This window comes from Paramisgurnus dabryanus, chromosome 11, assembly GCF_030506205.2.
Source record: "Paramisgurnus dabryanus chromosome 11, PD_genome_1.1, whole genome shotgun sequence".
Lineage (NCBI taxonomy): Eukaryota > Metazoa > Chordata > Actinopteri > Cypriniformes > Cobitidae > Paramisgurnus > Paramisgurnus dabryanus.
The window spans coordinates 40265148-40409326 of record NC_133347.1 but is presented as its reverse complement, the minus strand read 5'-3'; the positions used below and the strand labels follow the sequence as shown (position 1 = coordinate 40409326).

Here is a 144179-nt window from a genome sequence, read left to right as displayed (position 1 = left end):
GGAAGTGCTTCTGTTGTTTACATCTTTTGAAATGGTCTATAGTTCTACATTGTGATCTCCTATCCTGTTTGAGCACTGGTTATCCAGATTTGGTGATCCTGAAAAGTTCCTATCCGGATCAGATTGATCCAATCTGATGTTGCTTTGAAAAACTGGCTCAAAAGTAAGCTGGATTACGTGATCATGGATCGCAAAAAAAAGGATTACTAAATCTGGATCAATTTTATCCAGATTAAACCTTTTGAAAAACTGGGCCGAGAAGATAGCCAAGAGGTCACTTCCTGGGTTGACTTCTCTTTTGTGCCGGGGCACATCGATGACGTCAACCATGTCACAGGTGACTTTGTTGTTACTAATACTCGACCTGCACGTTCGTGTGATGGACATCCATGTGCTGTAAGCACCGCCTCTGGCGGTCATCCGAAACTCATAGAACCGTGGTTATCTGCATAACCTTCGTTTTACGAGATCAGAGCAAAGATACAAGAAACACTTAAAACATTGGGGCACACTCAGTGAGAACCATGAACAACCATGAACAACTAGATCTTAACAACATTACTATGGAAACATTCTGGATAAATCAGAGAAAGAGCTGAGGCAGTAAATCACAATAATTAAACAATGAGCATTTATCTTAAGAAGATAAAAAGAAAAAGTTGACATTTACATATCAACACGGGAAAACATAAGATTGTCTAAGCAAATAAGAACACATAGGGCCAGTTGTTCAAAAAGTTTAATCTGGATCAAAATGATCCGGATTTGGAAATCACATTTTTTCCTATTCAGGATCAGGTAATCAGTCTTACTTTTATTCCGGTTTTTCAAAGCAACATTGGATTGGATCACCCTGATCCAGATACACAGTTTTCAAGATAACCAAATCCAGATTACCTGTGCTCTAAATGGGACAACATATCACAACATTTGCTACCAGCTATGTGAAGAACAGGTAGAAGAACCAATATGGGATCACTGTAAGAGTTTTTAATTTTGAGACAAAACACAAAAATAACATAAACATCCATTTATAATTTCTTTTATGAACCCTCATCTGAGTCACCAAAAATAAAAAAACAAATATACATTAACAAATACATTGTGGACGCACAAAGGACCTTTAAGTGTCTTTTCTGAGCTCCTGTGACTGCTGGCTCTACCAGTAAGGGTCCAGGTTGTATTTCAATAATACAGTAGGGCTGAGATCCAGAATGAATGTTTCCTCTGCATTAGGAGGAACTGGCTCACTTTCCTTTACAATCGTAGGCTCACCATCCCCTACAACACCTTGAATCCCATGCAGAGCTTTATAGTTTTCAACTCCAATAATGTCCAGAACCACATCTGTGTATTCATCAACACTGCTCATTGCAAAACAAGATGTGCAATTGAGCTTTTAAATGGAGTTATGAAGAGACGCTTTGCATGCCTTAACTACTTGCGAGAGGAACCACAGAGAGCATGCAACATAATACTAGCGTGTAACGTCCTGCACAACATCGCTACCAGGTGCAATGTCCCTCCCTGTGATGATGTTTATGATGCACCTGAGCCGTTTGAAGAACCAGACCAACCTCTGGCATTCTGTCAGAATGAGGGACTGAGTGGACATATAGTAAGGGATGCCATTGTTAGACATTGTTTTTGACAGGCTCATCTCTGATGATTGTTTCTTTGAAATTAATATACGTTGATGAATGACATAAAAATTGAATATATTATTTTTGTTTGTGATTGAAATCTGTCTGGGGGATTATTTCATTATTTTTACTTTACTGAATAGCTTAACTGGTAGCCTATGTCTACTATATCTACACTCTAAAAAAAAGGTTCCTTGAGGTTCTATATAGAACCATGGGGTTCTTTACTTGGCCAATAGAACCTTTTACCAAAAAAAGGGTTCCATATAGAGCCCTTGGAGGGCAAAGAACCCATTTTATTAAAATGGTTCTATAATTCACGTTTGTGACTGAAGTGTAAACTAAAGATTACACAATAATTACAGACCTACACAACTCATTTACAAACCTACACAACTCATTCACAAACCTTTTTGTGTCAATAGGCTGTGGTCAAATAAAGAGAGAGTCAACAAATAGGCTATTCATATTTATTGTATGATTTATTTCCTGTGAGCTTTTTTATGCAAGTTTGTACATTAGCATGAAACTTACAGTGCAGTTTGCGTTTTTGGTGAATAACCAGGTGTTTTCTTTATTTTGTACATTCTATATTGTCAATGTTTAATTTAACCTGAAGGGGCATTAAATACAAATAATCGCAAAAGTGCCCTCTGGTGGCTTATATATGCGTTGCACCATAAGCGAAGATGAGCCTCCAGACCTGACAGGTTTTTTTTTCAAACTGAGGAGTTCGGACTCCGGACCGGCATTTCTGCTTGTTGGTACCCTGAGGTAAGTAAACTTTCTACATTTTTGAAACGATATTACACTCTAAAAGTTGGGTTATTTTGTTTGGTTGTTTTATCAGTGTTGGGTAGTTTTTGTGTAACCCAACTTGTTGGGTTATATGTTGGGTAATTTTGAAGCAGAGCCAGCTTAATAGATACATAGCTGTTTCTCAATATTACTTTCTCTAGTCCACAAAATGTATTTTTAACATAAGTTCAGGCGAGAATATATATGTATAATGTTCAAATTTGCAGTCGGTTTGTAAAGTGAATGCCAATTTTAAAGTTTAATTACACAAAGTCGGAATGTTACCGGCGTGACCACCGGGTGTCAGTGTTGTTCTTCCCCAGAGAGAACTCGTCCCTTCCCCCACACAGACGCGTCAGTGCCTCTCACTGCAACGATACCTGAAGCGGGAGTTTACTAATTCACCTGAGGATTCATGAACGGTTTTTCATCGACTTATCTTTGATTTATTTGAAGGAAAAGGTTTGTATCATTGTTTTTAATCATTTAAACTATTTCTGAATGCAAAAGTATGCAAAATTATGGTTCACATGACATAACTGTTATTAAACTAGTTTTATTAGCTTCCGTTTGCTAGTCTGTAATGCCCAGTAAATCTAAACGATGTTTATGCTTGCTTTTAAATGATTTAAATATTTCGTTTGATCAAACGTTTTATGAAATATGTCTAAAACATGGCTTGTTTTAATAATTTTAGAAACGTTACAATGTAACGTATTCTAATGGTTTAGAAATTCAGTTTAAAACAGATAACGTTAATATGAGGAAGAAACGTGTACGTTTTAAATAAATAATCGTTTGTTGTAAAAGTTGAAATCAAACTGATGCTTTTAATATCATGTTTAGATCATGAAACTTTAGCCTTGAGTTCACAGACAGGGTCACATATTGTGAACTCTCATTTGGTCTGTGTAAGTTACAGACATTTTTATCTTTTTCAAATGTTTTTGATGATGCCCACTTAAATCACAGTTTTGGCTCTTTTCCACAGACCCTGATGGATAAAAGATGGATATTTTTTTCCTGGAGAAGCTAAAACAATGTAACTTTGAGGTTCTGATACCAGCTTTTACAAAGTTATTTACAGGTAACATGAAAATGCACTTGTTTTTTATTATTTAAAGTGATATGTTGATATTACAATGAGGCATATCAAAGCATTTCTTTATTAAGAATCCCTGCTTATTTTGCTGTGAGTATGTCATTTTCAAAAGTGGTATGTAAGGTTGCACGATTAAAGCTAGCATAGGTAATCCTGTTCAGATACATTTTTTATTATACTGGGTGAAATGGTCCTTCTATCCTGAGAGTAGTCAATACATTATGTGTTCAGAAAACGGAATGAAAACAATCAGACCTCTGTAGCAGCTGCAGGACAGTAAAAACTCCGACCAATCACTGCCATTCGGTGCGTGTGTAAAGAACCAATCAGATGCCTTCATGTCTCGTGGCCCAGCCCCACTGCGCGCGCTGCCCTGCGTGCACTAATCACGTCATCGTCACCCTGAACACTACACCGAGTAAGCAGGAGTTTGCGGCACCGGCACAATGGAAGATAAAAAGCAGCCAAAACTACCACTGCCAGCTTTGCTGGTAACTGCTCGCCCTAATAAAAAACCTAGAAAAAGAAAATCTGAGGCAGAAAAGGCTGCAACTAAACAGGTACTGGATAAAGCCAGAGGACAAACTCGCGTAAACATCGGTGGAGCATTTGAACGGTGGAGACAACTGAGGGAGCTGAAGGGCCTGAAAAGCGATGCCGAGGTTGCGGTCTTTCTGCTGAACAGGTAATAATTTGTTTTGCTTCGGGGGATTTGTTATTTCCATGATAAATGTTACGTTAGGCAACGTAGCTATTTTTGTAGCTAGTATTAGCCCAATGCTAACATTAGATTCTCTGTCGGTGTAAATCAGTTGAGTTACAGGTGAATGAGACATGAAGTCGTTTGGTTGATGCCTATAATGTGTTGAAATACTCGGTTTTCCTGTGACCTGCAGCTGACTCCGACTGTGGATGCGCGTTCATGTTTGTGGGGGCGTAGCTTTGGACGGAGTGCTAACGAGAGGGGGTGTAGCTTAGAAGAGGTGCCATTTTCTAATTTTGCTAGCTCTCAAACATTACCTATCCGAGCTTTAAAGGAATAGTTCACCCAAAAATTATATTAAACTCATGATTTACTCACCCCCAAGCCATTCAAGATGCATATGTCCATAATTTTTTTTGACGAACACATTTTGAGTTATTTTAGAAAATGTCTTAGATCTTTCAGTTGATTAAATGTAATGTTACGGGGTCCACTCCTTCACATCCAAAAAATGTGCATCCATCCTTCACAAAAGAAATCCAAACGGCTCCATGATGATAAACAAAAGTCTTCTGAGGGTAATCCGCGCCGTTTTGTTGTAGAAATATCTATATTTAAACTTTATAAACAAAAATAACTAGCTTCCGGTAATACTGCCATCCAAGACTCCTCTGTATTCAGGACAGCTCTCATCTTAAATGTGGACGCGACCAAGATGGCGCCATTAGCAGAAGCTAGTTATTTTTGTTATATTTCTACAACAACACTGCACGGATTACCCTCAGAAGGCCTTTGTTTATTATCGTGGAGCCATATGGATTTATTTTGTGAAGGATGGATGCAAATATTTTTGGACTTGAAAGAGTGGACCCCATAACTTTACATTTGATTAACTGAAAGATCTAAAACATTTTCTAAAATAACTGAAAATGTGTTAGTCTGAAAAATGATGGACATATGCATCTTGGATGGCTTAGAGGTGAGTAATTCATGGGTTTAATATCATTTTTGGCCCAACTATCTCTTTAATTGTATAAAATTGTCAAGCCTATCTAATCGTTAAAGCCAGTTCTGTGAATAGTAGTGAATTGCCATCATCTGAAAACAGGTGAAGCACCGTTAACTACATGCCGTAGTTCACTGACAAGCTAGCCCATATAGCATTCATTATCGCATAAATTTACATTAAAGTTTTATTGAAAATGAATGCATGATTTGTCATTTTCAGAGTTCACCAGACTTCTCTGTGTTATTTCCTGACCATGCCGAAAACCTATTTGAAACTTGGGCATTGCATTTTCCAAACAGAATCCTGCACTTCCCAGCCAAGAACCAGGAGCATCAACAAATCACCTCCAGGTACACTTGGGAATACAATAGTTGTTTGCTGTGTATTATGACAATAAAGTTACTAATTTAACCTAAACATTTATCTCTACAGAACCCCATGATGATATTCCAACTCCTGTCTACAAAAGTGGGAAGAAAATCTGAAGTCTATGTAAGTAATGGAAGTATTGCACACTTTGCAAGCAACCTAAAACATTTAATATTTTGTTTGTGAACTAGCAAGAAGACATGTTTACAAGTACGAATAGAGTTAAAACTCGGACAAGAAAAATTGTCTTTCACTCGCACATCCAAAACATTAACTTTAGGGACAAACGTTAATGATCAGCCATGTATTCATTACATAATATATGCTAATAAAGTGTTGGCTATATTAAGTAATAAGGGCAAGTATGCAGGTTGTTGCAAAATCTAAAAAAATTGGGCTTACTGCCAGGTAAAGTGACGTGGCAGAATCTGAAATTACTGTGAATCTGAGTTATTGGCATAAACAAAGAGTATATTGTAAGGTTATTGAAATAACAAATCATTTTGACAGGTACAGTTTTATATTACACAAAAATTAAATATCAATGTCTATTAATTACACATCCGACATTAAATTTACAAATGATTAAATGTGTTCGTGACATTTGTCCTGAAGAAACTGTTGGGGCTTTTTTCTGTGATGACATGCTGCCAATACATTATCCCTTACTTGTACAACTTTTTACTTGATCTAATTGTAATGTTAACTGGGTATCTGTCATTTTAGATTGTGAGATATAATACTAATATATTATATATATATATGTATATATATATTTTATTTATTTATTTATTTATTTAATATATAAACGTATGTATGTTTATTAAAAAGTGAAAATGCTTAATGGAAATAATTAAATAACTAAATGGTTGAATGAAATGAGACATTTTAAATGTAAACTAAAGTTTTGCTGTCTAATACAGAATAAAGAGATGTGATTTTAAGTAATTTTTATAGATTTATATTTCTGTATAATACAATTAATAAATAGTAAACTTTTATAATTTTCTGGTTTGGTTATAATTTCTTATCAATAATAAATTACTCATAATAATAAAGAACCTTTAATGGTTCTAAATAGAACCATCTAACTTTGATTCAAAGAACCATTTGGGGTTCGTTTTAATGAACCCATTAAAGTGGTTCTAAATTGAACCATTTGGGGGTTCCATATATGAAGCGAGTGATAGAACCATTTCTGGTCCTATATAGAACCATTTTTTTTAAGAGTGTACTTTATCACTGTTACAACGGTTACACAAGTCAAGTGCAAAATATAAATAAAAGTATATACACTAAATGAAACAAATGTATTATTTGACCAGTTTGAACAGTTTTTCTACATTTCCCTCCTGGAATCCACCTTTAAATCCTACCCCCTGTTGGGATCAGGATAATCCAGTTTTTTTGGATCAAAGTTATCCAAATCTTACTGACAAGTTTTGAACAACACAAACTGAAGGTTTGATCCAGATTAGAACTAGGATTGGATTCTGTGATCTAATCTGATTTCAGATTCCTTCTTTCCCTTTTGAACAACCCATTTTCAAGATTTGATCCAATCCGATAACCAAAATCCGATCAGCTTACCTTTTAACAACTGGCCCCTGAAGCTTAGTTTTTGTTAAAGTATATGATTATTGATGAACATGGTTTGTTTGTATAACAAACAGTGTGATAAGCAAAATTAAAATAAATGAAAATTGTTCCGCTAAAAAAGTGAATAATGTTTGATGATTCCCTGTTATCTTTTGTGATCATGTCAGGAAATGAATGATCTTAACAACACTTCTTAGCAATCAAATGTATTTAAGGAGAGATATCTGCATTTTGGTTCTGCAAAAAAGTCCTCAGATGATGCAAAAATCGTCATATTACATAATCGGAGGACTTTTTTGCAGAACCAAAATGCAGATATCTCTCCTCTCAGGGGGAAATGAGGGAGGGAAACATGGTCATTCAGTAATACTGCCGGGTTTCTACAGATACAAAGCTGAATGCTAAATCGGTGAAGTATCCCTTTAAGTTTACCGTGGTGTGTACATGAAGCTAAAACACCGTATGGAAATATAAAGTCTGACATTTTTTGGAAACCACTGACAATAATTTCAAGATCATGCCTATTTTATAAATAAATGAATGTATGTTAAAATGTTCTTATTGACTAGCTAAAAGTCTTAAAATAAAAAATGATGACGTGATTCGGGTTTAAAGTACCAGATTCGTAAAGGACATGCATAGTAACTGATGTGCAGCAGCAGCCATATCACCCTGTAGCCCAAGACAGCTTGCCCACTGAAGCTAAGCAGGGTTGAGCCTGGTCAGTACTTGGATGGGAGACCACCTGGGAAAGCCAGGTTGCTGCTGGTAGATGTGTTGGTGAGACCAGCAGGGGGGGCTCACCCTGTGGTCTGTGTGGGTCCTAACACCCTAGTATAGTGATGGGGACACTATACTGTAAAAAAGCACTGTCTTTCGGAGGAGACGTTAAACCGAGGTCCTGACTCTCTGTGGTCATTAAAAATCCCACCATGTCATTCGAAAAATAGTATTGGTGTGCCCCAGCATCCTGGCAAAACTTGCCCATTGGCCTACCAATCATCCCCATAAATACTAATTGGCTATATCTCTCGGTCTCCTCTCCACTTATAAACTGGTGTGTGGTGGGCGTTCTGGTGCAATATGGCTGCCATCGCATCATCCAGGTGGATGCTGCACATTGGTGGTGGTTGAGGAGATTCCCTCATTCATATGTAAAGCGCTTTGAGGTCTGCAAAAAAGTGCTTTATAAATGTAACGTATTATTATTATTATGTGTCTATGTCTCAATCACAAAGTAACAAAATTACCAAATTAGGATCAGATCTTGCCTGTGGGATTTAGCTTTTCATACTAATCCAGGTGTCCTTTATTTTTACACCACTGAAAGACATAAGATAAAGGCAAATGTATTTTCTATTAATAATTTCACATTCCTCTGTGCGTAATTGAGAAAATATAGTGATAAAAAAACATGAACAATGTCACACTTCGTCTGAACAAGATGTCTAAATGTACTAATGACTGCATCTAATGGTAACATTACTGACATTAAGACAAATAAATCATGTATGTGTGTATTTTTTATGAAATTGGAGCTGCATACAAACAAGAAAGCACATTGCATAATCAGTGAAAAAACTTGAAACCCTTAAAGCATATTTTACATAGTATACAATTATCGATGAACATGGTTTGTTTGCACAATCAGTGTGATTAGTAAAAATAAAATACATAAAAAATTTAAACTAAAATACAGAATGTAAAACCTACAACGGGGAAAATAAGTATTTGACACATCAGCATTTTTATCAGTAAGGGGATTTCTAAGTGGGCTAGCTTCAGCCTCCATCCTCACGGTGGAGGCTGAAGCTAGCATTTTCCGATCTAATGGCGGATTCATCTGATATATGCTTTTCTGACCTATCCTCACCTGAGCGGGAAGCTGTGGAGGAGTTGTTTCCCGGTTTTAGCAGATCCAAGGCGAGGTACAGCGCCCACTTCACCCTGCCTTCCGACGTCCACAAGCGAGCAACAAACATGCATTCCACGCGATGCAGCTTCACGGACCGTGAACGACATGAAAGCGATCGGGAAGCTGTGGAGGAACCGCTGCCCGGCCTTCGCAGATTCAGCAAGCCAAACATCACCCTGACCCCAGACGTTCGCAGGCGACCGAGGCGTGTCACAACCGAACACCCCACGCGATGCAGCTCCGGGGACCGCGTTCGGGTAAACGAAGACGCCATCGCCCAGCATGAAAGCGGTAAGACTCCGCTTGTTATTGTAACATGTACTACTTGCCACATGTATAGTTTAGCTTCTGCTGTTAGCATAGAGGGGTTTACATGCACTAAGTGTATTGAAGTATTAAGGTTAACTGAGAAGGTTGCTGAACTAGAATCGCGCATCCGAACGCTAGTTGAGGATAGCAAAACCGCTAATGTTACTGTCGCAAATAATCTATCGAGCGAAAAGACTAATGGCTCGGTTCCGACATCAGATGCTAATATAAATATTACAAATACTGTATCGAGCGCGCATAGTGTTTATCAAAATACACATGGCTCGGTTCCGTCATCAGAGTCAAGTCGGCGGTCAAACTGGGTGACTGTTAGGCGGCATAGTCATATAAGGCGTCCTTCTAAGACCCATAACGTAACGACAATTTCTAACAGATTCGATCCCCTAAGGAGTATACCAGCTGAAACACCTTTTAAAAGTGCCCTGGTCATTGGAGATTCTATACTCAGGAACACTAACATTGAGGCCCCAAACACCATAGTCGACTGTATACCGGGAGCCAGAACGTCTGACATTAGATCCAAACTTAAAGTGCTGGCTAATGCTAAGCGGAAGTTTTCTAAGATTGTTATTCACGCCGGCACGAATGACACTAGGCTCCGCCAGTCGGAAATCACCAAAGATAATATTAAGGAGATGTGTGAAATTGCAAAAACAATGTCAGACAATGTAATATGCTCTGGTCCCCTCCCCGCCTGCCGGGGAGATGAAACACATAGTAGATTAGTGTCTCTCAATGGATGGATGTCAAAGTGGTGCCCTCAGCATAACGTAGGGTTTATAGACAATTGGAAGCATTTCTGGGGAAGACCATTTCTCCTAACCCGAGATGGCCTTCATCCGTCATCGGAAGGAAGTGCTATACTCACTAAAAATCTGATCAATAGTCTTAATTCTGATATAGTCTGACTATCCAGGGCCCAGGTCAGGAAACAGACGGATCGGCTTAACCGTCCATCTGTTAGCTGCCGTGATATGTCAAGACCACTTATATCCCAGCACTTCGAGTCAATCTTACCGAAATATCAGCACATTTCAACTGTATCTGTTCCCCGAACAAATAAATACAGGGCACCGCTTGTTACATCTGGTACAAATCTGATTCAAATAAAATTAGAAAACAATACATTAACAGATGAATCTCGAATCTTAAAATTCGGCCTTCTTAACATTAGATCGCTTACCAATAAAGAACCTATTGTCAATGAAATAATTACAGACCAAAACTTAGATGTACTCTGTTTAACAGAAACCTGGCTTAAAGCAGACGACTACATTAGTTTAAATGAATCCACCCCACAAGACTATTATTATAAACACGAACCTCGATTAAAGGGGCTGAGGGGGTGGTGTAGCTACAATCAGTGGTGTAGTCTACGTGATACGCAGGTATACGCCGTATACCCACTAGAAATGGTCAAGGATTTCCGTATACCCACTAAAAATAGCGCAAGGATGCGTAACAGCATGGTTTTGTGACATATTTTTAAACTTTTAGTCATAATATAGATGTGAAGCACTGATCATTAGCATGCTACACTTGCCACTTTAGCGGGTTGAAATACATATTAGGCTATATACTTCCTGCCGAACTGCGCGATCCGATCGGCGTATGAATTTCTATGAAATCAAATTACTATAGTGACGCGAAAATGACTGGGGAGCAGACTGGTGTGACGCCACAGGGAAGTGACAGCAAAGCACCGCGAGAGCGACTCCAGTTATCACACGGAGAAATCTGCTTTGAATCGCTCTCGCGGTACTTTGACATCACCAAGAGGTCTGCTTAGCGCCAAATGAAGTCGAACCTGCAGTGTAGCTGCTCACGCGACACTGAGAAGTGAACGAGTGAAGCAGTGCTGCAACATAAAATCCATAGAGCTTACAACGCACATGTGAGTACAACATTTAAATCATCAGTCCCGTTTATTACTTTATCTGGAGGTAAGGCTCCAAATGCAATAAAATAAGCCCGTGATTATATCCTGATGGTTTTTAGCTGCCTTCAGTTCCTCTGCATGTTTGCTTGTGCTTCACAGTGTTAAACTTTCCTTCTCTGTGTTCATTTATATATCTGCGTTCAAGATCATCTTGACAAGATGTATATGATCTTAAACTTCTGTGAGGAAATTCATGTCTGCGTTGATGTTCAGTTTAGACTTGCAAATTTTAGGCTACAGGATGGTCTTGTAATAATAATTAAGTATAAGCCTGTTTTCATTTTTAGACAATGCTTATATTATATGCAATAAGCTTTAATATCAATGACTATACAAATTATAGTTTATTCATGGTCATCATAAATGTGTATTAATTAAAAACATGTAGTTGTAAGATAATATAGATTGAAAGAGTGAATATTTTTTTCTCCTTCAATGCATGTGTTTGCCACGGATTGAAGATTGTAAACAGTTTATTTAATTTTAATTAACAGTTAAGTAACTTTTGTTCCTGAGTTAGATGTTGATTAACACTAAACCAGTCTAAAAATCAGTCCAGTTTCCCAAGCTGTAAACCCATTGGCTCTAAAGTCTTTTTTTTCTTATAATAAACTGACATGTTGATAACACATTCAGTTTATGTGTTTATGAGTAAACTTTCAGAATGCTCTAAGTTACATGAATATCTTTACTGTATGCATCTGTGAGTGTGGTGGTGCTTATGAGGTGTCGCGCTAGGACGAGTGAGCATAAGGGTGAGAGGGAAAAATCACAGTATACTCACTACAAAAATCTAGACTACACCACTGGCTACAATATACAACACAATGTTTAAAGTAAACCAAAAATCTGAGCTAAAATTTAAATCATTTGAAGTAATGTTGTTAAATATGGAAATAACTGATCGTAACCACAAACAGCTTTCTTTTGCTTTAGCGACAATCTATAGACCACCGGGCCACCATGCAGATTTCCTTAATGAAATAGCAGATTTCCTATCTGAGCTTGTAGTCACTGTAGATAAAGCTCTTATTGTTGGTGATTTTAATGTCCATGTGGACAACCCAAAAGACGCATTAGGACGTGCGTTTATAGATGTTCTAAATTCTCTCAATATTAGACAAAACGTGAGAGGGCCAACGCATACTCGTAATCACACATTAGACTTAATTCTGTCACTCGGACTCAATATTAATGACGTCGAAATATCACCTCAGAGTGATGCAGTTTCTGACCATTACCTTGTGTCATACACTGTACTTCTAGATAGGATCACTCAATCTACAACATGCTACCGACTAGCCAGAACAATAATTTCCACCACTAAAGATAGCTTTATTAGCACTCTTCCAGACCTGTCCCAAATGAAACATGTAGCAGATAACTGTGACGATCTAGATATTGAAATAGAAAACCTAAACAATGTCTGTTCTAACACATTGGATGCCGTTGCTCCCATTCGAAAAAAGAGATTCAAAGAAAAACCGCCAGCTCCATGGTATGACCATCACACAGCAGCCCTTAAAAAGGCAGCTAGAAAAATGGAAAGAAATTATAGAAGCACAAAGTTAGAAGTATGGCGCGCAGCATGGAAACAGAGTGTTAAACACTACAGACAGGCTATTAAAACCGCCAGATCTACATATCTTAGCAAGCTTATAAATGAGAATCATAATAACCCTCGTTTCCTCTTTAGCACAGTTGCGAAACTGACTAGAAACAAAGAACAAACAGAAACCAATAGTAAACTTCAACACAATAGTAACGACTTCATGAACTTCTTTTCTAACAAAATTTCGGCTATTAGGGAAAACATCGTAGCTACCCAGGCAGCCACCACTCTACCCATTAGTTCACTTAACACTAGACTACCATACGAACATCTTGATTCATTTAAACCTACTACAATAGATGAGCTCTCTAAACTAGTCACATCATCCAAATCATCGTCCTGTATATTAGACCCCGTTCCCACAAAACTACTTAAAGAAGTATTCCCTGTAGTGTCAACCCCGGTTCTAAATATCTTTAACTCATCGCTAGAAATAGGATACGTTCCAACAGCTTTCAAACTAGCAGTTATTAAACCGCTGATTAAAAAACCACAGCTTGACCAAGGAGAACTTAATAACTTTAGACCAATCTCAAATCTCCCTTTTCTTTCGAAAATATTAGAAAAGGTAGTGGCAAGCCAGTTACGCATATTCTTGACAAATAATAGTACATATGAAAAGTTCCAATCAGGATTCAGGCCCCACCATAGCACAGAGACAGCGTTGCTTAGAGTTACAAATGACCTCCTATTAACATCCGATCGTGGTGAAATCTCAATTCTTATATTACTAGACCTTAGTGCAGCATTTGACACAATAGACCACAGAATCCTACTCAATAGACTAGAAAACTATGTTGGTATCAGTGGTCAGGCGCTAGCCTGGTTTAGGTCATATCTAACCAATCGCTATCACTTTGTTTATGTAAATGAGGAAGAGTCATATCACTCCCTGGTTAAATACGGTGTACCGCAGGGATCAGTTTTAGGTCCTATCCTGTTCTCGTTATACATGTTACCCCTAGGAGACATTATCAGGAAACATAACATAAGTTTTCACTGCTATGCGGATGATACCCAGCTTTACATCTCCTCGCATCCCAGCGAAACACACACGTTTTCTAGGCTAAAAGACTGCATTAGCGATGTTAGTGACTGGATGGCACATAACTTTCTTAAGCTCAACTCCAATAGACAGAGGTACTTATTATTGAACCAAATCGCTACAAACATAATATGTCAGATTACAAATTGCACATAGATGGCTGTACTGTGGTGCCATCTTCCACGGTTAGGAACTTAGGTGTGATGTTCGACAGCAACTTATCCTTTGATAATCATATCGCCAACGTCTGCCGCACAGCATTCTTCCATCTTAGAAATATCTCAAAAATACGCCATATACTGTCTACATCTGACGCAGAGAAGCTTATTCATGCTTTTATGACCTCTAGAATAGACTATTGTAACTCGGGGGATGCCATTCAAATCAGGTCAACAAGCTTCAGCTAGTTCAAAACGCTTCTGCAAGGGTACTTACTCGATCTAAGAAGTATGACCACATAAGCCCAATTCTGGCATCTTTACACTGGCTACCAGTTAAATATCGCATCCAATTTAAAATATCACTAATCACCTACAAAGCTTTAAATGGCTTAGCACCCTCATATCTTAGAGAATTACTATCAGAATACAATCCATCACGCACACTACGGTCGCAAAATTCTGGCCTATTGATTATCCCTAGACTATCAAAAGTGTCTAAAAGTGGAAGATCCTTTTCCTACTTAGCCCCTAAGCTCTGGAATGATTTACCAACCGATGTCCGAGAATCAGACACAGTCGATCATTTTAAATCTAGACTTAAAACTTTTCTCTTCAACAAAGCATTCGCATAATTTGTCTAGTAAAGGTTCTTAACTCGCAATAGTTATTTGCACGGAACAAAGCACTCACGGTCATAACACAGACCAACCAAATAAATAAATAAAAACCTTTTCTGCATGAACACTTAAAATGAATTGCATTAAATAGTTTGCCACCGTTTGCCACTGAACCTGCATTAACGACGACAGTGGGGCTTCCGGCCTTAGTCAAACGGTTTGGCACGTATGGTCGGGTTGCGATTTTGGTGCTTTCGTGTGTCTTGTGAATAGTATGCCATACAGACCCGTTTGCCACTGAACCTGCATTAACGACGACAGTGGGGCCTCCAGCCTTAGTCAAACGGGTTGGCACGTATGGTCGGGTTGCGATTTTGTCGCTATCGTAAGTCTTATGAATAGTATGCCATACTGACCCGTTTGCCACTGAACCTGCATTAACGACGACAGTGGGGCCTCCAGCCTTAGTCAAACGGGTTGGTATGTATGGTCGGGTTGCGTTTTTCGCGCTTTCGTGTGTCTTGTGAATAGTATGCCATACAGACCCGTTTGCCACTGAACCTGCATTAACGACGACAGTGGGGCCTCCAGCCTTAGTCAAACGGGTTGGCACGTATGGTCGGGTTGCGATTTTGGCGCTATCGTAAGTGTACTGCCCCCTTGTGGGAAGAGTTATTTGTGTTTTGAGTTTCTTGTGTTTTGTCCACGCAGAGCTACCGTAGTTCAGTTGTTCTCCTAACCTTCCTACAGCAAGTCATGCTCCAGAGTGTTAAAATCTGTAAATTACTATTTTGGTCCCTAAAAATATCTGTCTGTAAGTATTTGTTTGATAGTGATCTTTGCTTACATTAGATGTCAAATTTAGTAATTTAGCATGTTTTCTATTTTTAATTTGTAAGAAAATATGTCCCTAATACTGTTAGCTTCCCTATGGCATTATCCATGTATGTTAGCATCGTGCTAATGAGATCGTTTTTGAGGGTTTTAGTTAATTATAAGCTACTTATTTTATTTTTGAATAATCTATTCTCCCTATTGAGATTGTAATATGCATTCTCTTTATTTCTGTATGTTACAGTTTTACAGTCCTACCAGTAAAACACACTAAACGAGCAAGATGCTTCCTGGTTCTTTATTGGAGACTGTTAGCTATCTGTAAAGCTAGTTCACTCACACTAGTAAAGGCAGAATAGTAAAAAGACAGATGGAAGGTCAGCCAAAAGTCAATACAGAAGACAACACTGCTGTCCCTGATCACCAAAGTACAGTCAGCAACGTTGGTGACCAGTGGGAAACAAGATCAAACTGTTCCAACATCTCACGTGCCAGTCAGCGATCACATGCCAGTCAGCGATCACATGCCAGTCAGCGATCACATGCCAGTCAATGGTCCAATGCAAGTGTTTTGGCGGCAAAAGCACGTGCTAAAGCAGCTGCTGCACAAGCACAGGCATTATACGCTGAAAGAGAAGCGGAGGTGATAAAGGAACAGGCCCACATTGAAGCTGAAGCTACAAAAAAGAAAGCAGAGCTCAGAGCTGACCTCCTCAAACTGTGTCTACAGAGTGCAGCTGCAGCTGCCAACGCTGAAGCAGAGGTACTGGAGGCAGCAGCCGAGGAAGAAGGTGGAGAAACCTGGTTTCCAAAAAACAGCGACAGCATCATTCAGCCCATACCAGTTCCGCCTCCGCCGGCTAATACCCGCTTTGACTCCACACAAGCTATCACATTAGTGCTTCCAGCAGCTCAGCAAGTAAAGTACAATGATGATTTTGTGCAAAATAAAGTCAAAGAGCACAGCATACAAAACAGTGAGATTAGTGAATATGGGTTTCAAGAGCTACCTGTGACGCATTCCTCACAGTATGGCATCACCAGTGGAGCAGATTGTTCTTATGCCAAAAGCTCATTCAAAAATGCCATTTTCGCATCTCACACGCGGCATCCAACCCCAGTTACTACTGACCGCAGTTTCCATCCACACTCTATTAATCAGTCTGCCCCTTTCCAGCCCAAGCTATCGTCTCCACTCCCTGTTGCAGACGAGTCCAATTCCCCAGTTACATCAGACTTAGCCAAATATTTGGTCCGTAGAGAGTTGGTTAGCTCAGGGCTTCTGACGTTTGATGATAAGCCTGAAAATTACTGGGCTTGGAAGGCATCTTTTTTGAACGCCATAGAAGGACTCTATTTATCCCCAAGAGAGGAGTTGGATCTCCTATGCAAGTGGTTAGGACCCAAATCATCAGAGCAAGCAAAAAGATTAAGAGCTGTACACACCTATGATGCCACAGCTGGTGTCAAAATGGTTTGGCAAAGACTGGAGGATAGCTATGGGTCCCCTGAAGCAATAGAGAATGCTCTCCTGAAAAAGTTGGAAGATTTTCCCAAAATCGCAAACAGAGAAAATCACAGGTTGAGGGAGCTAGGTGATCTAATCTCTGAGCTTGATGCTGCCCGTGTAGACGGTCTCCTACCTGGCCTGAGTTACCTAGATACATCCCGGGGCATCACTCCAATTGTTCAAAAACTCCCATTCCACCTCCAAGAGAAATGGATTACGTCAGCATCCTACTACAAAGAGCAACACCATGCTTCGTACCCGCCATTCCCTGTTTTCGTGAAGTTTGTGTGCGACAAAGCTAGAACTCTCAATGATCCAAGCTTTGCCCCCTTGCTCTCTACTGGTTGCCCAAGTGTTTATAGGCCTGAAAGACTGAACAAACCCAACTTCAAATCTGCAGTATCTGTTCGAAAAACTGAAATAACTGCTCCAAAGGGCTATGGTGACCTCTCTAAAAAGAAAATGGTTGAACCAGATAAACTGTGCCCACTCCACAACAAACCCCACTCCCTCCGCAAGTGTCGCGGTTTCAGAGCAAAGACCTTGGACGAGAGGAAGGCCATTCTGAAAGAAAGGAACATTTGTTATAAGTGCTGTTCCTCCGTCAACCACATGGCAAAAGACTGCAACATGAGTGTACATTGCAATGAGTGTAAAAGCGATCATCATACCACCGCGCTGCACCCTGGACCAGCACCCTGGAAAATGGAAGCTCAAGGCTCTGCAGCCCCAGACGGGCATGGCGGGGAGCAAGCAGAAAGTCCTATCCAAGCCATTGTGTCCAAATGTACAGAGGTTTGTGGAAAAGGTAATAGCTCACGCTCATGCTCCAAAATCTGTCTAGTAAATATTTATCCTGCTGGACACAAAGAAAAGGCAGTGAAAGCCTATGCTGTTTTAGACGAGCAAGGCAATAGGTCTTTAGCAAAGACAGAATTCTTTGAGATCTTTAACATAAACACAGGCACCAAAGTTTACACGTTGAAAACCTGCTCAGGTATAAGTGAGACGAGGGCACGCCAAGCTGACGGTTTCATGGTTGAGTCTCTCGATGGTATCACTAGCGTCCGGCTTCCCACATTAATTGAGTGCAACATGCTCCCAGATGATCGGTCTGAGATCCCGACACCAGAGGTCGCAAGACACCACACTCACCTCAAGCATATGGCAGACAAAATTCCAGATTTGGACCCTAATGCTTCAATACTGGTCCTCCTTGGACGAGATATATCACAAGTGCACAAGGTCAGAGAACACTACAACGGGCCCCAGAATGCTCCGTACGCCCAGCGCCTCGACCTTGGCTGGGTCATAATAGGAGAGGTCTGCCTTGGGGGTGCTCACGTGCCAAGCAAAGTCAGTGTTTACCGCACTACAGTGTTGAGCAACGGACGCACATCTCTTTTGGACTCTTGCCCTAACTCATTCCATGTCAAAGAAAAGGTCCTGAGTGCAGTCTCCCCATTTAACTCTTTGAGCTTGATCAGCTTGACTGATATAGATGAAAACGACTGTCTCTCTAATAAATTGTTCATGAGAACCCAACATGATGACAAACCAGCCATGTCAGTGGATGATGAACTCTTCCTGGAGATCATGGATGAGCAAATGTTTATGGACGAGTCCAACAGCTGGGTGGCACCACTACCCTTCAAAACAAACAGGCACAGACTACCCAACAATCGAGACCAAGCAGTGAAACGTCTCAATTCACTGCGTCGCATGCTTGACAAAAAGCCCCACATGAAAGAACATTTCTTGAACTTTATGCAGAAAATGTTTGAGTCAGGACATGCAGAACCCGTCCTGCCACCAGACAAAGACCAAGAGTGTTGGTACCTACCGTTTTTTGGCGTCTACCATCCTCGCAAACCTAACCAGATACGTGTAGTGTTTGACTCTAGTGCCACTCATAAAGACACGTCTCTGAACGATGTTTTGTTGAGCGGCCCAGACATGAACAACACACTTATTGGGGTCCTCTTACGTTTCCGCAAAGAACCTGTGGCAATTACTGCGGACATAGAGCAAATGTTCTATTGTTTTGTTATTCGTGAGGACCACCGCGACTTTGTGCGTTTCCTGTGGTACGAAGATAACGATCCCACAAAGGGCATCAGAGAGTACAGGATGACTGTACACGTGTTTGGAAATAGCCCGTCTCCCGCCATAGCAATATATGGCCTCCGGAGGGCCGCTCTGGCTACACAAGATGAGTACAGTGACGAGGCCAAACAGTTTGTTCTTAAAAACTTTTACGTTGACGACGGACTGGCTTCCTTTCCTTCAGATGCCAGTGCCATCCAAACTCTGAAAAGCACCAGGGAAATGCTTGCAGACTCTAACATTCGCTTGCACAAAATAGCCTCCAACAGCCCAGATGTAATGGAAGCGTTTCCATCTGAAGAACGTGCAAAAGAACTGAAAAACCTTGACCTTGGTGCAGAGCCCCTGCCTTTACAGAGAAGTTTAGGGCTTAACTGGAATTTGCAAAATGATTGTTTCACCTTCCTCGTGTCAGGAGAAGACAAGCCATTCACAAGAAGGGGCATTCTTTCTGCTGTTAACAGCTTCTATGATCCCCTTGGGTTTGCAGCCCCCATTATCATGCAAGGCAAGGCTCTCATCAGAGAATTGTGCTCAGAAAACTGTGAATGGGATACTCCACTGCCAGCAGAAAAAGAGGCACAGTGGAAATCTTGGAAAAACTCGCTTGTAGACCTTGAAAAACTACAAATTCCTAGACAGTATGTGAACACGTCAGTGCAATCGACCTGTCAAAGAGAGCTGTGTGTCTTTGCAGATGCTTCTACATCAGCCATATCAGCAGTTGCGTACCTTCGAGCCATAGACACTGAAGGTCACATCCACGTAGGCTTCTGCATGGGCAAGTCCAAATTAGCTCCTAGACAAGTCCACACTGTACCTCGCTTGGAGCTATGTGCTTCAGTTCTGGCGGTGGAGCTAGCAGACATGCTTCTGTATGAACTTGACATTGAAATACACAAAGTGAAATACTACACTGATAGCCGAGTAGTCTTAGGCTACATCAACAATACCAGCCGTAGGTTCTATGTGTACGTCGCCAACCGTGTTGCTCGAATTAGAAAGTCATCTGAACCCAGGCAGTGGCACTTTGTGAGCACAGAAAACAATCCTGCCGATCATGGAACACGACATGTGCCGGCTTCACTACTGAGTTCTACCAATTGGTTTACTGGTCCTGACTTCTTGAGGAAAAGTGATGGAGAGTGTCCTGTGCAACCAAACAGCTTTCAACTTGTTGAACCTGCCACAGACATTGAAGTTCGCCCACAAGTCTCAACATTTGCAACTACAACTGTGACAAATTCGCTCGGCTCACACAGGTTTGAGCGCTTTTCCAGTTGGAAACGTCTTACACAAGCTATCGCCAAACTCATTGAAAAGGTCAGATCTATCTCAAAAGCTTCTGATTCAAATGAATCTAAGATGGACGCTCTAACTCAAGCAAAGTTAGTTATTGTACGAACTGTTCAAGGTGAGACATTTGAAAAAGAAATAAAAACTTTGAACAGAAGAGAGGACATACTAAAACACAGTCCACTGAAGAATCTCAATGTGTTTTTGGACAAAGAAGGACTGGTGCGAGTAGGAGGACGTGTGACTTCTGCTGAAATAACTCAAGAACAAAGCCAGCCCATCGTTATTCCAAAAAAGCTTCTATTTATGTAAAGCTGCTTTGAAACAATTGACTTTTGTGAAAAGCGCTATATAAATAAAATTGAATTGAATTGAATTGAATATTGAGACAAAATTTCCACCAGATGTAGCCATCAAACCAAATATTAGAATTCATACAAAGAAATCAGAACATTTAAGTATACAAGTTGAGTCATAATAAATGAAGTGAAATGACACAGGGAATAAGAATTGAACACATGAAGAAAACAAGGTGCAAAATGGCCTAGAAAGCCAGGAGATCACCTGAAATCTGTCAGTATTGAGAGAGAAACCCTGCCCCCTATCAGTACTAATTGATATCAGCTGCTTTAGTCCTAGTTGATGGCCTATCAAGGTTTCTCATTACCCAGGTGACACACAGGAAAGATTTCATGATGGTTAAAGCAAAGAACTCTCTCAAGATCTCTCGTAATCTTATCATTGAAAAGCATTTTGATGGGAATGGTTAAAGGCGCATTTCCAGAATGCTGAATTTTCCTGTGAGCACTGTGGGGGCCATTATCCGGAAATGGAAAGAGCATTACTTCACCATAAACCACGATCAGGTGTTCCCTGTCCGAGGAGTCCAAAGAATAATCAGGAGAGCCAAGAACCACTTGGGCAGAACTTCAGGAAGACCTTGCATCAGCAGGTACTGTTGTTTCAAAGAAAACTATAACCAATGCACTCAGGGGCCTCATGCACCAAGTTTTTTTAAGGGGACACAGTGTGCACAGCTCACAGAAATTTGTGCAAATTAAATATTAGAGAGCTTTCAAGTCTTTTCCATGGCACTTACATTTCTAACAATCTGAACACCCCTGCTTTCATGCAAAAGCCTCGAAAATAAAAGTGTTGACTAACTTTTATATCAAATACTATTCAGTTGGCATCATATTTACATCTGAAACGGCATGTTTTGTTTATTTACGTTTTGTTTAATGACTTGGTTAATTGTGTTATTAATCCTTTTTGCACAACAACTGTATTATCCTATAAAATTAATGTCATTTTAAATCCATAAAGTATATAAAAAAGAAAATGACATAAGCTTTTAATTGATTTTAATGTTCAATAATGATTAAAAAAAATATATGATGTTTAGATGGAACAGAGGAACAGATTTTTGCATGAAATTTTACCTCATATGTGAGCATGTGTAATTCCACACCCTCGCGAACTTTGGCATTGTACCAAGATGAATCTAGAAATCTCTACTAATATATCGTCGAGACGGTCACATTTTAAACCATACATTTTCTACACAGAGGAGGTTAACTGCACCTTACTGTACTGGGGTTTGTAAATGTTGTGAACGTTTCTTACACGTTTTAATTCCTTAGATAGCAAAATGCAGCAGCAACAGCAAAGAGCTCGTGAGTGCTCTCAGACGCTGATGACGTCTGCACTGACTGCAGCGCCTGCCACTAGAATAAAGAAATGTTACATGATCAAAACACTATCAAAAAAGTAAGAATCTCTGAAAAGTGCCATGCAGCACAGATTTGATAATATTGTGCATATTAAACAGATTAAAAGACAAGTAATAGATTAATGGACGCTTCTTTGATTTTGAGGTTGTATGCGAAATCCATTTGGCTCAAAAAATCGAGGGGGCACATGCCATCTACCAGAAAGCTGAAAATAAAAATACGGTGGACATTTAAGCAAGATAATGATCCCAAACAAAAGGCCAAGGAAACAATGAAGTGGTCAGTCAATCACCTGACCTAAATCCCATAGAAAATCTATGGAGAAAATCAAAGATCAAAGTTCATAAAAGAAGCCCAATGAACCTTCAAGATTTAAAGACCATTTGTGTGGAAGAATGGGCCAGAATCACTCCTGAGCAATGCAGACGACTGGTCCCTCCATAAAAAAGGCGTCTAGAAGCTGTAATCACCAACAAAGGCTTTTCTACAAAGTATTAAATAAAGTGTTTTCAATACTTATTCCCTGTGTCATTTCACTTTATTTATAGTTTTTCTCTGTTGCTTAAACACATGAAACTATGCCTCATATTCTCAAAACTGTAAACACAATTCCATAACGCCTCACACAAAAACCCAACTTTTCCCTCAGACATCACACACAAGCTTTCAATTACACACGCACGCACGCACGCACGCACGCACGCACGCACTTTAATTTAGCTAGTTTTAATTATTTTATTTAAGTTTTTGATTTTAATTAGTGTATATATTAATAGGTTTTAAGCGAATTACATGTGCTTTAAATCCAAGTCATTTTAATGAATTAAATTCAGTTAATTAAAAATAGTTTGGTTCTTTGCGCATGCGCACAAATGCACATTTTCCCTGGCGCTAAAAGGAGTTTCCAGTCAGGTTCACGGTGGGAAAGGAAGACGGGATATTTCAGCCCCGGAGTTTTGCACAGTCGGTCTATTTGCACAGTAAGTAATATTTCATGTAATACAGCACCTTTTTTTACAATGAATATTTTTATATACTTAAAATATGCCGTTTACAAGATAGCTCCTCCAGGGCGAGTGCCGGAGGCAATCACAGCCGTGACGATATAAGTTAAACAAATACCACACGACTCCGAGAGCGAAATTGCTTTTATACAACAGTTCGACGGCACACGTTTGAAAAACTAAAACTAGAAAACAACAACAGAGTTATTTTAAAAGCCTCTTTGTTTGGGAACTACTTTATTCCGCCACGGATTTCACTTGGCTGTTTTGAATCTCATAACAAGCCGTTTCTTGATATTAGCGTTTCTTTGTCACAGAGCAGCTCAATTCTGTGGCACAAGCCTGCATTGATGCTGGGTACAATCTATGTGCTTAATTTGCCGTACCCCAAAGAAGTAAAATACTACTATGAATTTTTTGAAATTTATTATGCAGATGGATTCTAAAGCTCTCCCCAAAAATTCAAGGACTGAAAAACGTTTTAATACTGAAATTTTGTAGCAGACATGTATGTGCATGCTCGGCATGAAATGTTAGTCCAGATGTCACAGTCTACTCTGTTTTTCACCTGGGACCTGGGAATCAGTAGTTTTAAACATTTTAATAATGCTTTTAATGATTCATAACTGTTGTCTGTAAAAATGTATCACTTTTTTTAAATAATTATTGTGCATGTGTGAAGTCAGCACTACTGTTTTTGACTTTTGTGCAGTTTTATTGATTCACAAACATTGTGGCCTCTTTCCCTCTGTGTTTTTTTATTTTATATTTTGTGAATGTGCAGTGAGCACTTGTTTTAAACGCACATAAAGAAATTGTTATTGAACATGCACTACATTTGCTGACATTAAAAAATAACATTAAACTTACCACTTGGTGTATTTGCAAAGCCATTTAAGGGTAATTTTTATATATTGTTTTTAAAGTTAGTGATTGCAAACAATTTCCTTAAACACATTTCATTGACTAACCATAACCACTAACCATTGATGGCTATATCTGTTGGAAATTTTGTGTCAATAGCCCACTTAGAAATCCCCTTACTGATAAAAATGCTGATGTGTCACATACTTATTTTCCCCGCTGTATATGCCTAAGCCTACCACAGGAACACACATTGTTTTTAAAGGGACACTTCACCCATTTGCATTAAGCTTTGTATAGTTAGAACCCCAGTCATGTTTTTGAATGGTCATGCATCATTTCCTCAGTTGCCGCTGAGACAGGAGAAATACAGATTTCATTGTTGCACTTCCTTCTTTCAATGATGTAAAAATCATCATTTTGCTTTTCTCGGTTTAATAGGCACCAAATTTGACTACAAATATGACGCACTTTAAGTAAAGATTAATGTTTCTATGGGTGAAATGCTCCTTTAATCATCACCAAAAATTATGACATTGTCTAAATCCCATAGAAAGTGTATGCATGCTCCAAGACATTTGTCAAACATATAGTCAACAGCGATTTCAACAATTTCGCACAAATTAATTTGGATTTCGTCTTTCTTTGCCGTCATAGCAATACCCACATCTATGACATATACAGACATGTGGATGATGTTAGCAATGTAAACATTGATCACCTCGCCGGCGTTAAACGCCATCTGAACCATCTTATCCCAAGATTCATCCATACTTTTCACACCATCTGTTTTTTCCTTGAGGTTAATAACACGTTCAGCATCAGTTTCGCAATAATTTGGTGACAAGCACACATTGGCAACATTGAATATTACTGTACACAAAAGGTTGACCAGATCACGCTTGTAGCACTCTTTACGCATATCCTTAGAAAGGTCAGTACCATACACATACACATACCCTATCTTGCCATAGCGAAGACATTCGAGAGACCTTTGTGCCATCTTTTTCAAGAATCCACCGTCGTAGCCACCTTCGCACAGTATTTGTCCACAAGTTTGTGATTTCACACAAACACTTAATTCACACAAAATAGCATCCACAGCTTCTTGAACCCTCAGGGGTATGTGGATCCTGCCGCAATTGATCAAAACTTGTGCTTTGGTAAAGATCCTTTAACATTTATTCAAATAAATATGCCGTTTTTCAAACAAGCAAAAATTTAGTCCCTACCACGTGATAATTACCAAACCTCACACACACACACACACACACACACACACACACACACACACACACACACACACACACACACACACACACACACACACACACACACACACACACACACATTCTCCTTTCAAGTGATGTTTACTTATTACACAGTGATTCAGGTTAACCTAAACCTAATATCAGGTTAAGATGATAAAATAGTATCTTTTTTATTTTATTTGGTAAAAATAATGTTCACAATTCTATTTAATATATTAAGTATTTGGTTTTAATGTTATGTAAAGGTACAACCTAGATGAGTAGAAAAACATGTTCAAAGAACTCTTTATCTGCTGTGTGAAGCACAGCGGACATAAAGATGCACACATGCATATTAAGGCTTTTCATGCAATTCACCAGCTTGGAAAAGTTAGTTGGGATAGATGTTTTTTGCTTTGTTTGTAATTATTAACATTTAAAGAAGAGCACAATTGTCTAGGAGGCTGTTTACACTTGGCATTAACATGCGTTTTCGTCGATCGGATCACAAGTGGACGACGTTAATGCCAGGTGTAAACGGTGTTCAAAACGGTTTGAACGCGTCCACTTTCGACCACTTTCAACCACATCCAGAGGTAGTCGAAACCACTTTCGATCGGATCGCTTTGGAGTTGCGGAACGCAATGTGGTTGAATGTGTTCGAACAGCCACACGCGACCGCCTTCTCTCCGCCCATTTATCTAATCTGAGGTATTAAACACAAGTTTTACGTCTTTTTTTGACTTATGGCGTGAAAATAGGGTGAACAGCGCTATTTTTAGCCTTTCATTGATAAAACTACTGCGGGGGTTCTCCGTAGTTTCGTTTTGAAAGCGTGAAAGTTGCGCGATCCTATTTCATCAATTGCGCTGAAAATTCTGAGAAAGCTCCAACATATAAACGTACAAAACACTGTGCAGCATGTATACTTGCTAAACAAGCAGCGGACTTCGACATAATATTAGTTTGCGTCCATATAAACTCATAATTACTCCCGCTCGCGTTTGAATGACAGCTGAGAGACTCGCCCACCGTCTCACAGACCACCCCCTCACAGTATTCAGGACAGAAGCGTTCGAAAGTGGACAAAAGAGACGGATTTAAATACCAGGTGTAAACGTAATGTGTCTCTCTCGTCCACTTGTGATCCGATCGATGAAAACACATGTTAATGCCAAGTGTAAACAGCCTCTAGCTGGTCTAACAAGACCACATCTAGAAAATCCTTGTGTGTGTGATGTTGTGACAACCCCAGCATTTGTTAAATGTTTGATTATTTGTCTTTAAAGAAACTTTGCATCCACAAGTCTTTAGATGTGTGTCATACCTGTGAAATGTATGTGTGTCTATAGACGTAAGAGCTGATGTGACAGTCTATGTTCATGGTAAGTTTGTCTATTTTGAAATTTTAAAGTGACTTTTGTTTTAATTTACAAGTTGGTGAAAATCAAATAAAAAAAAAATCTATATTATAATAACGTTATTTTTGTTCGACTTTTTTTGATAAATAGGATTTACAAATACATAGTTGTGTTGTGTACATTTGTTTACACATTGACCCCATAATCTAAAGAGATAGTTAAAAAATATACAAACGTTTGTTCTCATTCTTTGTTAAATGTTTAAACCTGTCTAGTATAATTATCAACGTAGGAACCAAAATATTTGCCCCAAAAATATCCTTTGTCTATATAAAAACATTGTAACCCTTAAAGTGACACTTTGTAGTTTTTCAACCTGCATAATATATTTAAGACCCTTGTGATGGTACATCGACTTAAAATAGGTTGAATGACATGTCCACCATAGCCTGACGGGGTCTGTATCGCTTTTACTCATACTTTTAAACTTGGGGTTTTGGGTAGTAACCCGAGCACAAAACAAAAAACTACAAAAATCTGCTTTACAGCATACGTCACTTTCTCCACTTCCTTACTGGAGGCTACTTGGAGAGTTTAGAGAGAGACTTATATCACGTGACATGGTGGCACCGTGGTAGCCTCATGGACCTACGACATGGGCGATCTGGGTTCGATTCCCCTTTAGGGAAATATTTTTTTAAATGTAAACTTTAACCAAGCGACCACAGTTACAACTGGCTTGTAAACGTGAGCTATGCAATTTTTCTGGCGTTGGGTTTTATGATTAAAATAAAACTCATGAAATTATATTATATGACACATGACATGCTGGAAGGCACACTTTGTGACCTAAAGAGTTGTCTTCTTTTCCTTTGCGACAGTGCTGCGGCACTTGTGGGCTCTAGGGGCACTAGACATGAAAAATACATGTCTAGCACATGTATTTAGTAGTACATGTTTACTAGTACATGTCTAGTGGCCAAAAAGTTCCAGGGTGTGCCTTTAAATATAAAATTAAGTAATAACTTTGCTTTTCTACACATGCGCACGCACACGCACACATGCACACACACACCTGTGCACGTGCACATACACAGAGCAACGAATCTCTGTGTTTGTTGTAACTGTTACAAGAAAAAAAAAAACTTTATTCACAACACAGCTTGGTTCCTGTGATATGAGGGCTGACCATACACTCCTAAATGCTTGATTCTTTGACTTTAAAGAAAGTTTTGATCTTACAAACAAAACTTTAGATGCAAACATGAAAACTGTTCAAAACATGCCTAGCCCCATTTTTAATCAGAGACCTTTGTGAGGACAGTTCATAAAACCCTAAACCTTTACTTTTGTCAGAGCGGACATTTATTTTAACCATCAATGTTTTAGAGACACATACTCATTTACAAACAACCCCTGCTGATCTGAAGGAATGCGGGCTGTGGGGGGAGAGAGGACACCGGCCATAAAAATATCTTTACATCTTTTTAACTCGCACCAAAAAATACTAAATCTTTTGATTGACACATCAATAAAAATGACACACAAATGCATGATAACTAACAGACAAAAAAGGAAAACCACACTTTGATTGACACATTATAAAATGACGGGCATCTGGAAGGTCAGCTAAAAACTATAAACGTCACTCAAAAATGTCCAACGCGTAAAATTTTTGATTGATGGGGTGGGACCACCTGTCAAAGTATGATTGACAAGAGGTCATAAATCATATTTTGACAGAATGTAGACCGCTACAACTACTAAGGCAAAATTTGGGTTGTCAGTGAAAGTCATAAATATCCTAAATTAGATGCAAACAGGAGCATCTAATTTAGGATATAAATGGAGTGGAGGTTGACATTTTAAAGGCAGACTAACAGGTCTTTGAGGGTCAGAATTCTAGCTGATAGACAGGTGTTCAAATACTTATTTGCAGCTGTATCATAAAAAATAAAGTAAAAAAAAATCATATACTGTGATTTCTTAATTTTTTTTATTTTTTAGATTATGACTCTCACAGTGGACACGCACCTACGATGACAATTTCAGACCCCTCCATGATTTCTAAGTGGGAGCACTTGCAAAACAGCAGGGTGTTCAAATACTTAATTTTCCTCACTGTATATATATATAAGCTACTGCGCAGCTTCCCCCTGTAGCCTAAATGTAACCTGTAACCCCCCTCTAGCACAGCAGCACCTGTGTTAAAGAGAAATCTGGTACCGCCCCTGGTTATAACGGCCCACATATAAAAAATGGTCAGGGTTAAATCGTGCTCGGGCTCATAATTACAGTGAAAGTATCGGGCCGGGCTCGGACACAACATGCTAGGGCAGGGTCGGGCTTGATTTGTTGGGCCCGATCTAAGCTCTACGAGAGGGCACACGTTTTTCATTTTACTGACATGCATACACCTTTCCCTTTAAAGGCGGGGTGCATGATTTTTGAGAAATGCTTTGGAAATGGGAGTCGGGCCGAGTACCAAAACACACTTGTAGCCAATCAACAGTAAGGGGCATGTCTTCTAACCAACATTGTTGCCTGGGTTGCGTACGTGTGGGGCGGGTCTATCAAAAGAAAGTCCAGATTCTATTGGGGTAGGGGCTTGTTTGTTTAGGTGATTTCAAATGTCAACATTGGCTTTCAGAGATCATGCACCCTACCTTTAAGACCATGTGCTTCATACACCGCACGCATTAGGTCACAGTGAGCATCAAACTTTAAAGGGGATTTCATGCATTCTGACTTATTAACACCGTTTTACAGTTGGGTTCCTCATGCAAAATGTTGACAAAGTGTCAAAAAAGCAGTTGGACATATGACATATGAATGAGTATTTCTGTGCTAAATGCACTTTTCAAGGGTTCGTACAAGTTTCGTATAGTTTTTATCGAACATGAAAGATTCATAACAATCTTGCTTTATTTCTTTTATGGGCACTTTAACCAGAATAGTGCACACACACAAACCAAGAGCTGACACAAAATCAACGTCAACAACGTTGTTGTTTGTAAAGAAAATGTAAGAAGATTGTTCAGCTTCATATAGAACCCAGCCTTATGGAAACAATGGATATTCACCTTATTTTTCACGACAACAAGGGCGGCGCCATTGCGCTCATTTTGTCAACGTACTTCCGGCCGCATAGATGATGAGCAGCTGAGGCAGTGGCTGAAGGCGACGCGTTAAACTTAAAAAGGTCACTCAAGCGCCTTTATGTTTGTTTCTTACCAATTTTAACGGACGGGAAGCCGACTGAGGAACACCCTTATCCCAAGTAATGGTTCGACTATGATGTTCCGGTAACTTTAAACCACGCCGGGTGTTGAAAAGGTGGTCAGTTTCAGGTAAGCCATCTAAATGTGCTCGTTCGCCTAACGTTAGATTTGTGAAGTCCGTTCTACGAATAAACTTAAGATCAGTAACGTTAGTTTATAAAATGCAACTATTTTGAATGGTTTTAATTGTCCACCTAACGTTATATTTTTATATTTACTATAGTACAACGAGATATTATAGTACATTACATTCTTACAGTAGCCCACGTGATTCCTACAAGTTACCGAGATTTCAGATGCTTGTAGGTCAGTTCATTTCTCATTCAGATATTGATAATGACCTATTAAACTACATCATATTTAACACTGAAGTTAGAGGTTGTGTGTATAATGTTACTGTCTCTTTTTAATGCATCTCTCTCTTACATACTGTTCCGTTTAAGTATGGGTACCATTTATATATTAATTCTCATGATGCAAGTTTATTTTAAATACTAACATAAAAATGTTTATGGTTATATTATTTTCACAGATGTCCTAATATAATTAAGGCCTAGTCCTGGAAAACTGGAAAGTCCAAGAAACTGTTTCAATGTGTTGAGCTGGCACAAATGTACATATCTCTGCTGAGAAACAACCATCTTTGTCAGCTTTACACAGGGTTAATATTGCATGCATTACACAGTCGCCAAGCACTTTACCAGTACATACACCAACAGCTTCCAGATATACGCTTGGGATCAGCTCCTGATGACTCTGATAAAGCTGTGTCTTAATTTATTGCAGGGTGGTCTTGCTGAAAAGTTAGCTGTTTCTTAGTCCATAGTTATTTTTATAAATCTTTACAATGTGACCTGATTTTACCTGTTGTAAAGTTACATTAAACCTTCATATGTGATCAGATGTCATGCAGTGATATTAAACATTTACTATGTGATCTGTTGTGTATTTATCTTAAACCTTTACAATGTGATCAGATGTTACTTGCCATGCAGTTATATTAAACCTTTACAATATGATCAGCTGTTGTGCAGTTATATTAAACCTTTCATATGTGATCAGCCGTTACCTGTCATGCAGTGATATTAAACATTTACTATGTGATCTGTTGTACATTTATATTAAACCTTTACAATGTGATCAGATGTTACTTGCCATGCAGTTATATTAAACCTTTACAATATGATCAGATGTTGTGCAGTTATATTAAACCTTTACTATGTGATCAGCTGTTACCTGTCATGCAGTTATATTAAACATTTACTATGTGATCAGATGTAACCTGCCATGCAGCTATATAAACCTTAACAATGTGATCAGATATTATCTGTAAGGAATTTCTTAAACCATATGTGAGCTTTGTAGATTCCACTTAAAAGGATTTAAGTCTCCTGATTTGAAGGAATAAGTGTTGGCAAGTTTGCAAATGAATTCTATCATGGTACATTACCACATAAAAACGAAATGGTTATTGGACTGGCTAATGTGCACATTTGCTTTAAAAAAAAAGACAAAATCACTGTGTAAATATTGGTAGGCATAAGAACTTTTGATTCTTTGACTTTAAAGAATCAACTCCTGACAGGACGAGGTATGTCCCATAGGTTACTTGCCGCGGCCGCTTCATATCGTCTAACCACAAGACGTTTAATGGGACAATATAAGACTATCCGAGCGGCGTATGAAGTTTTAACCGTGCTCCTAATTTAAAACCAGCAGTAGCGATATTTGTCATTTCGCTAAAGTTATAAAGAAACTACAAACAATCTTCTAAACACCAAACTAACCACCGAATGCACTATGCCATATTAGCAGCGGAAGTCGGTTGACAAAATGCGGAAGAGCGAATAATTAAAAAGGGGCGTGGCAGAATAAGGTGAATAGTTTGTTTATCCGGGTTGCAGTGAAGTTGTGCATGTGTGTTTGTTTTAGTTTAACGCTGGATTTCATTGAAATGGAGCGGTCCCAACCAGTCATGAGTTGCAGGTATGTAAAACTGCATCAAATATCTGTGTTTTGTTGGCAGTTGCCACATGCATGTAATGTACATGACACGAAATGTAGTAAATCATAAGTTATCTAAAGATAGTGGGATAATGTTTTGTGAGTTGCTTGCTTGTGACTCGCTTCGCCCACGGTATGCCTCTAGGAGCTTGGGTTTATTCATAAAGAATCAGTACAGCTGATCTGTTTTTTTATAAATCTGATAAAACTAAAGACTCTTTGGATATATGAAGGATGTAATACTACTCTATAAGTACTCTCTATAAGTAAGGCTTAACATGAGATAAGCAGAAACTGTGTTATGTGAGCTTTAAATCTGTGTGTGTTCATGCAGAAAAGTATGTTTTTTTTATATTGAAGTAAAATCATGAATGTAATGATGGTGATGTTATTATGTTGAGGTTACTGTACATTAAGTAAGTGTATATTTTCACAAGATGATGTTATTTGTTACAGTTTTTTACGATTGGTTACACACAAAATCTTTTCATGTCACACGATTTTCAAAACCTCTCACTCAAAGTGCAAAACTACATGCCAAATCTTCAAAACCATAAGCTATTTCTCAGCCTTTGACTCAGTTTTCAATTGCATAAAACACTTTTTTCAAAACACTACACACAATTCTCTACCTAAAACACAAAGATCTATGAGGAAGTCACTTGCTTTCTTTTTCCAAACACAACCAATCAAAATGCTACACTCATTCACCAGGTCACACAGACACACTCCTCACATGTGCAAACACTAAATGCTTTACTGATCACTAACCAATCACTGCTTTACTTTACAGTAGTATAGATATGCCTATAAATAGGTCAAAGGTCACTGTTTTGTCAATCTGCACCCCCCCTGCCAATTCCTGGAACAGGACCCCACACACAATTTACTGTATTCTACTGTAAAGAATATACTTTTGGTTTACATGTTTATAGTTTTGTTGTATGCTAATGTATACAACAGTAATATTTGGACTAATAAATATTTTCTGTTTCTACATTGCATTGGCGTCTCCGGTGTACTTTTTACCCCTCTCGGCAGATTACTTTCACTGTAGAACATTGTATAGAAATGTAGATATAAGCCCATGAAAGACCAAAGAGCTTTAGATTTAGAACAGCAGTGTTTACATGGTATATCCAAAAATGTATTATTTTGAAAGAAGTGTTTGCCATTTGATGCAAATGCTTCATTTTGACACGTGTTTGTGGCATTTTGAATGCAGTGTTGCATTTTGAAGGAGATATGTGCCATTTTGCATTTTGTGTGTGCAGTTTTGAGAATTGTGTGTAGAGTTTTGAAAAAAGGAGACTTAGTTTTGAAAACGTGTGTAAGCAATTGGTAAAAACTGTAATCTAGGTCACAGCGCTACAGTAGCGCAGTAGCGTGCTAGCGTCACAGACATGCACTGTACTGTAGTATGTACACTCTTAGAACAGATGTGTTAAAAACATCAAAATCATTGTAAGTTTAGGGATAACACACTAAATGCATTGTCCCAAAATACACACTTCTGTGTGTTATTATTGGAGTAACACATTTTGTGTTACTTTTATCACAAAATCAAATCAGTGACATTTAGGGCCAGATTTACAAACAGCTTGCCCCAGCTCAAACCATCATTTTGGCATTAAACAGTGGCGGAGTGGCAATCGGGAGGGTCTGTACTTTTCCCCGGTGGGCCGGTAGTGTTTTGAGGCCACGAGGGCTGGTCTGATAATAGTTATACATTGAGAGTTATATAGGAACACCGTCTAGCGGCCTGATGTGCGGCCGTTTCCCGCTGGTCAAACTGCAGCCTCTCTGCTCAACACAGTTTATAAAAGTGCTCAACCCATTAGGCAGGTCCAACCATGTCTAGGATTTTCAAAAATATAGGGGGATCAGTGAGCGGCCCCTCCCCAAATGGTATAGCCTGTCGGCCTTTGATGTAAAACGCTGCCGAATGGCTGTTTATTGCAGTTTTAAAGCAATATTAAAGCCGTTATTAATTTTCCTAACTGATAGTTCTTTGATCTTTACTTCTGTTAAATCATTATACATATCGCAAAGGAGGATTTTCAGCACTTTGTTTGAATAACACCTCAGCACAACAACCATTACATTTTTGTTTATCTTTTTATATGGCTTTCTAAAATAATTCTGACATGCCATCATTAACCTTTAGGTTACCACCACCACCCAAAAAACTGACCGAAGCATTAAGTCTCAATACCTTGTCTCAGGGGGAGTCTGAACACCTTCTGGCTGAGGCAGTTCCAGTGTGTAATCCAGTGTGATCATGTGAGGTTTGTTATTAACCCACAGCACAGAGGTGGAGATGTCCTGTTTCAGGTCACTCTAAAACACAAACAGTTTAATTTCGATAGAGCGTTTTTACAATGTCTTTTGCAAAGCTGTTTTAACACAGTTTATCACAGAGAAAACAGACCATCCAACCAGTTACACAAGTGAATTATGTATATTTAACTTAGAATTTACGTAATATAGTAATTCTGAATGCATGTTTAATGTGCTTCTTATGAAAAGGATACAGTATCCAGTCTTTAATCTATATAAATTTTTTAAATATATGGGCAGTAAAATAATTAGTAGGCAGAAGCATAACTACTAGGGATGCACCAAATATTCAGCCACCAAAAATTTTTATCACCGAAACAAATCGGCCGAAATGTTGTGATCACACAAACAGAAACCACGACCTACACGTGCTTGTCTGAAGCAACATGTCTGCGGTGTGCAGAGGCGTTATGCCAATTGAAACTGAGGGGGCACGGCCCCCCTCGGTTTTTTGAGCTAAATGGATTTTGCATGCAACCTCAAAATCAAAGAAGCATCCATTAATCTGTTACTTTCTTTGAATCTGTTTAATATGCATAATATTATCAATTCTGTGCTGCATCCGTTTTGATAGTGTTTTGATCATGTTACATTACTTTATTCTGGCGGCAGGTGCTGCAGTCAGCGCAGCCGCAGACGTCAGCATCTGAGCGCACTCACGAGCTTTGCTGTTGCTGCTGCATTTGGCTATCTGAGGAATTAAAACGTGTAAGAAACGCTAACATTCCCAAACGCCAGTACGGTAATGTGCAGTTAACCTCCTCTGTATAGAAAATGTATGGTTTAAAATGTGACTGTCTCGACGTTATGTTAGTAGACATTTCTAGATTCATCTTCTTAATACAATGCCAAAGTTTTTCAGAGTTCACGAGGGCATGGAATCACACACTTACATATGAGGTAAAATTTAATGCAAAAATCCATTCCTCTAATAATTTTATCTACACATTTATTTTAAAATCATGTTTGAACATTAAAATCAATCACGTGGCTATAACTTATGTCATTTTCGTTGTTTATATACTTTATGGATTTAAAACTACATAAGTTTTATAGGATAGGCTATTGCAGTTGTTGTGCAAAATGCATTAATGACAAAATTAAACAGGGCTGCGTTTCCCGATAATGTTGTCTCTTAGCTCTTAAGACTCTTAAGTTAAACCTTAACTACAGGTATACATTTTCTAGGCGTGTTTCCCGAACTGTACCTTAGCGGGATTCTTTCTTACGTTCGACGTTACCAGGTGCTGTCCATGGCGATGGTGCTGAATAGGTTGATATCGAATGCTCGACAATCAATTATTCACTTTATGTAATAGGGACTTCGCTGCGTTATGAGATAGCGGTGTTCTTTATTAAAGAAACATTTCAGAAATAGTTCAAGTTAGATTTATTAGGAATATCTTGTAAAAAATATTTCAAACTGCAAACAACTAAATATAAACCTTGTATATTTTATTTTATATCAAACGCGTGCAAAACCCGCAACTTCATGTCCAATAGTATCATGCATAAACTGCTCCAATGGATCCATTATTCCTTTACTTTAAAGGATAATTTATATTAGGGGTTCCCAATAAATGCGTTGCACAGGGGAAAGGTGGGTCGTGCAAGTCACCTGGCTTGGCTGTGCATTACACTTAAAATATATAAAAACAAACTGTTGTTCATTAGTTCACGCGTTTATTGTGCTTGGACACTGGATGCGCAAGCAGCGCGTTTACAATGCGGATAACGCTTAATGGACGCATTTCTGGAGGCGCGCCTGTCTGTTTACCTTAAATATAACATAAAAATATATATTATGTGATATATAAATATTAGGGCTGGTTACGTTGACGCAAAAAATACGTCGACACAAAATATGCGCGTCGATTCGTCAGACCCAAAAAGGCGGCGCCGTAGAGTAGTTGCAACGCGAGTGGCTCCAGTCCACACCGGCTTCACAGCAAGTGTGAGCAGTGTGTAAGCGGCGCAATTTTTTTTAGCACCCATGTTAACAAGTATGCACCCTGCCGCATGAGCCGCATGAGCAGCGCGAGCAGCGCAAGCTCGCGGCTCTGTAGCAACAGTGCTGCAATCGTTTCTGTGTGGTTCTGCTGCGCTGCTCAAGCTCAATTAAAGTGAAAGTGCTTTGTTTATGGGTTAAATGCTCGTGGATTGACGCGAAAGAGTTTCATTTTACCATAAAATCATGAATGTGATGCAAAGTGTGTTTTAAACAGTCATGACTGAGCAATTTAACAAAAAGCAATGAAATATGTAAAAACACACTGTTGCCAGAAGACTGCGCTTTCATTCCCTCTCTGTCCAGCAATAAATGAGTCCTCATCTATCTTAATAAACTTAATTAAGAGAGAGAGATTTAATAATGTATGTGCTTCTTAAGTCTAATTGTGTTTATATCTGTCATTACATAGAACAGCACGAAAACAATGTGGATTAAACAAATCAAGTTATAAAAATTACACAGACCATCAAAAGGCACATTGAAGAGGTTTTGCTCATAAATGCATGCAAAATAAAGTAATTAGGGCCCGAGCACACCGGGGTGTGAGGACCCTATTGTTCTTCAAGGAGTTATTATTAGGGCCCGAGCACACCGGGGTGCGAGGACCCTATTGTTTTTGCTCGGTTTATTAGGGCCCGAGCACACCAGGGTGTGAGGACCCTATTGTTTTTGCTCCGTTTATTATTAGGGCCCGAGCACACCGGCGTGCGAGGACCCTATTGTTTTTGCTCGGTTTATTATTATTATTATTATTATTATTATTATTATTATTTATTCTTCTTCTTCTCCAAAGTGAATCGCATTTTTGAGGGGCGAAACATGCTCGAAAACTCATGAAATTTTGCACACATGTCAGAAGTGGCGAAAATTTACATGTGGTATAGGCGCCAGAAGTGGGCGTGTAAAAATGGCTCGATAGCGCCACCTGCAAAATTTCAAGAGAACAGCCCCCCCGCTACGAAAAACGTACAGATACGAAATTTGGTAGGATCATCTATCACCCCAAGACCTACAAAAAAGTCTCTTGGAGCGAAGCTCTAAACCCAACAGGAAGTCCGCCATTTTGATTTTTTGCCTTGATTTTTGTGCAAATTTGGTCATTTCCAGGCATCATACTTTAACGAACTCCTACCACAGATTTAATCCGATCATCGTCATATTTGGTCAATCTCTTGTAAAGGCCTTTGCGATGTTAAATTGCGGAGATCTTGACTTTTCGTTGGAGGGTGTGTCCGTGGCGGCCTGATAAATTTCTGCATTTTCGCCATGAAACAGGAAGTGGCTCTAACTCAGGCATACAATGTCCAATCTGCCCCACGCTTCACATGTTTGATAAGAGTCTTGGCCTGAACACATTTCAATGCCAATATTCAACTTCACTCATAGCGCCACCTAGAGGTAAAAGGAAATACCATGTTTTACGCTGTGATTTACTGCTCTTAGAGATTTAATCAAATCATCATCATATTCGGTCTGACTGATGTTAAGCCCTTTGCGATGATAAATTGCGAAGATCTTGACTTTTTGTTGAAGGGCGTGTCCGTGGCGGCCTGGCAAAGTGTGATGTTTCACCATGAAACAGGAAGCTGTTGTAATTCAGACATACATAGTCCGATCTGCCCCCAACTTCACACGTTTCATAAGGGTCCCGGCCTGAACACATCAACATGGCATAATTCAGTATCAGTCATAGCACCACCTAGAGGCAGCAGGAAATACCACCTTTTATGCTGTGACTTACTGCTCTTAGAGATTTAACCATATCAACATCATATTTCATCAGTCTAATCTCAAGACCTTGTGTGATGATAAATAGCAACGACCTTGACTTTTCGTTAAAGGGCGTGTCCGTCGCGGCCTCGCAAAATATCGCTAAATGAATCCCATTTTTGACAGCCTAAACGAGCTCAAAAAGTCATGAAACCTTGCACACGTGTCAAAAGTGGCGAATATTTTCATGTGATATAGGCTTCAGAACTTGGGGTGTTAAAATGGCTCTATAGCGCCACCTACAAAAATTCAATAGAGCAGCCCCCCCCGCTACGTTAATCGCACAGATACGAAATGCGGTAGGATCATGTATCACCCCAAGACCTACAAAAAAGTCTCTTGGAGCAAAGCTCTAAACCCCACAGGAAGTCAGCCATTTTGAATTTTCTCTGTAATTTGAGTGCAAATTTTGCCATTTCTGGCCTTCGTATTTTAACAAACTCCTCCTATAAATTTAATCAGATAATCATCATATTTGGTGAGTGTCATCTAAAGGGCTTTGCAATGCTAAATTGCGGAGATCTTGACATTTCAATGGAGGGTGTGTATGTGGCGGCTTGCCAAATTTCTGTTTCTCAATGAAACAGGAAGTTGTTCTAACTCAGGTTTAAAATGTCCAATCTGACCCACGCTTCACAAGTTTGATAATTGTCCTGTCCTGAACACATCAACATGGCAATATTCAGTAAAAGTTATAGCGCCACCTGCTGGAAGCAGGAAATGACATGTTTTACACTGTGATTTACTGCTCATTGAAATGTATTCAGATCATCATCATATTTGGTCAGTCTGAACTTAGGGACTTCACAATGATAAATTGTGAAGATCTTGACATTTCGTTAAAGGGGCGTGTCCGTTGTGGCCTATCAAAGTTTGATTTTTTGCCATGAGAAAGCTGTTGTAACTCAGACATGCAATGTCCGACCTGTCACAGACATCATACATTTGACAAGGGTCCTGGCCTCAACACATCAATGTTACAACAATCAATTACAATCATAGCGCCACCTGCTGCATAAAGAAGTATTGGCACTTCAAAGTTCCTTTGAATATCCACCTATATTTATCCACGGAAATTTCAATCCCCCTGGTTTATTGCTTTACTAAGGCCATAGAGTGGCGGTGCACATGAGTGCGAGGGCCCTTCCATCACTGCTTGCAGTTTTAATTATTATTCTTCTTCTTCTTCTTCTTCTTCTTCTTCTTCTCCGAAATGGATCGCATTTTTGAGGGCCTAAACATACCCGAAAACTCATGAAAATTTGCACACGCGTCAGAAGTGGCGAAAATTTACATGTAGTATAGGCGTCAGAAGTGGGCGTGTAAAAATGGCTCGATAGCGCCACCTGCAAAATTTCAAGAAAACAGCCCCCCCACTACGAAAAACTTACAGATACGAAATTTGGTAGGATCATCTATTACTCCAAGACCTACAAAAAAGTCTCTTGGAGCTAAGCTCTAAACCCCACAGGAAGTCAGCCATTTTGAATTTTCCCTGTCATTTTTTGACATTTCCAAGCGTCGTACTTTAACGAACTCCTCCTAGAGATTTAATCCGATCATCATCATATTTGGTCAGTATCATCTAAAGGCCTTTGCGATGCTAAATTGCGGAGCTTTTGACTTTTCATTGGAGGGCGTGTCCGTGGCGGCCTGGCAAAGTGTAATGTTTCGCCATGAAACAGGAAGCTGATGTAATTCAGGCATACATTGTCCGATCTGCCCCTGACTTCACACGTTTGATAAGGGTCCAGGCCTGAACACATCAACATGGCATAATTCAGTAACACTCATAGCGCCACCTAGAGGCAGCAGGAAATACCATGTTTGACGCTGTGACTTACTGCTCTTAGGTATTTAACCATATCAACATCATATTTCACCAGTGTAATCTCAAGACCTTGTGTGATGATGAAAAGCAACGACCTTGACTTTTCATTAAAGGGCGTGTCCGTGGCGGCCTGGCAAAGTATCGCTAATTGAATCGCATTTTGACAGGCTAAACAAGCTCAAAAAGTCATAAAACGTTGCACACACGTCAGAAGTGGCAAAAATTTACATGTGGCATAGGCGCCAGAAGTGGGCGTGCAGAAATGGCTCGATAGCGCCACCTGCAAAATTTCAAGAGAACAGCCCCGCCGCTACGAAAATCCTACAGAAACGAAATTTGGTAGGGTCATATATCACCCCAAGACCTACAAAAAAGTCTCTTGGAGCGAAGCTCTAAACCTCACAGGAAGTCAGCCATTTTTAATTTTAGCTGTGATTTCTGTGCAAATTTTGTCATTTCCAGGCTTCGTACTTTAACGAACTCCTCCTAGAGATTTTGTCAAATCGTCATCATATTTGGTCAATCTCATCTAAAGGCCTTTGCGATGTTAAATTGCGGAGCTTTTGACTTTTCGTTGGAAGGTGTGTCCGTGGCGGCCTGACAAAGTTCAGCGTTTTCGCCATGATACCGGAAGTTGTTATAACTAAGGCATACAATGTCCAATCTACCTCACACTTCACACGTTTGATAAGAGTCTTGGCCTGAACACATTTCAATGCCAATATTCAGCTTCAGTCCTAGCGCCACCTAGAGGTAGCAGTAAATGCCTTGTTTTACGCTGTGATTCACTGTTCTCAGAGATTTAATCAAATCATTATCATATCAGGTGAGACTGATCTTAAGCCCTTTGCGATGATAAATTGCGAAGATCTTGACTTTTCGTTGAAGGGCGTGTCCGTGGCGGCCCTCGCAAAGAGTGATGTTTCTCCATGAGAAAGCTGGTGTAACTCAGGCATGCAATGTCCGACCTATCACAGACATCATACGTTTGACAAGGGTCCTGGCCTCAACACATCAATGTTACAACAATCAAATACAATCATAGCGCCACCTGCTGCACAAAGGAGGTGTGGCACTTCAAAGTTCCTTTGAATATCCGCTTATATTTACCCACTGAAATTTCAATCCCCCTGGTTCATCGCTTTACTAAGGCCATAGAGTGGCGGTGCACATGCGTGCGAGGGCCCTTCCATCACTGCTTGCAGTTTTAATTATTATTATTATTATTATTATTAGGGCCCGAGCACACCAGGGTGTGAGGACCCTATTGTTTTTGCTCCGTTTATTATTATTATTCTTCTTTTTTTCTTCTTCTTCTTCTTCTTCTTCTCCGAAATGGATCACATTTTTGAATGCCTAAACATACCCGAAAACTCATGAAAATTTGCACACGCGTCAGAAGTGGCGAAAATTTACATGTAGTATAGACGTCAGAAGTGGGCGTGTAAAAATGGCTCGATAGCGCCACCTGCAAAATTTCAAGAGAACAGCCCCCCCCACTACGAAAAACTTACAGATACGAAATTTGGTAGGATCATCTATTACTCCAAGACCTACAAAAAAGTCTCTTGGAGCTAAGCTCTAAACCCCACAGGAAGTCAGCCATTTTGAATTTTCTCTGTCATTTTTTGACATTTCCAAGCGTCGTACTTTAACGAACTCCTCCTAGAGATTTAATCCGATCATCATCATATTTGGTCAGTATCATCTAAAGGCCTTTGCGATGCTAAATTGCGGAGCTTTTGACTTTTCATTGGAGGGCGTGTCCGTGGCGGCCTGGCAAAGTGTAATGTTTCGCCATGAAACAGGAAGCTGATGTAATTCAGGCATACATTGTCCGATCTGCCCCTGACTTCACACGTTTGATAAGGGTCCAGGCCTGAACACATCAACATGGCATAATTCAGTTACACTCATAGCGCCACCTAGAGGCAGCAGGAAATACCATGTTTGATGCTGTGACTTACTGCTCTTAGGTATTTAACCATATCAACATCATATTTCACCAGTGTAATCTCAAGACCTTGTGTGATGATAAAAAGCAACGACCTTGACTTTTCATTAAAGGGCGTGTCCGTGGCGGCCTGGCAAAGTATCGCTAAATGAATCGCATTTTGACAGGCTAAACAAGCTCAAAAAGTCATAAAACGTTGCACACACGTCAGAAGTGGCAAAAATTTACATGTGGCATAGGCGCCAGAAGTGGGCGTGCAGAAATGGCTCGATAGCGCCACCTGCAAAATTTCAAGAGAACAGCCCCGCCGCTACGAAAATCCTACAGATACGAAATTTGGTAGGGTCATATGTCACCCCAAGACCTACAAAAAAGTCTCTTGGAGCGAAGCTCTAAACCTCACAGGAAGTCAGCCATTTTGAATTTTTGCTGTGATTTCTGTGCAAATTTTGTCATTTCCAGGCTTCGTACTTTAACGAACTCCTCCTAGAGATTTTGTTAGATTGTCATCATATTTGGTCAATCTCATCTAAAGGCCTTTGAGATGTTAAATTGCGGAGATCTTGACTTTTCGTTGGAGGGTGTGTCCGTGGCGGCCTGACAAATTTCTGCATTTTCGCCATGAAACAGGAAGTGGCTCTAACTCAGGCATACAATGTCCAATCTGCCCCACGCTTCACATGTTTGATAAGAGTCTTGGCCTGAACACATTTCATTGCCAATATTCAACTTCACTCATAGCGCCACCTAGAGGTAGGAGGAAATACCATGTTTTACGCTGTGATTTACTGCTCTTAGAGATTTAATCAAATCATCATCATATTCGGTCTGACTGATGTTAAGCCCTTTGCGATGATAAATTGCGAAGATCTTGACTTTTTGTTGAAGGGCGTGTCCGTGGCGGCCTGGCAAAGTGTGATGTTTCACCATGAAACAGGAAGCTGTTGTAATTCAGACATAAATAGTCCGATCTGCCCCCAACTTCACACGTTTCATAAGGGTCCCGGCCTGAACACATCAACATGGCATAATTCAGTATCAGTCATAGCGCCACCTAGAGGCAGCAGGAAATACCACCTTTTATGCTGTGACTTACTGCTCTTGGAGATTTGATTATATCAACATCATATTTCATCAGTCTAATCTCAAGACCTTGTGTGATGATAAATAGCAACGACCTTGACTTTTCGTTAAAGGGCGTGTCCGTCGCGGCCTCGCAAAATATCGCTAAATGAATCCCATTTTTGACAGCCTAAACGAGCTCAAAAAGTCATGAAACCTTGCACACGTGTCAAAAGTGGCGAATATTTTCATGTGATATAGGCTTCAGAACTTGGGGTGTTAAAATGGCTCTATAGCGCCACCTACAAAAATTCAATAGAGCAGCCCCCCCCGCTACGTTAATCGCACAGATACGAAATGCGGTAGGATCATGTATCACCCCAAGACCTACAAAAAAGTCTCTTGGAGCAAAGCTCTAAACCCCACAGGAAGTCAGCCATTTTGAATTTTCTCTGTAATTTGAGTGCAAATTTTGCCATTTCTGGCCTTCGTATTTTAACAAACTCCTCCTATAAATTTAATCAGATAATCATCATATTTGGTGAGTGTCATCTAAAGGGCTTTGCAATGCTAAATTGCGGAGATCTTGACATTTCAATGGAGGGTGTGTATGTGGCGGCTTGCCAAATTTCTGTTTCTCAATGAAACAGGAAGTTGTTCTAACTCAGGTTTAAAATGTCCAATCTGACCCACGCTTCACAAGTTTGATAATTGTCCTGTCCTGAACACATCAACATGGCAATATTCAGTAAAAGTTATAGCGCCACCTGCTGGAAGCAGGAAATGACATGTTTTACACTGTGATTTACTGCTCATTGAAATGTATTCAGATCATCATCATATTTGGTCAGTCTGAACTTAGGGACTTCACAATGATAAATTGTGAAGATCTTGACATTTCGTTAAAGGGGCGTGTCCGTTGTGGCCTATCAAAGTTTGATTTTTCGCCATGAGAAAGCTGTTGTAACTCAGACATGCAATGTCCGACCTGTCACAGACATCATACATTTGACAAGGGTCCTGGCCTCAACACATCAATGTTACAACAATCAATTACAATCATAGCGCCACCTGCTGCATAAAGAAGTAGTGGCACTTCAAAGTTCCTTTGAATATCCACCTATATTTATCCACGGAAATTTCAATCCCCCTGGTTTATTGCTTTACTAAGGCCATAGAGTGGCGGTGCACATGAGTGCGAGGGCCCTTCCATCACTGCTTGCAGTTTTTTATTAGGGCCCGAGCACCGAGGAGCAGGCCAGAATGGCCTGCACCGTAGGTGCGAAGCCCTATTGTTTTTGCTCGGATTATTATTTTTATTTTTTTTTTATTTTTTTTTTTTTTTAACACTTTTGGACTTTTTGGGGGCCTTAACATACTCGAAAACTCTTGAAATTTGGCACAGATGTCAGAGTCGTCCGTCATCGCAGAAATCCAAAGGCTGGAACACGGGCGTGGCACGGGGGCTCTATAGCGCCCCCTGTAATGCAAAAAAAAACATTGATGCACAGATCGGGCAAAAATTTACGCACATGTACGAGAGTTGGTACGCATATAGATCTCATCGACCCGAACAACTTTCGCCCTCTAACATTTAAGCTCCGCCCAACAGGAAGTCGGCTATTTTGGATTGTTTAAAAAATGCATTCGTTGAACTTTTAAATACTCCTCCTAGTGGATTCATGGGATTGACACCAAACGTGGTGATCATGATGTCGAGACATTGTACTTGCTAAATTGCGAAGGGATTTTTGATATCTCGAACGGTTCTGCCATGGCGAGGCGACGAATTTATGGCGAATTTAGAGAAACAGGAAGTGTCTAATATCTAGGGCAAAAAATGTCTTATTGTGATGACACGCGGGGTGTTTGTTCGTCTGAAGATTCCGATCGCATCGATGTGCCTATTGTGACTCCCGGGTATAGCGCCACCACCAGGCGCCAGGAAGTATGTCAGTCATGAACTTTTAAATACTTCTCCTAGGGATTTCATACGATTGACACCAAACGTGGTGAACATGATGCTGAGACATTGGACTTGCTAAATTGCGAAGGGATTTTTGATATCTCGAACGGTTCTGCCATGGCGAGGCGACAAATTTATGGCGAATTCAATGAAACAGGAAGTGTCTAATATCTAAAGCAAAAAATGTCTTATTGGGATGAAACGCAGTGTGTATGTTTGGCCAAGGATTCCGATCGCATCGATGTGCCTATTTTGAGTCTCGGGTATAGCGCCACCAACAAGCACCAGGAAGTGTGGCAGTCACAAAAGGTGGATTTCTTGACAGTTGCATGTGGTGAACTTTTAAATACTCCTCCTAGGATTTTCATGCGATTGACACCAAAAGTGGTCAACATGATGCTGAGACATTGTAGATGATAAATTGCGAAGGGAATTTTGATATCTCTAACGCTGTTCCCATGGCAACACGTCAAACTTTACTTTCATTTTCAGGCATATTTAAGCTCTTGGCATGCACTTTGGGTGCCTTAACATGCTCGAAAACAACGGACATTTGGCACAGATGTCAAAGTCACGTGCCACTAGGCTCATGCAAAGGCTGGAATATGGGCGTGGCAAGGGAGCTCTGTAGCGCCCCCTGTAATGCAAAAACAAACATTGGGGCACAGATCGAGCAAACATGTACGCACATGTACGAGAGTTGGTACGCATATAGATCGCATCGACCCAAACAACTTTCACACTCAAACATTTTAGCTCCGCCCAAAAGGAAGTCGGCTATTTTGGATTGTTTAAAAAATGCATGCGGTGAACTTTTAAATACTCCTCCTAGGGGTTTCGTGCGAATGACACCTAACATGGTGAACATGATGCCGAGACCTTGTAGATGATAAATTGCGAAGGGATTTTTGATATCTCGAACGGTTCTGCCATGGCATGGCGACAAAATTGTGGCGAAATCAGAAAAAAAGGAAGTGTCTTATATCTAAGGCAAAAAATGTCTTCTTGTGATGACACGCGGGGTGTTTGTTCGTCTGAAGATTCCGATCGCATCGATGTGCCTATTGTGACTCCCGGGTATAGCGCCACCACCAGGCGCCAGGAAGTGTGTCAGTCACAAAGGTGGATTTTTTTGCCAGTTCCATGCGATGTTCTTTTAAATACTCCTTCTAGGATTTTCATGCGATTGACACCAAAAGTGGTCAACATGATGCCAAGACATTGTAGATGATAAATTGCGAAGGGATTTTTGATATCTCGAACGCTGTTCCCATGGCAACGCGTCAAACTTTACTTTCATATAAAAGTCTTATTTTAACCTGACAGTTGCATGCGATGTTCTTTTAAATACTACTTCTAGGGAAATAATGTGATTCACACCAGAAGTGGTCCACATGATGCTGAGACATTGTAGACGCTAAATTGCGAAGGAATTTTGGACATCTCAAACGCTGTTCCCATGGCAACGCGTCAAACTTTTCTTTTATTTCAGGCATATTTAGGACTCTTGGCGTGCTTAGATTAACCTAAACGTTGGCACACACATCAGAGTTGTCGGCTGTTCAGAGTGGACAAATAGGTCAGACAAAGGCGTGTCTCTTTAGTGGCTCACTAGCGCCCCCATTTGTTTAAAATGTGGGTTTTTTCTTTTACCTACAGTCCCCAAATGGCTCAGTAACAACATTAAATAGCCCACTGATGTTTACCCACTTGATGCCCTTGCCCACCGTGCATCGTTTTCTCGGACGCATCGTGTAGCGATAAAAAAACGTGCGAGGGCCCGCCATTGCTGCTTGCAGCTATATTTATTATTATTTTTCTTTTTCTTCTCCGACTTCAGCGGGACTTTAGAGGGCTTAAACATACTCGAAAACTCATGAAATTTTGCACAGATATCAAGAGTGATGAAAATTTACATGTGGTGTAGGCTTTAGAATTAGGCGTGGGAAAATGGCTCTATAGCGCCACCTACAAATTTTCAACGAAGCAGCCCTCGGACTGTGTTTGACGTACAATTATGAAATTCGGTACACTTCTGTAGCATGACAAGACCTACAAAAAAGTCTCTTGGAGCGAAGCCGTAAACCAAACAGGAAGTCAGCTATTCAGAGTTATTTTTGTGATTTGGGCGCAGTTTTTGTCATTTCCAGGCGTCATACTTTAACTAACTCCTCCTACAGTTTTCGTCGGATCATCTTCATTTTTGGTGAGTGTCATCTTAAGGCCTTTGTGATGCTAAATTGCGAAGGATTTGACTCTACGTAAAAATTTGTGTCGGTTCTGGCCCGACAAAGTTTGATGTTTTCCAATGAAACAGGAAGTTGCTGGAACTCATGCATACAATGTCCGATCTGTCCCAAATTTCACATGATTGCTAAGAGTCCTGACCTGAACACATCTACATAACAATTTTCATTTATAGCCATAGCGCCACCAGCTGGCAACCTGAAGGAACATGTTTTAGCGCCACTTTCAAATATTGAATGAAGCAGCCCTTGGACTGTGTTTAACTTACATGTACGAATTTCGGTATGCTCATGTATTATTACAAGCCCTACAAAAAAGTCTCTTGGAGCAAAGCCCTAAACCAAACAAGAAGTCAGCTATTTTGAATTATTTCTCAGATTTTGGCTCAGTTTTTCTCGTTTCCAGCAGTCAATCTTTAACTAACTCCTCCTACAGTTTTCGTCGGATCATCATCATATTATGCGAGTCTCATCTTAAGGCCTTTGTGATGTTAAATTGCGAAGGATTTGATTCTATGTTAAAATTTGTGTCTGTTTCGGCCAGCCAAAATTTGATGTTTCGCTATGAAACAGGTTGCTGGAACTCAGGCATACAGTGTGCGATCTGTCCCAAACTTCACATGATTGCTAAGAGTCCTGACCTGAACACATCTACATGTCAATAGTCACTTATGGTTATAGCGCCACCAGCTGGCAACAGGAAGTGACATGTTTACAATGATTATGCAATGTCTGATCTGTCCCAAACTTCACATGATTAATAAGAGTCCTGTACTGAACACATCTACATGTCAATAGTCACTTATGGTTATAGCGCCACCAGCTGGCAACAGGAAGTGACATGTTTACACTGATTATGCAATGTCCGATCTTTCCCTAACTTCACATGATTAACAAGAGTCCTGGACTGAACACATCTACATGTCAATAGTCACTTATGGTTATAGCGCCACCAGCTGGCAACAGGAAGTGACATGTTTACAATGATTATGCAATGTCTGATCTGTCCCAAACTTCACATGATTAATAAGAGTCCTGGACTGAACACATCTACATGTCAATAGTCACTTATGGTCATAGCGCCACCAGCTGGCAACAGGAAGTGACATGTTTACAATGATTATGCAATGTCTGATCTGTCCCAAACTTCACATGATTAATAAGAGTCCTGGACTGAACACATCTACATGTCAATAGTCACTTATGGTTATAGCGCCACCAGCTGGCAACAGGAAGTGACATGTTTACACTGATTATGCAATGTCCGATCTTTCCCTAACTTCACATGATTAATATAGTCCTGGACTGAACACATCTACATGTCAATAGTCACCAGTGTTGGGCAAGTTACTGAAAATTAGTAATTAGTTACAGTTACTTCTTTTAAAAGTAACTGAATTACTGTACCAGTTACTGGATATCAAAAGTAATTAGTTACTTAGAAAAGTAACTTTTAAGTTACTTTTATGTCTGCTTTTTACATGTAAATATGAACAGTACTGAACAGTCAGAACAAAGGTATGTTGTCCCGTTTAGATTTTTCATGTTCATTCTATATGCACTGTCAGCTATGATGAAGTGTAATTAATCATTGCGCCGCCAACTACGGTCCTGCGACGTCAGATATGTCTTGTCTATTTTTTACAAAATAGAGTAACGCGAGTAACGAACTCATTTAAATTTCAGTAATTGTAATTGCGTTACTTGATTTAAAAAAATACTTTGTTACATGCTCGTTACTGCTAAAAGTAGTGGAGTTACAGTTACAGTTACTTTGTAACGCGTTACTCCCATCACTGATAGTCACTTATGATGCCAATAGTCAGTTATGGTCATAGCGCCACCAGCTGGTAACAGCAACATGTTTACAATGATAATGCAATGTCAGATTTGTCCCAAACTTCACATGATTGATAAGAGTCCTGGACTGAACACATCTACGTGCCAATATTTACGTGTAGTCACTCATACTCACTCACACTCGCTCACTCACTCTCTTTCTCTCTCTCTCTCTCTCTCTCATGCTATCTTACACAATGCTACCTCGCTGTCATTTGTAATTAGCAACCGGAAATGTGGCACATTATACTACACTTTTAAATGGTTCACCTATGTTTACATGCTTAAATGCCTATTTACTACTGTTCCCTTTAATTCTTATGCCACGGCATGGCGGTGTCATGTGTGCGAGGGCCCTTCCATCACTGCTTGCAGTTTTAATTTGAACTTGAGATTTTTATACTGTTACTAAACTGCACAGTATGAGCTGCAAACGCTTTATTAAATGCTACCTCTGACTAAGAATGCATTATTTTGCACTTGTATAATCTTTTTTATTTTGAAATTTCAAGAGCAATCAACATATTGAAATTTTTACATTCAGATATGTAAATCAACATGTATAAATTGCTATTAGTTAATTAATGGGGAGATAATCGAGAATCTAATCGAAGTCGAATCGGACTGATAAAATGAATCGTTAGATTAATCGATGCATCGAAAAAAGAATCGCTAGATTAATCGTTTAAAAAATAATCGTTTATCCCAGCCCTAATAAATATATATTATGATTGCTTTAGATTTTAGCTTGATTAGATTTAATGTGGAAAATTTGTTGACCTATACAAGCAGTAGATAATCAAGTGGAGCAGTTTCTTTTGAGTGTTTATAAAGAATATGGCATGCAGTTGCCTCAAAGTTAGAAAACATTAAAAAACTTCGATGCAAAGTCGACTTAAAGGGACACTTCACCCATTTGCATAAAGCTTTGTCTAGTTAGAACCCCAGTCATGTTTTTGAATGGTCATGCATAATTTCCTCAGTTGCCGCTGAGACTGGAGAAATACAGATTTCAGTGTTGCACTTCCTTCTTTCAGTGATGTAAAATCATCATTTTGCATCATTGAAAGAAGGAAGTCCAATATCTTTGTTGAGGGAGTGAGACTACATACACCCCTTTTCTCGGTCAAATAGGCACCAAATTCTAAATGTATGTTACATTTCGACTACAAATATGACACACTTTCAATAAAGATTAATGTTTCTACGGGTGAAATGCTCCTTTAACATCAATAATAATATTAAGGAATATCAACAATTATGATTTCGTGATGAATGTTCTCCCGTGGCATGCGATTTTTACTTGATTTGTTTTATTGCAGCTAAAAAAGCCGGTAAAGTAAAGATTTAACGGATATGAAATGCACAAATGAAATAGTGAGATTCGCTGTATTGCTGCCATAGTTTAACCAACTCCCCCACCAAAAATATAGTATTTTTTAAATTAAGCCTGTAGCATTTAATAGTTCGAAGCTAATGTGCCTTTCGGAAACATAATTCAAATTCTAACAACCATCAGTTTAATGATGTCTAATTATGTGAATGTTTTATTCTTTAAATATAAAAATATTTGCCTAATTGAACGTTTCGATGAAACACGTAGGGTTTTGGAACTTTTTTTTTTTACAAATATTTAGTTATATAGACTGCAATGTAAGCTTTTATCACAGTGATGGCCCCTAGCGGAGTCAAGTGGGATAAGGTATAGCTAAGAGTGCTCCAGACCAACCTTCCGAAAGTATGACTTACAGAAGGTATACGTAACTAAGAACGTTTCGATGAAACACGTATTAACGATAAGGTACAGCTTAAGGTACAACTTAAGAACGACGTAGAGCTAAGAAGGTTTCGGGGAACGCAGCCCAGGGGGGTATTGCACAAAAGTAGAATTAACCCTTAAGAGTTCCTAGGGACATTTTGTGCCATTTTGATTTTGATTTTTAAACCATCTTGACTGTGATGATTGAATATTGCCCAAACTTGCCAAAGGTTAATCATTTTTGATACATTTTAGAATTTTGGTTTCAGTTTTTTAAATTAGCTTAAAATGGCTAAGCTACGCAAAAAACGACTAATGTGTTCCTAAGGACAAAAACTGGCCCATTGAAAACCATTATAACTACCATTTTTGACCCCCCATTTATCTTAACATAAACTAATACAAACCTTTATGTCAATATATCATTTTAAACTACTGGCCTTGAAGTTTTAATTTTTATACTTGTCCACCAGGTGGCGCTACTTTTTACCATTTCATGCATTCATCAAAATGTCACAATTTTTGCTGTTTTCTGCGGACCGCATAGCTACTGAAAAGATAAACCTTTAATGTTGAAAATTGGTGTGTGTGTAAAAAAAGTGTTTCTGAGTGGTAAGGGGGTGGTGGTGATGTCGGGGTGGAGTCGGTGTTGAGTGGGGCAGGGGGGCATATTCAACATATCCAAATTCTTCTCTTTTTGAAGGGCACATTCTGCGTTATAAACTAATTCAGTAATAAAAACGATGAGAGGCCAGAACCGAAACAAAATCAATCTTCATTTTGTTTCTCGCTCATGTTGTTTATGCAAGTACACTGCTATAAGTATGAACAGTTTAGCAGAAGTAGTGAAAATGGCAAGGCATTACAGCACACATAAGGCTCATGAAATAATCATGCTCTTCAAGAGCGAGGATGGCTCCTCATCTTCCTCCGAGGATTCTGAGGTCGACACGGAGGCCTCAGAGGTGGAAGTAGACCAGCTGGAATCTAATTCATTAGAGGGATCTTCAGAAGACTTATCAGAAGGTGAGAGCGGAGAGGAGATGGATGAAGTGGCGGCAGGATGGACGTCAAATATTGAAAAATCTTCTGGTCCCCCACAAACATGGAGACGCTCCTCTACTTCCCAGCAGCCAGAGATTTGATCCCAGGGCTCACACACGCCACTGCCCGAATCAGAGCCCTGACTCGAAGCTTTTCATTGATGCTGATGCATGAAATCCTGCAGCATATTGGGGCCATGACAAACCTACATGGAAGACAGTCATAGACTGGAGAGATCTTGAGACAGAGAAACTGCAGGCTTATGTGTGGCTGCTCAATCCGACCGGTGTTTACAGATAAAAAAATGAATCAGCCCTCAGTCTCTGGAGTGAGAAATCAGGACAGGTCTCTATCTGGGCTACGATGTCCCACAAAAGGTTTCACGACATCAGCCGAACACTGTGGTTCGATTAATGTTAACATATTGGCATTTAAAGGGTTAAAATTTCCACAAATTCAATTAATATTTGACATGTATGTTTCAGGAAGAAGTAGTGTAAAAACATTTAATAGTTTAAAGTGGAAAAAAATATTGATGTATGATATTTTTAGAGCAGTTTTTGGGAAGGTGTCATTTTGGCCTTAGGATCATTTTGGCCTTAGGAAGTGTGAGTTTTGTATAAATTCTGACCCTGTTCAAAAAATAACAATGCATGAAAATCAATGTTGCTACCAATCTTTGACCCATCCTAGGGTCTAATAATAATTATAATCAAATGGTAGTTCAAATGTTTTTTTGGGGGAAAATATTTAGTTTTTTTGTTTTTTTTTCTGTTAAAAAACATGGGTTAATGTAGACAAACTGGCATGTAACGGGTAAAAATTTCCACAAATTTAATTAATATTTCATATGTTTGTTTCAGGCAGAAGTAGTTCTAAAAGACTGAATCGTTTAAAGTGGAAAAAAATATTGACATATGATATTTTTAGAGCAATGTTTAGGAAGGTGTCATTTTGTGGCCTTAGGAACACTTAAGGAAGTTTTTTTATAAAATCTGACCTTGTTCAAAAAATAACAATGCATGAAAATCAATGTTGCTTCCAATCTTTGACCCATCCTAGGGTATAATAATAATAATAATCACATGGTGGTTCAAATGTGTTGTTTGGAAAATATTTAGTTTTTTTGTTTTTTTCTTTAAAAAAAACATGGGCTAATGTAAGCAAACAGGCATATAAAGGGTTAAAATTTCCACAAATTTAATTAATATTTGATATGTATGTTTCAGGCAGAAGTAGTTCTAAAAGACTGCATCGTTTAAAATGAAAAAATATTGACGTATGATATGTTTAGAGCAATTTTTGGGAAGGTGTCATTTTGTGGCCTTAGGAACACTTAAGGAAGTTTTTAATAAAATCTGACCTTGTTCAAAAAATAACAATGCATGGAAATCAATGTTGCTACCAATCTTTGACCCATCTCAGGGTATAATAATAATAATAATAATCACATGGTGGTTCAAATGTGTTTTTTGGAAAATATTTAGTTTTTTTGTTTTTTCTGTTAAAAAAAACATGGGCTTAATGTAAACAAACAGGCATATAAAGGGTTAAAATTTCCACAAATTTAATCAATATTTGATATGTATGTTTCAGGCAGAAGTAGTTCTAAAACACTGCATTGTTTAAAAGGAAAAAAAATATTGACGTATGATATTTTTAGAGCAATTTTTGGGAAGGTGTCATTTTGTGGCCTTAGGAACACTTAAGGAAGTTTTTTATAAAATCTGACCTTGTTCAAAAAATAACAATGCATGAAAATCAATGTTGCTACCAATCTTTGACCCATCTCAGGGTATAATAATAATAATAATCACATGGTGGTTCAAATGTGTTTTTTGGAAAATATTTAGTTTTTTTGTTTTTTCTGTTAAAAAAACATGGGCTAATGTAAACAAACAGGCATATAAAGGGTTAAAATTTCCACAAATTTAATCAATATTTGATATCTACGTTTCAGGCAGAAGTAGTTCTAAAAGACTGCATCGTTTAAAATGAAAAAAAATATTGACGTATGTTATTTTTAGAGCAGTTTTTGTGAAGGTGTCATTTTGTGGCCTTAGGAACACTTAAGGAAGTTTTTTAAAGGAACTCTTGAGGGTTAAGAAAGCCAGGATAACAGAAAAGGCCCAGCTTGACCTAGTTTAATCAGCCCATCCTGGCTTAGTCTGTTGCATGATTGCTAAGCCAGGATGAGAAAGTGCAGCTATGTCAAGCCAGGTGTAGCTAGCTAGGATAAGTGCACGTTCACGGCATTCTTAAACAGACCACAGGATCGATTGCAGAATCACTGATGCAAAAATTGATAAAACTCATAAAAATTCATCATGAAACTGCAAACACTTAACTACTACTATGTGCATATACAGTATTTGATGCAAAAAAGTGTGCATTATCTTTAAAAAAGCCATTTATTTCCTATAACAATTTATATTTGGTGAAACTAATCAGAAATCATTCAATTATTATAAGAGTTTTGTACAGGATTTGAGCATATGAAGAATTTAAGGAAAATATTAGGAAAATGCAACAATAAAAAGGCCACCTGCTAAAAAGCAAACATGCTGGGGTTTCTGTGATACCAAGAAGCCCTCAATATGGGATCCTTTAGTGCATAAAAGTGGATTTCAACCCCACCCCTAAACTAAAGCTTCCAAAAATACTACATTTGCTTTGAGCTTCATGAAGTTTTCAAACCGTTTTATTCATTGACATGCCATAATACACTGAATATTATATTCTGGATTGTTGGTGAATAGCCACCATGTTCAAACAAGGCTGGTTTGGACTGGAATATTGGGAAGTAAGATAGTAGGTCCCTTGAGGGGGCCAAAATGACATCTGGAAGATATGTAGAGTACCTTAAAGATGGGAAAAAAGGAATCATGTCTTCTGAAATTTATTTACTTTAATCCATGATAATACACTATTGCATGCTGCAAAAAAGCAACACTGACTATTTTATTATATGGGCATGAAATAAGAAAAAAATTAAGGTACAGTATGAATACTATCCTCTGACCTGTCTATGGAGCATCAATATATGAAAGATCTGTGAGGTGGACAGCACTATAATTCATATTCAAACATCAACTCTGGGATGCAATACTAGCATCTTCAAGTGAAATAAAGACAGAAACTATAGACTTACAAGTTTAATGAATGGGAGAGTTAAAGTTATGTCAAAAATATCGTCATATATTAATATGTAACCTAAATACATTATTTGATTTACCATGTTTTTTTTTTAATTATGTGTCCATGCAGCACATTTGACAGATATCTGTTTTGTGGATCATTTTAACACACTGAATTTTGATAAAGTGCATTTTGGATAATAATTTGGAAAAGCATAATTTGCATATTTTTTTAAGTAATAAAGTATCTTTTGACATTTTAAATATGTCAAATTATGTATTTAAATAGAATAACATGCACACTGTCATATAACTATTGAGATTAAAATACAATTTGTAAACTTACTAACTTTATAAAAAAAAAATAGATAGCATGTGCATAATAATTTGGACCATCCATCACAATTTTAACATTAAAGAAGTCTTGTATATCTGGCACAGGGGTGGGTGCAGTCCACTGCATCCAATGACAACAGGGAAAGCTGTAACACAAAAGAATGCCTGTTCTACTGTGACTGCCCCAATGTAACACTTTATGGAGTAATCTGTTCATGTTACTTGCAATCTTGTAGAAGTGATTTCAGTGCTAGACTGACATTTCTTACATCACCTGAGAATCTGTACCTCTCAGTCAGATATTTCTCATGCCTTAATGGTAGTCTACATATGTACTTAATTGAAACCGCCTTTCAACTTCATCTGCCATTTCTTATCTCAACAACTGCATTAATTAATATATTCATCAAACCCCTGACAGCAGTCTTCATAATAACACTAAAATAACAGTACGCATACTTAGATGAATGACAGTATATCTAGTATTTTAATGCAGGACCACGAAGTGACTAAAACACATGAATATCTAGTAGTATTGACAGCGGAACAAGCCGATTAATCTGAAATGGTATAGTCTGCTATACCATGCTGCAAATGTTTTATGAGTCTGTGGTGTTTAGCATCATTTTTTATTCAGTGGTCTGTTGGGGAATTAGTATGAAGGTGGTGGACAGAAATAAACTGGACTAATTAATGAGAGGGGCTGGCTCTATACATGGTATAGAGCTGGACTCTGTTCATGTTGTGGCTCAGAGAAGAATACTGTCAAAACTAATATCATTCTGAGCAATCCATTTCACCCACTACATAGGATGCTGGCCGACCAGAGAAGTCCTAACCCTAACTGAGCATTTTAGAAGATCCTTTACACCTGTGATAACTTTTCTTTGTAAGTGCTAGGACAATTCATTGTTGAAGTAAATTACCCTTTTTATGTGTTTATTAATTTTTTACATTTCTTATCTATTAATTTTTAAATAATTGATGGGCATATAATTATGTTTTTTTCTTTTCTTTTTTTTTCATTTCTTTCTTTTCTATAATTGTAACATGAAAGCAATGTCCCCCCGGGATTAATAAAGTTCTTTGAATTAAATTAATCTCAAGGATTAATCTTAGCCTGGTTGTTAGCCTGCTCTGGAGCAGGCTAGCTGCAAAGAGTAAATCTCCATAGTAACTACATCAAGATTAATTTAGCCTCCCTTCATGCAACCGAGTCAGGGCTAAATTCAGCCAGGATAACTGGAAAATCCCAGCTTAATCCCTTATCTTGCTTTTGTGCAATACCCCTCAGGTCATTAACAAAACGTAAACAAACAAAACATGCCTTTTCAGATGTAAATATGATGCCAATGCCAATATGTCATTATTCCAATTGAATAGTATTTAATATAAAAGTTAGTCAACACTTTTATTTTGGAGGTTTTTGCATGAAGGCAGGGGCACTCAAATTGTTAGAAATGTAAGTGCCATGGAAAAGACTGAAAACTTTATAATATATTTCGTTTGATGTCTGTGTATGCACACATTTTTGTGAGCTGTGCACACTGTTCCCCCTTTAAAAAATTGGTGCATGACGCCCCTGGTGGTGTGCATGTATTTAACCGCAAAAAGTGAGCAGCTTTCTGTACGCACAGAGGTGCATGCGGTTGGATGTGTCAGGTCCAGATGTGATCATCACAGTATGTCCTTTAAAGATCAGAACTTCAGGGGCCTCATTTATAAAATGCTGCGTAAAAACCATCCTACATTTGATCTTACGATCATTTATCAAAAATGCGTACGTGTGATTCATAAACCGAACGTACGCGCAAAAAACGCGCGTACCCCTTTCAAATCTATAAATCGCAAATGAACTTGAACTTGTGCGCAGCCGAGCAGTTTCAGATCTCCGCCTTTAAACGATGCCTAATCAATGTCACAGACATATAAAAGAGCACTTCTCAATGTTTAAAGTGCGTACGTCTGCTCAGACCCTGACGTGGCGCTAAGCACTTTTCCACGTCAAAGACAGCTTTTATAAATATGCACTTTGCCGTGGATTTTTGCGTACGCAAACTTTACGATCAAATCTGTGCGTACGCACGCTTTATAAATGAGGCCCCTGATGTGTAAACTTTAGAGAAATCACGCTTACGTGTCTCATACTGTAGTCCATTAACATACATTTGGCAAATAAAGCAATGAAAAACAACATAACGTTTTTATGTGGAGCGACTGTTTGGGATTCGCCCTCGGTCTCTGTGTGCTCGCGCGTTTAAGTGCCCTCAATAGTGCACATATGAGAGAGACGCGTAAAAAAAAAACCAAGTAAACACAAAATCGCTTAGGTTATTCACGTAACCCTGGTTCCCTGAAATAACAGGAACGAGCATTGCGTCAGGGCGAGAAGTGAAACCACCTGAACTCTAAATGGCGTGGTCAAAACTTTAGGAATGTATCCCGCTTTCGGTCTAAGGATCACTTTGCTATCGTTAGGACCGAATTCCAGACACAACGGGTCAATTGAAAACGCGTGTAGATCGCCCACTCGTTTAACCGATGCCAATGCGAAGAGGAGAGCGGTTTTAAACGAGAGAGCACGCAGGTCAGCCTGCTCGAGGGGCTCAAAAGGGGGACCGCGCAGCACTTTCAGAACCGTGGACAAATCCCAAGACGAGACCGTGTAAGGTCGCGGTGGGTTTAGTCTGCGAGCGCCTCTGAGGAATTTAATGATAAGATCAAGTTTTCCCACGGTGGGACCGGGGATAAGGGCGTGATTCGCCGTTATCGCCGCCACATATACTTTTAAGCGTTGAGGGCGCGCGACCGCTGTCCAGCATTTCGTGTAGAAAGGAGAGAATATGCTCCACTTCACAGGGGTTTGGGTTTAAGTTTTTCGCCGTGCACCAGTCAGAAAAAAATAGACGACTTTTGAGCGTAAAGGCGCCTGGTAGATGGGGCCCTAGCTTCCGTTAGAGTATTTAACACATGTCCCGATAGGCGTGACGCTTGCCGTTCACAAACCAAACGTGTAGATTCCATAGCTCCGGCTGTGGATGCCATATCGTCCCTCCCGCCTGAGAGAGGAGGTCCTTTCTCAGCAGTACTGGCCATGGTGCTGATGTTTTCAGCTGCCTTAGGTCGGGGAGCCACAGTTGATTGTGCCAAAACGGGGCGATCAGAATTATCGCGCATTTCATCTCTCTTATCCTCTGAAGGACCTGTGGTAACAGAGCCACTGGAGGAAAAGCGTATAGAAGACACACCGGCCATGTTTGCGACAGGGCATCGTGGTGTCTCGAGAAGAAAATCGGGCAATGTGCGTTCTCGTCTGATGCAAACAGATTGATCTTCGCTCGGCCGAAGACGGTCCATATTTTCCCGATCGTCTGAGAATGCAGCCTCCATTCTCCCGGTGGCGGACTGTTGCGCGAGAGAATGTCTGCACCCGTATTGGCTACACCCGGTACGTGAGCCTGCTCTGAACTATGCCACCTCGCGTCTGACCGTGAGTGCGCGTTCCGGTGAAAGCCATGCCCGAGTCGAGCGTCATGCCTAAGAACGCGACCCACTGCGTGGGGGTGAGCAAACTCTTCTGGAGGTTGATTTTGAACCCTAAATTCTCCAAATGCTGGAGTACAATGGCAGAATGTTGTCAGAAGGGCAGAACTTTGTACTGGTATGCTGTCCCGTTGAACGCAAATCTTAGAAACGGCCTGTGACGAGGTGCTATAGAAATGTGAAAGTAAGCGTCTTTCAGATCCACTGATATGAACCAAACGCCCGGTCGAATTAACGCCATGATTCGTCTGGCTGTAAGCATTTTGAATGGCTGTTTGACAAGAGCGCGATTCAAAACGCGTAGATCCAATATCGCTCTGAGGCCACCGTCTTTCTTTGGAACGAGAAAATAACGACTGTAAAAGCCTGATTCGCTTTGATCCGCCGGGACCATCTCTATCGCGTCTTTTAGTAATAAAGAACGCACCTCTTCCCTGAGGATCTGAATGCGATCGTCTGGGACAGTGGTGTAGAAGACGCCGCGAAAACGGGGTGGTCTCAGAGCGAATTGAAGTGAATAACCGTGTTGGATCAAGTTTAGAATCCAGCCCAGCATACCAGGTGTGGATTGCCAAACGTGAAGTTTGACGGGGAGCGTCGATATACTTATGGACGGTGAGCCGTGTGTGTGTGTGTACAGAGGAGGAAATTTGCTCTTTTTGTGAAAAGGTAAAAAAAAATTGCTGTTACAGCGAGGGTGTGTCCAGCGCCCGAGGGGACTGAAACACGCAGAACTTTGGAGGGCGGGCCGCCCAAAGCGGGACCAGAGTCTCTTTTCCTCCTCAGACTCTCTTCAGGGAGGCGGCGCTGGGTCCAGCGTGATCCTAGGATGAGGACCGCGGCGTCGAGGTGGAACAGCCGGTTGTGCAGGACGCTGGCGCTTTACCTCCGGTTCAACTCTCTGCTGGGGTTGAGCTGGTGCTAGCGTAGGGCGCTGAGCTGGCGGCGGATTTGGATGGCCCTTCTCAGACGCTGAGGCAGATTGTTTCCGGGAAGAACGGCGCCTGCCGCTGGCGGGATGGTTGACGGTGCCCAGGCTGCAGGAACCACTCATCCAGATGGCTGAGTTGAGGCTCTGACGGCGGCGACCACTGAATATTGAGCTCCGCTGTAGCTTGTGTCAGGATGCGGATGAGCTCAGAGTCGTGAGGATGGGACTCGGTGGGATCTTCAGCGACGATGGCGTGGGCGTCGTCATCCGAAACCACCCAATCCTCTAACTCCTCAGAGGATGACATCATCTCCACGGTGTCATCGAACCCAAAGGAAACCCTGTCACTAGCACTCGGCAGGGGGCGTTGGTCCTCATGGACGAAGGTGACAGGACGGCGGCGGGGAGACAGAGTCTCGGGGCGCCTCTCGACTTCACGGCTCCGCTGCAGTTTAGGCGGGAGAGCACGGGAAGCCTTCCTCTGGAAGATATCGAGGCGGGAGTGCAGCACCACGATGGGAAGGAGCTCGCAGTGGGCGCAGCCTGCCTCGGTGAGTATGGCCTCGGCGTGGGCAGGACCCAGACAGATGACGCACTCCTTGTGGAGGTCCTCCACAGGCAAAGGGGCTTGTCATGAGCCACAGTGCCGAAGCGACATTATCTCAACGCGCTTCTGCTCTTTTAGAATGAAATTCGCTCTTTTATACTCAACCGGAAAGCGGCAGGGGAACACGCTGGTGTGTAGCAGTGCTCAGATTGACGTCGAGTAAGGGCTTCTTCTTCGGAGCAGAGAGAAGGTTCGCGCTGAAGGAGAAAATTAATGAGCTCTTGACGCATGATCCCGGACTTATATAAGGACGTGTTCCATGCCCCGTGCGGGCTCAAACGTCATTGGTCTGTATTTTCTACAGACGTTAACCAATAGGCTTCAATCGCGGAGTAAACAGGAGTTTCCCCCATAGCGTCAGCAACTGACACAATGCGAAGTGAACTGTATTGAAAGGGAACTTTCTGTTATTGACAGGGCACATATAAACAAAATTATCTCCCTAGTATTCTTTTTCTAATAAAAACATGTATAATCAAGTGTATGTATAGATTCCAGTCAGAAACCAGTCTGTGCTTATTTGGTCTTTGGTTTCCTATTTTTCGGTTTTGGCCAAGAATTTTCATTTCGGTGCATCCCTAATAACTACCAAATAATTATAAACATAAAGTCAAATACAGACCATAGAACAAAGCATTTTTAAGGGGGGGATATTGTACAGGTAATCTGTTTAAAAGGGATGCTGTAATCTAATGTCCTTTTTTGCTGTAATAAAGATAAGAGTAATACACTAATGCAGAATAAAATGTCTGAAATTAAAGACAAACAAAGCAGACTTCATAGACTTACAAAAAGACACAATCTTGGCAGTCTCTACAACTGAAGACAAAAATTTTAAATGTTAGTAAAAACAGATGAAGATTTGAAAAAATAATAGTACCTTATAGTAAATATTCTTTCCCTGGGGTGCTTGGCCAGTCTCAAGGATGTAGTCATAGTTACGATGATCAATTATCAGGATCCCACCAGGTTTTACCATGCTGGCTATGTTTTGTAAGGCAACCTTATGATCACTTTGGTCTCCTGTAAGACATGAACAAGAAGTTGAAAAAGCTAAGTCAAAGGACAAATTTATATAAAACTAAAATCTAACCTTTGAAGTCTGGCAAATGAGCAAACGAATTTCCCAGGCAAATAACAGCATCAAACCCATCTCCAGGTTTTTGGATATCTTCTGGTAATGTAAGCCAATTGGCCTCCTCAATTACTAAAAGGGGAAAGTTCATACTGAAACATTTCTTAAAAAAAACACATGATTTATATTGTCATTAAAACAGGACAATTTCTCACTCCAGTTATCAAAGAATGGCTCTTTTCTTCTCTCCCATCTCTTTTTAAGTGCATATTTCAGCATTTTGTCACTAGCATCCACACTAACCAAGTTGAATCCCTCCTCCACCAACATAATGGAATCCACCCTTGAAAAAACAGCATAAACAGAGGATAATACAGTGGTTACTCGTAGTGTGATGACAAACACAAACTTTGGTTGTGAGCATATCTTTTTTAACACTCTGTTGCACTCGCTACATAATGAAGATGAAACTTTTGATACTCTTAACTAGTTTGTTGAAAAAAATCACTTAAGTCATGAATGAAAAAGCCTTGGTAATTCAACAATGTGCATGTGTAATCCAATATAACCAGTATAATTTCTAAACTGACTTTGCCAAGTAGGCAATCCTCCACCCAGACATTCCAAACAGCAGAAGGATAATGTTAGTAAAGGTTAGTGTGCCAGTGTTTCGTTGGCTGGGAGCAGGAGTTCACTTTGTCGTAACCCCTTAAGACAGAGCTGTCTGTAACTACTAGCATGTTCAGAATGTAAGTAATGTGTATTAGTATAACTACTTTGTGTCACACAGGTAAAATTGCTAGGAATAGTTTAATATGCCTGTAATACAGACTAAAGTGAGTTGATCAGCAAATTTTTTTTTTAAATGTTTTGGTAATAATTTACATATTTCATTAGCCTATAAAAATATTATTAGGCACTTTTTAGCCATGTACATGTAACAGAAAAGGGAAAACGAGACAATTTAATTGCTCAATTCTAGAAAGTATGCCCCCTCGCATTGGATGGTCCATGCTGGTTGATCTTGCGGGGCCTGACAAAGTTTGACAGACAGTAGGCAACTTTTATGGAAATGGCCCTGAAAAGCAGGATTCAGGATCTGATTTATTTAAATTGAGATTTTACTGTTAAACATTACCTATGCATAAGCATTTTACAAATAATATATAATATATATATCACAAAGTTAAAAAAAAATGTTATGCTCATTTAACTTTGAACAAACTATTGCCAGTAAATAAAAAATGTAAAATCTACAGTAAGTTACTGGCAGCTAGTTGCCTTATATATATTTATGTATGTGTGTGTACACCTGGTAATTATCACGTTGTGGGGACCAATTGTCCCCACTGACAGTCGCATGCGTTAAACTTTTTAATCCCCTAGGGGATTCATGTGATTGAGACCAGACTTGGCCCACATGATGCTGTGACATTAGAGATGTTAAATTGCAAACTGATTTTTTATATCTCAAACACTGCTGCCATGACATCTAGGGGTGTTGACCGATGCCGGTTGACCGTATTAACGTTAATCGGTCAAAGTTGTCGGTTGTCGGTTAAAAAAGTGATCTCTAAATAAGGCCATTATAGACAATGGACTAAACGCTACTACAGTTAGCCATCTCATTCTAATTTCCAGGATCTTTTTGTGTGAAGTGAACAAATCCATCACACTCAATCTCATAACTCGCCTGTTTGTACTTTTAAACCAATAAAAACATTTGGCGCAAGGTCACAGCGTTTGGGTTCTGGCGTGAAGTCACGCGTTTGGGTTCACCTCTCAATGCACCAAGCAAAAATTTTATTAAATGCAACAGTCTACAACAAAGAAAATTCCTGAACATTTAAACCGATTTTCTGCACATTCCACCATATTTTAAAGAAATAAAGAAAGTCCTCCTTCTGTAAACCTATATTTCTGCATATTGCAGCATATAAAATAAAAATATTTTTGTAAAATCCTTTATTCGAATGGTAAATAAAATACAGCAATAAAACAATTAAAATGAAAGTCTCTCCTGATTGGGCCCTATTTTAGCGATCTGAAACTCAAGTGTGAAGCACAAAACACAAGTGACTTTGTGGGCGGATCTTGGGCGCTGTTGCTATTTTCCCGGCGGGAGAAATAACTCTTGCACCACGCGCAAATCAATAAGGGGTTGGTCTGAAGTAGGTCATTATTCATAGGTGTGGTTTGGGCGTAACCTCAAATAAACCAATCAGAACGCTATCCAACATTCCCTTTAAACGCAAGGGCGCAAATTCCATGGCGGGTTGCTATTATTATGACGGATTTACCAGGCGCACACCAGGAGCGGTTCACAGCCGAGGAGACCGACATTCTTGTAAGAGCAGTCAAAGACAGAGAAGTTGTTTTGTATGGGGATGGGAGAAACCCGCCCAAATCAGCGTCGGTTAAACAGGCGTGAGAGGAAATAGCCACAATTGTCTCATCAGCTGGCATCCCCAGGACGTTGTGCCGCAAGCGCTACAATGATGTCAGGAGACGGGGGAATCCCAAGCTAGCCAGCATAAATCGGGCACGCCGTGTAACGGGAGGTGGATCTGCCTCTACACAGAACCTGACGCCAGCAGAGGACATCACTGCGTCCACCCTCACCGCTGAAAGTGTTGAAGGCGGTTTGGGGGCTTTGAGATCGGACCCAAGAAACGCAAGCAGTCCAACTCCAAAGTACACTTACAAATCCAGTTTACATACATTAAGGTTTCTTATGAAAACATTTTAATTATTATTTACATAAAATAAACGTAATACAGCCACACAACAAACTTATGAAAATATTTTAATCGTTTTTTGCAGGGCCGGCATCCCTACAAAGTTTTTTATTAATTTAATATATACTAGTCAACATTTGAAGTGGATCAAAAAAGTTTATTAAAGTTGTCCTAAGACAAGAACGGGTGTTAGGGATTGGTTTTATGTAAACTTTTATGAATGGTTTTGATCCACTTCGAATGTTGACTAGTGTATATCAAGAATAATTAAAATAAATTAAACATTGAATGTTTCATGACTTGTAATGTAATCAAATGAGGAAAATATAGTTGATATGTTTTCTTTTATTAAAATAGACCAGTTTCTCTGATGGGATGTATTGCCGCGTCTCACCCGTCTTACGTCTTTAGCATATTTGTGACTTGATACTAGCAACGTGTTTTTTTTCACGGCTTTTTATGGATTGTGTAAAATATGGATATTAGAACATTTAGAACGAACCAGCACCGCCTGCTTCATCTGACTTCATGCAAACACAGACTGGCTCAAACTCAGAGATTAGAGGTCGAGGTGGAATTTACAAATCTACAGTACACTGTTTTAAGGAAGTTTAATGTTCGTACACACCGTCTTCAGCTATTTTAAAGGTAAGTTAGCGTTGTTTTAAATTACGTAAGCTTAAATGTGAAGTGAGGCTATAGACCGTTAACAGCATTGCGACGTGATTATGGTAAAGCGGCTTTTTTAAAGCTAGGACGCGGTGTGCGCTGCGCTATGAAACCCATTCATTTCAATGGCTTGCGCCGCGCGAGGGCGGTTTGTTGTTGTGTCGAGCAAAGCGCGAGCGCAGCGGAGCTCAGCTTGCGCTCACGTCGCGGTCGAAGTTCAATAGTTTTGCGCATAGTTTGTGGTCTTTTGCACTTTATACGGGAAATGAGCTGACAGTCTGTACCAGTTGTATGAGTGTGTGCTTGCACTGTATTTGTTAATAATAATAATAATAATAATAATAATAATACATTTTATTTAAAGGCGCCTTTCATGGCACTCAAGGACACCTTACAAAATCAATTAAAAAAAGACATTAAACAGTAAAACCAGTACGATAACAAACATTAAATCACCTAAACATCACATAAAAGCCTACATAAAAGCCTGCCTAAACAGATACGTTTTAAGACGAGATTTAAAAACTGTAATACTAGAACTGTTACGAACATCTACAGGAAGAGAATTCCATAGATGGGGGGCACCATAGCTAAAAGCTCGTGATCCCATAGAAGCTGTCCGAGTGCGTGGCAGAACAAGTGTAAGTTCAGAAGCAGATCTTAGAGAGCGAGAAGGAGTGTATATATGAATTAGATCTTGGAGATATGAAGGAGCCAGATTGTTAAGTGCTTTGTAAGTTAAAAGTAAAATTTTAAAATTTACACGAAATTTAACAGGAAGCCAGTGCAACGTCTGTAATACAGGAGAAATATGTTCAAAAGTGGCAGTTTTAGTAATGACTCGAGCTGCAGCATTTTGGACTAACTGTAATTTGTGCAGAGATTTAGAGGGGAGCCCATAAAACAAAGCATTACGGTAGTCAATTTGCGATGTTACAAGAGCATGCACTAACACAGCAGTACTCTTGGGAGATAAGACAGGACGTAGACGATTAATATTACGAATATAAAAGAAAGCAGAACGGGTAACTTTATTTATGTGAGATTCAAACGAGAGCGTTGTGTCAAGAATGACACCCAGACTTTTAACCTGATTCGATAGAGGGACAGAGTCGTTATCCACAATGATAGAGGAGATATTTGACTTGGTTGTTGTATTTTTTGAACCGACAAGAAGAATTTCTGTTTTACTGCTATTCAATTTTAGAAAATTACTTGTAAACCAATTTTTTTAATTCACATAAGCACTCACCAAGAGCAGAAAAAGGAGACTTTGAAGAAGGTTTAGAAGACATGTAAAGTTGAGTGTCGTCGGCATAGCAGTGAAATTGAATGTCATATTTTCTAAAAATGCTACCAATTGGTAGAAGATAAATAATAAACAGAAGGGGTCCTAAAACCGATCCCTGGGGAACACCAGTGACAACATTAGTAGGCTTTGATTTAAACTGTTTAAGTTGTACAAATTGAATACGATCAGTGAGATAAGAATGAAACCAGTTTAAAGCTGAACCAGTGATTCCAATAGATTCCAGTCTGTGCAAAAGTATTGGATGTGAAATGGTGTCAAATGCTGCGCTAAGGTCAAGAAGGATAAGTATAGTTAAAAGACCAGCATCAGCAGCCAGTAATATATCATTTGAAATCTTGACAAGTGCAGTTTCAACACTGTGAAGAGCACGAAACCCTGATTGAAACTGCTCATACAAGTTATTAGAAGACAAATGTTCCTGGAGCTGTAGAGCCACAACTTTTTCTAGAAATTTTGACATAAATGGTAAGTTGGAAATAGGTCGAAAGTTATCAAAATTATTTGTGTCTGTCCCAGGTTTCTTAAGAATAGGTGTTATAACAGCAGTTTTAAGTGCTACAGGGACAGTACCAGAAAGAAGGGATGAATGAATAATATTAGTAATTAATGAGGATAAAGATGATAAACCATCTTTAACCAATTTAGTCGGTAGGGGGTCCAGTTGACATGTGACGGGTTTAGATTTTTGTACAATGGAACAGATTTCCTCAACTGTTGGGATTTTAAAAACAGAAAATGATGATACGGGGAATGGCACAAAGCTAGAATGAACTATGCTGCAATCAGGGTTTGGTGGAGCCAATTGCTGGTGGATGTGTTCAATTTTCTTACTAAAAAAGAGCATAAATGCTTCACACAAATCTGTAGAGTCTATGTCCCCAGCAGAAGAAACAGGTGGCTTTAAAATGGTATTAACAACAGAAAATAGAGTTTTTTGATTTCCTGAACCAGATCCAATTAAGCCTGCATAGTATTCAGATTTAGCTGTGGAAAGTGCAGACTTATAGACTTGCATGTGTTCAGCATAAAACTCTTTATGAACTACAAGTCCAGTCTTAGAATACAACCGTTCTAATCGACGACCCTTGACCTTTAGTTGTCGAAGTTCTGATGTAAACCAGGGTGCAGAGTTGACAAACAAAACATTCCTGGTTTTCAGAGGGGCACAAGTGTCAAGTATCATTTGAAGATTGTCATTGTAAAATTGGATTAGTTCATCAGGGTAACATAGAGGGTCTTTGTGGGAAAGTGTGGACAAACTTTCCCTAAAAGTTGAGGGATCAATGTTCTTTATATTTCGAAATGTAATAGTACGACTCAGAAAAGGCTTAAAAACAGATAAAAAAACATTAAAAGATACCAGCAAGTGGTCGGACAGTGATAAATCAGAAGTAGAGCATTTTCCAGGAATCACACCTGAACAACAGACCAAGTCAAGAGTATGACCTTTTGAATGAGTCGGAACGTTAATAAATTGATGTAGACCAAAACTCTCCAAACATGATAAAAACTCTCTAGAACATGAATTTTCTGTGTTATCCACATGAATATTAAAATCACCAACCAACACCACGTTTGGAGACAATGAACAAAGAGAAGTTAAAAATGTAAAAAATTCCTGTAGGAATACAGAATTTGCCTTAGGAGGTCTGTATACAACAGCAATAATAGTAGGTACAAAACCATTGAGTTGTAAAGCAACAGATTCAAAGGAAGTGTACCCAGTTTCAGGAAGAGTTGTTACTTTCTATTTTTCTTTATACAGAACTGCAAGCCCCCCGCCCCGGCCGATAGGACGTGGTTTACAAATAAAAGCATATCCCAGAGGGACAGAATTATTCAGATGGTAAAAATCATCGCTTCTTTGCCAAGTCTCAGTAAGACAGAGAAAATCGAACTTACGATCAAGCAGCAGATCATTCACAAAAGGACCTTTATTAGAAATTGATCTAATATTCCATAGTCCAAATGAAAGATCCTTCTTACCATTGGTAGAAGCAATCTTCTTCGTTGGTTTGACCAAAACACTGTGATCAATAGTCCGCGGATTTTTCCTTGGTCGACGAGGGTTGGTTGAACAGATAGATGGAATACCACTCGAAGAGACGATATTAAAACTCCGGCGAGATCCACGATGGACATATTTACGGCGAGGTATAAAAACAATGTCCTGATGTAAGTTTAGACTGGACGGAGGCTCACTGTGATACCCGCGTAGCCGCAATAAGTCCGTTGCCGAGTAGCGGTAGAGCGGATACACAGGATGAAAGATTGGGCAAAGGATAATCCACACAGATAAGATCCACATAGTCAGTTTGACAAACATCATTGCCACCACTGCCCCCTGTTGGAAGCCAAGTGCCCCCCTGTTAGTTATGGTCTGGCGCCGGCTCTGGTTATTTGCATGAGAATTTTTTAACGCAGCCACACAAAATAAATAAAAACTATCACCACAATGCTCACCACAATGATTTCCCTTATCTCATGTGTTAATATTTTTTATTGTAACAATTTATGATTTGCAAAAATTACTGTTACATCTGTGTAGATTAGATAAGCAAAGTGTGTGCGCGTTGTGCACGCTATACATTATGGTCAAGCATGCGCCCTTAAAATAGCATAATGACAATGCGCAACTTTAGACTAGGTTTTTTTGGTCAGTGGCGCAATTGTTTTTTGAAACTGGAAAATAGCATCAGGGATGGTTTGCGCCGGAACACGCCTCCTTTTTTGCCCTGAACCGCCCAGGGAGCGCAAGTTCATTCCCTAGTTTGCCGACGTGCGTTAGTGGAGGGAAAAACCCGCTGTGCGCCGGTACAAAATAAGAATGATACATGCGTCACTGACAAAGTCAATTGCGCTGGGTGCAAGATAGGGCCCATAGTATTACAAATTATTAACCTTTTTACGTCTTTTAACAGTTAAGTGCAGATTAAGTTTTGTTTTTGTAAATCGTTAGCCATGATTTTTACCACTTAAATAGGTTTTGCTTTGTAGAAAGCCTTTCTTTAAAGTGAATTTTGTTGTATGTAAATTGTATTTTAATTGTAATAAATGTTTCATCAACCAATTGCATGGATTTAATAAATAAAAAGAAAATATAGCAGACAATATAATAACCTTGACATGGAGGCGCCGGCACGGCGCTTTCGCTTGCATTGCATTGTTACAAGGTGGGAGTATAATCCATAATATCCAAATATCGCTTTCATTGCCGTGAGCCATGATAACAGTATAGAGGATATCAGCGAAGTGACTGCTCTGTGCTCTCTAGCTACATGGTGGGTGGAGACCTGCGAGTGGGGTGGTGGGCGTTAAAATTCAAACGGAATGTGACGAAAAGGCTAGTTATGTCACAACGGAGCTGATTTTGAAATGATGCAATCTGAGACTCAAGGCAGAGGAAATTCAGAAACCTGTAACTCACTCAAAACAGCTTGGATGGATTTTTTTCCAAGTTTGTATGCGTGTGGAAGCACCAGAGACACAAAATAACAACCCAAAACCCAGAAAAAGTGAGTTTTTCATAATATGGGCAATTTAACAGAAGTTGACACTTGTCTTTTTGAAAGATAAAAAAAATTATATTAATTGTACAAAAGAGTCATGCGGTCTGTTATTAAAAGGCACACAGTGAGTAAGATCTGCCTTGGCCGGTGCGTCTTTTACGCATTCTGAAGGTGCCCGTTTTATCCATTGGTTTTATTGTCTTGCAGTCTATTAGACAACATTCCGCATAAGATGGGCTTAGATTTGGAAATACATTAAATCTACATGTCAGTGGTAACAGATAAGGTGTTGATGATCATCATCATCATCATCATTATTATTGTTAGCACTACCTTAAACTTAAGCGGCGTCTCTTCGGAGCGGTCATTTTCTTAAATGAGCCGCGGCAATGACTACGTTTACATGCTGTAAATATTCGGGTTATGGTCAGGTTAAGGTCGGGTTTCGGGTTTCTGAAACATTCGGAATAACCCGTTTACATGCGTGAGCAGAGAGAGTTACCCCTGTATACATGGAATTGGCAATATCCCGATGTAAACTGTGATTAAAAGGTAAATGCGGTGATTTTGCGTGGCTCACTATTGCGCAATGCGGTTTTACCGCCTTCATTTACTAAAATAAAAGTATTATTTAAATCCAGAACAAGCTGCACCGATGTAGAAGCAGGGTAGGCTAAGTTACATGTCTTTCCTTTTATGAGAAAAAGATTAACAAGCTATACTAGCCTTCAGCTAAATATACTTTTGAAAAAAAAAATTAATTGAAGAACGATTTTCTAACAAGAAGGTTTTTTAAGTGCATATTTACAGAGCATCGGTAAATACAGAACACAACCGTGTCTTAAAGAAATTAAAAATTAGACAGTATTTATGCACCTATAAATGTACAAAACGAATGCAATAGCTTACAGAAGGCAATGAATATTTATTTATGGCATTTTCAATAATATATTAGTAGATAAATTAACATCTATAAAGTATGAAAACGAAATTAAGCTGGATGGATAATTTTTATAATTGTCATCCTTTCAGAACAAGCTTATATGCTATCTATAATAACTTACAGTATATCCTGAGTGTTACTTTGCCGAAAATATGTAGAAATACATGCAAGTAAAAAAGTACAGAACAAAAATGTTTACCTCACGCGGATAGAATGAAAAGCCGTTAATTAAGCGGACTGAGAACATGCAGAAACAGTCGAGTCGGCAGATGATCATCAATGTTTATAATGTTTCACGCAGGTACTGTTGATGATAAACTTTCATATCTAAATGTCAGGTATAAGTATTCAGTCAGTTAATAATAAAGCCACCGGCGTTATTGCAACATCCTTATCCACGGAGCGGACGCTGTATACAAAGAAAAAACCAAAGGTTTTTATTCTAAGTGGTTTTAATGCTGGTAAGCAATCAGTTATGCCGCTTTGTATTTGTGTTGATCAGTTAAATTAAAGTAATTTTAATCTTAGAAACTGAATCAAGATGCAGACGACGCTACAGTTATTCTGTCATCTTTAACTTTTTCATTCATTCACTGTATTTAACGAAATATGAATAGCATAGTATTACATTTTGAATTCAAATTCACACAAAAAAGCAAGTTACTCTCATAACTATTGACAATCTATTTGGCCTTTATTATACATGTATGCTTTGAAAAACAAAAATAGCTATATATTAATTTAACGTGAAAAACGCGGTTGTTGCAATTGGTTTCCTCCTTGCTCTAAAAGTGTGGCGCATCTCTCTCGCCATGCTTACCTCTACTCCCTGCGGGTTTTTTGGCACATACAAGAAGTTCCTCTACTCAAAAGACCAAGATTCCTTGCGAATAGAACATGCGCAGTACACAAATCAATGTTCCTTTTGATGGGAATATCCCGATGCGCGTTTACATGACCAAAGTTTCGGGTTAGAAAAGAGGTAACCCAGGGGTAATATTCGGGATTTTAAAAACAGGAATATGAGCATATTCGGGTTTTTGCCGGTGTTTACATGGACGTGCGCGACCGGGTTATTGCTAATATTCCGGATTTGAACGGGTTATTGGCTGCATGTAAACGCAGTCAATGTTTCAAATAAGCTTCTAACGCTAGACAAACGCCTTTATTTTCAACATGAAAATACATCTTGTATCCCAAGCCATTTTGAAACTTAACGAGCCATTTGTCCTCCAATTACATACAAGCTCCTTGGCAGTGTGTCTTTTTTGCGGGAGGCAGAGTGGCAATTTGCTGGCGCAGAAATTGTGAAATTGCAGGCGCGGCTCGAAATGGCTGTTATTTCAAAAAGGGAAGCATATTGTAAACCAAACTGTTAACCGGTATCAACCGGCTAAATTTAGCTGCAAGCAGCGATGGTGGGCCCTCGCACGTCTTTTTATCGCTATACGGTGCCTCGCAGAAAACAATACACGGTGGGCACATGCATCAAGTGGGTAAATGTCAATGGACTGTGTTGCTGACCCATTTGGGTACTGTATGTAAAACAAACCCCACAGTTTAGAAAAGCGGGGGCGCTAGTGAGCGACTTAAGAGACACGTCTTTGTCTGACCTTTTGGTCCACACTTAACAGCTGACAACTCTGATGTGTGTGCCAAATTTCAAGGTAATCTTAGCACACGAAGAGGCTTAAATATGCCTGAAATTATAGTAAACTTTGTTGCGTTGCCATGGAAACAGCGTTCGAGATGTCAAAAATCCCTTCGCAATTTATCATCTCCAATGTCTCGCAATCATGTTAAACACGTTTGGTGTCAATCACATGAATCCTATAATCCTAAGTATTTAAAGGTTCACAGCATGTAACTGTCAGCTTTAAATATGCCGGATAAATGAAAGTAAAGTTTGACACGTTGCCATGGGAACAGCATTCGAGATATCAAAAATCCCTTCACAATTTATCATCTACCATTATTGACACCAAATGTGGTGAACATGATGTTGAGACATTGGACTTGCTAAATTGTGAACAGATTTTTTATATCTCGAAAGCTGTTGCCATGGCAACGTGTCAAAGTTTACTATAATTTCAGGCATATTTAAGGCTGACAGTTAAATGCTGTGAATTTTTAAATACTCCTCCTACAGGATTGATGTGATTGACACCAAAAGTGGTCAACACGATGCAGAGACATTGTAGATGATAAATTGTGAAGGGATTTTTGATATCTTGAACGCTGTTCCCATGGCAACGCGTCAAACTTAAATTTCATTTTCAGGCATATTTAAGCTCTTGTCGTGCACTTTGGGTGCCTTAACATGCTCGAAAACTCTTTAAATTTGGCAGAGTCATCCATCATTAGGACCGGGAAAAGGCTGGAACACGGGCATGGCAGAGGGGCTCTGTAATGCCCCCTGTAATGCAAAAACAAATATTGGTGCACAGATCGGAAAAACATGTAGGCCCAACAGGAAGTCAGCCATTTTGGATGGTTTCAGAAGTGCATGTGAAGAACTTTTAAATACTCATCCTAGGAAATTCACGCGATTGACACAAAACGTGGTGAACATGATGCTGAGACATTTGACTTACTAAATTGCAAACAGACTTTTTATCTCGAAAGTTGTTGCCAAGGCAATGTGTCAAACTTTACATTTATTTTCAGGCATATTTAGTGCTCTCGGCATGCTTAGATTAACTTTGGCACACACATCAGAGTTGTCGGCTGTTAAGTGTGGACAAACAGGTCAGACACAGGTGTGTCCCTTAAGTTGCTCACTCACTAGTTTGTCTAAAATGTGGAGTTTGTTATGGGTTCCCTAATTCAGTGGTTCTCAAACTTTTTTGGCTGAAGTACCCCTTTTTATGATTTTTTCAAGCTGAGTACCCCTTAATCAGACAACAACATTTAGCTTTAAAATACAGTGAAATGAGAGTGAGACAGTTATTATATCTGATGCCCCAGAGCAGGTTTATTGCTAATTAGTAATCATCACGAAACTGGTGGTATTTTTGAGCCTGTGGTTTGTTTTTTCTTTTTAGCATCCTCTTTTAAGAAGCCACCTCTCCTAATTTAAATTATTTCGCACAGACTCTGCTCCTGATTCTGCATTCAGGTCTCAATAAATACTGTTAATGATCTTAGTACTGAACATATTAATTAACAAAAGGTTTAAACTTGCAGCAGTAAGCAGTAACAATAGCAAAGTACTGCAAGCTACAAGCAGTGCCGGGTTAAGCCTTTGTGGGGCCCTGGGCTAACGCTGGTTTGCTAATAAATTGTGGCATGTTGCAAAGCAGTCCCATCTCTTGTGTTTTGTATGATTGACATCAACGACTAGTCAACTCTACTGTGATGTCATAACAGTCGTCTTTAAATTATTTGAAGTCGTTCAACCCCTAATACACACACACACACACACACACACACACACACACACACACACACACACACACACACACACACACACACACACACACACACACACACACACACGCGCGTATATAAACTCAAAACCAATAAAATAGTACAATGAAAAACTTAAATAGCTACTTTTATTAATAAAACAATGCGATTGATGGTATCTGCTTTTAACACTAATAAATGAAAGACATTGTTTTCCATTAATACAAATGCTTAGAATTTGTTTATTATTATTTTGAATTAAAACAGAACAATAATGAATGAGTAAAATAACTTGCATATATTAAACAGAACATTTAACAAAAACTAAAATATGAAAAACATTTTACCTGCCTTACATTTTTTTTTATTCAATTTTATAGCGCTTTTCACAATTGTTTAATTATTTCAAAGCAGTTTTACATTAATAAAAGCAGTAGAAAGCACAAAAAAACAGTGAACAACATAAGCAGAGTACAGCGACTAAGATTAAACCGCACTAGTGAGCCTAGTAATAATGTAACATAAAAAAGAGAGTTCTACACTGTCAAAAATAAAAGGTACAAAGCTGTCTGGGGCAGTACCCTTTAAAAAATGTCCTAATATGTACCATTGGCATTTAGGTACAAATATGTAGCTTTAAACAATTAATATGTACCTTTGAAGTACTAATATGCACTTTTGGGGTACAAATGTGTACATTTTGAAAGGGTACTGTCCCAGTGACAACCTTTATTTCTGAGAGTGTAAGTTAAGCCAATGTTTGAGGAGTCCCTAGGAGTTGATATACCATTACTACTGATTAAACATTGTTTACTGCAGTACAAGTCAGCTGTGTGGTAAAATATGCTTGACTTTAAAGGTCACGTTCTTTCTGATCCCAATTTTTAAACCCTAGTTAGTGTGTAATGTTGCTAAAATAGCATAAATAATACCTGTAAAATGATAAAGCTCAAAGTTCAGTAAAAAGGCAAATTCTGTTAAAGAAAATATATCGCCTGGCAAAGCCTACAGCGAACTGCCGGTTTGACATCAGTCGCCAGCTAAGCTAACAGCAAACTAAGCTGCTATCAAATCACAACACACTAAACAAACTCCACAATCAGAACTCGTTACGTATTTCTGAAGGAAGGACTTCATAGAACAAGACAGACATCAGCCCGTTTTGAGGACAGTGAAAAAAGCAGAATACAGAGGGCAACTATGGATGGGCATAATTAATTGACGATCGATAATTGATTGTTAAGAATTTCGTCGATCACGTTAATTTGTTATCAATTAATCTAATGCATTTTTTTATCTAACTCCTGTTTCACAAATACTCCGTATGCAGTGCGTTTGCGTATGTGTGCGGCGAATCCGTCAAGCACCTGTTGCAGTGCGCTGGTGACCGCTTATTCTGCATATAAAATGTTCATGTGATTGACACTTTCTGTGAACACTTTTCCGCATAAACAATAGAACAAAGCATCATTTTTTTTTCACAAAACAAAATATTTTTGATATTATTTGACAGACTAGTAAGTGTGGATTAAGGATGTTTAAAATCTCTAGCCTGGTGGTCAGGATCTTAATGGATCAAATCAGCAGTTTTGCAATGGTTTATTTATCTCCACATATATCATAAATAAAAATAAGCAGAGTAACTTTGCAAGTCTACCCTTCCACATTATATATTTTCTACTATGTATGTATATGATTTCCAAATAATTAACGAGAGTATTCAACGACAAAAAGCGTCTCATATGGAAATAAATCCTCACAATATTATTGTTTCTCAAAACTTTATGACAAAAATAATCAACTGTATTCCTACAGTTATTCAAAGATGCACACATTATTCCGCATATAATTTGAATATTATACAAAAGTATTCATATAACGGCATGCTTCATATGGCAAATAAATATCCTCACATTAACATAACATCATAATGAAATGAATAAACAGACAATGAAACAGGATTGAAATATAAATTGTATTATTATTACCGGAAAAAAGCAATATTGCTAAAATAATCTCTGAGGTAAATGCGTCAAAAAGGCTGTTACCCGCACAATAAGTCTAAATGAGCAATAAAAGTGAAAAAAAAGCATTATTAGGCCATGTCTCAAAACTTTATATGACAAAAATATATTTAAAAGAAATGTATACTTACAGTTATTCAAAGATGCACACATTATTCCATATTACTCCTGATTATGAGCACGTTTGTCTCTGGCCTCGCTCTGTTATGTAATAGATTGATAGGTGCGCATCTCCATCTTTCAAACATATATAATTTTGTAATTACTACCTTAGGAAAATTAGCCATGATTTTTTCATTGTGAATTTTTTTTTTTTTTTGCAGATTAAAAACGATTTGTATTTCCGCAATTTTACTACAAATACCATGGTTCCCAGCAAACACAGAACGTTCCTCTAACGTTAGTTTTTGGTTATATTTTGTTTATTTTTTGGGAACCAAATAATAACGTTCTGGGAACGTTCTTTTTAGGTTTTATTTTTGCAACCATAAAATAACGTTCCCATAACGTTGCAGGGTGGTTATTTTTAAAATAACCTAAAAATAACTTATACAGAACGTTATTTTTTGGGAACCATAAACTAACGTTCCCATAACGTTGCAGGGTGGTTATTTTTAAAATAACCTAAAAATAACAAACAGAACGCTATTTTTTGGTTATTATTTTGGAACCATAAAATAACGTTCAAATAACGTTGCTGGGTGGTTATTTTTAAAATAACCTAAAAATAACTTATACCTAACGTTCTCTAATGGTTATTTTTTGGTTATTTTTTTTTAGGAAATTAAGTGAAAGCATAATTAAACCCATTATTTCTTAAGTGAGCACGTCTGTTATGCGCGTGCTCCTCTGCACGCGCTTACCTCGCGCTCTTCACGAGCACCCGCTTTCTCTTGTACGCGAATTCGTGAGCCCGCATAATTTAAAAAATAACGGTAGTTAACAGTTTTCTATCCTCAGAGACATACATTATATTAGCGTTTCTTTTTTCGCTTTCTTTCTTTCTTAAGTAACTTAAATATGTGAGAAAAAATGTATGAGTGATTTCCGATCGATTTGAGGAGAATATAATGTTAGAAACGTTTTATTGTCAAATAAACGAATAACCGCCTAAAGGTCTTTACACACCGGGACGTTTTTCGTGCACGTTTATCGTCGACGTTTAACGTCTCGTGACTCAAGAACGAGCGCCAATGTGAGTGCGCACACCCACGCGAAAAGCGCGAGGCGCAAATGCGTCATTTTCAGAAAAACGCGTGGGACACGTTTTTTTGGTTTGACGCGGCGCGTTAAAAGTTGGCCGACCAATGAGATTGGCGCTTTTGTTCACATGCCTGGCGCTGCTGAAGTTCCAGTAAAACACGACTTGGTGGCGCTCAAGCACAAAATGGCTTGCGGAGCACGTGGAACAGGTAAACACACAAGGAAGCATCGAGGCAGTGGAGGTTTATGAAGGTGTCGGAGTTCCTCACAACATCGACTGAATTTCGAAGGTAACGTGATATATATAAGAACATAACAATACATAGCTGTGTGGGCTATATGATTAGATTAGATTCAACTTTATTGTCATTACACAAGCACAAGGCAACAAAATGCAGTTTAACGTTAGGTCTAACCAGAAGTGCAAAAGCAGTATAAAAAGTGCAGGATATCAGTATTTGCATAGGTGCAGGATTATGTAATACGATGGAACAATTTACTGTGGGTGGTGCTATGAACATAATATACAGAAATTTACAAATGGATATGTACATAATAAATTAAACTATACAGAACAGGAGTGAAATTAATATTTAGGTAGTGCATGAATGAATTTGAATTGTAACTAGTCAGTTAAGAGTGCAATGGCATAAGTTATTGTGCAGTGAATAGTTATTCTAATATTCATTACATAGTACAGGGGTGTAAACGATGCAATTCAAGTAGTCCAGCAGTGAAAATGAACAGGGAGTATGAAATAGACAGTCCAGTAGTGTATTGAACGGACCAGTAGTGCAAATTTACATTATAACTGTGCAAGTAATAAAAATGAATAGTGGTGCATTACAATATGATATGTAATGCACTGACATTGAACAGTGATTAACTTCATACCATGCATGTTCCCTGTACACTGTGTGATATCACGTTTTGTTGTTTGCACCATAATACTTTGTGTGTAACTGGAACCTGTTGTACACAAACGTGGAAAATTAAACTGCTTCATGTTCAAAGAAAAATATTTGGTTATTATATTCATTGCTTCTTCCTAACCCCAAAATAACTGGAAGAAATCTAAAATGCAAGCCAAACCAAAGGTCGGGTTTTAGGAGGTTAATTTGTGTTCTGTGTATAGGTAACCTAGTTTGTTTAGTCAGATGAAATACCATGAATCTAAATTACATTTGTAATCAAATATTGACCTCATGGATATCGTGGCATGGCCCTCAGTGTGAAAGATTGATTCTGATGAAAACTACATTTATCTTTACAGTGTTCACAGCAATATTTCTGCTAAAAATGATGTGAGCAAAAGTGAGGAGGCCCCAGCAAGCACGTCTTCAGGATCATCCAGCACCAGCCGTGACAAGGTCCAATCTAAACAAAAGAAAACAGTCCGAGACAAACCTCTGGAGAAGTACCTCTTATTAAAAGATGCTAAAGGGAAAAAATTTAAAGCAGTGCACAGAAGAAAGAGGAGCACAGAAGGAGCGCACCTATAGATGGTTTTTGGTCACACCTATAGATGTTTATTATATATCATTTTATTTAGTTTTTTTTTATGTTTATACATTCAAGAAATACAGTTGAACATGTACATTTCATACATATGTTTATTTGCACTACAGTTCACTTAGACTTCTATCATTGTGACTTTTTTGCTCTACAGCTCTGCCAGTTCTTGTTCACACAAATTAATGTTTATTATATACCAATTTACTTATGTATTTTAAGTGATTATACATTTAATAAATTCATTTGAAAATGTCTAATTTCTAAATGTTGATTTGCACTACCGTTCAGTTGCACTAAAGTCATTGTGACTTTTCTGGACCAACATTTCTGACTCCTGTTTTATTTGATTTTACTGTCATGTCTCTGATTGTTATTGCAAACTGCAGTTCATTCACAAAAATAAATGTTTGATTAAAAAACGAATTGTAAATAACGTGCCATTTTGACACGATGCATATATTTGTACATCAGTATTGTTGACCTCTTATTATAATAACTACATACCTACTTCTTTAGCCAAATCACAAAATACAATACATTTGGGAGGAAATGTGAGAAAATTGTTAACAAGAGAAAGTGCTTGTAAAAGATTAGTTAAAAATACACACATCGGATCACCCATTACCTAATATTTTGTGAAAGAGCTTTAATTTTGATATAACGTGTTCTATCAAAATAGTTAATTTTATGTGGAGAGTGCTGATAATAGAATCGAATTATTTGATCAAATAGATTTGATTTAACGAATGTATTTAAGTTCACAGAGATATTGTTTGTACAAAGAATATATATATATATATATTATAAACACACCGTTTTCAAAATAGCAATTATAATGACTATAACACAAATGCATGCACAGTTTCCTTTTATCTGAGAAGATCATGTTTCACATGATCATACTGTCAAGTAGCTGATGGTGAGTCCTGATGGTGAGTTGAAGTAGTCTTTGTATAGTTGCTGCTGTTAGAAATCGAGCTGCTACTAGTAATATCCATGTTTTGTTAAAAGCAAGCATATGACTTGTTATTGACTAGCGTGTGGCTTTCTTCTTCTGTGTGACAAGTGAGTGTCAGAACAGAAGCATAAAGTTTTGCTGCGCCCCCTTGTGTACCGGCATAAATCTGTTTTGTATTAAGCGCCATCTAACGTCCAGGGGTGAATTTGCACCTCACTCGGCTCAGCGCCAGTAAAAATCGTCTGGGTGTGAAAGCAAAAAAACGTCACGTTAAACGCAGACGATAAACGCGCACGAAAAACGTCCCGGTGTGTCAAGACCTTAACTGTGGTAAGATCTTTTTACCTAAAGTGAATGAAATGTTTATTTATTTGGCATTTGGTTTTTACTTCAGAGTCTAACATTATTTAAGCGATTTATTTTCTTTCTTCATTAGTAACTTTAATATGTGAAAACGAAAATATATTTTAATGATTTCCATTAAGGAGAATGTGATGTTAGAAGCTTTTGATTGTTGTTGCTATTCGGCTAACGTTAAACTGATCTGTTAACCTGAAGTGAATGAAATGTTTATTTATTTGGCATTTGGTTTTTACTTCAGAGTCTAACATTATTTAAGCGATTTATTTTCTTTCTTCATTAGTAACTTTAATATGTGAAAACGAAAATATATTTTAATGATTTCCATTAAGGAGAATGTGATGTTAGAAGCTTTTGATTGTTGTTGCTATTCGGCTAACGTTAAACTGATCTGTTAACCTGAAGTGAATGAAATGTTTATGTATTTGTTGTCAATAGGTTTTAACTCAGTCTAACATTTATTCTAGCGATTTATTTTCTTTTTTCATTTAGTAACTTATATGTGAGAACTAATATATATTTTAGTGATTCCCGTCTATATGAAGAGAGGATGTTTTTGATTATTGTAATAATGGAGAGGCGGCTAACTGCTGTGGTAAGATTTTTTGATCCAAAGTAAATTAAATGTTTATTCATTTTCAATAAATATCTGTTATAAGTCTTCTTTATTGTGTTGAAGTCACTAGTTATTTATATATTTGATAAAATACAATGCTATCTAAATTCAATGTGTGGTGGGTTGAGGTTTTTTTTATTTAAAATAACCTGTGTTATATTAATACATTCATCTAATGTTCCAATAGACATTTTTTCAGTAATAAAATAATTTAATTGTTATAAATGTTGTTATTAATATATTGGTTTATTCCTTTTTATATGGAAATGTGTTTAACTTATTTTGGATAGATATGATAGAAAAAAACACAACATGGAATGTACCAATAGACGTGCCATACTTCACTGCAGATAGAATCTTGAGCTCTGCGCGCTCTTTCAGTGCGTGCACGAAGCCGCGGCAATGCGCACTGTCCTGTAGATCATTAAACTGTTTTTGTTCCATGTCAACTGTGCATACTCCCAGCAAAAAATTTTGGTTCCCAAAACGTTTTCCTAACGTTAGTTTTTTGTTTCTAAAAACGTTCCCCTAACGTTAGTTTTTGGTTCCCATAATGTTATTTTTAAGGTTTGTTTTTGGTTAGCCACACTGTAAAAAATTCCGTAGAAATTACAATTATTGCAGCTGGGTTGCCGGTAATTTACCGTAGATTCAAATTTATGTTATTTACTGGCAAGAGTTTATTCAAAGTTAAATAATTTTTAAATATTAACAAGTCTTTATCTTTACAGAATAAAACTATACAATAACAGCCTCATGCAAAGCATTCTGGGAACCAGAAATCATCATCAACCTTTTTCTGTTTTTTGCTTCAGATTTTGTTTCCCAGAATGTTTTGCTTGATGCTGTTTTTTTAGTTTTACTCTGTAAAGACAAAGACTTGCTAATGTTTAATGTTCATTTAATTTTCAACAAAATGTTGCCAGTAAATAACATACATTTAAATCTACGGTAAATTACCGGCAACCCAGCTGCAATTTCTACTGATTTTTTTTACAGTGCAGGAAAGTTTTCTTTACGAAAATAGAATGTTATTTTTAGTTTAGTTTAACGTTCCCCTAATGTTACTCTAACGTTATAATAACATTAGGAGAACGTTAGTTTTAGGTTAGTAGAAAGTTTTTCTAACGTTCCCGTAACGTTATTCTAACATTAGGAGAACGTTAGTTTTAGGTTAGTTTAAAGTTTTTCTAAGGTTCTCCTAACGTTATTCTAACCTAAAACTAACGTTCTCCTAACGTTATTATAACGTTAAACTAACCTAAAAATAACGTTCTATTTCCGTAAAGAAAACTTTCCTGGCTAACCAAAAACAAACCTAAAAAATAACGTTATGGGAACCAAAAACTAACGTTAGGGGAACGTTTTAGAACCAAAAACTAACGTTAGGAAAACGTTTTGGGAACCAAAAATTGTTAGCTGGGTTATGGTATATTGTGGAGTTGGAGACCATAGTAAATTTGTGTCTACTGTTGTTTTACAACAAATAAAAACTAAAAGACTATGTTAGTATAATTAAACAATGGTGAATGGGACTCACAAAACGCACGCTGTTTCACACATACTCTGTATGCGGAATAAGCCAAGTTAGCTCTGAGGTACCTGTGCATACCGGTCAGTCTCCTCGGAGCGGCTGTTTTCGGCGGCGGCTGGACTGACGGTCACCATGGGTTGTGGTCGCGTCTGACCCCAAAACATGCTACATGAGTTACATTTTGACAAAACCTTTCAGATCTAAGTATTATGTTTTTTGTTTAATTTAATGTTAAAGCGTAACTAAACCCCTGGTCAGAGCCTGACTCCACCCACTGCAATATTTGAAAAATGCAAGAAAAGTGGGCAGATCCCAACGGAGATAGAGGGGACGAACTAAGTGTGTGGTGAGACCGTAACAAGGGCGTGGTGAGCTTGAACCTGCTTACGTCACGAGTCATTTCTTGGACCCAACATCCAATAGGAAAATTCAACTGCAGTAGCCACCGTTCAACCTCAAGAGGGCAGCACTCAGACGTTTTTACACCATATATTGTAGTATTGAAACACTTTATATCCAAATGTCAAAAAACTTACTCAAATCAAAGAACAGCACTAATAAAGCATCATTCTCACAGATCATTAACTAAAAAAAGTTGGTTTGGGGTTTAGTTACTCTTTAAACATTAATTTTTTATTTTTTTTTGGAACTAATGAGGTCTCTGTTTAAGAACGCTGGCTCGCAGCTGCAGGTTCCGCTGCTTTAGAGCACCGCACATGCACACACATATATGTTTGAAACATAGTTTAACTGTCTGCAACAAGTTGATCTTGTAATAAAGGTCTCATCGAGGAAAAACACGCTGTAGATTTGTATTCATTGCATTTTTTAAGTATAAAAGTTAAATAACAAATTTTATTATAAAAATATTAATGATTAATCGATAGTCGATCGTTAATTCTCCCGACGATCGACAAAGAAACTTAATCGAATGCCCATCCCTAAGGGCAACCTTCCGATCTCTCTGATGAAGCCAATAATGAAGTGACCTAAACTACAATTCATCGACTGGCCGCATGAGGCTGGCTCCAAAAGGGAGTCAATTCCCATAGACCACCAGGTTAAAAATGCCCAACTTTACAGTAGAAAATAATATGTATAGAGCCTTGTACAAAAAGTGTTTTTGGTCTGTATAGCTAATTTTGCCCTTCATGACAACGGTGAGGGGGTTGATTTTTTTTTGTTGTAACTCATCTGTTTAAAGTATATTAAGCCTTAAACCTCTGCATAATTAAGGGCCACTTGAGTAAGGGGTGAACGGCCACTGCTGTCACTAGAATCAAGCTAGGCGGGCGTGGTTTCAGCAACCAACCACCTCAGCTGCACCCATGTCCCACCTCTTTACCCATTTTCAGTTTTCTGTGAGTGATTCGTGGTGACACGCGGCCAAGAAAGGCAACGCCTACTTAAAGCTTCAAAAACGATCTTCACAACCTAATGGGTCACGTCACGGACACTACGTCAATTTTTTTTATAGTCCATGCGAAATACAGATAAGTAAATTGTGTGAAATTTTTTTTACACGTGAAACATGAACACGTTATATCGCACACTGTAAACACAATAAAAGCTTCAAAAACACAGAAAGACGGGACCTTTAAGAACAAAAGTTCACAATGCTGTATTTAGGGTATTGAAAGTATTATCTTTTTAACACTGAATTTAATGACTTTAAATTTTAAATGAACACAAATCAATCAGTTTAATTTTTACATGTAGTTATAATTAAAAATGTAGTCTTATGAGCAAAATCCATAGATGTTAGGAACAATACTGATGGTTTTTAAAACCATAAACTAGAGAAAACATGCACAGATACTGTAAGATGACCAATAATATAAAATTGTGGATTGTAAAGAAACAAGATTCATGAACTTTAACCATAAACTTTTTCCCCGCCATTGACAAGTTATCTCGTCAATCTGCAACACCGCTATTATCCACCATGTGGCGCACTTCCGCAACTTATAGAAGCCGTAAGTATCACGGATGAAACTTTTTTTGAAAGCAGAGGGTCTGTTATTTCATTTAATATATTGTATGTTTATATATTAAAAGAAGAGCATTTTCTGGGAGGCATTAAACTTTTGTGAAAATAATAAAAAATGCTGGCGGGGAAAGTGTTAACTACGGATCAACCTAATGTTCGGGAACCGGAATTATTCGACCGAAAAATAGCAAAAACACCAATCTTCGGTGTTCCGCCAAACAAATGAAAAGGCAGAATAAATTTTACCAAACATGACACCATCAAATAGTTCCCAGCACAGAGTGAAGGATGTGCAAATGCAGCAAACATGTTGGTAAAAGCATTTTCAAGTGTCTAAAAAAGATACATAAAAAAACGTGGCAATTTTTTAAGTGGATAAAAAATGAGAACTATATTGTATGGCGTAAAAGCACTTAGTTTGCAGCACTTCGACCTCGGGCGCAGTAATATTGACGGAAGTTTGAGCGAGAGGGGGGGGGGAGTAGTCAGGAGTGATGCTGTTACTGTGCCCGGAGGTCGAAGTGCTGCAAACTTAAATGTGTTTACTCCAGTTCAGTCATACGACAGTACAGGGGCCGGTGATGGAAATTTTATTCTGACAAATAGTCAAACTTGAAATATGTGATCATTCCTCAAATAGACTCTGATGTGGATTTACCAACTGGGGTAAATGCTTCTAAGTTAATGGAAGCTTGTGAAGTTATAAACAGTGATGTGAGGGATTCTATGCTGTTAGAACCCTATGGATGGGTGATATATGTGTATCCCTCTAAGGACGAAATGATTTTAAGAACCAGATCATATGTCCTGAGGTTACTGTGATTAGCACTTCAGTGTATAAATTGGTGGAAATACCTAAATCAACAATATAATCATGACTTCAGTAAGAATGTTACTGTAAACAAAGAAGTGTCAAGAAAATATTTGCCTTTGCTATAGGAGTTATTCGATCTACGTCATCAATGTTCGCGGCGGCCATATTGTTGACATAGAACTGTCAGTCTGTCAATTGACAAGCGAGGCAGCGTGGGTATTATGCATGGTATTACAGATGTAATTTTTTTAAACCGCACGATGGTGTGTGGTGTAATACACGGCTGTTCTGACAACAGCAAAAAGAACCCCGGAATTAGTTTTTATGCGATACCGACTGTCAGAAAACATGAAAGGAAGGAGTTGAAACAGCGAAGGAGAGACTCCCAACAGCAAAGTCTGTCCCCATCATTTTATCACATATAAGCAGTGGCTGAAACTGCTCTTTCAAATAAGCTGCCATAAATTGAGACAGTTATTAAGTAGGGAATTAAGGGCCGTTCATATTATAACGATAACTATAAAAAATATAGTTTTGAAAATCTTTTATATTAAACAGAATAGCAGAGCTCACATCAAAACTATAACGATACAGATACAATGAACGACATCATTAGGATCACTTTGAGCGATTTTTCCCACCTGATGAAGGATAAACCATTGATAGCATTAAAATCTATTTGAACTTCAAGTGCATGAGCACTTAAAATGACAGTGAAGCTCATTGCTGAGGTCTATAACATTAGATTACCTGCAGTTGTGAAAATTGCTGTGAAAATTGCTGTGAAAATTGACTACGTAATGCTTTTTAATCTATTACATTAACTAACTGTTATGCCAAAAGGTAAGAGATTACACAAACTATTAGATTCACTGTTTAGAGTTACGCGAAACGCAGCGTGTTGAGGACATCTGCAAAAATGTTTATTACAAGCAATATTAAAAGGCAAGTGATTTGCGCGAGTGCCGTGAGTGAATTAGCATAAACGTATTGTTTGGTGATGTGGACGATGATATAGTTATCGTTATAATGTGAACGGCCCTTCAGTTCTTGTATGATGAATGCGGATACTGTATGAACGATATTTATAAATATCCAGATAAGTTACGGCTGGCAATAAGGACGGATCTTTACTTAAGGCTATTGGGTCTATTTGATATGGTTCCACAATAATCAAGCTCATATTCTCTGTATACAGACGAGATGAAGCCATTAGGCTACTGCTCCCTCAACTCAAATCTACGTGCGGCTAGGGGCAGGACAGATGTCATGTCAACAAAATGGCCGCGGTAAGCGACTTCCGATGTTTGCGAATAAGCCCTATAGGAGCGAGTTGCAAAATTGAGTAATGACAAAAGGAAACGTAAGAGTGACATTTGATATTGTGAATTTTATTGTGGATTTGTATCTTTAATGGTTTTTGCATGGCTCTTTGTAATAACATTTTTCAATTGTAATGTCTGCATGCCATTTACAATTAGGGGCCGGTTTGTAGGAGCCATATATGGTGTTATTCTTATTTTGTACACTAGGTGGAGTATTGAGTTTGGGAAATGTATAAAATGGGTAAAGAAGAAATGCTGCACAGGTGCGGGTAATGAGCATACCAGTTTTGACCGTGAGATTGGAATGGTATTGGAAAGCCATATGTAAGATCTGTATACTTTGTAAACTCATTTTAATATTTAAACCATAGGTGAATAAACGAAATACAGAACGTGAGGGTGAAAATTAGAGCCCGACCGATTTATCGTTTTGCCGATTTTATCGGCCGATATGAGCCTGTCGCAGATATATCTGTATCGGCGTATAAGCCGCAGATATGAAGCCGATATGAACGTTCGTTACAGAAGACATTAAATGCTTTTGAAAGATGTAAGTACTTGTTTGTCCAGCAGAGTGCGCCCTACTGGTTTCTAATGGTGACCCAGGTCACTCACTGTAGTGACACCAGCCAACCCCCCTTCACTTCTGTCAGTCCCTCAGTTCAGGTGGTGGCAGTCACGCGGTTTCTTCACAACATTTTACACTTGGTATTAAGACGCGCTTTGGTCGATTGGATTATAAGTGGGCGAGAAAGACACATTCCGGTTTACATTTGGTGTTTTTAATCCGTCTCTTTTGTCCACTTGCGAGTTATTTAAAACGCAAGTGGAAGAAATGACGCGAGGCGGAGAAAGGACGCGCTTTAACTGCCGCGCAGTCTGTGGGAGTACAGCTGCTTGTGCTGTTACTGAACATGCTCATTTCAAAGCAATTGATTAAATAAGCTCGCGCAACTTTACACCCTCGCTAAATTAAAGCGGCGGAGATAAGACGCTTTAGTTTTATAAAAGTTTAAAGTCCCGGCAGAACACTGTGGGTTCGTGTTATAAAAACGTTGTGCAGTACATTAAACATAAGCCTACATCATTATGTTGTCAGCAAGTCAAGCATTGTCGTCTTAACGGCAAGTTTCTAATTAATTTGTGAAGCACATAACTTATTGTAAAGCTAATAAAAAATGACTTTATAAGTTTCCATTTTCAAAATAAGCCCAATATAACATTATTCTCGTCAAAACTGACAATCATTTAAGTTATATGTATTTTGTTTTGTTTGTGTTTAAAAGTTATTTATAATTAGTCAAGTTTACTGTTTTGTGCACTTATGTCAGAATCATTTTGGATAATAAAGTTTATTGTTAACTTGTAAAACCTGCCTATATTACATATCTTTGTCACGTCATTTTAAGTGTTTGATCACCACATTTGTGAGTGATCATTGCAAAAAAAGTATTTATATATAGTATATTCTGTTAATGTATATAGTGTATTATATGTACAGTAGCCTGCTGTAGTATAATATACTGTAGTATGTGTGTACTGTACTATAATATACACAAAGAATATCGGCCGATATATCGTTATCGGTGTTTTTTTACTCCCTAATATCTGTATCGGCATCGGCCCAAAAAAATGCGTATCGGTCGGGCTCTAGTGAAAATATGGACATTGTTATTGGTACACGAGTCAAACAGCATTTGCCCACAACGTCTGTGAGTGACTGACTGGCAGTTACCGCAACAAAGGGTATTGCGTTTCTCAAAAGCAGTGCAAAGATCGTTACGTAACAGACCATTTGTTCCATAGTCTACTTTGGCACATATTTTAGGCTTACAATGGATATGTGAAACACAAAGATAATTATCTTTTTTTTAATTGTGGTTAGGAAAACAATTTTATCTTTATTTTTGTCCATACAAAAACAAATGTAAGATTTTAGCCTAATTCCGCTTTTCTTTTTATATTACTTATCAGGACCAAAGAGTGTAATTTCTCCAGGTAGGCACTGAAGTAGTTCATGTTGTTCTCTGTATATAAAATACCAATTTAAAGGGGCTTTGGTAGATTTTTAGGGTTTTTTTAGTTGATGTTTTTATTGGATTTGCAGCAAAGTCAAAAGTCCAGGGGCCTCATTTATCAACAGGGCGTAGAAAATGTTCTATATTTGTACCTACGAATGAAATTTAGAATGTGCCCAAGTACAAAACAATCGGGATTTATCAAACGTGCGCACGGGGTTCGTACGCACATCAGTAAGTAATCCTTGATGATAAATCCCACTTGTTCTTAAGCACCATGCTCGTGCACGTTCATGGTCATTTGCATTCCGAAACGCCTCCAATGAACCATATATGGTGACAACACCTCCCGTTATAAGTCACGTGGTTGTGCTTTTTCCCTCATCGCAATAATGGCAAAGAGAGCGAAAAAGAGGAACTTTTACAGACACAGAAATTGAGTTACTGGTGGATGAGGTTAATAACACATCTGTTTGGTTCACTTAGTACGGGAGGAATAACTAACAAAAGAAAACAAATCTGCATGGGAACATGTTACTAGTGAGTTTAATTCCGTTGGGTATGAGAACACTTGAAGAGCTCTTTTCCAAAACGCGATAAACGGCATTTAAAAAAAAAATATGTTTGTTATGTCATTTGGCTGTGTACTGAACCAATTTACTGCTCCATGAACGTTTCATGCCAAACCACTACATTTCCTTGTTAAAATGTAGGTACAAGATGCCGTTCTTATCCAAAACGCGATAAGCGCCGAGTCTATTTTTAGCCTAAACGCGATTTATCCTCTCAACCAATCAAAACTCGATGAGCGTTCGACGCAATCCAATAGCGGCGCTCTGAACAGATGTTTGTTTATGTTCAATCATTATTCAAAATGAGGATTAATGTCAATAATGCAAGATAAGCCATATCAAGCATTTGACGGAGCTTTCTAATATAGGGTTAGACACTAATTTCATTAATTAACTTCAACACTGATTTGCAGTTACTTTATTAACAGTAATCATTTTTAACACCTTGGGGTGGATAATAAATAGGCAAAGTGTTCTTTTAACGCTGGGGATGGACGGTCCTGTGTAGTATCGCTATTCTACCACTAGATGCTCTGCGTACGCATACTCCGAGGTGTGCGTATATTTACACACATTTCTACGTATAAGTGCAATTTGATAAATTCCACACTTTGCGTAAAACTGTTCCTACGCACACTTTACGCACACTTCTGTGCGTACAAACGCTTGATAAATGAGGCCCCAGACATGCAAGCCCCGCTAAAACGCAGCGCCCGATCGCAGTCATGTTCTTTTTAACAGCGGTTGGCATCCAGCTTATTGGTGCACTACCACCACCTTCTGTTCCGGGGTTCTGGTTCAATGAGCTGTCAATCAAAATCTCACAAGCCAATTAGAGCGCACCGCTGTTAAGCCCGCACCTCACGGGAGGTTTGTGTCAAAATTGCGAACGTAAATTTCTGAAGGGCAAACGAAAACTTGGAAAGTGAAAACGAAAAAACTTGCAGCACATTCAAAACTATGTTTAGTGAAAGTGAAGTTTAGAAAACCATAAACAAAGAATGCAGTATATTTAAAGATTATGTTAATTTTTTTGCTAGTTAGCTGATTGTTTTTATATTCAGAGTGTTTTTTTCTTTTATCAGTGTATATTTTTGTTAGTTTTTGCAAAAGTTGTGTTCATTTTATTTGACAAATCTAATTCCATAGTAGTCATATTTTACAGACAAGCTAAACAAAATCGCATACAATATCGGAGGCCATTTTCCAGGAACGCAATTTTGCCTAGCTTTCGGTGAAATACGGCTATGTGTAGTAGTAAATGCCACTCCATCTGAGAGCAGGTGATGGCGATTTACCACTAATCACCGAACCGGCTTTACTGATGAGACACATCTAATAGGTATTAATTTGTCTAAGTTTAGGTAAGAACATAGTAAAATATTGAAAAATGGTGGTGAAAGAATAGCTATGCTGCAACAAAGGTCAAAATACAGCTGTAGGTAATAAGGAAAAACAAGAATGGTTTCAACATTTAGAATCTAACGGGCAAACACAACCTTTGTGCTTCACAGCAGAGATTATAGAAGGTGGAGTTACTGCGGAGTAAACAGAGCGACCAATCTATAACTTAATGGATTATCTGTTGTGTGGCCACTGAGCACAAAGTCAGGGAGCACTGTCTTGTTTGCTTTAAAGTTAAACTGTAATTTTCTGTTTTGTTTTTTAGGATTTTAAGCAAATGGAAACAATTCACAAAACCCATAAGCCTGAGTGCTCTCATATTAATAGCATCACAAATGCAATCAGATACAGACAAAAATAGCCCTTGTTTATCATCAGACTAGCGTAATTCATTGTCTATGTGGCATGGTAAATATACATTTAGTAAATATCATATATTGTTAAATACATCTGGTATTATATATATATATATATATATATATATATATATATATATATATATATATATATATATATGTATATGTATATGTATATGTATATGTATATGTATATGTATATGTATATGTATATGTATACGTATACGTATACGTATACGTATACGTATACGTATACGTATACGTATATGTATATATACACACATATATATATACATACATACATATATACATATATATACATACACATATATACATATACATATATATATATATATATATATATACACATATATACACATATATACATATATACACACATATATACACATATATACACATATATACACATATATACATATATACACATACACATATATACATATACACATATATACATATACACATATATAGGGGAGAGTGAGACATCGGGTAAAGTGAGACACCCCCTGTATCTAGGCAACTGAACACATTTGTGGTCCTATGACCATTATGTTTTTAAGCCCCTCAAATTTCCCCTTGGCCATGAAGGACAGGACCTCATGCTGCTGTGGTTGACATGTTTTTTTCACAAAAATATATTTTTTGCTTGTAAAAGTAAATTTTCTTGCTGTCAACTTAATCAACTGTTGTGCCAAAGCAAATTGATTCAGGTAGAAAAACTTATATCACACATGTTTATGAACTACCAACATATAAAACCTTGTGTTGATGCTAGCTGAAGATTAGCCTGAATTTCCAAGAGAGAGAGTTTTTTTCCAAAATGTGGTGGTGGGGTAAAGTGAGACAAATGATGTGGGGTAAAGTGAGACATGAGGCACAAGTTCAGTTTAGTCTAAAACATATTTTAATGTAATATTACATTACATATGTTTTATTTTTAATGTTATAAACATTGCAGAAAAACCATTATGCCTAGTCAATACACCAGGAAGACAGCCTGGGGAAAAACAGCCCTTGAGGAGATGGAGAGTGCAGCTGCTTAGGTCAAGGAAGGAAAGAATTCTCTAATGCTATGTACACACCAAACGCGAGGCATCATGGTACTGTGGGTTCACACCAGACACAAGTTCAACAATTTGCGCAAGTAGATTACATACAAAGTCAATGCAAAGACGCAATCAGACACGTCCTCGCATGTGGCGATGCGAATGACGTGATATGGGTGGCGCGTTTTCCACGAAAACACGCGCTATTCGCCGCAAACATGTCTTCGCCCAATTTGAAAATATTCAACTTGAGCGAAAAATTCCATTACACAATGTTAAATCCTGCGAGTAATCTAGATCAAGTAACGCACTGCCCCGCATTTGGTGTGTACGTAGCATTATTCACTCTAGATTACTCACGGGATTTAACATTGTGTCATGCAAATTTTTCGTTCGAGATAAATATTTTCAACTTGGGCGAAGACATGTTTGAGGTGAATAGTGCGTGTTTTCGCGGCAAATGCTCCGCTCATATGGCGTCATTCGCATCGCCCCAGGCGAGGATGCGTCTGATCGTGTCTTTGCATTAACTTTGAATTTAATCTACTTGCACAAATCGTTGAACTCACGTCTGGTGTGAACCCACAGTAAGAGCAGCTGCAAGGGATAGAAATATTGATAGATGGTTCTGATTGTCTTTTGCGCTGACCCGCAGACACTAGCTGGCTCTAAGGGTCCTTTGTTCTGACCCCCAGACTGCGTTTTAATCTAACTGGTTCTATATGTCATTTGAATGTTAATTAAAAAAATTTGAATTGTCGGAGCCAATGGTCTACAGTGGGCAGCGCTCCGACATGTGGTGCTTTCACACTTTCTGGGAGTTCGATTCCCGGCTCGTGGTCATTTGCCGATCCAATACCCTTCTCTCCTCCCTGTACTTTCCTGTCCTCTCCAAAACTCACTGTTAAATAACAGCAAAAACTGGCCAAAAAATATAACTTCTGAATTATGTTATGTTGTATTTGATTTTGGTTCAGAGTTACTGTACTTTCAAGTGTTTAGAAAAATAATGTTCTTAATTGACCAATCCCCTTGATTCTGTTACTAGTCCAACATAAGTTCTGGAATGTGTGGTTGTCAAGCTAGCCGTCAGGATTTTATCTGTTACAATATGTGCTGTTATGGTAGTTTCAGAGTGTAAAAAGTAAGTGGATCAGTTTACCCCGAGCTGGTTCACTTTACCCCCTTGATTTTTCTGGTCTGTCTCAGTTTACCCCTAAGCTGGGGTAAAGTGAGACACAAGACCACTTTTTTTAAAACAATCATATTTTCACTGCTCTTCGTCCTGAATACATTCTGGTAATTTCCATAGCTAGGAAACATCCTGAATTAATGGGAAATGTGTAAATTTGACTGATATATCATTTTAGCTCGCTTAGAGGGGAGCAAATGTAAAAAACGTCTCACTTTACCCCACTCTCCCCTACATATATATATACACAGACACACACACACACAGGGTGCGATTTGCCGGGGGGGATGCGTGGGATTTCCCCCTTTCTGGTCAATGTATCCCTGCCTCTGCTTAATTATTTTTATCCCCGGTGGGGATAAATGTATCCCCCCCTCAAAGTGATCAGTGCTACTACACTAGTGGCGAGACGCATCACAAAACTTATCACAGATCCGTGGTGTGTAAATTTGACTGATATATCATTTTAGCTCGCTTAGAGGGGAGCAAATGTAAAAAACGTCTCACTTTACCCCACTCTCCCCTACATATATATACACACACACACACACACACACACACACACACACACACACACTTGTTACTTCTGTTAAAAGACAGTTAATCAAATGAGCTTGAAATTGTTTTTTTTTTCTGCAAAAACTTAAAAGTTAAGGTATAAGTTAATTTCCATAGACTATTCATTCAGACGCGCTAACAAGATTTTTATAAAGGTCGTACCCTGTGCCGCAGGCTACATCCAGCACTCTCTGAACCCCGTGTTTTCTGAGCAGGGACAGCACCCAGGTCTTGTACTCCTCCGTCCTGCTCCTAGTGTCTCCGATGTACAGCTGCCACACTTTTGCTGCTTTTCCATCTGCATACTGGTCAGGAAGACCGACTGCAGCTACACCAAGAGATCGCGTGCGGTAAACACTATCCACCATGATGAAATGTAACACGACGTGGATTAAAGACGCTCTGCTTTGGGATTTTAAATACTCTCCAGGTCCGTATTGGTTTGGTTGGGTTACTGTTATTTACTCGTACTTTCGACGGTTTTCGATGACATATATATCGCATCTGGGTTAAAGGGAAACTTTTGACCAATCAGACGTGCTTATGTTCTCACGTATTACGTTTGGGTGAGACGTGTGATAACTTGAACCAATGGTTTAACCTAGACTGTATGACACGCCCACGACCTGTATTTCATCATATTTTTACCTGGTTTGATGTGATCATATGAAAATTATGCAGAACATTATACATTTGGAAATGTTAAAAGTACCCTGATAAAGTTAATCTTAAATTGTTTATCACAACAACAAAAAAACCCTGTAGGCTATCGCTTCCGGAATTGTTTGATACCAACTGCAACGGGGTTCCTAGAACAGGAGACGCTGGTCATGCTTCGGAGTCAGTGGACAGAGAGGAATTAATCGCTGTATTGGTGTATCTCCGCAATGTTTATGGCAGAGCGAGTGGATTCTTAAATTTGCCTAGGGTCATCTCAAGTTCTCATTACGAACCATTCCCTTCAAACTTTTAAAGCTTCCCTGACATTACTCGCACTCAAAATAAGACACACACAGACATACCCTAGTTTTTCTTATTTCAGTTATTTTACCATAGCCTACTTCATGACTTTTTTGTATTTAGGGGAATTGTTTGTTTTAATTGTTTGTATTGTTTTATTTTTTGATTATCTAAATTCTTCTTTTCTTTTGATTTCAAGTAACAAACTTTTAAACCCATGGACTAATAATTATTTGTGGTGAATGACACACCATATAAATAATTTATTTGTCTATTTACATTGATCTTTGTGTGAAGTTGTTTTTGTTTGTTGTCGTGTAAAACTGCACAAAATATGACAATATAATTTGATATTGAATCTTCTGTGTGGGACTTTGTTTGTTATGACTACACTTCATTACATTACATTCTTTGTAATATAATTTGTGGTTTGAGTTATCTGGAGTCAAAATTATTGTTAAATATTTTTGAAGTAAAATATTTTTGGCAGATTTTAAGTCTGCCTGGTGCCCGAAATTGTTCAAGATATTTGAGAAATTAATTTCCAATATAATTTAGTGTACCACCGTTTTGCATGAAAAATACAAGCCAAAGCTATCTTAAATCTTTGTCTGCTGCAATTTAATAATACGTTTGCTATTGTTTTGACCACTATAATCAGTGTTTAGTCAGAGACCTACCTTTAGCTGTCTGTACCCAGCAAGCAATTTTGCGGCTAATAGACGTCTAGTAGCCGTCTAAACACCCCCCTGACGTCTAGGCTAAAACAAGGCTAATTTTGGGCTGTCAGTGAAAATCTAGTAGACGTCTATCATAGCCCAAGAAATAGACTAGTCATCAAATAGACGGCTATTAAACGTCTACATATATACGTCTAATAGACGGTGAATGTGGGTCTAGGCTAAAACAAGGCTAATTTTGGGCTGTCAGTGAAAATCTAGTAGACGTCTATCATAGCCCAAGAATAGACTAGCCGTTAAATAGACGGCTATTAAACGACTACACGTGTGTGTCTAATAAAGAACAAAAGAATGGCTAAAGAATTCTTTTTAATCCATTAAAAAAGGTTCTCATAAACATGCAATCATGCAATTTATTACAAAAAATATTGTTAATACAATAGAAATTCAGATAAGACAAAATGAAGAAAAACTACTTAACAAAAAGAATAAAACAGTAACAAAATAAAAAATAAAAGCATATATAACAAAATACAATTTTAAAAATGAAATAACATCTAAACATTAACAAACTATCTTCAGTTCACGTCAACTTATTAATTGTACTAATTTCTATCCCCCCCCCCCCCGTGCTCCCTGGTGCCTGTTTGAAATGCCCCCATTGCATCCTTCACTTCCAGTTCTGTTGCTGCTGGGAAGTTGTTCAACACAGCATCTGCCAAATATGAAAAGAATGCATGAGACAAGTATTTTTGCTTTACGTTAAATGTGATAGTCATTCTCTTTTGAAAAAGTCATATATAAATATTGACAGGCAACAGTAATCATACCGTTCTCATTACTAACAGAAGTGCATGTTTCTCTGCGTGGGTTTAATGACATTTTTGGAACTAGCAAAAGAGGCTTAAAGGCAGGGTATCTGATTTTGATCCAGAATTTTTTTTAGTTATGCTGGTTGAAAGTCTCCTCAAATATTGAAAGCTCTCACTATGTTAAGTTGTCTAAATGTGTATTTTTATATATTTGTGTCACCTGTAAAAGGCATAGGACCAAAAAACGTTCAACAAATCATTGAACCCTGACCGAATGCAATAATTGGACGTGGGCATGGGCCAGTTACCGGTTTGAAGGTATACCGAGATTTTCAGAGTCAAGGTTTTAAAAACCCACAAAAATTTTCTGTGATATCGTTTTCAATGTATGAACTGTGTTTACACAAAGTGAATTAAATCATGTAATTGAATTCATGTTTACATTTACAATTGAAAGAATATTATCATTTAAAGGCTTTATTTTTACCTGGCATAAACGTTGTTTGTTGCTTAAAAATAAAATGTATTGTGTCCAGTTGAAAAGTTGATGTTTTAATATGCAGACATTTGAAAATAACACATTTTAGTGTCACAATGGCAATACCACAACACCGTGGTATTTTTGCTTACGGTTATCATACTGCCAGAATCTCATTCCTGCCCATAATTGGACGCATTACATTTTTGCCCCTCTTCTGTGAACATGTTTTGCATGCCACTTCACAACCTGTTCACACTCTGTAAAAATAGGGAGAATCAAATAAACCTTCCTGCTGAATTGACACAGGAGCTACAAAACTAAAGACATTTTGAAACAACAAAAAAAACATCTGGATGAGCAAAGAGAAAAAACCCAAATTAACATTGGTAAGTTCACTGCTTTTCTGCAAGATGGAAACAGCTACAGGTCTGAAAGGGTCGTTGCAGTGTTTCTTTTGGAAAGGTAGGTATGCAGTGTGATTCTATTTTGATGGATTCAGATTGTATTTTAATGAAACTTGTTGCTTATGTAGTTTGTGTTCCTTTACGAATTAGTGTAATGATATTTATCTTTTCAAATTTCTAAACGTGCTGTATTTATTTCGGATTAAAAACAGTTCTTTATGTTGGTTATTTTGGTAATGTTATTCACTTTGTCAGTCTTACTGGTTAATGAGATAGGAGTGTGCTTCTGGTTGGTCCGTGTAGGCTAAAGTTAGTATTTTTCAAAATCAAATACCCTGCCCTTTAAGATGCCGAGCATAAAATATTCACAATACAATCTTATTGACATAAAACCTGTCAAATGTCTAAAAAATAAAACATCTAAACAATATTGTATGGATGAGTAAACTGTTGTATCGGCAAAGAGTAATTTAATCTGGGGCTTTTAATATTTAGAAAATATTAAGGCAGTACCGGACTGTCGTCAATTACTCCTCACATAACCTGATGTCATATTAAAAGTACTATTTTGTGAAACACCATTCAGTCTAAAATACATACAAACACACTTACCTTTAATAACTGAGAACTGATGTTTTTTCAAATGCTTGCTTCTGCAGTGGACCACCACCATTCATGTTGAACTTTAAAATGAATGAATTTTAGTGAACTCTAAAATACAAAAGACAATGTCGTTAACAGTTGCAGACTGAAATATTTTCTGATTTTTTGTGACCACATGAAAGACTGTGTTGACACCACAATGTCTGATTAATATTGCATGTTTAGAGAATGTACCTGTCCAGCATTCTTCCGGCACGGTCTCTCAAGTTTCTCCCTCCAGTTTCGCACAGCTTTGACACCTGAATAGCACATGCCTATGTCAGTAATTGTACAGTATTGTATGCTTCAGTGTACAAGTGTTTACCAACCTTAAAGGTTAATGCCCACTGACCTGCAAGTTTTCCCTCACTAACACAATAAAACTCTTTTTTCCAACAGACTGAAAGCCTGTAAGTTAAATCCATATGGAGGAATAGCTTTCCCCCACAATCTATCTCTGCATGCATAATTGTAAAGCACAACACTGCCTACATTACTGTAAGCAACACAGTAATAACTTAGCTAAGTTACTGCTGTTACTAAAAAGCAGCCTACAAATCACTCATGTTGATCTTCAGTGTAACGTTACATAGACTCATTTACCTCCACTATTTTATTACATTGCAGGTTGTACTGTTTAGGTTTTATAAAACATGGGTTACTTACTACGTTATACTGTTAAGTTACCCGCAAGAATGTCGCGATTCCAACAACAAATAAAGTAAATCAATTTTAAACACATGTAAAATAAAATAATAAAAACACTTACAAGACCAAACGAGTGTGGTACATGCTTTCCTCATGGCTGCTCGCTGATGTTGTTGCTTTTCAAACAGCGGAAATCTTTCTCGTGAGATTTGGCCCCTTGTTTGTGTACTGCTGCCATCTAGCGGTTCGGAGTTGTAACTGGATTTTGTTTATCTTTGAAATACGGTCAAATAATGAATGTTAGCGTGACAGCAGATATTCAGATAAGATAAATAAAACCAAACATCTTAATTTCACTGGTGTCTTTGAATGCCTGATGAAATATCATAAATCTTGCAAGTTATTTTGGCAAAAACAAAATTTTATTTAATTCAAGGTTATTTTGGGCTAAACATGGTTTGTTCGTAGTCGGTCTATTTATGAGCTAAATAGTGGCTATGTACGACGGTGCATAAAACACTTTAAAGAAATCAAACAAACCTTGTAATCGCTGTTAACTTTGCTTACAATGAAATACCATACATCTCACAAGTTATTTTGGCAAAAACCACATGTAATTAAATTAATGGTTATTTCTGGGCTAAACGTGGGTTATTCGTAGTCGGTCTATTTGTAAGCTAAATAGTGGCTAGTACAGACGGTGTATAAAACACTTTAAAGAAATGAAACAAAATACCTTAATCGCTTTGAACTTTGTTTACATGATTAAATAACATACATCTCACAAATCATTTTGGCAAAACATGTAATTAAATTCATGGTTATTTCTGGGCTAAACGTGGTTTATTCGTAGTCGGTCTATTTATGAGCTAAATTATGACTACGTACAGACGATGCATAAAACACTTTAAGAAATGAAAAGAAATACCTTGTAATCGCTGTTAACTTTGCTTACATGATAAAATAGCATCCATCTCACAAATTATTTAGTCAAAAACCACATGAAGCCAAATTAAAGTTTAATTGGGCTAGAAGTGGGCTAGGCACAGCCCGGCTATATCGGGTCTATACTGAAACGAGACGTTGAAATGACGGCTATTGCTTGCTGGGTAGCTATAAGATGATTTATGATTGTGCAAATGTAAATTTCATAGTAAAATACAGTACAGTAATTAAATATTCAGAGAAAATGCAACATTCTTAAACAAAGATTAAACATATGGTGTGTATGAACCTTAACCCAAAAATCATCAAATAGATATTGTGACCCTGCCTGTGAAAACCTAGCTGAGGTATTTATTTTTAATTTCCTTTTTTGTGCAGTTCTAAACGTAGGTTCGGGAGGAGCCTAAACATTCAGGCCTGTCAATCATCATCATCATGGGCGTAAAGCCGAAAGTATACTCGGGACGTCCGCGTATGCGCGCCGTCCGCATGACGTCATTTTCGTCCTCAGGAGGGTCCGCTATGGAAGGCCGTGAAGCTCAAAAACGCGCGAATTCTTACACGTAAACAACACGTAAACAACGTCTTGTTTGCGCGTAGAATACGTGTTGTTTGCGCGTAGAATACGTGTTGTTTGCGCGTAGAATACGCGTCGATTTTTCACACGTAAACAACACGTATTTTACACGCAAACAACGCGCAAACAACGCGTTGTTTACGTGTGAAAATTCGCGCGATTTTGGCCCTCGTGGCAACATGACCAGTTTCAACGAGTGAGCCTGATGAGTTCCTATTGGCTGCTGGGCAGTTGGGTTAAACCATTACTGTAGGCTTAAGGGGTTCCCGTCCATTTCTAGGCTATGACACCAAAATGCAAGTAAAATGCTAAGGATCAACTTATTTCTTTGTGCTTTTTCCTTCTTACATGTTTGCTATAATGTAAAATACTGCAAATAAAATATAAGATTGTCTATACTTACACAAATTGCCCACCTTGTTGTCAAGCACTATGTACATTAACTGAAACTTCACTCACTTCTCTTATCAGGCTCAGTGGTGTGTGGTTGGTGACGCCCGCATTTGGCGCGGTAGACCCGGATTCGATTCCACCTTTTGCCAAGCAAGTTTTATTTTTGCTTTTGCTATCCCTGATCAGTTTCCAAAAGCATATATATATATATATATATATATATATATATATATATATATATATTTTATATATATATATATATATATATATATATATATTATATATATATATATATATGGAAGGTGGAAAAAAAGCACTTCACTGGTACTTCATAATATCTGGCAGGGTTTGCTTGTAAGTGTATATGGAGGGTTTTAAATGTCTCAGTAAAGACACGTTACTAAGCCTATTGCTTGCACATTTGGTGTATGTGCACTTGGAGATAACATTAATCAGAAAGATAACATCAGTCAGTGATATGTAAGAGCCACCCTGCACTTGTTAGAAAGACACATGGATTTTTAACCATTTCAGTGGCTTGTGGTGGGCAAGCTTCTCTCTTTTTACCATCACAGATCAGATTAGAGAAAGACATTTTCAATGCAAACAAAGAATTATGTCCTAAGTGGAAATAAACTGCTTCACTGGTACTTAATAATGAAGTGTTTATCTGGTAGTCCTATTGTTTGTACTATAAGCACTCTTTCAGTTTGACCAATACCGTCTGTACAACAACTGCATAATGTTGTAAAGGGTGCAGGTATATATTAAATTAATAAAAAATAAGCCACTACATGGTAGTACTATGATTGTGTTTAAATGTTAAAATATTTATATATAAATTTATAACGTATACATGTTCATCAGTAGAAAAACTGTTTTTCTTTGGGAAAATTAAATGTCTTGGAAAATGAATACAGACAGTTTTGTACACTTTCTTTATCTGTACTTATCTGAACTTAGTTTAGTTAGTTTGTAACTGCCGATTTAAAATGATGCACTGCAGCACACATAAGCATACATATATTCACATTTAGAACATCAAGAAGGGTGTGACATAAGATTTAAAAACCAAACAATCAAACATTAGCATGTAGAACACCAATGCCCGGTTTCACAGATAAGGCTTAAGGCAAAACTAAAATGAATGTTTCAGCTGTCTAAACTGAATATAACTTGCACTGAGATATCTGAAAGTATGTATTTGGAAAAATGTGTTATTAACCAACCAACCAAATTTGCATGCAAAACACCAAGTAATTAAAGTAAGTTATCAAAATCTTGGAAAAATAGGCAGTATTTTGTGCTCTCAAACGGTGGTGGTATGTACGCCGTCAAAGCTGAAACAACACCCACTTACTGTTTCTCAACTTTCAAATACCACTTCAACCTGAATGGATGGTCACAATTGTGTTAGGGGCGGGGCCACGCTGGGTGGCTCAAGTGCATTATCGAGCAACCATTTTAGGACCATCTAAAATATCCTGAACTCAGAAATACACAATCTTTACTCTGCAATTCAGAACTACGTAGTTTACAGTCTTTGTTGTGTATTTCTGCAATACATTTTTTAAACATTTATAATGTGTTCAGAAACAATTTTTTAAAATTGACTTTACAGGGACTTAAGAAAACATTCAAATTTGTAAACATGTTAAGATTAAGTAGTTTCCATCACTGTGCCACAATGAGTTGGGACCTGCAACACGGTAGGTTCTTCGGTGCAGTCTTTGGGCCAATGCTCTACGTGCAGCTCCAGTTGGGTTACTTGTTTAAAAAAAACAAGAGAAAAATTATAGGACAACAAAGTACAGCGGCTCAGATTAAACCGTACTAGTGAGCGGAGTAATAATGTAATGTAACTCTTTAAGTTAAGCTAATGTCAGCCGACCCCGAGGGGTTTAAAAAACTCCTAGGAAAACAACCCTTATAGGGGAAAAAGTCATTGGGAGAAAGAAAACCCTTGAGAGAGACCCAGACCTAGCTGATCCTAGAAAATATATACTATATATTGAATAGGCCTTCTATATTCTTAAAATGTATGGGAATTATTGTTAAAGGTTTAAATCATTTAAATTAAAAGTTAAAATTAAAACTGCAAGCAGTGATGGAAGGGCCCTCGCACTCATGTGCACCGCCACTCTATGGCCTTAGTAAAGCAATAAACCAGGGGGATTGAAATTTCCGTGGATAAATATAGGTGGATATTCAAAGGAACTTTGAAGTGCCACTACTTCTTTATGCAGCAGGTGGCGCTATGATTGTAATTGATTGTTGTAACATTGATGTGTTGAGGCCAGCACCCTTGTCAAATGTATGATGTCTGTGACAGGTCGGACATTGCATGTCTGAGTTACAACAGCTTTCTCATGGCGAAAAATTAAACTTTGATAGGCCACAACGGACACGCCCCTTTAACGAAATGTCAAGATCTTCACAATTTATCATTGTGAAGTCCCTAAATTCAGACTGACCAAATATGATGATGATCTGAATACATTTCAATGAGCAGTAAATCACAGTGTAAAACATGTCATTTCCTGCTTCCAGCAGGTGGCGCTATAACTTTTACTGAATATTGCCATGTTGATGTGTTCAGGACAGGACAATTATCAAACTTGTGAAGCGTGGGTCAGATTGGACATTTTAAACCTGAGTTAGAACAACTTCCTGTTTCATTGAGAAACAGAAATTTGGCAAGCCGCCACATACACAGCCTCCATTGAAATGTCAAGATCTCCGCAATTTAGCATTGCAAAGCCTTTTAGATGACACTCACCAAATATGATGATTATCTGATTAAATTTATAGGAGGAGTTTGTTAAAATACGAAGGCCAGAAATGGCAAAATTTGCACTCAAATTACAGAGAAAATTCAAAATGGCTGAGTTCCTGTGGGGTTTAGAGCTTTGCTCCAAGAGACTTTTTTGTAGGTCTTGGGGTGATACATGATCCTACCGCATTTCGTATCTGTGCGATTAACGTAGCGGGGGGGGGGCTGCTCTATTGAATTTTTGTAGGTGGCGCTATAGAGCCATTTTAACACCCCAAGTTCTGAAGCCTATATCACATGAAAATATTCGCCACTTTTGACACGTGTGGAACATTTCATGACTTTTTGAGCTCGTTTAGGCTGTCAAAAATGGGATTCATTTAGCGATACTTTGCGAGGCCGCAACGGACACGCCCTTTAACGAAAAGTCAAGGTCGTTGCTATTTATCATCACACAAGGTCTTGAGATTAGACTGATGAAATATGATGTTGATATGGTTAAATCTCTAAGAGCAGTAAGTCACAGCATAAAAGGTGGTATTTCCTGCTTCCTCTAGGTGGCGCTATGACTGATACTGAATTATGCCATGTTGATGTGTTCAGGCCGGGACCCTTATGAAACGTGTGAAGTTGGGGGCAGATCGGAGTATGTATGTCTGAATTACAAAAGCTTCCTGTTTCATGGTGAAACATCACACTTTGCCAGGCTGCCACGGACACGCCCTTCAACGAAAAGTCAAGATCTTTGCAATTTATTATCGCAAAGGACTTAAGATCAGTCTGACCAGATATGATGATGATTTGATTAAATCTCTAAGAGCAGTAAATCACAGCGTAAAACATGGCATTTCCTGCTACCTCTAGGTGGCGCTATGACTGAAGCTGTATATTGGCATTGAAATGTGTTCAGGCCAAGACCCTTATCAAACGTATGAAGCGTGGGGCAGATTGGACATTGTATGCCTGAGTTAGAGCCACTTCCTGTTTCATGGCGAAAATGCAGAAATTTGTCAGGCCGCCACGGACACACCCTCCAACGAAAAGTCAAGATCTCCGCAATTTAACATCGCAAAGGACTTTAGATAAGATTGTCCAAATATGACGATGATCGGATTAAATCTGTAGGAGGAGTTCGTTAAAGTATGAAGCCTGGAAATGACCAAATTTGCACAAAAATCAAGGCAAAAATTCAAAATGGCCGACTTCCTGTTGGGTTTAGAGCTTCGCTCCAAGAGACTTTTTTGTAGGTCTTGGGGTGATAGATGATCCTACCAAATTTCGTATCTGTACGTTTTTCGTAGTGGGGGGGCTCTTCTCTTGAAATTTTGCAGGTGGCGCTATCGAGCCATTTCTACACGCCCACTTCTGGCGCCTATGCCACATGTAAATTTTCGCCACTCCTGACATGTGTGCAAAATTTCATGAGTTTTCGAGCATGTTTCGCCCCTCAAAAATGCGATTCACTTTGGAGAAGAAGAAGAATAAATAATAATAATAATAAACGGAGCAAAAACAATAGGGTCCTCACACTTGTGTGCTCGGGCCCTAATAATAATAATAATAATAATAAACCGAGCAAAAACAATAGGGTCCTCGCACCCCGGTGTGCTCGGGCCCTAATTAAAACTGCAAGCAGTGATGGAAGCGCCCTCGCACTCATGTGCACCGCCACTCTATGGCCTTAGTAAAGCAATAAACCAAGGGGATTGAAATTTCCGTGGATAAATATAGGTGGATATTCAAAGGAACTTTGAAGTGCCACTACTCCTTTATGCAGCAGGTGGCGCTATGATTGTAATTGATTGTTGTAACATTGATGTGTTGAGGGCAGGACCCTTGTCAAACGTATGATGTCTGTGACAGGTCGGACATTGCATGTCTGAGTTACAACAGCTTTCTCATGGCGAAAAATCAAACTTTGACAGGCCACAACGGACACGCCCCTTTAACGAAATGTCAAGATCTTCACAATTTATCATTGTGAAGTCCCTAAGTTCAGACTGACCAAATATGATGATGATCTGAATACATTTCAATGAGCAGTAAATCACAGTGTAAAACATGTCATTTCCTGCTTCCAGCAGGTGGCGCTATAACTTTTACTGAATATTGCCATGTTGATGTGTTCAGGACAGGACAATTATCAAACTTGTGAAGCGTGGGTCAGATTGGACATTTTAAACCTGAGTTAGAACAACTTCCTGTTTCATTGAGAAACACAGAAATTTGGCAAGCCGCCACATACACACCCTCCATTGAAATGTCAAGATCTCCGCAATTTAGCATTGCAAAGCCGTTTAGATGACACTCACCAAATATGATGATTATCTGATTAAATTTATAGGAGGAGTTTGTTAAAATACGAAGGCCAGAAATGGCAAAATTTGCACTCAAATTACAGAGAAAATTCAAAATGGCTGACTTCTTGTGGGGTTTAGAGCTTTGCTCCAAGAGACTTTTTTGTAGGTCTTGGGGTGATACATGATCCTACCGCATTTCGTATCTGTGCGATTAACGTAGCGGGGGGGGGGCTGCTCTATTGAATTTTTGTAGGTGGCGCTATAGAGCCATTTTAACATCCCAAGTTCTGAAGCCTATATCACATGAAAATATTCGCCACTTTTGACACGTGTGCAATGTTTCATGACTTTTTGAGCTCGTTTAGGCTGTCAAAAAGGGGATTCATTTAGCGATACTTTGTGAGGCCGCAACGGACACGCCCTTTAACGAAAAATCAAGGTCGATGCTATTTATCATCACACAAGGTCTTGAGATTAGACTGATGAAATATGATGTTGATATGGTTAAATCTCTAAGAGCAGTAAGTCACAGCATAAAAGGTGGTATTTCCTGCTGCCTCTAGGTGGCGCTATGACTGATACTGAATTATGCCATGTTGATGTGTTCAGGCCGGGACCCTTATGAAACGTGTGAAGTTGGGGGCAGATCGGACTATGTATGTCTGAATTACAACAGCTTCCTTTTTCATGGCGAAATATCACACTTTGCCAGGCTGCCACGGACACGCCCTTCAACGAAAAGTCAAGATCTTCGCAATTTATCACGGCAAAGGGCTTAACATCAGTCTGACCAAATATGATGATGATGTGATTAAATCTCTAAGAGCAGTAAATCACAGCGTGAAACATGGCATTTCCCGCTGCCTCTAGGTGGCGCTATGACTGAAGCTGAATATTGGCATTGAAATGTGTTCAGGCCAAGACCCTTATCAAACGTGTGAAGCGTGGGTCAGATTGGACATTGTATGACTGAGTTAGAACCACTTCCTGTTTCATGGCGAAAACGCTGAAATTTGTCATGCCGCCACGGACACACCCTACAACGAAAAGTCAAAAGCTCCGCAATTTAACATCGCAAAGGCCTTAAGATGAGATTGACCAAATATGACGATGATCGGATTAAATCTGTAGGAGGAGTTCGTTAAAGTATGAAGCCTGGAAATGACCAAATTTGCACAAAAATCAAGGCAAAAATTAAAAATGGCGGACTTCCTGTTGGGTTTAGAGCTTCGCTCCAAGAGACTTTTTTGTAGGTCTTGGGGTGATAGATGATCCTACCAAATTTCGTATCTGTACGTTTTTCGTAGCGGGGGGGCTGTTCTCTTGAAATTTTGCAGGTGGCGCTATCGAGCCATTTCTACACGCCCACTTCTGGCGCCTATACCACATGTAAATTTTCGCCACTTCTGACATGTGTGCAAAATTTCATGAGTTTTCGAGCATGTTTCGCCCCTCAAAAATGCGATTCACTTTGGAGAAGAAGAAGAATAAATAATAATTAAAACTGCAAGCAGTGATGGAAGGGCCCTCGCATGCATGTGCACCGCCACTCTATGGCCTTAGTAAAGCAATGAACCAGGGGGATTGAAATTTCAGTGGGTAAATATAGGCGGATATTCAAAGGAACTTTGAAGTGCCACACCTCCTTTTTGCAGCAGGTGGCGCTATGATTGTATTTGATTGTTGTAACATTGATGTGTTGAGGCCCGGACCCTTGTCAAACGTATGATGTCTGTGACCGATCGGACATTGCATGCCTGAGTTACAACAGCTTTCTCATGGCGAAACATCACGCTTTGCGAGGTCGCCACGGACACGCCCTTCAACGAAAAGTCAAGATCTTCGCAATATATCATCGCAAAGGGCTTAAGATCAGTCTCACCTGATATGATAATGATTTGATTAAATCTCTGAGAACAGTGAATCACAGCGTAAAACAAGGCATTTCCTGCTACCTCTAGGTGGTGCTAGGACTGAAGCTGAATATTGGCATTGAAATGTGTTCAGGCCAAGACTCTTATCAAACGTGTTAAGTGTGGGGCAGATTGGACATTGTATGCCTTAGTTATAACAACTTCCGGTTTCATAGCGAAAACGCTGAACTTTGTCAGGCCGCCACGGACACACCTTCCAACGAAAAGTCAAAAGCTCCGCAATTTAACATCGCAAAGGCCTTTAGATGAGATTGACCAAATATGATGACGATCTAACAAAATCTCTAGGAGGAGTTCGTTAAAGTACGAAGCCTGGAAATGACAAAATTTGCACAGAAATCACAGCAAAAATTCAAAATGGCTGACTTCCTGTGAGGTTTAGAGCTTCGCTCCAAGAGACTTTTTTGTAGGTCTTGGGGTGACATATGACACTACCAAATTTCGTATCTGTAGGATTTTCGTAGCGGCGGGGCTGTTCTCTTGAAATTTTGCAGGTGGCGCTATCGAGCCATTTCTGCACGCCCACTTCTGGCGCCTATGCCACATGTAAATTTTTGCCACTTCTGACGTGTGTGCAACATTTTATGACTTTTTGAGCTTGTTTAGGCTGTCAAAAATGGGATTCATTTAGCGATATTTTGCGAGGCCGCGACGGACACGCCCTTTAACGAAAAGTCAAGGTCGTTGCTATTTATCATCACACAAGGTCTTGAGATTAGACTGATGAAATATGATGTTGATATGGTTAAATCTCTAAGAGCAGTAAGTCACAGCATAAAAGGTGGTATTTCCTGCTGCCTCTAGGTGGCGCTATGACTGATACTGAATTATGCCATGTTGATGTGTTCAGGCCGGGACCCTTATGAAACGTGTGAAGTTGGGGGCAGATCGGACTATGTATGTCTGAATTACAACAGCTTCCTGTTTCATGGTGAAACATCACACTTTGCCAGGCCGCCACGGACACGCCCTTCAACAAAAAGTCAAGATCTTCGCAATTTATCATCGCAAAGGGCTTAACATCAGTCAGACCGAATATGATGATGATTTGATTAAATCTCTAAGAGCAGTAAATCACAGCGTAAAACAAGGCATTTCCTCCTACCTCTAGGTGGCGCTATGAGTGAAGTTGAATATTGGCATTGAAATGTGTTCAGGCCAAGACTCTTATCAAACAGGTGAAGCGTGGGGCAGATTGGACATTGTATGCCTGAGTTAGAGCCACTTCCTGTTTCATGGCGAAAATGCAGAAATTTGTCAGGCCGCCACGGACACACCCTCCAACGAAAAGTCAAGATCTCCGCAATTTAACATCGCAAAGGCCTTTACAAGAGATTGACCAAATATGACGATGATCGGATTAAATCTGTAGTAGGAGTTCGTTAAAGTATGAAGCCTGGAAATGACCAAATTTGCACAAAAATCAAGGCAAAAAATCAAAATGGCGGACTTCCTGTTGGGTTTAGAGCTTTGCTCCGAGAGACTTTTTTGTAGGTCTTGGGGTGATAGATGATCCTATCAAATTTCGTATCTGTACGTTTTTCGTAGCGGGGGGGCTGTTCTCTTGAAATTTTGCAGGTGGCGCTATCGAGCCATTTTTACACGCCCACTTCTGGCGCCTATACCACATGTAAATTTTCGCCACTTCTGACATGTGTGCAAAATTTCATGAGTTTTCGAGCATGTTTCGCCCCTCAAAAATGCGATTCACTTTGGAGAAGAAGAAGAATAAATAATAAAAAACTGCAAGCAGTGATGGAAGGGCCCTCACACGCATGTGCACCGCCACTCTATGGCCTTAGTAAAGCAATGAACCAGGGGGATTGAAATTTCAGTGGGTAAATATAGGCGGATATTCAAAGGAACTTTGAAATGCCACACCTCCTTTGTGAAGCAGGTGGCGCTATGATTGTATTTGATTGTTGTAACATTGATGTGTTGAGGCCAGGACCCTTGTCAAACGTATGATGTCTGTGACAGGTCGGACATTGCATGCCTGAGTTACAACAGCTTTCTCATGGAGAAACATCACTCTTTGCGAGGCCGCCACGGACACGCCCTTCAACGAAAAGTCAAGATCTTCGCAATTTATCATCGCAAATGGCTTAAGATCAGTCTCACCTGATATGATAATGATTTGATTAAATCTCTGAGAACAGTGAATCACAGCGTAAAACAAGGCATTTCCTGCTACCTCTAGGTGGCGCTAGGACTGAAGCTGAATATTGGCATTGAAATGTGTTTAGGCCAAGACTCTTATCAAACATGTGAAGTGTGGGGCAGATTGGACATTGTATGCCTTAGTTATAACAACTTCCTGTTTCATGGCGAAAACGCTGAAATTTGTCAGGCCGCCACGGACACACCTTCCAACGAAAAGTCAAAAGCTCCGCAATTTAACATCGCAAAGGCCTTTAGATGAGATTGACCAAATATGATGACGATCTGACAAAATCTCTAGGAGGAGTTCGTTAAAGTACGAAGCCTGGAAATGACAAAATTTGCACAGAAATCACAGCAAAAATTCAAAATGGCTGACTTCCTGTGAGGTTTAGAGCTTCACTCCAAGAGACTTTTTTGTAGGTCTTGGGGTGATATATGACCCTACCAAATTTCGTTTCTGTAGGATTTTCGTAGCGGCGGGGCTGTTCTCTTGAAATTTTGCAGGTGGCGCTATCGAGCCATTTCTGCACGCCCACTTCTGGCGCCTATGCCACATGTAAACTTTGCCACTTCTGACGTGTGTGCAACGTTTTATGACTTTTTGAGGTTGTTTAGCCTGTCAAAATGCGATTCAATTAGCGATACTTTGCCAGGCCGCCACGGACACGCCCTTTAATGAAAAGTCAAGGTCGTTGCTTTTTATCATCACACAAGGTCTTGAGATTACACTGGTGAAATATGATGTTGATATGGTTAAATACCTAGGAGCAGTAAGTCACAGCGTCAAACATGGTATTTCCTGCTGCCTCTAGGTGGCGCTATGACTGTTACTGAATTATGCCATGTTGATGTGTTCAGGCCTGGACCCTTATCAAACATGTGAAGTCAGGGGCAGATCGGACAATGTATGCCTGAATTACATCAGCTTCCTGTTTCATGGCGAAACATTACACTTTGCCAGGCCGCCACGGACACGCCCTCCAATGAAAAGTCAAAAGCTCCGCAATTTAGCATCGCAAAGGCCTTTAGATGATACTGACCAAATATGATGATGATCGGATTAAATCTCTAGGAGGAGTTCGTTAAAGTACGACGCTTGGAAAATTCAAAATGGCTGACTTCCTGTGGGGTTTAGAGCTTAGCTCCAAGAGACTTTTTTGTAGGTCTTGGAGTAATAGATGATCCTACCAAATTTCGTATCTGTACGTTTTTCGTAGTGGGGGGGCTGTTCTCTTGAAATTTTGCAGGTGGCGCTATCGAGCCATTTTTACACGCCCACTTCTGACGCCTATACTACATGTAAATTTTCGCCACTTCTGACGCGTGTGCAAATTTTCATGAGTTTTCGGGTATGTTTAGGCCCTCAAAAATGCGATCCATTTCGGAGAAGAAGAAGAAGAAGAAGAAGAAGAAGAAGAAGAAGAAGAAGAATAATAATAAACGGAGCAAAAACAATAGGGTCCTCACACCCTGGTGTGCTCGGGCCCTAACAAGCAGTGATGGAAGGGCCCTCGCACGCATGTGCACCGCCACTCTATGGCCTTAGTAAAGCAATGAACCAGGGGGATTGAAATTTCAGTGGGTAAATATAGGCGGATATTCAAAGGAACTTTGAAGTGCCACACCTCCTTTTTGCAGCAGGTGGCGCTATGATTGTATTTGATTGTTGTAACATTGATGTGTTGAGGCCAGGACCCTTGTCAAACGTATAATGTCTGTGACAGGTCGGACATTGCATGCCTGAGATACAACAGCTTTCTCATGGAGAAACATCACTCTTTGCGAGGCCGCCACGGACACACCCTTCAACGAAAAGTCAAGATCTTCGCAATTTATCATCGCAAAGGGCTTAAGATCAGTCTCACCTGATATGATAATGATTTGATTAAATCTCTGAGAACAGTGAATCACAGCGTAAAACAAGGCATTTCCTGCTACCTCTAGGTGGCGCTAGGACTGAAGCTGAATATTGGCATTAAAATGTGTTCAGGCCAAGACTCTTATCAAACGTGTTAAGTGTGGGGCAGATTGGACATTGTATGCCTTAGTTATAACAACTTCCGGTTTCATAGCGAAAACGCTGAACTTTGTCAGGCCGCCACGGACACACCTTCCAACGAAAAGTCAAAAGCTCCGCAATTTAACATCGCAAAGGCCTTTAGATGAGATTGACCAAATATGATGACGATCTAACAAAATCTCTAGGAGGAGTTCGTTAAAGTACGAAGCCTGGAAATGACAAAATTTGCACAGAAATCACAGCAAAAATTAAAAATGGCTGACTTCCTGTGAGGTTTAGAGCTTCGCTCCAAGAGACTTTTTTGTAGGTCTTGGGGTGACATATGACCCTACCAAATTTCGTATCTGTAGGATTTTCGTAGCGGCGGGGCTGTTCTCTTGAAATTTTGCAGGTGGCGCTATCGAGCCATTTCTGCACGCCCACTTCTGGCGCCTATGCCACATGTAAATTTTTGCCACTTCTGACGTGTGTGCAACGTTTTATGACTTTTTGAGCTTGTTTAGGCTGTCAAAAATGGGATTCATTTAGCGATATTTTGCGAGGCCGCGACGGACACGCCCTTTAACGAAAAGTCAAGGTCGTTGCTATTTATCATCACACAAGGTCTTGAGATTAGACTGATGAAATATGATGTTGATATGGTTAAATCTCTAAGAGCAGTAAGTCACAGCATAAAAGGTGGTATTTCCTGCTGCCTCTAGGTGGCGCTATGACTGATACTGAATTATGCCATGTTGATGTGTTCAGGCCGGGACCCTTATGAAACGTGTGAAGTTGGGGGCAGATCGGACTATGTATGTCTGAATTACAACAGCTTCCTGTTTCATGGTGAAACATCACACTTTGCCAGGCCGCCACGGACACGCCCTTCAACAAAAAGTCAAGATCTTCGCAATTTATCATCGCAAAGGGCTTAACATCAGTCAGACCGAATATGATGATGATTTGATTAAATCTCTAAGAGCAGTAAATCACAGCGTAAAACATGGTATTTCCTCCTACCTCTAGGTGGCGCTATGAGTGAAGTTGAATATTGGCATTGAAATGTGTTCAGGCCAAGACTCTTATCAAACATGTGAAGCGTGGGGCAGATTGGACATTGTATGCCTGAGTTAGAGCCACTTCCTGTTTCATGGTGAAAATGCAGAAATTTGTCAGGCCGCCACGGACACACCCTCCAACGAAAAGTCAAGATCTCCGCAATTTAACATCGCAAAGGCCTTTACAAGAGATTGACCAAATATGACGATGATCGGATTAAATCTGTAGTAGGAGTTCTTTAAAGTATGAAGCCTGGAAATGACCAAATTTGCACAAAAATCAAGGCAAAAAATCAAAATGGCGGACTTCCTGTTGGGTTTAGAGCTTTGCTCCGAGAGACTTTTTTGTAGGTCTTGGGGTGATAGATGATCCTATCAAATTTCGTATCTGTACGTTTTTCGTAGCGGGGGGGCTGTTCTCTTGAAATTTTGCAGGTGGCGCTATCGAGCCATTTTTACACGCCCACTTCTGGCGCCTATACCACATGTAAATTTTCGCCACTTCTGACATGTGTGCAAAATTTCATGAGTTTTCGAGCATGTTTCGCCCCTCAAAAATGCGATTCACTTTGGAGAAGAAGAAGAATAAATAATAATTAAAACTGCAAGCAGTGATGGAAGGGCCCTCGCACGCATGTGCACCGCCACTCTATGGCCTTAGTAAAGCAATAAACCAGGGGGATTGAAATTTCCGTGGATAAATATAGGTGGATATTCAAAGGAACTTTGAAGTGCCACTACTCCTTTATGCAGCAGGTGGCGCTATGATTGTAATTGATTGTTGTAACATTGATGTGTTGAGGCCAGGACCCTTGTCAAACGTATGATGTCTGTGACAGGTCGGACATTGCATGTCTGAGTTACAACAGCTTTCTCATCGCGAAAAATCTAACTTTGACAGGCCACAACGGACACGCCCCTTTAACGAAATGTCAAGATCTTACCAATTTATCATTGTGAAGTTCCTAAGTTCAGACTGACCAAATATGATGATGATCTGAATACATTTCAATGAGCCGTAAATCACAGTGTAAAACATGTCATTTCCTGCTTCCAGCAGGTGGCGCTATAACTTTTACTGAATATTGCCATGTTGATGTGTTCAGGACAGGACAATTATCAAACTTGTGAAGCGTGGGTCAGGTTGGACATTTTAAACCTGAGTTAGAACAACTTCCTGTTTCATTGAGAAACACAGAAATTTGGCAAGCCGCCACATACACACCCTCCATTGAAATGTCAAGATCTCCGCAATTTAGCATTGCAAAGCCCTTTAGATGACACTCACCAAATATGATGATTATCTGATTAAATTTATAGGAGGAGTTTGTTAAAATACGAAGGCCAGAAATGGCAAAAGTTGCACTCAAATTACAGAGAAAATTCAAAATGGCTGACTTCCTGTGGGGTTTAGAGCTTTGCTCCAAGAGACTTTTTTGTAGGTCTTGGGGTGATACATGATCCTACCGCATTTCGCATTTGTGCGATTAACGTAGCGGGGGGGCTGCTCTATTTAATTTTTGTAGGTGGCGCTATAGAGCCATTTTAACACCCCAAGTTCTGAAGCCTATATCACATGAAAATATTCGCCACTTTTGACACGTGTGGAACGTTTCATGACTTTTTGAGCTCGTTTAGGCTGTCAAAAATGGGATTCATTTAGCGATACTTTGCGAGGCCGCAACGGACACGCCCTTTAATGAAAAGTCAAGGTCGTTGCTATTTATCATCACACAAGGTCTTGAGATTAGACTGATGAAATATGATGTTGATATGGTTAAATCTCTAAGAGCAGTAAGTCACAGCATAAAAGGTGGTATTTCCTGCTTCCTCTAGGTGGCGCTATGACTGATACTGAATTATGCCATGTTGATGTGTTCAGGCCGGGACCCTTATGAAACGTGTGAAGTTGGGGGCAGATCGGAGTATGTATGTCTGAATTACAACAGCTTCCTGTTTCATGGTGAAACATCACACTTTGCCAGGCTGCCACGGACACGCCCTTCAACGAAAAGTCAAGATCTTTGCAATTTATTATCGCAAAGGACTTAAGATCAGTCTGACCAGATATGATGATGATTTGATTAAATCTCTAAGAGCAGTAAATCACAGCGTAAAACATGGCATTTCCTGCTACCTCTAGGTGGCGCTATGACTGAAGCTGTATATTGGCATTGAAATGTGTTCAGGCCAAGACCCTTATCAAACGTATGAAGCGTGGGGCAGATTGGACATTGTATGCCTGAGTTAGAGCCACTTCCTGTTTCATGGCGAAAATGCAGAAATTTGTCAGGCCGCCACGGACACACCCTCCAACGAAAAGTCAAGATCTCCGCAATTTAACATCGCAAAGGACTTTAGATAAGATTGTCCAAATATGACGTTGATCGGATTAAATCTGTAGGAGGAGTTTCGTTAAAGTATGAAGCCTGGAAATGACCAAATTTGCACAAAAATCAAGGCAAAAATTCAAAATGGCCGACTTCCTGTTGGGTTTAGAGCTTCGCTCCAAGAGACTTTTTTGTAGGTCTTGGGGTGATAGATGATCCTACCAAATTTCGTATCTGTACGTTTTTCGTAGTGGGGGGGCTCTTCTCATGAAATTTTGCAGGTGGCGCTATCGAGCCATTTCTACACGCCCACTTCTGGCGCCTATGCCACATGTAAATTTTCGCCACTCCTGACATGTGTGCAAAATTTCATGAGTTTTCGAGCATGTTTCGCCCCTCAAAAATGCGATTCACTTTGGAGAAGAAGAAGAATAAATAATAATTAAAACTGCAAGCAGTGATGGAAGGGCCCTCGCACGCATGTGCACCGGCACTCTATGGCCTTAGTAAAGCAATAAACCAGGGGGATTGAAATTTCAGTGGGTAAATATAGGTGGATATTCAAAGGAACTTTGAAGTGCCACACCTCCTTTGTGCAGCAGGTGGTGCTATGATTGTAATTGATTGTTGCAACATTGATGTGTTGAGGCCAGGACCCTTGTCAAACATATGATGTCTGTGACAAATCGGACATTGCATGCCTGAGTTACGACAGCTTTCTTATGGCGAAACATCAAACTTTGATAGGCCACCACGGACACGCCCCTTTAACGAAATGTCAAGATCTTCACAATTTATCATTGTGAAATCCCTAAGTTCAGATTGACCAAATATGATGATGATCTGAATACATTTCAATGAGCAGTAAATCACAGTGTAAAACATGTCATTTCCTGCTTCCAGCAGGTGGCGCTATAACTTTTACTGAATATTGCCATGTTGATGTGTTCAGGAAAGGACACTTATCAAGCCTATGAAGCGTGGGTCAGATTGGACATTTTAAACCTGAGTTAGAACAACTTCCTGTTTCTTTGAGAAACACAGAAATTTGGCAAGCCGCTACGTACACACCCTCCATTGAAATGTCAAGATCTCTGCAATTTAGCATTGCAAAGCCCTTTAGATGACACACACCAAATATGATGATTATCTGATTAAATTTCTAGGAGGAGTTCGTTAAAATACGAAGGCCAGAAATGCCAAAATTTGCCGTCAATTTACAGAGAAAATTCAAAATGGCTGACTTCCTGTGGGGTTTAGAGCTTTGCTCCAAGAGACTTTTTTGTAGGTCTTGGGGTGATAAATGATCCTACCGCATTTCGTATCTGTACGATTAACGTAGCGGGGGGGCTGCTCTATTAAATTTTTGTAGGTGGCGCTATAGAGCCATTTTAACACCCCAAGTTCTGAAGCCTATATCACATGAACATTTTCGCCACCTTTGACACGTGTGCAACGTTTCATGACTTTTTGAGCTTGTTTAGGCTGTCAAAAATGCGATTCATTTAGCGATACTTTGCGAGGCCGCAACGGACACGCCCTTTAACGAAAAGTCAAGGTCGTTGCTATTTATCATCACACAAGGTCTTGATATTAGACTGATGAAATATGATGTTAATATGGTTAAATCTGTAAGAGCAGTAAGTCACAGCGTCAAACATGGCATTTCCTGCTGCCTCTAGGTGGCGCTATGACTGTTACTGAATTATGCCATGTTGATGTGTTTAGGCTGGGACCCTAATCAAACGTGTGAAGTCGGGGGCAGATCGGACAATGTATGCCTGAATTACAACAGCTTCCTGTTTCATGGCGAAACATCACTCTTTGCCAGGCCGCCACGGACACGCCCTCCAACGTAAAGTCAAGATCTTCGCAATTTATCATTGCAAAGGGCTTAAGATCAGTCTGACCAAATATGATGATGATTGGATTAAATCTCTACGAGCAGTAAATCACAGCGTAAAACATGGCATTTTCTGCTAGCTCTAGGTGGCGCTATGACTGAAGCCAAATATTGGCATTGAAATGTGTTCAGGCCAAGACCCTTATCAAACATGTGAAGCGTGGGGCAGATTGGCCATTGTATGCCTGAGTTAGAACAACTTCCTGTTTCATGGCGAAAACGCTGAAATTTGTCAGGCCGCCACAGACACACCCTCCAATGAAAAGTCAAAAGCTCCGCAATTTAGCATCGCAAAGGCCTTTAGATGATACTGACCAAATATGATGATGATCGGATTAAATCACTGGGAGGAGTTCGTTAAAGTATGACGCTTGGAAATGTCAAAAAATGACAGAGAAAATTCAAAATGGCTGACTTCCTGTGGGGTTTAGAGCTTAGTTCCAAGAGACTTTTTTGTAGGTCTTGGGGTGATAGATGATCCTACCAAATTTCGTATCTGTACGTTTTTCGTAGTGGGGGGGCTGTTCTTTTGAAATTTTGCAGGTGGCGCTTTCGAGCCATTTCTACATGCCCACTTCTGACGCCTATACCACATGTAAATTTTCACCACCTCTGACGCGTGTGCAAAATTTCATGAGTTTTTGAGCATGGTTAGGCCTTCAAAAATGCGATTCATTTCGGAAAATAATAATAATAATAATAAACGAAGCAAAAACAATAGGGCTTTGCACCCACGGTGCAGGCCATTCTGGCCTGCTCCTCGGTGCTCGGGCCCTAATAATAATAAACGGAGCAAAAACAATAGGGTCCTCACACCCTGGTGTGCTCGGGCCCTAATAATAATAATAATAATAATAATAAACCGAGCAAAAACAATAGGGTCCTCGCACCCCGGTGTGCTCGGGCCCTAATAATAATAATAATAATAATAATAAACCGAGCAAAAACAATAGGGTCCTCGCACCCCGGTGTGCTCGGGCCCTAATTAAAACTGCAAGCAGTGATGGAAGGGCCCTCGCACGCATGTGCACCGCCACTCTATGGCCTTAGTAAAGCAATGAACCAGGGGGTTTAAAATTGCAGTGGGTAAATATAGGCGGATATTCAAAGGAACTTTGAAGTGCCACACCTCCTTTGTGCAGCAGGTGGCGCTATGATTGTATTTGATTGTTGTAACATTGATGTGTTGAGGCCAGGACCCTTGTCAAACGTATGATGTCTGTGAGAGGTGGACATTGCATGCCTGAGTTACAACAGCTTTCTCATGGAGAAACATCACTCTTTGCGAGGCCGCCACGGACACACCCTTCAACGAAAAGTCAAGATCTTCGCAATTTATCATCGCAAAGGGCTTAAGATCAGTCTCACCTGATATGATAATGATTTGATTAAATCTCTGAGAACAGTGAATCACAGCGTAAAACAAGGCATTTCCTGCTACCTCTAGGTGGCGCTAGGACTGAAGCTGAATATTGGCATTGAAATGTGTTCAGGCCAAGACTCTTATCAAACATGTGAAGTGTGGGGCAGATTGGACATTGTATGCCTTAGTTATAACAACTTCCTGTTTCATGGCGAAAACGCTGAAATTTGTCAGGCCGCCACGGACACACCTTCCAACGAAAAGTCAAACGCTCCGCAATTTAACATCGCAAAGGCCTTTAGATGAGATTGACCAAATATGATGACGATCTGACAAAATCTCTAGGAGGAGTTCGTTAAAGTACGAAGCCTGGAAATGACAAAATTTGCACAGAAATCACAGCAAAAATTCAAAATGCCTGACTTCCTGTGAGGTTTAGAGCTTCGCTCCAAGAGACTTTTTTGTAGGTCTTGGGGTGATATATGACCCTACCAAATTTCGTTTCTGTAGGATTTTCGTAGCGGCGGGGCTGTTCTCTTGAAATTTTGCAGGTGGCGCTATCGAGCCATTTCTGCACGCCCACTTCTGGCGCCTATGCCACATGTAAATTTTTGCCACTTCTGACGTGTGTGCAACGTTTTATGACTTTTTGAGCTTGTTTAGCCTGTCAAAATGCGATTCAATTAGCAATACTTTGCCAGACCGCCACGGACACACCCTTTAATGAAAAGTCAAGGTTGTTGCTTTTTATCATCACACAAGGTCTTGAGATTACACTGGTGAAATATGATGTTGATATGGTTAAATACCTAAGAGCAGTAAGTCACAGCGTCAAACATGGTATTTCCTGCTGCCTCTAGGTGGCGCTATGATTGTTACTGAATTATGCCATGTTGATGTGTTCAGGCCTGGACCCTTATCAAACGTGTGAAGTCAGGGGCAGATCGGACAATGTATGCCTGAATTACATCAGCTTCCTGTTTCATGGCGAAACATTACATTTTGCCAGGCCGCCACGGACACGCCCTCCAATGAAAAGTCAAAAGCTCCGCAATTTAGCATCGCAAAGGCCTTTAGATGATACTGACCAAATATGATGATGATCGGATTAAATCTCTAGGAGGAGTTCGTTAAAGTACGACGTTTGGAAATGTCAAAAAATGACAGAGAAAATTCAAAATGGCTGACTTCCTGTGGGGTTTAGAGCTTAGCTCCAAGAGACTTTTTTGTAGGTCTTGGAGTAATAGATGATCCTACCAAATTTCGTATCTGTAAGTTTTTCGTAGTGGGGGGGCTGTTCTCTTGAAATTTTGCAGGTGGCGCTATCGAGCCATTTTTACACACCCACTTCTGACGCCTATACTACATGTAAATTTTCGCCACTTCTGACGCGTGTGCAAATTTTCATGAGTTTTCGGGTATGTTTAGGCCCTCAAAAATGCGATCCATTTCGGAGAAGAAGAAGAAGAAGAAGAAGAAGAAGAAGAAGAAGAAGAAGAAGAAGAAGAAGAAGAAGAAGAAGAAGAAGAAGAAGAAGAAGAAGAAGAAGAAGAAGAAGAAACGGAGGAAAAACAATAGGGTCCTCACACCCTGGTGTGCTCGGGCCCTAATAATAAACGGAGCAAAAACAATAGGGTCCTCACACCCTGGTGTGCTCGGGCCCTAAAAACTGCAAGCAGTGATGGAAGGGCCCTCGCACGCATGTGCACCACCACTCTATGGCCTTAGTAAAGCAATGAACCAGGGGGATTGAAATTTCAGTGGGTAAATATAGGCGGATATTTAAAGGAACTTTGAAGTTCCACACCTCCTTTGTGCAGCATGTGGCGCTATGATTGTAATTGATTGTTGTAACATTGATGTGTTGAGGCCAGGACCCGTTTCAAACGTATGATGTCTGTGACAGGTCGGACATTGCATGCCTAAGTTACAACAGCTTTGTCATGGCGAAACATCACTCTTTGCGAGGCCGCCACGGACACGCCCTTCAATGAAAAGTCAAGATCTTCGCAATTTATCATCGCAAAGGGCTTAAGATCAGTCTCACCTGATATGATAATGATCTGATTATATCTATGAGAACAGTGAATCACAGCGTAAAACAAGGCATTTCCTGCTACCTCTAGGTGGCGCTAGGACTGAATCTGAATATTGGCATTGAAATGTGTTCAGGCCAAGACTCTTATCAAACATGTGAAGTGTGGGGCAGATTGGACATTGTATGCCTTAGTTATAACAACTTCCTGTTTCATGGCGAAAACGCTGAACTTTGTCAGGCCGCCACGGACACACCTTCCAACGAAAAGTCAAAAGCTCCGCAATTTAACATCGCAAAGGCCTTTAGATGAGATTGACCAAATATGATGACGATCTGACAAAATCTCTAGGAGGAGTTCGTTAAAGTACAAAGCCTGGAAATGACAAAATTTGCACAGAAATCACAGCAAAAATTCAAAATGGCTGACTTCCTGTGAGGTTTAGAGCTTCGCTCCAAGAGACTTTTTTGTAGGTCTTGGGGTGACATATGACCCTACCAAATTTCGTATCTGTAGGATTTTCGTAGCGGCGGGGCTGTTCTCTTGAAATTTTGCAGGTGGCGCTATCGAGCCATTTCTGCACGCCCACTTCTGGCGCCTATGCCACATGTAAATTTTTGCCACTTCTGACGTGTGTGCAACGTTTTATGGCTTTTTGAGCTTGTTTAGCCTGTCAAAATGCGATTCATTTAGCGATACTTTGCCAGGCCGCCACGGACACGCCCTTTAATGAAAAGTCAAGGTCGTTGCTTTTTATCATCACACAAGGTCTTGAGATTACACTGGTGAAATATGATGTTGATATGGTTAAATACCTAAGAGCAGTAAGTCACAGCATCAAACATGGTATTTCCTGCTGCCTCTAGGTGGCGCTATGAGTGTTACTGAATTATGCCATGTTGATGTGTTCAGGCCTGGACCCTTATCAAACATGTGAAGTCAGGGGCGGATCGGACAATGTATGCCTGAATTACATCAGCTTCCTGTTTCATGGCGAAACATTACACTTTGCCAGGCCGCCACGGACACGCCCTCCAATGAAAAGTCAAAAGCTCCGCAATTTAGCATCGCAAAGGCCTTTAGATGATACTGACCAAATATGATGATGATCGGATTAAATCTCTAGGAGGAGTTCGTTAAAGTACGACGCTTGGAAATGTCAAAAAATGACAGAGAAAATTCAAAATGGCTGACTTCCTGTGGGGTTTAGAGCTTAGCTCCGAGAGACTTTTTTGTAGGTCTTGGAGTAATAGATGACCCTACCAAATTTCGTGTCTGTACGTTTTTCGTAGTAGGGGGGCTGTTCTCTTGAAATTTTGCAGGTGGCGCTATTGAGCCATTTCTACACGCCCACTTCTGACGCCTATACTACATGTAAATTTTCGCCACTTCGGACGCGTGTGCAAATTTTCATGAGTTTTCGGGTATGTTTAGGCCCTCAAAAATGCTATCCATTTCGGAGAAGAAGAAGAAGAAGAAGAAGAAGAAGAAGAAGAAGAATTAAAACTGCAAGCAGTGATGGAAGGGCCCTCGCACGCATGTGCACCACCACTCTATGGCCTTAGTAAAGCAATGAACCAGGGGGATTGAAATTTCAGTGGGTAAATATAGGCGGATATTTAAAGGAACTTTGAAGTTCCACACCTCCTTTGTGCAGCATGTGGCGCTATGATTGTAATTGATTGTTGTAACATTGATGTGTTGAGGCCAGGACCCTTGTCAAACGTATGATGTCTGTGACAGGTCGGACATTGCATGCCTAAGTTACAACAGCTTTCTCATGGCGAAACATCACTCTTTGCGAGGCCGCCACGGACACGCCCTTCAACGAAAAGTCAAGATCTTCGCAATTTATCATCGCAAAGGGCTTAAGATCAGTCTCACCTGATATGATAATGATCTGATTAAATCTATGAGAACAGTGAATCACAGCGTAAAACAAGGCATTTCCTGCTACCTCTAGGTGGCGCTAGGACTGAATCTGAATATTGGCATTGAAATGTGTTCAGGCCAAGACTCTTATCAAACATGTGAAGTGTGGGGCAGATTGGACATTGTATGCCTTAGTTATAACAACTTCCTGTTTCATGGCGAAAACGCTGAACTTCGTCAGGCCGCCACGGACACACCTTCCAACGAAAAGTCAAAAGCTCCGCAATTTAACATCGCAAAGGCCTTTAGATGAGATTGACCAAATATGATGACGATCTGACAAAATCTCTAGGAGGAGTTCGTTAAAGTACGAAGCCTGGAAATGACAAAATTTGCACAGAAATCACAGCAAAAATTCAAAATGGCTGACTTCCTGTGAGGTTTAGAGCTTCGCTCCAAGAGACTTTTTTGTAGGTCTTGGGGTGACATATGACCCTACCAAATTTCGTATCTGTAGGATTTTCGTAGCGGCGGGGCTGTTCTCTTGAAATTTTGCAGGTGGCGCTATCGAGCCATTTCTGCACGCCCACTTCAGGCGCCTATGCCACATGTACATTTTTGCCACTTCTAACGTGTGTGCAACGTTTTATGACTTTTTGAGCTTGTTTAGCCTGTCAAAATGCGATTCATTTAGCGATACTTTGCCAGGCCGCCACGGACACGCCCTTTAATGAAAAGTCAAGGTCGTTGCTTTTTATCATCACACAAGGTCTTGAGATTACACTGGTGAAATATGATGTTGATATGGTTAAATACCTAAGAGCAGTAAGTCACAGCATCAAACATGGTATTTCCTGCTGCCTCTAGGTGGCGCTATGAGTGTTACTGAATTATGCCATGTTGATGTGTTCAGGCCTGGACCCTTATCAAACGTGTGAAGTCAGGGGCGGATCGGACAATGTATGCTTGAATTACATCAGCTTCCTGTTTCATGGCGAAACATTACACTTTGCCAGGCCGCCACGGACACGCCCTCCAATGAAAAGTCAAAAGCTCCGCAATTTAGCATCGCAAAGGCCTTTAGATGATACTGACCAAATATGATGATGATCGGATTAAATCTCTAGGAGGAGTTCGTTAAAGTACGACGCTTGGAAATGTCAAAAAATGACAGAGAAAATTCAAAATGGCTGACTTCCTGTGGGGTTTAGAGCTTAGCTCCGAGAGACTTTTTTGTAGGTCTTGGAGTAATAGATGACCCTACCAAATTTCGTGTCTGTACGTTTTTCGTAGTAGGGGGGCTGTTCTCTTGAAATTTTGCAGGTGGCGCTATTGAGCCATTTCTACACGCCCACTTCTGACGCCTATACTACATGTAAATTTTCGCCACTTCGGACGCGTGTGCAAATTTTCATGAGTTTTCGGGTATGTTTAGGCCCTCAAAAATCCGATCCATTTCGGAGAAGAAGAAGAAGAAGAAGAAGAAGAAGAAGAAGAAGAAGAAGAATAAACGGAGCAAAAACAATAGGGTCCTCACACCCTGGTGTGCTCGGGCCCTAATAATTAAAACTGCAAGCAGTGATGGAAGGGCCCTCGCACGCATGTGCACCACCACTCTATGGCCTTAGTAAAGCAATGAACCAGGGGGATTGAAATTTCAGTGGGTAAATATAGGCGGATATTCAAAGGAACATTGAAGTGCCACACCTCCTTTGTGCAGCAGGTGGCGCTATGATTGTATTTGATTGTTGTAACATTGATGTGTTGAGGCCAGGACCCTTGTCAAACGTATGATGTCTGTGACAGGTCGGACATTGCATGCCTGAGTTACAACAGCTTTCTCATGGAGAAACATCACTCTTTGCGAGGCCGCCACGGACACGCCCTTCAACGAAAAGTCAAGATCTTCGCAATTTATCATTGCAAAGGGCTTAACATCAGTCTCACCTGATATGATAATGATTTGATTAAATTATTATATTATATATAAAAATAATAATTAGTTACATATATATAGCGCTTTTCCAGTGCTCAAAGCGCTTTACATATGAATGGGGGAATCTCCTCAACCACCACCAATGTGCAGCATCCACCTGGATGATGCGACGGCAGCCATATTGCGCCAGAACGCCCACCACACACCAGCTTATTAGTGGAGAGGAGACCGAGTGATATAGCCAATTAGTATGAGGGATGATTAGTAGGCCAATGGGCAAGTTTGGCCAGGATGCCGGGGCACACCCCTACTCTTTTTCGAAGGACATCCTGGGATTTTTAATGACCACAGAGAGTCAGGACCTCGATTTAACGTCTCATCCGAAGGACGGTGCTTTTTTTGACAGTATAGTGTCCCCGTCACTATACTGGGGCATTAGGACCCATACAGACCACAGGGTGAGCACCCCCTGCTGGTCTCACTAACACCTCTACCAGCAGCAACCTGGTTTTCCCAGGTGGTCTCCCATCCAAGTACTAACCAGGCTCAGCCCTGCTTAGCTTCAGTGGGCAAGCTGTCTTGGGCTACAGGGTGATATGGCTGCTGGTAAATCTCTGAGAACAGTGAATCACAGCGTAAAACAAGGCATTTACTGCTACCTCTAGGTGGCGCTAGGACTGAAGCTGAATATTGGCATTGAAATGTGTTCAGGCCAAGACTCTTATCAAACATGTGAAGTGTGGGGCAGATTGGACATTGTATGCCTTAGTTATAACAACTTCCGGTTTCATGGCGAAAACGCTGAACTTTGTCAGGCCGCCACGGACACACCTTCCAACGAAAAGTCAAAAGCTCCGCAATTTAACATCGCAAAGGCGTTTAGATGAGATTGACCAAATATGATGACGATCTGACAAAATCTCTAGGAGGAGTTCGTTAAAGTACGAAGCCTGGAAATGACAAAATTTGCACAGAAATCACAGCAAAAATTCAAAATGGCTGACTTCCTGTGAGGTTTAGAGCTTCGCTCCAAGAGACTTTTTTGTAGGTCTTTGGGTGATATATGACCCTACCAAATTTAGTTTCTGTAGGATTTTCGTAGCGGCGGGGCTGTTCTCTTGAAATTTTGCAGGTGGCGCTATCGAGCCATTTCTGCACGCCCACTTCTGGCGCCTATGCCACATGTAAATTTTTGCCACTTCTGACGTGTGTGCAACGTTTTATGACTTTTTGAGCTTGTTTAGCCTGTCAAAATGCGATTCAATTAGCGATACTTTGCCAGGCCGCCACGGACACGCCCTTTAATGAAAAGTCAAGGTCGTTGCTTTTTATCATCACACAAGGTCTGGAGATTACACTGGTGAAATATGATGTTGATATGGTTAAATACCTAGGAGCAGTAAGTCACAGCGTCAAACATGGTATTTCCTGCTGCCTCTAGGTGGCGCTATGAGTGTTACTGAATTATGCCATGTTGATGTGTTCAGGCCTGGACCCTTATCAAACGTGTGAAGTCTGGGGCAGATCGGACAATGTATGCCTGAACTACATCAGCTTCCTGTTTCATGGCGAAACATTACACTTTGCCAGGCCGCCACGGACACGCCCTCCAATGAAAAGTCAAAAGCTCCGCAATTTAGCATCGCAAAGGCCTTTAGATGATACTGACCAAATATGATGATGATCGGATTAAATCTCTAGGAGGAGTTCGTTAAAGTACGACGCTTGGAAATTTCAAAAAATGACAGAGAAAATTCAAAATGGCTGACTTCCTGTGGGGTTTAGAGCTTAGCTCCAAGAGACTTTTTTGTAGGTCTTGGAGTAATAGATGATCCTACCAAATTTCGTATCTGTAAGTTTTTCGTAGTGGGGGGGCTGTTCTCTTGAAATTTTGCAGGTGGCGCTATCGAGCCATTTTTACACGCCCACTTCTGATGCCTATACTACATGTAAATTTTCGCCACTTCTGACGCGTGTGCAAATTTTCATGAGTTTTCGGGTATGTTTAGGCCCTCAAAAATGCGATCCATTTCGGAGAAGAAGAAGAAGAAGAAGAAGAAGAAGAAGAAGAAGAAGAAGAAGAAGAAGAAGAAGAAGAATAAACGGAGCAAAAACAATAGGGTCCTCACACCCTGGTGTGCTCGGGCCCTAATAATAATAAACCGAGCAAAAACAATAGGGTCCTCGCACCCCGGTGTGCTCGGGCCCTAATAAGTGGTTGGTTGTCACTAAGCAGAATTACGCGATCCAATAAAAAACTATACTATACGATTTATTAAGAATAAAAAAATTTAGAAATAAAGGGAAGCAGCGGGTGGTTGCTGGTCAGACATTGGCAGGGCATCACGATGATGGGAGGCCAGTAGATCATGGTGTGATGAGCTTCATGGCAGCAGGAACTGGGTCTGTCAGTCTCAGTGTCCTTGGGTTCTAGGACGAGACAGGGAAAGAGAAACAAAATCCTATTAGCATAAGTCATCACATATAATGCAAGTGTCATACAGTATAATGGATGAAAGTGTGCTCTGTTCCAGACAAGCTAACTATTGCGGCATACGTATATTTAATAGGCGAATTATGTGAATCCTTTGTTAAAGAGATATGTCTTTAGTTTAGACTTAAATTGAACATTGTTGGGCAAAACCTTCCAAAGCTTGGGACCTAAGTAGGTAAAAAGTATTTACTCTAACCATACAGTCCAAGTCTCCTTCGCGGCACTCGAATATTTATAGCTGCAAGCCTGGACCGAACAGCATTTGCCCCAATCTCCTAATTTTCTCCAACCAAATTCTGAACAATATCATAAAGTTGGGAATCTGAAAGGTGTGAATCTCTCAAGACAGAAAGGTTGAACTCTCTAGGAAAGAAAAGAAAGATTTCATTGTAAGTGTATTGGCTTTTTGATGAACATGACAAAAGAAACATCTGATACAGATAACTAGGACAGCTATAATAGAAAAGCATTTAAGACAAACTCCTTTCAAAGTGTTCTATAAAACGACTTTACAATTTATACTTTTAAATATCTTAAAAGCATGCTTTAACAATACTGGAATATATATGTATTGCAAAACTATAAAAATTATAGTTCTTTATAATTTTGCTTAAAATAATAAGAATAGTTCATGTTCCCCAAATCAGCGTATTACAATGATTTTGAGGGATCTTGTGACAATGAAAACTGGAGTAATTGTAGCTACCCCACTCGATTGATGGTCAATACTCATTAACTGATGTTTTTCATTAGCGTTTTATTCGTAACACTCATGTAGACACCGTAAGAGCTACAACAAAACAGACAGATAAAAACAAACACTGTCACTCAAACACATTAACTAACATCACAATAAACAATACAAAAACAAAACATATACCTTATAACCCTCAAGTGGGATGCACAAGACTTAATGGGGGGAGAAAACCGTCGTGCCTTTCGGACTGCGTCCTCCGCAAAGTTAAACACACACACACACCTAGCGCAAACAGAGCGTGCTTTATACACGCCAATCCACGCTAAGGCCGTATCATAATAAAAGTCCTTCAAAAAATGAATAAATACAGACCTTATAAATTCAAACAAATTTGCAATCCTTTACACTCCCACCAAATCATGAGTTATAATAAACAAATGATTTCAAAATTACAACAACACTTCAAACAATACAAATCCAAATATAACAACAAAACAAAAACTTAAGTCTCCAACAATAAAACCAGTTTCTGAACAGGACGTTCAATTACAGAAACTTCCCTAAACATTCTTTCTTCCAAGATTTTTGTAAAAGATGAACCCTAAGTCTCATCGCAAACCAACCATAGATTTGGATGGACATGTACATAGGAGACTACAACATGATTTATCCCTGGGATCCAAAAACCCTTTAAACAAATTTCATTGATGGTAAATCCTTTACCTTGATGTTTAATTCCTTCATGGCAATCAGCTATGATAATTTCTGTGATATAATGGTCCTTGGGGATAATTGTGAGATGTTTCAACAGACTAAGAGAAGAGTTGCTGAGTCTTTCTCCCACCTTAAGCACACAATCACTATCAAGAAATGGATCAAGGTAGTACAATTGATTGTAGGATGACAATTGGCTACCCTTACTTAGTGCATTGAATTCAGTTTCGAACACATGTCTTTGCAAAAGTTTGATTATAAAGCACTCAGCCTTTCCTCTTTCCTCAACTGTAGAGAGTCCCTTTGACTTGTCCTTACGAATCCGCCGTTGAATTGCTCCTATTACCCGAGACCAAGACGAGAACTTTGACAGGTGATTTACAATAGTTTCCTGTTCCACTGCCTTTGCATAAAGTATTTGAGAACATCTGACTTCAGACTCACTTAGTTGTAATTCTGTAATCTCATTGGCAGGAAGAACAATCTTCTTATTAGATAAAGGCACTTCATCAGTAAGACCTCTTGAAACATGGTCTACAGGATTGTCCTTTGTTGGAACGTACCGATTTCCACCTTGATTCCCTCCATCCTTAACTTCCTCTGCCTCTCTTCTGTCAATGATTTCCTCCATAAATTTCACACAGTGCTCCTTATACCTTTGGTCCTTTAACAGTTTTCTCTTTTGATGATTAGGTCTCACAAGAGCAAGTTTTCTGTTATCTGGCAAATTTTGTCTTGCTTTAAAAGGAAGAGCTATTTCATAGTGTCCGGAGCTATTTTCCTTTATTCCGTCACTTAATTTATTTAAAAAGGCAATGTCATCTTGAGAACGAGGTTTATCATCATTTGCATCCTTCAAATCAAATTCTAGAATGCGTATGGCATCTGCTGGAGCCAGTGGAGGAACTTCTTTAACTGAAAGTCTATGGCAGAGACTAGTAATACCTGAAGAGTCAAGCTTGGGTAATGAAGGTCCAACAATGCTCCAACCCAAATCAGTCTTGACAGCATAAGGTTCGTCATTCTCTCCTAAAATCGTTTGTCTTGGTGCCAGCGCCCTAGCACAATTATAGCCAATCAAGAGACCGGCTTCACAGTCTTTCAAAGAGGGAATCTCATCAACAATTGCAGAAAAGTGAGTCCAACGTTTAGCTGTTTCACACGTAGGTATGTGTGCATGGTTAACTGGGATGCAATCCTTAGTATATACAGGAGGGAGATCAATATAAGTGGCAGAACTATAACCCCTTACACGAAGTCCTGAAATCCTTTCACTCTTTACAATGGTATCCTTTTCAGTCATGGTAGTCAATTTCAACTTGACTGGAGATTTATCTGCCTGTAGGGCATTGCTCACTTCTTGATCGATAAAGGTTGTATCACTCTGTGAATCGAGCAAGGCATAAACAAGTTTTTCGGTACTCATGTTGTTAGCTGATGATAGCCATACTGGCACAACCATCGAGGTATAGGATGATCCCTTTCCGGCCACACTCAGAGACAGAACGGCTGTTGAATCATCTTCTTCCCTTGGAGCAGATACGGTTAATGAAGCCAGCCTTTCTGTTTTACTGAAATTATCATCATGAAGGCAAGTAGGATGTTTCCCTTTACACAAGTTACAGAGATGACGATGATGACAGTCCCTTGCACTATGACCAGTTTTCAAACATCCATAACAAAGATGATTTTCCTTTACATATGCTCGTCGTTCTGCCAATGTCTTGGTCATCAATTTGGAACAATCATAAAGCTGATGTTCAGAATCTTGACAAAACACACAAGGAGGTTTGACGTATTTCTCAATGATATTTGGTCTATTATGTTCCAAATCAGTCTGAGTATTAAAGACATTAGCCTTGTTTCCTTTGAACTCGCTGAGATTTTGTCTGTTGACAGATGTTAAACTGAGAGCATAAGATGACGTGACTGGGTTACAACTAATCTCTGCCTCTAATGAGACAAATGTCGCAAAGGTTTTAAAGTCAGGAAAATTCTTATTATCTCTTAAAGTTTGCGTAACTTGTCGATTCCAGCGCGAAGCCACCCAATCAGGTAATTTTTTAACTAACCTTTGGTTCTCATCACAGTCATTGAGAATTTGTAGACTTGCAACATGAGGTATGGCCTCCTGACAAGCATTAAGGAAATCTGAAAATTCTCTAAGTCCAATAGCATCCTTTGATTGAATTTTTGGCCAATCTGCAAGCTTCTGGCGAAAAGCGCGTTGAATCACAAATGGTTGACCGTACCTTTTATCCAATTTGCTCCAGGCATCCTTATAAGCTTCGTCATCACTCCTGTAGAAGGTACCATCAAGGGTTTTATATGCCGATCCACCCACATACCTTTTTAGATAATAAAGTTTATCAGCAGCAGATATACTTTTCCGATCAATCAATGACATAAAGGAAGCCTTCCACTCAACATACTGAATGGGGTCACCATTAAACACAAAGGGTTCTGGAGCTGGTAATCTGTTCAAATTTATACTGTCTTGTAAGGCTTGAACAAGAGAAGGCAATTCAGTTTGAGAAAGAGATATATCATTAGCAGGTTGGCTAGAAAGGCTTGGAGGCAGACAATGTTGTTCCATGATAACACGGTTTGTTAAAGGATGGTCAACGTCCTGCACTGTTATCCGATTATAAGCCTCAAACCTTGCCTGCGCTACTTTCAAATCCTTTTCCGCTTGTAGCTGCTCTAGTTCGCGTTTTTGAGCATCTAAGTCTCTCTCTTGTTTTTCTTGCAAATCTTGAATTTTCTTCTTCCGTTTATTTTCCTCCATTAGCATTTTATACTCCACTTCCTTTGCCGCCAATTCTGCAGCTGCTTCAGCATGTTTTGACGCTACACATGAAGATGCAGCATGATGACTTAACTGAGAACTAGATTTGTGACTAATTCGAGAAACCGTGGACCCATATATAGAACGAGCATAGCTGGATTCGAGTAGATCCTTTAAACGATGTTTTACTTGCTCTACATCAAATTCATCAATGCCTGATATTCTTTCATAGGCAACCTTTATTAAATCTGTTGTCACTGCCTCGCAAGCATCAACACGACGTCTCAGTTCAGTAGATGGCGTGACGTGATTTCTAATGTCAACATAGACACGCATAACCTTATCCTTTTCATCTTCTAGAGTATCAATAAGGGTTGCTAACTGACTCTCAGTAAGATCAGACTTGAGTTGAACTCTTGTTTTACGTGCTAACATTTTCCAGTATTCATACATAGAATTAAGCTTTCTTTCTTTCTTTAAAGCTTCCTCATTTTGAAAAGCAAGCATTTTTTCTGTGGGATTTCGTGGACGAACAGAACGTCGAGTACCTTGAGATTCTGTTAGATCTTCTCGAAGTTTACTGTTAAGTTCACTCAAGGTTTGTTCTGCTCGAAGTTTACCTTTAAGCTCACTCAAAGTCTGTTCTTTAAACTCAATTGTCTCAGTTATCTGTTGTCTCTTTGAAATCTCTGTTGATGTTTGATACTCATTATTAAGGGTTTCAATATCCTGTTGAAGATTACTAATCAACCTTTCACATTCAACCTGATCAAAGTTTGACTCTGTCATTTTTGTTCAGCTCTTGTCATTCACCGAATTAACACACAGTAATATAAAAATGTCCAACACAATTAAAATATCAATTAAATTTCCAGGGTGTAATCATGTAGCCTTGGACATTAATATCAAATGTTTGGTTTTTAAATAACCCCTTTTAAATACAAATATTTCCCTTAAAACTTATATAAATATCACTTTCAACCACAACAAATAATTTGGTCTTTCAAAAAACCTTAAACATTAAAAAACCTTGTTTAAACGTAAATGTCTTTTGTTTGGTTAACTATTTCACCTTAATATTCCTTTACAGCTGGAAAGGTGCGTCGAAAAATGTCACCTGAGGAAGAACACAGTCTTTCAGAGTCCGTAGTGTATCGTTTAGTCCTTAATTTCAACCATAGTTATCCACAAACGAAGCATATTTTTCCTTTAACCATCAGAAATCGACCTGCTGCCCGTGAACACTCACTGCTCAGAGACCCGTCAGCATGGACACCAATTGGTATGCAGCAGACTCGAACGATGAATGGCCAAGCTCTTACTGTAGCTACCCCACTCGATTGATGGTCAATACTCATTAACTGATGTTTTTCATTAGCGTTTTATTCGTAACACTCATGTAGACACCGTAAGAGCTACAACAAAACAGACAGATAAAAACAAACACTGTCACTCAAACACATTAACTAACATCACAATAAACAATACAAAAACAAAACATATACCTTATAACCCTCAAGTGGGATGCACAAGACTTAATGGGGGGAGAAAACCGTCGTGCCTTTCGGACTGCGTCCTCCGCAAAGTTAAACACACACACACCTAGCGCAAACAGAGCGTGCTTTATACACGCCAATCCACGCTAAGGCCGTATCATAATAAAAGTCCTTCAAAAAATGAATAAATACAGACCTTATAAATTCAAACAAATTTGCAATCCTTTACAGTAATGGCTGATGAAAATTCAATGCTGTCAGATGTTGCACATATAAATGACTTTGACAGACAAAGCATTGTTTGTAAAGTTGAATTAGTTAATAAAATAATAGTCTGATTAAACAAGTCATGCTGCATGTGGTACCTGATATTGCTATGACAAACACAAGCCCACAAACAAAATAAATCGAAGTGCAGAACAAATGGTTAACACTGTAGTCACTACTAAGATAAATGATTAACTAATCAGTAGGTATAACATACTGATGTTTAGGTTTAAGTAAAAATTACTTGTGCAGTTAATTATTTAATAATTAATATTACACTCTGTAAAAGCATGTGTTAATTTTTTTACACATTTTTTGTGTTATGCGCTTTAACACATTATGTGCAATTTTAACATATTATGTGTCACTTTGTGTTAAAATAAATAAAAGTGACAACACTTGTATTTAAAGTAACACAAAATGTGTTGTTCCAATAATAACAGAGATTTGTCTGTTTTGGGACAATGCATTTAGTGTGTTGTCCCAAAACTAACACTGTTTGTGTTGTTTCTAACATCAAAACAACATTTTTAATCTGTTTAGAGTGTAGAATGCAATTCTCCATATTACCATATAGAAAGTGCCCCATTTAACTCTTGTGGATATGTTATTGACTGCTGCAGTACTTTGGTCGGGGAGTTGGGAGTCATCAGATTTGGTCATGTATTGCACAAGAGTGACCATTTTCACATAGTGGTGTACTTGAGGTAATATTCTGAAACATGATAACAGAAATAATAAATAATGATTGTCTAAATATAACACGTAAAAAACATAAGAGATTACAAACATCAATGATAAACAACTAACTTTACCATTAAGTTACACAACTTAAAAATATCAGCATAAGATAATAACAAACTGCATAATGAAGTAAATACTACAAAACAACAATAATAAATTGAATATAGAAATGATACTGTATTGTTAGTAAAGCAATAATTAAGCAGAAATGTTGCACTTTTGAAAGAATAAACAAGTAAACATTAAACATATTAGCCGCGATGCTAACGGCACCTGCTCATAAAACATTATCAAATATCACTCAAACAGATCTCGGTGCATCAAAGTTAACACAGCTGCGGTACATTGTAATAATCTGCATTGACGACAACAACATAGAAGAAAACTTACTTGTCACGGACTTTCACTTCCACATAAACGCTAACATATGAATAACTGCATATGAATCCGCGATCTGACTGATACTCTGGGGCCAGTTGTTCAAAGGTAAGCTGATCGGATTTTGGTTATCGGATTGGATCAAATCTTGAAAATGGGTTGTTCAAAAGGGAAAGAAGGAATCTGAAATCAGATTAGATCACAGAATCCAATCCTAGTTTAAATCTGGATCAAACCTTCAGTTTGTGTTGTTCAAAACTTGTCAGTAGGATTTGGATAACTTTGATCCAAAAAAACTAGATTATCCTGATCCCAACAGGGGGTAGGATTTAAAGGTGGATTCCAGGAGGGAAACTTTAAAATTGGTAAAATAACACATTTGTTTGATTTAGTGTATATACTTTTATTTATATTTTGCACTTGACTTGTGTAACCGTTGTAACAGTGATAAAGTAGATATAGTAGACATAGGCTACCAATTAAGCTATTCAGTAAAGTAAAAATAATGAAATGTGAAATAATCCCCCAAACAGATTTCAATCACAAACAAAAATAATATATTCAATTTTTATGTCATTCATCACCGTATATTAATTTCAAGGAAACAATCATCAGAGATGAGCCTGTCAAAAACAATGTCTAACAATGGCATCCCTTACTATTCACCTTATTCCGCCACGCCCCTTTTTAATTCTTGGCTCTTCCGCATTTTGTCAACCGACTTCCGCTGCTAATATGGCACAGTGCATTCGGTGGTTAGTTTGGTGGTTAGAAGATTGTTTGTAGTTCACTATAACTTTAGTGAAATGACAAATATCGCTACTGCTGTAAATGTTTTAAATTAGGAGCACGGTTAAAACTTCATACGACGATTGGATAGTTTTATATTGTCCCATCAATCGTCTCGTGGTTAGACGATATGAAGCGGCCGCGACAAGTAACCTGGCATATTTAATTATCTCGTCCTGTCAGGAGTTGATGGAGCAGCATTGAAAATTATTAAAAGTATGTCTACCAATATTTACACAGTGATTTCGTCTTTTTTATAGCAAATGTGCACCTTAGCCAGTCCAATAACTATTTCGTTTTTATGTGGTAATGTACCATGATAGAATTCATTTGCAAACTTGCCAACACTTATTCCTTCAAATCAGGAGACTTAAATCCTTTTAAGTGGAATCTACAAAGCTCACATATGGTTTAAGAAATTCCTTACAGATAATAACTGATCACACTGTAAAGGTTTATATAACTGCATGGCAGGTTACATCTGATCACATAGTAACTGTTTAATATAACTGCATGACAGGTAACAGCTGATCACATAGTAAATGTTTAATAGAACTGCACAACATCTGATCACATTGTAAAGGTTTAATATAAATGCACAACATCTGATCACATTGTAAATGTTTAATATAACTGGCTGCATGACAGGTAACAGCTGATCACATTGTAAAGATTTAATATAAATGCACAACATGATCACATTGTAAAGATTTAATATAAATGCACAACATCTGATCACATTGTAAATGTTTAATATAAATGCACAACATCTGATCACATTGTAAATGTTTAATATAAATGCACAACATCTGATCACATTGTAAATGTTTAATATAAATGCACAACATCTGATCACACTGTAAATGTTTAATATCACTGCATGACATCTGATCACATATGAAGGTTTAATGTAACTTTACAACCGGTAAAGCAAGACAACCCTGCAATAAATTAAGACACAGCTTTATCGGAGTCATCAGGAGCTGATCCCAAGCGTATATCTGGAAGCTGTTGGTGTATGTACTGGTAAAGTGCTTGGCGACTGTGTAATGGATGCAATATCAACCCTGTGTAAAGCTGAACCAAAGATGGTTGTTTCTCAGCAGAGATATGTACATTTGTGCCAGCTCAACACATGAAGCAGAAGCATTGAAGCAGTTTCTCAAACAGGGTTTACAGGACTAGGCCTTAATTATATTAGGACATTTTAGTTTTTACAAACAAATCCTACAAAAAACAAGACTGGTGCGCATCTTGTGACAAAACAATGGCACTAATATATGTTGAGGTATGTCAGTAAAAGGTGTTTTTAAATTATTGTAGCTCAAATATGCATTTTAGCCTGGGACCAGGATAAGCCCTGTCCGGGAAACCGCACCATTGTTTTCCCATATCAGATGTATGTTGCTTCAGGTTGAGTTGTGATTTTAAAGTGTAGTTGTGGTCAGAGACGGATAGATGCTTCCATTGTGTTTCTGCATCACAGTTTAGGAACATGTTGATTGTATCATCCTCACAGTTGTCCACTGCATCACTAAACATCAATGCATCTGTGAAAACAATATAACCATAAACATTTTTATGTTAGTATTTAAAATAAACTTGCATCATGAGAATTAATATATAAATGGCACCCATACTTAAACAGAACAGTGTGTGAGAGAGAGATGCATTAAAAAGAGACAGAAACATTATACACACAACCTTTAACTTCAGTGTTAAATAATACGTTGTTTAATATGTCATTATCAATATCTGAATGAGAAATGAACTGACATTCTAGCATCTGAAATCTCAGTAACTTGTAGGAATCACGTGGGCTACTGTAAGAATGCAATGTACTATAATATCTCGTTGTACTATCGTAAATATAAAAATATAGGTGGACAATTAAAACCATTCAAATAGTTGCATTTTATAAACTAACATTACTGATCTTAAGTGTATTTGTAGAACGGACATCACAAATCTAACTTTAGGCGAACGAGCACAAAGTTAGCTAAGATAGCTTACCTGAAACTGGCCACCTTTTCAACACCAGGCGTGGTTTAAAGTTACCGGAACATTGTAGTCGAACCATTACTTGGGATAAGGGTGTTCCTCAGTTGGCTTAAAATTGGTAAGAAAGAAACATAAAGGCGCTCGAGTGAGCTTTTTAAGCTTAACACGTCGCCTTCAGTCACTGCCTCAGCTGCTCATCGTCTATGCGGCCGGAAGAACGTTGACAAAATGAGCGAAATGGCGCCGCCCTTGTTGTCGTGAAAAATAAGGTGAATACGTCCACTCAGTCCCTCATTCTGACAGAATGCCAGAGGTTGGTCTGGTTCTTCAAACGGCTCAGGTGCATCATAAACATCATCACAGGGAGGGACATTGCACCTGGTAGCGATGTTGTGCAGGACGTTACATGCTAGTATTATGTTGCATGCTCCCTGTGGTTCCACTCGCAAGTAGTTAAGGCATGCAAAGCGTCTCTTCAGAACTCCATTTAAAAGCTCAATTGCACATCTTGTTTTGCAATGAGTAGTGTTGATGAATACACAGATGTGGTTCTGGACATTATTGGAGGTGAAAACTATAAAGCTCTGCATAGGATTCAGGGTGTTGTAGGGGATGGTGAGCCTACGATTGTAAAGGAAAGTGAGGAAACATTCATTCTGGATCTCAGCCCTACTGTGTTATTGAAATACAACCTGGACCCTCACTGGTAGAGCCAGCAGTCACAGGAGCTCAGAAAAGACACTTGAAGCGTCCTTTGTGCGTCCACAATGTATTTATTATTGGATATATTTTTTTTGTGACTCAGATGAGGGTTCATAAAAGAAATTATAAATGGATGTTTATGTTATTTTTGTGTTTTGTCTCGAAATTAAAAACTCTTACAGTGATCCCATATTGGTTCTTCTACCTGTTCTTCACATAGCTGGTAGCACATGTTGTGATATGTTGTCCCATTTAGAGCACAGGTAATCTGGATTTGGTAATCGTGAAAACTGTGTATCTGGATCAGAGTGATCCAATCCAATGTTGCTTTGAAAAACCGGCATAAAAGTAAGACGGATTACCTGATCCTGAATAGGAAAAAATGTGATTTCCAAATCCGGATCATTTTGATCCAGATTAAACTTTTTGAACAACTGGCCCCTGGAGTTACGGTGAGTTCTTCTTCTGGTGTTTTATGGCGGTTTGGCACACCAATAAACAAGTGATTACCGCCACCTACCGATCTGGCGTGTGGAGTGAACAGATTTGGAAAAAAGAAATACAAAAAAATAGATTCTATCTCTTGTTCTTGTGTTTTACAGGTATTTAATTACTAATGAATGTACTCTTGATTGTCTTGACTCGTTTCCTAACAATACTTTTAAAGAAGTATTAACTCCCAACCATAATTCTTGTCTTTACGGTGAGTTCTTTGCTCTAACTGCTATACGTGTCAAAACGTCACACCAGTGGCGGCTCCAGAGATTTTCTGATGCAGGTGCTATGGGGATGCTCAACACTTAAGAGAAGGTGCTTGGAATTTTGGGGATGTTTCATTATGGAGGTCGCATTGGACCACCCTTGGTATATATATATATATTAAGAGACCCTTTTACAGGCCCCGTGACCAAATAGCCTGCTCGTGCATTTTGGCAACAGAAGTGGTGTTATTCCCCATTGGTTCTAACGTGTTAGCAACTCAGAAAGTTTATTAAAACGGTTTGCCAGAATCAAAATGTCTGGTTGTGCGTTTGGTTGCACTAACATAGTATACTAATATACGTATATATGCTAACGTCTTCTATCCACTCCACTATAGTACACGGATCTGGTAGCTGTGTTGAAAATGTTGATAAAGTCAACTTTTTTTAAATAACTTTCTCTGTCTGTGTTGCTTCAATGCTGATTCTCGTCATACTTCCGTTGCCAAAATGCGCGTGCATACGTTGACATGTCGTAATTGTGTACAAACAGTAAAAGAGTCTATATACACGGCACGCGTAACGTACACGCCCGCATTAAATGTAAACCTCTGAAAATAATATTTCACAATTCTGTCACAGTCAAGCCCTGAAATTTGAATACAACGGAGCAACAAACAACACAATCCAACAGAAACTGTGCACGCTTATGCTCAGATCACGAAATCGCACAGCCAGTTACCAACACTAATCTAATGCATAATGATAAATCAGCAGTATTCCTATGGTTGGAGCATTATAGATGTAACTATGAAGAGCCAAGATTTCTGCTGCTTTAACCACCAAATTAATTCAATTTGTAATAGCCAACAGCTGGGGAAAATCAAGCACTTACTATAGACGTCTTCACAACTTTTGATAGATTGCGAAGGCATCAATGATGTTGTCGCAATTAAGGGTCTTTGCTAAATTTCCAAACTTGCTATCAAAAACAAACTGCCGTGCGTTAAGGTCAAAGGTTCACCAGGCGCTGCGCCCATTGGCCAAAGAAGATCACCTGTTTGGGCCTTGTTATTTTACACTAAAATTTATATTTTTAAATTATTATTTAATTCCTTTTTAACAACATGAAAAAGACTATTCAAACATGACATTAAAATATAAACATATAAAATATTACAGACATTTCTTGGGGGTGCTGGGCGGGTGCTATGGATATTATAGGGGGAGCTACAGCACCACCTAGCTCCTCCCTGGCGCCGCCTCTGCGTCACACACAGAAAACTTTAAGTTCTCAACGATACCAATTAAACCCTTAGCATTGTTATTCTGTTTTCTATCATATTGATGATAAAAAATATCCATAAAAATGCAAAAAAAATAAAGATTTCATGTTTTCAAACCCTGTCCGATTCCTTCTGTTTAAGTGTAGAAGATAAAGACTCAGGAGGTGTGTTTTTTAACATTAACCTTTTCTTAATATTAAGAAAATATGGTACCTATTAATTAATGTAAATATTTGGCATGTGGGGGACGTGAAAAATGTAGCCTACGTTTGTGTGTAGAAGTCTGAGCTAAAGATACGCGGATTGTCCGCTGTCGGTAGGTCAAGCAATTCTGATGAATATGAGAGTGGATGCGTGAAACCACTGACAATGAAATATTATCTACATTTCTAACATGTAAACGCGTTAAAATGTTCTGCGGATGTGATAATTTACTGGTCTGCATGTGTGACAGACACAATAAACTTTAGGCTACACGTTCGTTTAAAAACATATTAATTTACCATATCTGTCACAGTAATGAGACTATGGAGGGTTCGGGTGAGGATATAAATTAAAGAAAACCATTAGGTGACCCCAAATAGTCAAATTGTCAAATCATCAAAGACGTGCTATGAAATGAGGATCATTCAATTTTGGCCATATGGGGGACACATTATAGGATTTAACTTATAACAGCTTTCTTCCAATATATTAAAATAGGCTACAGCATATTATTTGCATTGCTTTATCATAATATGTGAAGAAGTAGCCTAGCTTTCAATAAATATTTAAAAAAATGCGTTAATAAATCCAATAACCCCCGTGACAGGGCTACATGGCCATAAGAGGTTTCTAGGCTTTGTTTCTGCATTTAAAAAGACAAAGCTGGCAATTCTGGCTACTCTTTCGTTATTTTAATAATTTCTTCATTTTATTTTATTTTATTTATAAATTACCCGGGTTAATCTAATTTAATTATTTGGCTTGTGTTTTGTTTCCGTGCACTTCAGGCATTTTGCACATATTTGTCCTGCACCTTGTTACTTCTGACCTCTTTTTATTTAATTTTTATTTATTATAAAGGTAAATTCTGATCTCAAGTTAAGTACATTTTGGATTGCTTCTTGTTGTAGTTATAGCCAATCAATGTTGCACTGTTGCGTGCTGGCCATGGCAGGGGCGTGTCTAGAGGGGGGGCATGGGGTGGCACTGCCCCCCCTTGGAATATGATTGGCCCCCCCTCCAATCTCATTGGGCCAGCTAGATTTACTGTCAACCTGAAAATGCCCACCGCACCATTAGACCAGAGAGCTGTCAATCACTGTTTGATTTGAGACTCGCGCGAACGCGAAGACGAAGCGAGCAGAGTAGTTGCGCGTTTTTAAAACAGGAGGAAAGAGATACCATGACACCCACCACACCATTGGACCAGTTGTCAGACACCCACCACACCATTGGACCAGTTGTCAATCACTGTTTGATTTGAGACTCGCTCGAACGCGAAGGCGAAGCGAGCACAGTAGTTGCGCGTTTTTAAAACAGGAGGAAAAAGACACCACGACACCCACCGCACAATTGGACCAGTTGTCAATCACTGTTTGATTTGAGACTCGTGCAAACGAGAAGGAGGGCGCCCCGCCACAGACTCAACAGCCGCCACAGACTCAACACTGGCACAAATCAAAAAGATTTTCCATGATTACCATTTACATTTTATTTTACTATTTAAAACGGCTTCATGTGCTTTTGCAAGCGCTCAGCAGTGCCTCTCTCTCTCTCTTGCGTGCACGCTTTCTCACTGCTGCGCGCGGAACCTCGACAGTGCCTCTCTGACACTGAGTGAGGGAGTTAAAAGTTGGCGGTGTTTCCACCTGGGTTCCTCTGTTGTCTTTTCACGTAAAAGTTAACAGCCAACAGATGTTACTGACAGAGAATACGGTTGATCGAGTATTATGACTTAACGAAAGGTTAGTGTTTTCCCACACACACACACACACACCAGTTCTCTGTGTACGAGCTCTCTCTCTCCCTCCCTATGGTGCGGTATGCGCGCGCACGCTTAACAGTATTCTCTGATATTTTTGAATTTGCGCTGAATTGCTATGCGCAATCTACAATAAAACTATCACTCGCATTTAAAATTAAACGCTCATTAACTCAATCAGATGAGAAGAGCAACCTTGCATGAGACACACAGGTAATCCGAAATCACCTCGTATCAGCTCTTCAATTGTATGGAAGTAAATCTGTGCCGTTGGGTTTTGAATTCTAATTCTTAGCACTGAATTTTTTTACATCAAATTTTTAACACTGAATTTTATTTTGCATCTAAATCAGACTTTGAATTTTAAAAGCCATCGAATTTCTAGCACAGTTTTTGTGCCTATGACATTTTTTCAATGTTTTAAAAAAATTCAGTGTAAAAAAAATTCAATGTCTAAAAAAATTCAGTGAAAAAAAATTCAATGTGTTTTAAAAGATTCAGTGTAAAAACATTCAATGTTTCAAAAGATTTTGTGTAAAAAATTCAATGTCTCAAAAAATTCAGTGCAAAATAATTCAACGTCTCAAAAAATTCAGTGTAAAAATATTCAGAGTCAACATCCGGGGAAGCAAGGAGAAGCAATCGATCCCTGTATCAAATCATTCAACATCCAGCCAATCATTTACGCTCCATTGGTCACTTGACACCGAAACGGGAAGTGGGTGAAGTTCAGGCTGGTTCAGGCAAAGGGTTTATTTGCATTAACATACGAATACATTTTTCACATCTGGCAGATCGTATCATCAGTATATCAGGACACAGTCCGTTTACATTTATCAACATCAAAGTGACTACTGTATCTGGATGTGTGATCGATCCCGTGCGGGGAGACGCGCTGGATGAATAGCTGTAAATCACAAATGGCTACAACTGGCTTTAACCATATGATTTAGGGTTGTCGCGGTAACTGCACTCCCGTATTGTACAGTTCTACTGAGAAGCAAACAGCAGAGAATAACTAGCAATCCTAATAACCGTGATTCACCTTTTTAGCTTTATATTTTAAGCTTTAAAGGTTTTATCTTTGCTTATTAATATTTGCAGCGTCCGCACCGCGTACTTTACCTGAACTCGACTTTCACCCACATGCTTTTTACCAACAAAATTAATGTGAAACATGAGGATGACAATCCCGACTTCACTGTTTTAGTCTGCCTTAATAACGTGCTTTAGGCTCTGTCTGAACTTATACGTTTTTGTTCTGTAGCCTACTTTGTTCACTCACATATTTCTATATCAACAATAAACTGTTGTTACCTTTGTTTCCTGATAAGTTTAATATGATTTAAATAAAAGAGCTAACCATTTCCTAAATTTCCTGTTCATGTCTCTCTCTAGGCTAGTGTGTAAGAAGTGAAGAAGTAATGTAATTTACAAACACATTTAGGTATAAGAAACTTACTTTGCATAAAACCAACACTGAGCAAATGTATTTGGTCAATGTTATTATGGTTTGTACGTGTTTAACCTAAAATGTGTTAAATGAGATAGAAACAGCTGACTGACCAGCGCAACATTCACATAATGACCCTTGATATGTCGCCATGGAAACTCAAACATTAAAACGATCCATTAAATTCTGCTACTAAATATTAAATCTCTACATTAATAATAATGTAGAGATTGGAACATATTAAACATATGCCTGAATAACTTAAAAATACAAGCAGTGTTAAAATGCTTTTGTATATCGATTTATTTCAAGATACTTTCAAGCTTATATTGCTCCACAAATATGAATAGAATAGACAGGATTTAAATTGAATTTCTTTATCTAACTTTTGCGAGTTTGTCCATGGTTTATATTGTTGTAGTTTTATATTGATTAAACAAATGATTGGTTTGCTTATTTTAAATAAATCTAAGGATCTTTAGATGTATTTATGTATTAAGGCAGGTAAAATATTTTCCATTTATTCCTTTTTGGTAAACCTTCTCCTTTATATAAGTGAGTCATTTTAGTAATTTATTGTTGTTCTGTTATAATAAAATAATAATAAACAAACACTAAGCAGTCGTAGTAATGGAAAATTATGTCTTTCATTTATTTGTGTTAGAACCAGAGCCGGCGCCAGACCATAACTAACAGGGGGGCACTCGGCTTCCAACGGGGGGCACGCAATAGCAACAATAACTTGCAGAAACAAGACATTAAAACAACAAATACAGCAAGCACACACTCATACAACTGGTACAGACTGTCAGTTCATTTCCCGTATAAAGTGCAAAAGACCACAAACTATGCGCAAAACTACTGAACTTCGACCGCGGCGTGAGCGCAAGCTGAGCTCCGCTGCGCTCGCGCTACTCGACGCAACAACAACCCAGCAAGCAATTTTGCGGCTAATAGACGTCTAGTAGCCGTCTAAACACCCCCCTGACGTCTAGGCTAAAACAAGGCTAATTTTGGGCTGTCAGTGAAAATCTAGTAGACGTCTATCATAGCCCAAGAAATAGACTAGTCATCAAATAGACGGCTATTAAACGTCTACATATATACGTCTAATAGACGGTGAATGTGGGTCTAGGCTAAAACAAGGCTAATTTTGGGCTGTCAGTGAAAATCTAGTAGACGTCTATCATAGCCCAAGAATAGACTAGCCGTTAAATAGACGGCTATTAAACGACTACACATGTGTGTCTAATAAAGAACAAAAGAATGGCTAAAGAATTCTTTTTAATCCATTAAAAAAGGTTCTCATAAACATGCAATTTATTACAAAAAATATTGTTAATACAATAGAAATTCAGATAAAACAAAATGAAGAAAAACTACTTTTAACAAAAAGAATAAAAACAGTAACAAAATAAAAGCATATATAACAAAATACAATTTTAAAAATGAAATAACATCTAAACATTAACAAACTATCTTCAGTTCACGTCAACTTATTAATTGTACTAATTTCTATACACCCCCCCCCCCCCCGCTCCCTGGTGCCTGTTTGAAATGCCCCCATTGCATCCTTCACTTCCAGTTCTGTTGCTGCTGGGAAGTTGTTCAACACAGCATCTGCCAAATATGATATGAAAAGAATGCATGAGACAAGTATTTCTGCTTTATGTTAAATGTGATAGTCATTCTCTTTTGAAAAAGTCATATATAAATATTTACAGGTCAACAACAGTAATCATACCGTTCTCATTACTAACAGAAGTGCATGTTTCTCTGCGTGTGTTTAATGACATTTTTGGAACTAGCAAAAGAGGCTTAAAGGCAGGGTATCTGATTTTGATCCAGAATTTTTTTTTAAGTTATGCTG

At 39.1% G+C, this 144179-nt stretch overlaps 1 protein-coding gene, 3 long non-coding RNA genes and 1 pseudogene across 6 annotated transcripts in view; all 5 read right to left on the bottom strand.

The window, feature by feature from the left end:
• Nucleotides 1-34268: 34268 nt before the first annotated feature.
• On the bottom strand, nt 34269-94148 carry gnmt (glycine N-methyltransferase). Its single transcript, XM_065275803.2, has 5 exons — nt 93784-94148; nt 61752-61879; nt 61555-61668; nt 61342-61484; nt 34269-34425 (listed from the first exon to the last, which is right to left on the bottom strand). Exons 1-5 carry the CDS (start codon nt 93987-93989, stop codon nt 34294-34296), a joined length of 723 nt encoding a protein of 240 aa, XP_065131875.1. The 5' UTR covers nt 93990-94148; the 3' UTR covers nt 34269-34293.
• Nucleotides 94149-95871: 1723 nt separating this feature from the next.
• Nucleotides 95872-98470, bottom strand: LOC135765274 (uncharacterized). 2 transcript variants are annotated; one of them, XR_010540601.2, is made up of 4 exons: nt 98370-98415; nt 97796-97860; nt 97571-97669; nt 95872-95976 (listed from the first exon to the last, which is right to left on the bottom strand). It is a non-coding gene; the product is annotated as an uncharacterized lncRNA (long non-coding RNA). The 2 variants fall into 2 exon arrangements; XR_012337897.1 differs by lacking the exon at nt 97796-97860 and having other exon boundaries at nt 98370-98470.
• A 25854-nt stretch (nt 98471-124324) lies between these two features.
• LOC135765278 (5S ribosomal RNA) lies at nt 124325-124441 on the bottom strand (annotated as a pseudogene).
• A 1648-nt stretch (nt 124442-126089) lies between these two features.
• Nucleotides 126090-133537, bottom strand: LOC135765264 (uncharacterized). 2 transcript variants are annotated; one of them, XR_010540593.2, is made up of 4 exons: nt 133424-133537; nt 132860-133004; nt 126518-126690; nt 126090-126263 (listed from the first exon to the last, which is right to left on the bottom strand). It is a non-coding gene; the product is annotated as an uncharacterized lncRNA (long non-coding RNA). The 2 variants fall into 2 exon arrangements; XR_010540592.2 differs by having other exon boundaries at nt 126524-126690.
• A 9708-nt stretch (nt 133538-143245) lies between these two features.
• LOC135765263 (uncharacterized) overlaps nt 143246-144179 on the bottom strand; it is a 612169-nt gene continuing 611235 nt past the window's right edge. The window contains exon 4 of the long non-coding RNA XR_012337896.1: nt 143246-143929. This is a non-coding gene — a long non-coding RNA (uncharacterized lncRNA). The remainder of the gene's footprint in view (nt 143930-144179) is intronic.

Bases quoted from the DNA above. Each gene is read 5' to 3' on its own strand.
- gnmt (XM_065275803.2), bottom strand. From the start codon at position 93,989: ATGGTGGATAGTGTTTACCGCACGCGATCTCTTGGTGTAGCTGCAGTC. The intron at 61,485-61,554 runs GTTAGATTTTAG...CATGTCTTACAG, and splicing joins TCATTTGCCAGACTTCAAAG to GAGACCAAAGTGATCATAAG. The intron at 34,426-61,341 runs GTACTATTATTT...TTTGTGTTTTAG, and splicing joins GAAAGAATATTTACTATAAG to AGTGACCTGAAACAGGACAT.